At 36.6% G+C, this 144,179-nt stretch overlaps 5 protein-coding genes, 1 long non-coding RNA gene and 2 other non-coding genes across 10 annotated transcripts; 4 read left to right on the top strand and 4 right to left on the bottom strand.

Annotated features, from left to right (window-relative positions):
• Window positions 1-26,050: 26,050 nt before the first annotated feature.
• Window positions 26,051-27,026, top strand: LOC114358653 (uncharacterized). The gene is made up of 2 exons (XM_028312670.1): window positions 26,051-26,230; window positions 26,501-27,026. The coding sequence occupies exon 2, from the start codon at window positions 26,507-26,509 to the stop codon at window positions 26,918-26,920; it is 414 nt and encodes a 137-aa protein (XP_028168471.1). The 5' UTR covers window positions 26,051-26,230; window positions 26,501-26,506; the 3' UTR covers window positions 26,921-27,026.
• A 63,906-nt stretch (window positions 27,027-90,932) lies between these two features.
• LOC114358638 (ester hydrolase C11orf54 homolog) lies at window positions 90,933-104,375 on the top strand. 3 transcript variants are annotated; one of them, XM_028312655.1, is made up of 9 exons: window positions 90,933-91,013; window positions 91,362-91,564; window positions 92,067-92,146; window positions 92,579-92,677; window positions 94,767-94,942; window positions 98,879-99,058; window positions 99,587-99,683; window positions 100,094-100,260; window positions 101,881-104,375. In XM_028312655.1, the coding sequence occupies exons 3-9, from the start codon at window positions 92,068-92,070 to the stop codon at window positions 102,052-102,054; spliced, it is 972 nt and encodes a 323-aa protein (XP_028168456.1). In that variant the 5' UTR covers window positions 90,933-91,013; window positions 91,362-91,564; window position 92,067; the 3' UTR covers window positions 102,055-104,375. The 3 variants fall into 3 exon arrangements, with proteins under 3 accessions (XP_028168456.1, XP_028168457.1, XP_028168455.1); XM_028312656.1 differs by lacking the exon at window positions 91,362-91,564 and having other exon boundaries at window positions 90,934-91,013; XM_028312654.1 differs by lacking the exon at window positions 90,933-91,013 and having other exon boundaries at window positions 91,559-91,737.
• On the bottom strand, window positions 103,262-114,948 carry LOC114358637 (E3 ubiquitin-protein ligase RNF34). Its single transcript, XM_028312653.1, has 8 exons — window positions 114,446-114,948; window positions 111,480-111,650; window positions 110,792-110,872; window positions 110,215-110,376; window positions 109,414-109,707; window positions 108,271-108,459; window positions 107,074-107,258; window positions 103,262-105,521 (listed from the first exon to the last, which is right to left on the bottom strand). The coding sequence occupies exons 1-7, from the start codon at window positions 114,711-114,713 to the stop codon at window positions 107,083-107,085; spliced, it is 1,341 nt and encodes a 446-aa protein (XP_028168454.1). The 5' UTR covers window positions 114,714-114,948; the 3' UTR covers window positions 103,262-105,521; window positions 107,074-107,082.
• A 4,836-nt stretch (window positions 114,949-119,784) lies between these two features.
• Window positions 119,785-119,866, top strand: TRNAS-UGA (transfer RNA serine (anticodon UGA)). Its single transcript has one exon. It is a non-coding gene; the product is annotated as a tRNA-Ser (tRNA).
• Window positions 119,867-134,408: 14,542 nt separating this feature from the next.
• Window positions 134,409-135,627, bottom strand: LOC114358652 (uncharacterized). The gene is made up of 5 exons (XR_003656386.1): window positions 135,501-135,627; window positions 135,280-135,434; window positions 134,956-135,191; window positions 134,735-134,889; window positions 134,409-134,646 (listed from the first exon to the last, which is right to left on the bottom strand). It is a non-coding gene; the product is annotated as an uncharacterized LOC114358652 (long non-coding RNA).
• TRNAL-CAG (transfer RNA leucine (anticodon CAG)) lies at window positions 135,584-135,655 on the top strand. The gene has a single exon. It is a non-coding gene; the product is annotated as a tRNA-Leu (tRNA).
• A 182-nt stretch (window positions 135,656-135,837) lies between these two features.
• On the bottom strand, window positions 135,838-140,372 carry LOC114358650 (uncharacterized). The gene is made up of 4 exons (XM_028312667.1): window positions 139,976-140,372; window positions 139,415-139,483; window positions 138,676-138,838; window positions 135,838-138,485 (listed from the first exon to the last, which is right to left on the bottom strand). Exons 1-4 carry the CDS (start codon window positions 140,038-140,040, stop codon window positions 135,975-135,977), a joined length of 2,808 nt encoding a protein of 935 aa, XP_028168468.1. The 5' UTR covers window positions 140,041-140,372; the 3' UTR covers window positions 135,838-135,974.
• A 251-nt stretch (window positions 140,373-140,623) lies between these two features.
• On the bottom strand, window positions 140,624-143,131 carry LOC114358651 (uncharacterized). The gene is made up of 4 exons (XM_028312668.1): window positions 143,017-143,131; window positions 142,663-142,929; window positions 142,042-142,200; window positions 140,624-141,415 (listed from the first exon to the last, which is right to left on the bottom strand). The coding sequence occupies exons 1-4, from the start codon at window positions 143,033-143,035 to the stop codon at window positions 141,399-141,401; spliced, it is 462 nt and encodes a 153-aa protein (XP_028168469.1). The 5' UTR covers window positions 143,036-143,131; the 3' UTR covers window positions 140,624-141,398.
• Window positions 143,132-144,179: the final 1,048 nt, after the last annotated feature.

Below are 144,179 nucleotides of genomic sequence, written 5' to 3'. Positions count from 1 at the left end.
ATTGCAACCATGCGAAGCCGGGGTGGGCCGCTAGTAAAATAGTAACCAAACGCGTCGTCTCTTTGAATAGCTAAATGAATTTGCTGTCCAAAGTTTTGAACCTTATTGTACTACTGATTAAGCAAACGTGTACACAGCAGAAAATATTGCATTTCTAATTATAATAAAGCTACAGTTTCCAATTTGGTATTTATTTCTACATATTTACAAAATCTTGGTGTGAAGCCTACAACCAAAACTTTTCAGCTAACCTAACAAATTTAAAAGATATGGACCTTCAAAGTTTAAAATTTGGTCAAAGTAACCCCAGTTTACGGTACCTTTCGCGTATTGGGCTGCAACGACAAGACGCAACATTGAATTTGAGAAAAAATTGCAAAAATCTATAAGTACTTTTATAGACTTTTATTCCAATTGCGATATTTTAAAGTTAGGGTTGCCAGTCACTGAAGTTACCTGTACTGTGGTCTGGACGAGACCGATGAATTCGTTACGAATATTTGAATTGGCAATGATCTAGAATTTAAGTCATCACTCTTGAAATTTAAATTGATTATTTTTCGTTTTAGAACTTAAAATAAATAAAACATGACTTTTTATTTTAGGCAATATTTGCATACAATGCTTTGGAAAAACAAATATTACCTGATACAAAGTGAATTGAAACTTCACATAGACGAGAAGTTATCATTGATCTCAAAATACTCGTATTTACCAATCTTAACTAACTCTATAGAAAACTCATAAAAACTCACAAAACTCATTTATTTCTGCAAATAGGCTTTAAAAAAGGACTTTTACACGTCCCAGTGGTAGGGCACTGAAGCAGTCTTCAGGACAATAAATGGGCCAGTGCTGAGAAGAAGCAGCGCAAGACACTCAGTCACTATTTCATTCAGAGCCTTTCGGAACACAATTCAGTTAAACCTTTCAATTGTTTTAACCAAGCCTTCGAGTTCCACACAAATCTGCTTTAAAACCCATGAAATAATCACTACCTGCAGCTGTAAAACCGATTTTGTCTGAAATAGATCCTGTAATTTGAAATTAACAATTCTGCTTGGAGAGATCGAATAAAAATGCTAATAGACCGCAACGACCGCTCAGCTCGGCAAACGAGTAAATAATAGAAGCAGCTCTTGATACATAACTTAAGATTTATCTTCGTGTTCTACTTACGAGCAAAGTTTAGGGCAGTTAGTACTTTGAGTTGAGTGGAAGAGATAGAGCCCATTTTGTCTTGAGCTTTGGATTGTTAGGTTTTTCTTTCGTTAGTAAAAGGGAGATGACTGTTGAAAATACATCACGTCATTGTAAACTGATGTTATATTATATGAAGTAGTACCTAGTGATTTGAAATGAAAAAAATAAATAAAATGTTTTAGAAGTAGGTACATAGTAAAAAAATAAAAATATTAGGCATCACTACATAAGTGACTCTACAATAGATACATAATCTATCAAAAATATTATGAATACCTCATATTATCACCACAGGTATTGAATTCTGCATACAAAGTTCATTTAATAATATTATTATGCAGTTTAGGTTGGTGTCCGTGACTTCCACTTGGCATGGGGCACACTGAAAACCAGCGTCGTGGCCTACCCATTGTGTGTGGAGTGGAGTCCCATTGCGATGGGCATCGCTGTTGTAACAGGGTGGCACTGCTCAGTTCACTTTTTATTTCCTTGTAATATTTATGTGCTATTTCTGTCTTTTTTCCGTATAACTACTTTCTTTGTTCTCTAAGTGATGTTCATCGTAATAAATCTTTCTTTCTTTCTTTAATCAACATCGAAGAACGGTGCTTCGATTTACATTTTCACATTTACCATACCGTAATGTCAATTTATTTGGTAGTTTATTATGGCCACAAACATCTCATACTATTTTTGGTTGCATATGAATCCTTAACCAGACTGGTATCCACAGAGCCTAATTTCAACTTTACGCTGTGAAGATACGGTTGAAAAACAAGGACTTTTTTTAGCCCGGTGGGTTATTAAGGAAAAATTAACTTCTACGCTTTGTTCGTCACTACTTATCTCCATTCCTTAGTAGTGGAAACAAAGCTATCTTGGCATAGTATGTGTTAATAAAGGTCCTGGTTTTGCGTAATGTACTCGGTGAGGGTTTTATTGGCTCACTAGGATTCTCCCGCGGTTTTGCCCTCGTTTGTTGGGGAATTAAGAGTGTGTGTTATGTTATACCTTTTGTTTTCCTGGTATATTTTGGTAATTATGTGGTTTAGGATTCCAGGTGAAACGCTTCCACCTGAGGCCTGATCGTCACTTGTCATCAGATGTGTAGGCCAGGTTCAACGTTGTGTAAAAAATATGTTACCGCCCGCGGCTTCGTACGCGTGGATCCCGTTTTACCCCCTAGAGGTAGAATTTTCCAAAATCCCGTCTTAGTGAGCACCTACGTTCTAAAAGGAAACCCCCATGCAAAATTTGAGACTCCTAGCACTTGTAGTTTCTGAGATTTCGTGATGAGTGAGTGAAACAGTGACCTTTCGCTTTTATAGATATAGATGTGTGATTGTTGCCACTTGGTCCCTTACCAACAGTTTTTGTATTTATGCACCAGAATCACCCTATTTTCGTCCGGTTTTTTACATAAAAAAATATTCCTTATTATTTTTCATAATATGCTCATTGCTCGTATTAATGGAAATTTTATTCGCGAATAATATAAAAACAGGTCCAAATACAGAATTACGTGAGATGATTAAAGGATAACACAATACAATACAATACCTACATAGCTGGTACATTTTTCCTCTCTTCCGGTTTCCCTGCCCTAAAGCAGTTTTACCCACAGAATGACCCAATCTTCGCGGGTTAAGTTTTATTGGCAGTCCCTCTGTAGAACTTGGCAACACTGGAATTACCCTGATAGACCAATGGGAAGGTCTGATATATTATATTGTTATAACATTGAGTTTTGAGGTCAAGTCTGTGCTGTATTTGTTTAGTTACGCTACCTGTACACTGAATGTGGATTGAGGTAGCGGAGCGGATTGAGGGAGATATACGTAGCGGAGTGTGGACTGTGTCACAAGACTCACAAGTGATAAAATATAGAGGCCCGTATTCACAAATTATGCTTGCTTAAGTGACGCAGCAAAACGAACGCACAGCGTTAAATAGAGCTCTCTGATTGGTTCGTATTACACCCTGTGCGTCCAGTCCTGTGAGAGACCTCATAGTAATGTTTGTGAATACGGGCGAGAGTCTGTCAAGAAGACAGCATGGCGGAGAAGGAAAGTACTGAGGAGTAAAGTCGAGGAACTGTGTTTGTCAATAATTAACGTATTCGTAAAGAAGACACATCGCAGTCCTTCCATAATCGATTTCGCCAATTTGCTTTAACGTTTGACATTTAACCCATTAACGCCCGCCGTACAATAAATAGTACACAACTTTAAGTTACGATAAATCTGGTTTAGTGGGTATTTTTACTCTGGAAATAATTACAATCGGTAAACAAAGGTCTATGCATTATATCCTGAGATGAAACAANCACACAAATTTGCTTTACCATCAAATAATCACTACCTGCAGCTGTAAAACCGATTTTCTCTGAAATAGATCCTGTAATTTGAAATTAACAATTCTGCTTGGAGAGATCGAATGAAAATGCTAATAGACCGCAACGACCGCTCAGCTCGGCAAACGAGTAAATAATAGAAGCAGATCTTGATACATAACGCAAGATTTATCTTCATGTTTTACTTACGAGCAAAGATTTAGCGCAGTTAGTACTTTGGGTGGAAGAGATAGAGCCCGTTTTGGCTTGAGCATTGAATTGTTAGGATTTTCTTTCGTTAGTAAAAGAGAGATGACTGTTGAAACATACAACATGTCATTGTAAACTGATGTTGTTATGTGAAGTATCTAGTGATGTTGAAAGTACCGTGTAAAAATAAAAATATTAGGCATCACTACGTAAGTGACTCTACTACAATAGATAGATACATAATAATATAATCTATCAAAAATATGACTACTTTATATCACCACAGGTATTGAATTCTACAAAGTTCATATAATCAACATTGACAAACGGTGCTTTGTTTTACATTTTCACATACCGTAATAGTCCAATCAACGAGGCGTTNTGCGGCTCGTTCCTGAGTTTGACGGGAACTCTAATGTCCTTACTCGATTTATTCATTTATGTGACCAATTAGTAGCACAATTTATGAGAGGAGGTGACGAGTATCGATTGAGTAATTTGTCCCTAATTAATGGAATCTTAAACAAGATCACAGGGGCCGCCTCTACTACAATAAATTCGAATGGTATCCCGGAGAACTGGAATGACATTCGTAAAATTCTAATAAATACATTTGCCGATCACCGCGATGAGACCTCGCTCTATAATGATTTGTCACTACTTACCCAGGGTTCAGGAACCCCGCAGGAATTTTATGAAAAGTGTCAAAATCTGTTTAGTATTGTTATGACTTATATCAGTTTGCATGAAACGATACCGAGCACTATTGAGGCCAAACGTACATTATATAAGAAGTTAACACTACAATCATACCTACGTGGTCTCCGCGACCCATTAGGGTCACGTATTCGATGCATGCGACCTGATACAATCGAACAGGCATTAGAATTTGTGCACGAAGAGATGAATACCCTGTATTTACAGCATCGTAATGAATACATTCCCGGCAGAAGGTTGCAGTCTATGCCCTCATTTAACCAACCTAAAATCTCTTATGGCGCTCAAACACCCGTTGCGTTACAACCTAAGCCCTATAACTTCCCGCCATTGAAGCCATTTAATATGCCTGGCCCTTCACGCCCTTTCAATACTCCTGGTCCCTCAAGACAATTCCACGCACAACCACCTAAAGCAATGCCAATTTGGAAATCTCAGCAGCCTACTGGCCCCAATCGTACTCAGCAAATGTTCGCGGCACCACCGCCTAATTATAGACCCCAAAGCAACGTATTTAGATTGCCACAAAGGAACTCCGAGTTTCAATCACATGGTAACACGAATAACGCACCCGCGCCTATGAGCGGCGTTAGTCACTATGTAGCTAGACCCACAACCATGGGCACTCCCCACGATTGGTCCCGTTTCGGAAATCCACCACCCTCTAATTATTTCAAGACTAGAGAGGCAAATTTCCATGAGTATAGCGATCACTATCCGAACGAAGTTTATAACGACTATTACGATACCTACTCGTACCAACAAGACTTCTATGACTACCCTGACTTTGCTTGTGCTACATATGAACAACAATCCTGTTATCCAGAGTACGTTCCCGTGTCTGTAGAGGAAACCCACGACGAGGTCTCTGTTACTAACGATAAGGATTTTCAGATAACTTCGAAATCCGAAAAACTAAAATAGAAATTAACTTACAAACACAACGTCAATTACCGTACATACAGATAGTAAATCCACCTCTTAAATTACTCATCGACACCGGCGCAAATCAATCATTTATTAGCCCCGAAGCCGTCGAAAGATTTTACTCAAATATTCCATGTAACTATGACCCCTTTGAGGTAACTAATATTCATGCCACTTCAAGGAATGATTATTCAATAACAATACCTTGCTTTCGGGAGTTTAATGAACAGGAAGACATTACTCTGTTCATATATAAATTTCATAATTATTTTGACGGGTTGATTGGTTATGATTTATTAGAAAAACTAGAGTCTAGTATCGATTTAAAGAACAAGGTCTTGGTTACACGGCAATCTCATACGCCTTTATTAATATATGACTCTCGTAACTGCAATCTTTACGAAAATATTATCCCAGCGAAGTCATCTAAATTACTACGCATACCGGTTAACTTTTATTTATTTATTTATTTATTTAAACTTTTATGCCAAAATAAATTTGTACATAAGGCGAACTTAAAATATTGACCAAACTTCCTTTTAGGTAAAAATATACCTGTGCCAGGAAGTGAGGCTCTTCTATATCTAGGTATTGTTACTTATATCTAAACACTTGTTTTGGAATAAAATAAAAACTAAGTTACATTACATATTCTAGTTCGGGGGTAGAACCAAAAATAGTTGGTAACCGTTCTGTTCTGTGGTATGGTACAAGTGAACTGCGCACAGTGATTCGAGTAGAACAAGCTAGCTGGACAATATAATTTTTTTACTTTGATGTGTTTAATACACGCATTACTTACTTTTTTGTGCAATTTAAGATTAATTAGGCTTGTTATTATAATTATTACAGGTAGGTTTGAAAAAAAAAATTTTTTTTGGTAATAAAATATATTTTTCCTAAAATCAAGAGAAACAGACTAAAAAGGAAAGAAGAAACTAACTTTACAGTATAATAATTATAATTGGTCTTATGATGTATTAGGTGTTAAAGTATGAAATTCCCGTTTTTTATGGAGAATTTAATGAAAATTAATTTTAGGATATAAACATTTTTGCAATTTATATGGAACAAAGAAAATCAGTTTTTTTTAATTTAGTGGGTAAACTGGGACAACATTAATGACTTGCCAAGTTGCTGTGGCCAGCAGACATTTGCGCTGCAGCTTCAGCAGCCAATATCAGTTCTCAAGTACTTCTTGAGGAAATGAGGTCTAAAAGTCTTCTTCTTTTCGTCTTTTTGCTGGATTCGTCGAACTCCTTGAGTGGTCGTCCAGGTGTAGAATCTTTCGACGTGGAAGACTGAACTTTATGAACAGAAACATGTAACACTATGGCTCCGGGAATCCACTCAGTTTTGTTTTTCATGAAGCGTTCCCTGTTTTGCCGTATTTCGTCCATTGAAATGAAATTGAAATGCGACTGATGCTATTCTTAAACTCTCTCAGCGAATTTTCGTGATCCCAATACATCACATTTTGAGAATATAAATTAAAAATCATGCTATTCTGGTAACTTTTTCAATATTTTAATCATTAATCCAAAAACTTGATTTTTTATTAATCTGAAAAAATAAAATTGTTGTGCAAAAGTGTGCAAACTGAAACTGGTATATTTAAATACTAGAGGGTTACAGCTACAATATGTATAAATTCCAGACTGGGGTCAAGTGGGGGCATACAACTTCTAGTCACAGACAGACAGACAGACAGACAGACAGAGTTACTTTCGCATTTATAATATTAGTTGGGATGGGATGGGATTTTATGGATGAAAATACTTGAAATTTGGGTCTTGACCCATTTCTCCCAAAATTACAAGGATTTAAATTTTTAATTTTTAGTTTTCACCTATTCCTTTAAAAACAAGTGAAAGCGTGGGTAACTTAACACTAATAAGCAAATGTTTTAAATCATGCGATAGCCAATAAAATTATGTACTAGTAGAAGTAGAAAACAGAAACAAGTTTCATACATTTTATGGAAGTAAGAATGGATTTAATTAGAAAAAGACATGATTTTTTTCACTTCTTTTTCAGTTTTTTTCCAACACAAGAAAAATCAGGTCGTTAAAGTATGTTTTATTTACATTGTATTATTTGAGCTATTCTACAAAACGAATGTAAATTTATTAGACTACGTCTATTAGTTTCGACGTAATTGTTGAACAAAGATACCCCTTCCCAGCCGGTTCCGTAGCGCGTCGGAACAGGTTGTGTGATTCTTTCAGGCAGTGCATTTTCGCATGTTAGCAGCGCTATGCACGCACCCACGCATTCACTTGTTTTTGAAGGAAGAGGTGAAAACTAAAAATTAAAAACTTAAATCCTTGTAATTTTGCGATAAACGGGTCAAGCCCCAAATTTGAAGTATTTTCATCGATAAAATTGTCCCTAGATTTCGCCCTTAAAGTTTGATCACTACATGCCCGGACACACTGTATATACCATTTTAATCAGAATTTTTTTCTCTATCGAGCTGTATATTCGATATATTGAAATTCGCTAAAAAAATGTTCATACGCCCCAAAAAACTATAGCCTAAAAGATAAATAAATACCTTATATACGATGTAAAAACCGAACGCTTGTTTTTGGTATTTTTGCTAAGATGTATCAACCATACATTTTTTTTAAGCCAGGATGTAAAACTCTCTCGTAATTGAAAATGGTTTTTACGCCCAAAGACATATGGCCAGATATTTGGATCCAACGTCGTAAGTCCACGTATTCAATATGATAATTATCTGTTTAATATTCATATTCATTTATTTATTGCATCACATATGTATGTATGGACAGTAAGTAAGTTTTTCTTAATTATAAATAATAAATAAATAATAATAATAATAATAAATAATAATAATAATAATAATAATAATAANGGATCCACTTATAATTGTGCAATATAATACCACAAATATACCACCGCAGAACGTTATTCGATTCTTTCTTTTTATAAATACCGAATGCTGGGACGCCGTCGACATTAACAGCGTTTAACTTCATGTGAGTAGGTATGTCTATTCTCATACATAAAGTACTAAGTTATACCACAGTTATACGTTAAAAATCTAGACAAACTGAGTGGATGGAAGTAGTTTATGTTATAAACAACATTAAAATTCGTAGATACGCTTTACCATAGGTCTGATTACTTCTCTTTTTAATTATTTTTATTTTATTTTGTTTTAGCCGATTTCTGCTGAATACTTATTTATTTCTAATATCACTACTTATTATCACCAATCACTTTATTGCTATTTTCAAGCTGATAATAAGTATTTCTAATAAAATCTGATTTTATAATGATAAAAACCAAAACAGATACTCGATAAAATCAGACACTCATTACTGAACTTTAATTATTATGGCAGGTTTGTTACAAATTAATTATTATTTCAAAAATATGTATTTTACTGACCTTTTATTTTCCTTATTTTTCAAAAAATGTGTATTTATCCTCGTCGCCACTTGTAGTGTACCTAAATGTGCACACTGGCTCACCGTCACACCAAGCGTCTCACTGCGGCACGTCCGTACTCGCCGGCGTCTGCCGTACGACTGACTCGTCCCACCAGTGTTGCAAAAGTCAAAAGATAAAATTCGGTAAATTTTCTAGCCAAAAATCGGGAGAAATCGGGAGATTTAAAAAAAAATCTATACCTTTACTTTACATACTGTAAACTTTATTAAAAATAAAGAAAGGTACATTTTTAGGTTTATTGATGCTCATACCATTTCTTGGCAGCAATTTTTTCAAACATTTTATGTTATAACTTAAAATTATTACGTTTCGGCAATCACTAAAATTCGCTAAAATGACACTAATGCCGTTTAAAAAGTGGCACGCTCGTCTTTATACAATTTTTTTCACATGCTGCATCTATCCTTATCTGTGGTTTAAAACATCTCCACACATTCAACTCGACATGAACATGTTATTTTAAGGGAATTTCCTCTAAACAATATTGAACCTTATTTTGAATGCGTTTCGATGCAATATCTTTTGTGTATACTGCGGTAGTGAAAGGCCGTGCGAGAAGTATTGGGGTATTCCCCTGCATAGTTTGAGTGTTACCAGGTTAGTTTTAGTGTTGTCGGCCTTAGAATTGTTCTGCACCTTAGTAGTAAAATAAACGAAATGGAAATTCGGGAGATTAGGTTGTTAAATCGGGATATCGGGAGGGAAGAGCCGAAATCGGGAGATCTCCCGATAAATCGGGAACTTTTGCAACACTGCGTCCCACTCGTAACGACGTCACGTGACTGCCTATCACTTGTGTACGTGAGACAGCGTATTGTTTCTATCTAGTACGTAGATACAAACACTACACCATCTCAAGTGGCATTTTCGATACATTCGAAATATCATGTATAGCACAATAAGCGCCACACAAAGCACCATGAAGATCATCAAAATGTTGGTAGTGGTAAGATGACTGTGCAGTAGTTTAAGATTGGCGTCATTAGAACCGCCTGCCGCATTTTGGGCGATTATGACCTCTTCCTTAGATTGTGATTTTCCCATTGTTTGCTTTTACAAGGTACACACCCGTTGTCACAAAAATTTAGAATGTATTTGAACATGATGAAATATTTTAATTAGTACTGCAATAATGATGATTACGCCAATGAGTCCATATTCGGCACGGTGCTAGTGTTAGTTTCACTCACGTAAGACGATACCCATAGGCAGGGTCGCCATGTAGGGACGGGCGCGAAGGTGAGAAATGATACAACCGAATGCTGGATAAAGACTGAATATATTGTCCAATAACATACAAATATATAGGTGATTTAAGTACTACATCTCAACTATCTCTTACTTATACAGTAAACAAAATAGCATTATATAGTTTTACATCCAAATTCATTAAAATACTGTTTTATAGTGTCCCCATGGTAACGTATTGCAGCCATCTTCCATAATTTGTCTTTTGTCATCATCTCTATTAAGCACAAGTTTTTCAACTTTTTGAGTAAATATTTGATGATTCTTTGATCTAATTATACACATACTCTTTCTAAAGTTTTCATTATACCATAACGCTCGTTTATATTTTTCAATATTAAGGTTTTTAGTAACAGTTTTTTTAACACCCTTAGCTTTTCTTATTGAGGTTGTTTTGGAATCAATACAATATAATTTTGCTCTTAATCCAACAAATTCAGTTATTATGTCACCACCCATTTCATCTTTGAAAAACCCCGGAATTTTACAATTTACTTTAGGCATATCAAACAGATCGTTGTTGAAATTACTTGTATCAAAATATTTTATATTTCTTTTCATATCTTCATAAAAATCATCTGTATTTATTAAATACAACAGACTATCAGTATCAGTATAACAAAGTTGCAATGAATTTTTATATATGCGTTTCATTATAGAGTAATGAAAATGGTATAAATGACTCTTAGCTAAATCCAAAATTGAAAACCCAATGTAAATTGGTTGATCGAGGGTAACTTTTGCTAGTTCTAACTGGATTGCTACTAACGAATCTGAAATTATCGACAGATTTTTAAAATTAGGAGCGCTGATATATTTTTCAGCTCCACATAGTTTATTAGTCTTATTGGATGTATCTTTCCATACGCTAACCAATTTTACATCGACTTGTTTTCGTTTATTCTCTATTGTCTTTCCAAAAATAGAATTGTTTTGTTTCTTAAAAAAATCTCTTTCAAAGTCTGAAGTCGCATTTTGTCTAAGTGTTGTATTTAATAAAATATATGGTGCCAAAAATGCATTTTGACTAAATGACAATATCCTATAAACTTTGAGCAAATTGAGTCCATGACTTAAACATTCTTTTAAATGCCGATAATGAATGACATATTTACATTTATCATACAGATTAGCTATTAATTTTTCATGTTTGCTTCCTGGTGGAGCAAACTTTTCTGCTGCAAATGGCAGATCTGAATGATCATCATGTATTTCAATAGGATAGTGCAAGTCTACTTCAAGAATATATCCAATATCACTTTCATCAGGAACACTCATTAGATCAAATTGATTTATTTCTTTGTCACTTAGAAATTTAAAGTTACCTGTTTGTAACATTTGCATCATAGCAAAACCGTATAAATTTACACAATCAAGATAAACTAAAAAATTGTCTTCATCCTTGCTGTCATAAAAGGAGATGTATTTATTGTTCGCTTTGGCATATCTGAGAGAACATTGAGCAAGACCACCGCGAATTCCTTTTTCTAAAAATTGGTACATTTCAAGATCTGAAAGTAAATCTAATTGTATGTTCGTGTAACAGCATAGCATCCCAACTTAATGAAGGAGATGATACATAATAACAGGGGTCAAGACTATAATGTTTTAAACTCATGGCTCGGAATTTTTCAAAAACATCACACAGCAGTAATACATCACATTTTAAATATAAATCTGTGTATTCACCTAAGTTACTGATTTTAAAATCATTCCATACCTTCAATGCATGGCTGTAATCTTCATCTGAAACAGATTGGGATGTAAGGTGATTGAAAAATTTTGATTGCTCTGGTAATTGATTTTCTTCATACCGATCCCATGAATCTATACAGTGTGTCCGGGCATGTAGTGATCAAACTTTGAGGGCGTAATCTATGGACAATTTTATCGATGAAAATACTTCAAATTTGGGGTCTGACCCATTTCTCGAAAAATTACATCGATTTAAGTTTTTAATTTTTAGTTTACACCTCTTCTTTAAAAAACAAGTGAAAGCGTGGGTAGCTTAACATTAATAGGCAAATATTTTATATCATACGATAGCCAATAAAATTATCTATTAGTAGAAGAAGAAAGCAGACACAAGTTTCATACATTTTATGGGAGTAAGAATGAATTTAATTAGAAAAATACATTACTTTTTTCACTTCTTTTTCAGTTAAGTTCCAACACGAGAAAAACCAGGTCGTTAAGGTATGTTTTATTTGCATTGTATTATTAGTATTTGAGCTATTCTACAAAACGAATGTAAATTTATTAGTCTACGTCTATTAGTTTCGACGTAATTGTTGAACAAAGATACCCCTTTCCAGCGGTTTCCATAGCGCACGCGACATGCGAAAATGCACTGCCTGAAAGAATCACACAACCTATTCCGATTACTATGGAAACCGCTGGGAAGGGGTATCTTTGTTCAACAATTACGTCGAAACTAATAGACGTAGGCTAATAAATTTACATTCGTTTTGTAGAATAGCTCAAATACTGATAATACAATGCAAATAAAACATACCTTAACGACCTGGTTTTTCTTGTGTTGGAAAATAACTGAAAAAGAAGTGAAAAAAGTAATGTATTTTTCTAATTAAATCCATTCTTACTCCTATAAAATGTACGAAACTTGTGTCTGCTTTCTTCTTCTACTAATAGATAATTTTATTGGCTATCGCATGATATAAAATATTTGCCTATTAATGTTAAGCTACCCACGCTTTCACTTGTTTTTTAAAGAAGAGGTGTAAACTAAAAATTAAAAACTTAAATCGCTGTAATTTTTCGAGAAATGGGTCAAGCCCCAAATTTCAAGTATTTTCATCGATAAACTTGTCCATAGATTACGCCCTTAAAGTTTGATCACTACATGCCCGGACACACTGTATAATCATAACAGTAGATACCTTTCTTTCGAACTAAATTAAATAAATGTTTGTCTTCAAAAAACTTGTGTAAATTTCTAAAATCTTTCGCTTCCATGGTTTTCACTAAATTATCTAAACTCGAACTCAAAAAATTAAAAGAGTCAATAAATTTCATCTGAGCTGAGTTCATATTATTTTTATTTTCTAATGGAACAAACTTAGTAAATGAAATAAATTTTTCTTTATTTCGGGGTATTAGATTTATACGACCGCAAGTGGCTGAAAGTTCCTTTATAAATAAATGACAATCATAACCAGAAAGATTGTGAAATATTATAGGTATAAACGAGCATGTTTTGGCTTTTAAATTACATTCGCTATGAGCAGGTCCTCTATATTTTCCAGTAAAGTGATCATGATCTGCAACTATGATATCTATATCGCTAATTTTTTTTTACACAAATGACATTCCTTTGCATTATTCAAACATTCTCGCTCCGTTTCACTGATTACCATAGGTGCATTATTTGTAAGTAATTTATGCAACCTTTTAACATCTTTACTAATTGATTTAATAAATTTTTTTGCACACTCTGGCCCTCTATAAGAAACTAATTTATTAATCTCCGGTCTAGAATCACAAAATATGTAATATGCAAAACAGCTTGCCTCATGGATTTGAATATTTTCCACATATGCAGTTTTATTTTTATCCGAATACTCATGTAATAAACTCTCAAAGTCACCGTAAATTACAATAGGAATTCTTCGAGTTTTTTCATAGTTCGAAAAATAAAGTTTAGTGTTTTCTTCTGGTAAAATGGTTTGGATTCTTGCACAATCATGATTGAAAAGTTTTTCTGCGGTGTTAAAATATATAAAACATTCTTCACATAAATGTATTTTAGATTTATGCTTAGTTAATTGCTTGTGTACAAGTTTATCAAACCTTTTTATCAAACAAAAATGGTGTTTATTGTTTTCGTTTATGTAAAGTAAGTTAACATGCATTATTTTTCTTTTTATAGTTTTATACAGTGGTCCAGTCACATTATTTTTTTTATCCAAACCATAAATATTAACGCTCATATTAGGATTCAATTCCTCGAATAATTTAATATCATTAAAATTTGGAGGAAATGTCATATTATCTGTTATTAAAACTTCTGAGTAATGAGGGTATGAATTCACTCTGTTAGGATTACTTGTAGTTGGATACAAATGAGCTACAATACTCCATAGAAAGCAGTGCTTATCATTGTTTTTTAAATTTAAGCATGATTTTGTTTTGCGTATTTTTTCTGGTAATGGTATATAAGAACCAAATCTTAACGGATTATATTTTGCAATATTTAATTCTAAGTGACTTATGGACTCAATAGCCCAGCCTGATTCACAAAGTTCGAATTCCGAACACTTGTTAGTCATTTTTTCTGAAAAACTATTGTAAACAGACAATAGATCTGTGTTTTGGTATATAACTTCATATTTAGTATAAAAAGATTTAATAGATGATTCATTGTTCTTTGGTAAAGTATATGTAACATACAGTTCAAAATTAATTTTCAATGCTGTATGTTTCTTTAACATTTGTTTAATTAATTGGATAGATGTGTGCGAAATGTCAGATAAGAAAATTTCAGGTGAGATTGTTAATTTTTCAGGACTAATTTTGTAAGCGACAATTCTGTTCTTGAAAGCACTTGCTATTATATTTACATTGTCAAACTCGGTTTGTAGTAAGCAGTTAGACTTGTGAATATGAGACTTTTGGTGAGAGGAATAATGTTTCACTATTACACCACAGGGCTTGCAGAAAAACATTTTTTTATTGTGAATACAGAGTACTTTATTATACTAAAATATAATATTAAGTTTTTAGATATAGATTTTGAATTTTAGTTTTAGTTTTTATTTTGATCTTTGATTTGATCTGAAAACAACTACACGTTATTAAAAATATTAAGGCAGACACTAAATATTGTTAAAAATAAATGATTAAATACTCAGTATATTAGGCTATGTACCTACATTATAATATATGATAATGATACACTCAAAACTCAAATATTTTTATAGTTATACTTNATATACAGTGTGTCCGGGCATGTAGTGATCAAACTTTAAGGGTGAAATCTAGGGACAATTTTATCGATAAAAATACTTCAAATTTGGGGCTTTACCCATTTATCGCAAAATTACAAGGATTTAAGTTTTTAATTTTTAGTTTTCACCTCTTCCTTCAAAAACAAGTGAAAGCGTGGGTAGCTTAACATTAATAAGCAAATATTTTATATCATGCGATAGCCAATAAAATTGTCTTTTAGTCGAAGTAAAAAACAGACACAAGTTTCATACATTTTATGGGAGTAAGAATGGATTCAATTAGAAAAATACATAATTTTTTTCACTTCTTTTTCAGTTATTTTCCAACACAAGAAAAACCAGGTCGTTAAAGTATGTTTTTTTTGCATTGTATTATTAGTATTTGAGCTATTCTACAAAACGAATGTAAATTTATTAGTCTACGTCTATTAGTTTCGACGTAATTGTTGAACAAAGATACCCCTTCTCAGCCGCTTCCATAGCGCGTCGGAATAGGTTGTGTGATTCTTTCAGGCAGTGCATTTTCGCATGTTAGCAGCGCTATGGAACCGGCTGGGAAGGGGTATCTTTGTTCATCAATTGCGTCGAAACTAATAGACGTAGACTAATAAATTTACAATCGTTTTGTAGAATAGCTCAAATACTAAAAATACAATGCAAATAAAACATACCTTAACGACCTGGTTTTTCTTGTGTTGGAAAATAACTGAAAAATAAGTGAAAAAAGTCATGTTTTTTTCTAATTAAATCCATTCTTACTCCTTTAAAATGTATAAAACTTGTGTTTGTTTTTTACTTCTACTAATAGATAATTTTATTGGCTATCGCATGATATAAAATTTTTGCTTATCAGTGTTAAGTTACCCACGCTTTCACTTGTTTTTAAAGGAAGAGGTGAAAACTAAAAATTAAAAATTTAAATCCTTGTAATTTTGCGAGAAATGGGTCAAGCCCCAAATTTGAAGTATTTTCATCGATAAAATTGCCCATAGATTACGCCCTTAAAGTTTGATCACTACATGCCCGGACACACTGTATATTATGTATTTCCTTGAGTAGTAATGCGATTACTACCGAAATACCATAATCGTTATGAAGAACCTCGATGCGATTGAGGTCATATAACTATTACCTAGAGTAGTGATTCGAAATATCAAAAGAATCGGATGATTCAACACAGGAGGAAATATCAGTCTGTTAAACCAGCAAAACCGGATATAGAGGTACATAGGTAAATANGAAAACTTAGATTGTGACCATAACGACTATCCTTTCTGTGCCGAAAAGTTTGTACCGCCAGGTGGACATACATCAAAATTAATACCTAATCTTTATCCGAAAGAAGAACGGTCATCTGTGACCCAGGCCCGACAGAAACGAGACATACCTCAGATTTTTTGTCATGTCTTAATTAGTTAAATTATATATTTTTTATATTCGAAATCTATGTATAACACCAAAATAATTACCCTTTGTTTTTTGTTCAGGCGTCATACAAAAACTAATACAAAATGCCTATTTATCACCAAAATTGGTAAATGTATGTACCTAAATGTTTAGTACAGCTGCTATGGAATATATCTAGGTGACCTGGAGATACAGCCGGATTATACAGGGTGGAAACGATAAGTGATCTCATTCGATTATTTCTAAACTATACAAGATATCGAAAAACTAGTTACTGATTCTGAAAGTGCTTTACGAGCTCTTTCATATGGTACCAAATAATATGTTACAGATTACTGAAGCTGGTAACATTGAATTTTTGGATTTTGTAACTTCTCGTTTAATCCGGCTGTATCTCCAGGTCACCTAGATACATTCCATAGCAGCTGCAATAGACATATAGGTACATACATTTACCAATTTTGGTGATAAATAGGCATTTTGTATTAGTTTTTGTATGACGCCTGAACAAAAACAAAGGGTAATATTTTGGTGTTATACATAGATTTCGAATATAAAAAATATATAATTTAACTAATTAAGACATAACAAAAAAATTGAGGTATGTCTCGTTTCTGTCGGGTCTGGGTTTTTTTTGTATGGGGTGTGACCGTTCTTCTTTGAATACGTAATTCATTACGTTCATTTAAAAACATGTATCAGTCATGGGCTTATCTTAACCCTTAAATGGTTTCTGTCCGTTATAAAGGACATGTCAAACAATTGCCTACAGAATCTAAATTAAAGCAATTTATCGACTTTCAAGGGATATTTTTTTAAAAGCATGATATTTTATGTGAGACACGGGGCAGTAGTTCCATAAAAAACCGCGAATTTTAAAAATTAAGACAGTTGAATAACTGCAACAGCAAGGTCAAGTTTTCGCTGTTGATAAATATGGCAACACTGTGGGTATTACACTTGTTCTTGTGCTTTATTGACTGATTTTAGAATATTAACGAATAAAACTGACGATTATTGCCAAAACTGTAAAAAAATATCGATTTTTTTTCATTCATTTCAAGGTTACAAATGTTATGTCACTTAAAACGGACAACGCCATGTATCAGTAATAAATACTCATGTTGATTTTTAGACATTTTTACCCCATTTCCCCCTTTTAGGGGTTGAATTTTGAAATAACCTGAAACACGAGTTTATTAATTTATCCATAGGAGTACTCCTGTGAAGTTTCGAATTAAATAGTGCAACTAATTTTGTTTCGCCCTACAAACTTTGGACCCCCATTTCACCCCCTTAAGGGGTAATTTTGGAAAAATCCTTTCTGATAACACCCTTAGACCCTAATAAGGAACCTACATGCCAAAATTTGTATCTTTATACCCACCGGTTTGGGATTTATGTTGATATATCAGGCAGTCAGTTTCTCTTTTTATATGTCTGGGTATTTTTTGATAAATTTATGTAAAATCAACAGTAAATAGTCCGGATGGATTGCAAAAGGCGCTGGATTAGCCAGAGGCTGATTATCAGGGATTCCTGTATGGTTATTAATAAAAGTTGTTTTACGTTTGTTTTCCTAAACTGGCAATGTCCGCCCTAAGTGACATGGATGTAATGCTAAATAATTGGCAATGTCCGTTTTGAGTGACATGTCATAACTTCTATACTAATTGAATTTTTTTCAAAAAGAAAATTTTTTTTTCTTAATCTATCAAAACAATACCTAAATCCCAAATTTGACCATTTTTGAAGCAAGGGTTCAATGAGTGCCAATTTAAGGGTTAAATAAAATTCATCGCGTTTTATCATTCAAACAAAATGCTACAACTCCTTTTCAACAAGATCTTTTCAAACTGTTAAATAACTCTGTTTTTGGAAAAACGTTAGAGGATAATGAACGTCGTGTTGATGTTAAATTAGTTAATCAATGGCGTAATGACTCAAATAAAACTAAAAAGCATCTAAGCGCTGATAAGTTAATCGCACGACCAAACTTTCACAGTGCTACAGTATTTTCTAAAAATTTAGTTGCCGTTCAGATGAAACCTGAAAGAATAATTTTGGATAAACCTATGTACATAGGATTTTCAGTATTAGAACTGTCCAAAAGTCACATGTACAATTTCCATTATTCAGTCATAAAACCACACTATCAAGACAGGGTACAGTTATGCTATACCGATACCGACAGTTTCATTTATAAAATTGAAACTAAGGACTTTTATCTAGATCTAAATACCCACTTTCTCAGTTACTTTGATACAAGTAATTATGATTCAAAATCTTTTTAATTTGCCAGTAGTGAACAAAAAAATTCCGGGATTGTTTAAAGATGAAATGGGCGGTGAAATCATAACAGAATTTGTAGGTCTTAGGTCAAAGTTATACTGTGTTAAAACGGAATCAAAACTTATTAAAAAAGCTAAGGGTGTTAAAAAAAGTGTAATTAAAGACTTGACTTCAACTGACTATAAAAAGGTTCTGCTTCATGACCAAATAATACGTAAAAAGAACATATTGTTCAGGTGCATCAAACATGAAATTTTCACTCAAGCAGTGAACAAAATTGCTCTATCAAATGAGGACGATAAACGATTTGTACTTCCTGACAAAATCTCCACTAAAGCATGGGGGCATCAAGATTTAATGTTTTAAGTTTAATGTGTTAAGTAAATTAAGTTTTATAATATAAGTATGCAATAGGTGTATAGATAAATAAATATGATTTTAATTGTAAAATTACTAACACCATTAGTTTTTAATTTACTAACACAAGATTTATTCATAACTGTACATAATAATTGCTAAATAAAGTCATAAGTAAAGAGATTAATTTGTTTTATTTACTAAATCTATATTAATAAAATATTTAAGTGTTGCCTTAACCATATTNAAAATTTTCGACTTGTCTGTAAGCTTAACTATCAGTTAGATCCTGCTTTCTATTTAACAGCTCCAAGTTTGTCTTTTGATGCGATGTTAATGAAGACTAGTATACAGTTAGAATTGTTACATGATTTCAATATAAAATGTTACAGTGTATTACATCAATAAAATATTCTATTCTATTCTATTCTATTCTATTCTATTTAGAAATAATCCGTCTTTTACAAAAAGGTATACGAGGAGGTATCTGCATGTGTTCTACCAGACATAGCGAAGCAAACAATAAGTAAGTACATGTCGAATTATGACGAGTACAAGCCTGACTCTTATTTAGTGTACATTGACTGTAATAACCTCTATGGCTATAGTATGTGTCAGCCTCTGCCTTTATTGGATTTCAGATTTTTGAATAAAAATGAAATAGACCAGTTCAATATTTTAACGGTACCTGACGATGCGGACACCGGTTACATTCTTGAAGTAGATTTGTTGTACCCAAAAAACTTACATTGTGACCATAACGATTATCCTTTCTGTGCCGAAAAGTTTGTACCGCCAGGTGGACATACATCAAAATTAATACCTAATCTTTATCCGAAATTTGAATACGTAATTCATTACGTTCATTTAAAAACATGTATCAGTCATGGGCTTATCTAACTTANAATCTTTTTAATTTGCCAGTAGTGAACAAAAAAATTCCGGGATTGTTTAAAGATGAAATGGGCGGTGAAATCATAACAGAATTTGTAGGTCTTAGGTCAGAGTTATACTGTGTTAAAACGGAATCAAAACTTATTAAAAAAGCTAAGGGTGTTAAAAAAAGTGTAATTAAAGACTTGACTTCAACTGACTATAAAAAGGTTCTGCTTCATGACCAAATAATACGTAAAAAGAACATATTGTTCAGGTGCATCAAACATGAAATTTTCACTCAAGCAGTGAACAAAATTGCTCTATCAAATGAGGACGATAAACGATTTGTACTTCCTGACAAAATCTCCACTAAAGCATGAGGGNACGAGGCTAATTAAAGATGTTACTCGTATTGAATATGATTTATTACTGATCTCTCAAATATTAGATACATTGCTTTATATATTGTCTTACTACTACGTCACACTGAAATGAATGACGACTCGACGGTTGGAGGGGTGTGACGTTAGCGTGCCCCACTACCGCCGGATATCGAGTCATAACAAGTACTTTTTTGTATTGTATGCTCTAAAATGTTCGATGCCTAGTACAATGAGAAGTGGACTACCTGGTAAATATGAAAATCTCTTCGGATGCAGCGACTCGTATAATTACGGTCAAACTTCACTTAAGGTAAGTTTGTTTAACCATAAATTATAATTTTTTTGTTTTTTTTTTATTTAATTAAGGCTTAGACTTTATAGACTTTGTATTTGAGTTTTGATTTACAGATTTCTGAAAGAAACCAGCGTATTAAATCTGGTGCATAATATGTAACACTAAATAAAATTAACGCTTAGTTGGATACAAAATTGGGCGAACGTTGCGATAGTCTTCTTTTATGCATGATACCACGGTCTTCCACGTTGGGGTCTTCTCGTCGACAGCTGATTTAAAGTTGATCAGAGAATGCTGCCAGCGGTCGGCTGATGGAATAGCCTCCAGCTCTCGGAAGTTAGAGATGCGGAACTCAATGTAATATTCTCCTCGCTTCGTAGGCTCGCTCTGATGCGTATATCCCGAACCAGTTCGCCGTGATAAGTAGCTTTTTAAAATCCCCGCTCGGATAGGTTCAGACTCCTCATCCTGGAAACAATAAAATACTATCTTAACAAAGCATACAGAAGCAATAAACGATAGTTATGTTCCCTCCTCTCCACATAATATTACCTATACTCGTACAATGCTCATGACTGGACTTAGTAGTCTAGTTCACTAACTATCGTATCAATCACATAAATCATCTAAGAATATAATTAAATGCGTTTTTATCAAAACCTATGACCGATAATATACCTAATCTAATTTATTTTGTAAGTAAACATTGTGTAATAATGATAAACATTATAAATCTTTGTACTCATAATAAGGTGAGCATAGACTAGAGCATTTTTCTTGAGAATTTCTATGCCTAATGTAACGTTCTTAAGAATGGTGCAATACAGGTAAAATGAATGAGGTTTGGTTCGTGAAAAGATGAACATTATAACATTTTATAGACCGGATCGTTGTTCTGTTACAAGTAAATGCTCTAGTTTATACTCACCTTTAGAAACAATAAATTGACTCTGACGGCTTTCAAGACAATGAGAGTAATAATGTGCAAAGTAGACATGCGATCAAATAGAACCTAACATTTCATCACGTGAATGGTAATTTAAAATATTAAAATTAATTATGATTTGCTCACCTCAGAATCTGGAAAGACATTTAATTTTCGTTTCTTGCTGGTTGAAGCTGTGCTGACTGGCGGGAATGTATCAGCCTCAGATTCCGACTCGCTTCCGAATAGTTCAACAATTCGTTTCCTGGACTTAGGAGCTGTTGTTTTTGTCTTCGGTTTCTTAATAGCTGTTTTTTTCTTTTGCGAAGTCGGCTGTACTTCAGCGTCAGACTCAAAGGGATAGGAATACCTAAAATGTTACACAAAGTTATTAGAAGAAAAATAATCAATCTATAGAAACACTCATATGTAAACTTCTAAAGCGACAAATAACTTTACTGCTAGCTATGAAGGTTCAGCCAAACCAACATGTGCAGCTGGCGTGCACGATGGCGATGGCGATCAGACATGAAGGCAATGATCGCCATCGCAATCGCGCCCGCAGGCTGATCGCGTTGGTTTGCCCGAACCTTAACACATTAATTATTATTCTATTGTATTTAATGAGTGAGGAGCCTAAATGTTACGTACATACTTGCCGCCTTGATGATGATGAGCAGTTCCAAGTCTGTGGGATGTCACTAGGGTACACACTGTAACTAATGGTGCAACACCTCTCGACGTCCTATTTTATACCCCTAAATTATAAGACTATGCCCACCTACAAGTATTTTAATTTGTCATATTTTTAAGATAAATTAATATTTCATTTGATACTTTCAACATTGATTTGTATTTATATAACTCATAAGGAATATTATTGCTTGAAATATTAAAATTTTAGTTGCTTATTTATGAACACCGCTTTACTTAATTTTTTGGAGGCGACACTACACCGGCGCCTCACAGTCGCTGCAACTGGAGACGAAATTTTGTGAACGTCAGAATGGCGGGTGTATGGTCACAGAAATGATTAATATAAATATGATTTTTTAATACCTGAGGTGTACCTATATGTACCTTTAGTTATTAATTTTGTACTTCCCTAAAACGGGAACAATTTAAATTACAAAATGAGCCGCCAACCTGATATCAGGTTGGCGGGTGTATGCTGAAATTGGACGAAACAGGTAAGTTATGGTTTTCTTATATTTACCATTATTTAGTACCTCAAATGTACCTCACAAATATATTATTATAAACCAAATGCGACGAATAATTAACGAGAAAATCGATACAAAAAATTTGATGTCCACTATTTTTTTGATGACCACCATTTCTTTTAACAAGTTAAAAAGTTGATACTGACTCAGATAATACATACCGTAGTATTTTTGAGTGTGTTTTTATGGCACGCACAATAATTGCGCATTTTCTAATGCCATTAATTTGCTAAAATCGAAAAGTATTGATTGATAGTAGTGCCAAGTGCTCTGCTGTACCTATAGGTCTACCAGAATCTCATGGCAAACAAAAATATTGGAAAAGTGTGGCTTTCATAAGGAAATTTTCCAGGGCTTTATTGTCACCTGTCAAAACAAATTATAGATGACCCAAGTTGAACTGTCCCACCAAACTCAATGACAGGGGGGCGCTAAAATCGATCAATTAAATGGTTTCCAACATGGAAAAAATCGGAACCAGCGATCCAGTATTGACGGTGGCGCCTCATTGTCAATGTCATGGATAGGACAGTTCAGAATTTTGGAACTGTACGAGATTTGTCAACCACTGCAAAAGTTTTGTGAATCTTCATGATTATTTGTTATTTTTGTGGAAATATCGAAAAAAAAACTCAAGCGAGTTATTAATAATAATAATAAATCGTTGGACAATTTCACACAGCGCCAGCTAGCCCTAAAGTAAGCAACTTAATGCTTGTGTTATGGGTGCTAGCTTAACGGATATACAACTTTATATACTTTTTTAAGATACATACATATTATACATAGTAACACCCTGACCCGTCACAGAAATTAAAATTCATCGTTTAAATTTCTGCCCGGCCGGGAATAGAACCCGGGACCTCTCGGCATAGTAGTCCGTTCTGAACCACTACACCAAACAGCCGACTAAAATGCAAGTGGAGTTCTTAGAATCGTTTTCTAGTTTTTTTTATCCAGAACGAGGAAGCTCTGAATGAAGTGATAAGTTATAAGTATGATACATAATAAAATTAGATTTTCTGTTTTTTTTTTTTCGTCTTGTGTCTTTTTGTTATTTTTTTTTTCTTTCATCTTCTCATGTTTTATTTCTTTTTATTCTTCTTATCTTTCTTCTTATCATAAAGATATATATCAAGAAGAAGAAACAAGAAATAAATAAAAAACGAAGAAAAAAGAAATAATAATATACAGAAGATAACAAAAAGAAATAAGACAAAAAAAAACAAGAAGTGAAGACAGAAGAAGATAATAATAATAATGAGAAGAACCATGGGAAAAATAATAAGAATAGAAGACGAGGGAGAAGAGACAATAAAATTAGAAGAAGAAGACGAAGACGTCACGAATAATAGTTCCAATAGGCTAAATGACAAAATTTCAATTATTTGTCCGTCAGACAGATATTAGAATATTAGACTCATATTTTTTTATTAATGATATTTATTAATGGCATTGGAAAATGCACAATCTTTGTGCGTGCCATAAAAACACACTTAAAAATACTACGGTATGTATTATATTATCTGTCAGTATCAACTTTTTAACTTGTTAAAAGAAATGGTGGTCATCAAATAAATAGTGGACATCAAATTTTTCGTATTGATTTTCTCGTTAATTTATTCGTCGCATTTGGTTTATAATAAATATTTGTGAGGTACATTTGAGGTACTAAATAATGGTAAATATAAGAAAACCATAACTTACCCGTTTCGTCCAATTTCAGCATACACCCGCCAACCTGATATCAGGTTGGCGGCTCATTTTGTAATTTAAATTGTTCCCGTTTTAGGGAAGTACAAAATTAATAACTAAAGGTACATAAAGGTACACCTCAGGTATTAAAAAATCATATTTATATTAATCATTTCTGTGACCATACACCCGCCATTCTGACGTTCACGAAATTTTTATATGGTAAACGTATGTACTCATACTAATACTTAATGGGTCAACTTAAAGTGGTTGCTGTACTAATTTAATAGAGATCCATTATAAATGTATCTTTCTTCATAATTAATGGATTTTGTACAAAAAAATTTTTTTTTAATAGCTACTTTCAATCTTAAGCTGTTTTTATACTATTTGTAAATACTCACATAATTATCTAATTACTCATTTTCATAATCGTAAAAGTTTGAATGTTAAGATGTATTCGGATGTTTTTTACTCAATCATGCTAGAATGGCTGAACCGATATGAATGAAATTTCGTATAAAGATAGAATATAGTCTGAATAAAAAATACACACAAGCTACTTTTTACTGGAATTAATTATGAATGTGACAGTACTGAATTTTTAGGTGTTTGTTTCTCAATTGTGTTAGAACGGCTGAACAGATATAGGTGAAACTAAGGCATAGGGATAAAATATAGTTTAGAATGAAAATGGGAAAGTTTAAACCACCTGCGCTAGACCATGCGATGAACTTACGAACATGTAGGCATTCATATGGTTAGACAAAAAATCTGGACCTCTACTGGAGAGAATTTGAGCAAGTGACGCAGAAGCCCCAATTCTCTCCTACTGCTATGGCAGGTTATAGAGAAGACCGAAGAGTCTAACTTGCCTATATGCTTGACGTTTTTAGACATGAGAAGGTCTTTGAGCCTGGCTGAGCACGAGGGCGATTCCTCTGCAGCGAGCTGTGAGGCAGGGAGATGTAATAATACGTCGAATTCAACTCGGCTGGGCAGCGTTCGGGAAACTACATAACATCTTTTCGACTAAAACACCTCAGTGCCTAAAGACGTAAGTCTACAATCAGTGTGTGTTACCTGTAGTGATGACATACGGTTCGGAAACGTGGCCTCTTACTATAGGCCTTATAATAAGCTCAAAGTANATAATAATTGCTAAATAAAGTCATAAGTAAAGAGATTAATTTGTTTTATTTACTAAATCTATATTAATAAAATATTTAAGTGTTGCCTTAACCATATTACCATCGTTGATAAAGTGCAAACTGTTAGTTTCGTAATGTAGGATACAAATTTCCTTAGTAAGTAAATTTCGCAATAGGGTAGAAGTAATGGTTTCGGTCATCTTGGTACCGTTTTTGTCCATTATTATTTGATAATTTATCTTGAAATACCAATTTAGTCTTAACTATTAATAAATATTGTTTTANTACTTTCGCATTTATAATATTAGTTATTATTATTAAACTTACTTCAATTTTATGTTGCCAAAATAGTACAGTGACCACAAACGGTGCTTTTACCCTAATTACTTAGTCATCAAATTTTAGTTCACGTTGTATTTCCACGTGTCACGTAGGTCACTGACGTCAAAGTGCAAACTTGAAATTAATATAAATACAATAACTAAAATTTAATTTCTAACATTCACGTTGCATCGATCACTATTTGTGGCTACTTGTTGGTAAGTTAATTAATTATTATTTTTTCTATTTAAATCTGTTGTTATTTTTGTATGTCTTGTTATTTTTAAGACTCATGTCTATACAAAGCTGATTTCTTTTTTTACTTCTATAAATACAGTCCACATCAAGTCCCTGATAATCGATTTGTTATCAGGGACTTGATGTGGACTTGTGGTGGTGGATTGATTGGGGTGTNTCCACATCAAGTCCCTGATAACAATTTAATGCAGTTATAAAAATTTACTAATAAGTGTTTATTTTGTTTACAGATCAATATGTCTGACTCTTCGGAAATAATCTTCTCGCAATATGCACAAGACCCTCTGGAGAACTTTACGCAGCACTGCGAAGAACTGTTCGGTGTGCAGCCTGTTGAACCGAAGACAGAAAGAAAAGGGAGGTCTAAGAGAGATGCGAACAGTAAGAAGAAGGCGAACATCTCATCTAGATCATTTGTCATACGCAAAGATCGGAAGGGTTCAAAGCTGATCCAAATAAAGATTATAGACCTAACCAGAGACGCTGTATCGTTATCACAGACGCAACAGACTGATGTGGAAAGTGCGGACAATAACGTGGTACTCAGTGCTCAGTATGTGGTGCAAGAACCAAACACGGATGAAGTGTTAGATCTTACAGAAACGTTAGTTAGGAAAATATCTAAAGAACTCTGTGGTGATAGTTACTAGTGTAATAGATTGTAAGTTATTAGTTGTAAGTACTTGTATGTAGAATGTAAGTAATAATAAATAGACTAAGTTAATTGAAAATAATAATTAAATGGTAAAATAAATTTGTGTATATTAAATCTACTTGTTTCATTATGACTTTGTTTATTCCTCATACAACTTGCTTTGATACTGAAATAAAAGACAGTCAGTTTAAAATATCANGGGCACAGCTAGTCTTAAATAAAATTCATCGCGTTTTATCGTTCAAACAAAATGCCTTTTTAGCTAAATACATTAATCTTAATACAGAATTGAGAAAAAAAGCTACAACTCCTTTTCAACAAGATCTTTTCAAACTGTTAAATAACTCTGTTTTTGGAAAAACGTTAGAGGATAATGAACGTCGTGTTGATGTTAAATTAGTTAATCAATGGCGTGATGACTCAAATAAAACTAAAAAGCAACTAAGCGCTGATCGTGCGCAACTAAGCGCTGAAAGTGTGATCTAAACTTTTTTTTTGCTTTGATACTGAAATAAAAGACAGTCAGTTTAAAATATCAGTATTTATTTTAATAAAAACATTTAATATCGTTTTCTAAACACCATTTTTTTATACACAAAACATTTTTCAATGCACAATATTTCTTATGATTATAACAATTGAATAAATTGTCTTTACAATAAAGGTCATAAAGTGAGTTAAAATTAGGAATCTGTTGGCAAGTAATGTCTACAATATTATCATGATCACATAACTCTTTCACCCATTTAACTTTTTCTTCGCCCTTCACAATAATATTTCTGTCCTTAAAATAGGGTTTAATAATTCTTCTAAATTCTCTGTAGTCGACATAGCCTTCACTCCATCGATACCCTCTATTCTTTTCTAGCCAACGCACATTCTTTTTTTCTTCATCGGTTAAAGATGAGAATGGGTACGGTGGCTTAATTAAAAAGAGATAAGTAGACTCTTGATTCGCTATACATAACTCTTTTACTAAAAAGTCATTTTTATGATCTTTGAACCCTTGTAAATCAACTATAATTGTGTTACAATTCATGATATTTTTTTCACAATATTACTCAAAGGCTTGTATTCAAATATACAGTCGTTTAAAATTAAACAATATGCAGCTGTCTGATCCGGTATTTCTTGATCTGTTTCGATTTCAACTCTTACGTCAATCGATCCCTTCAAAGTTTCATGCTGCCGCGAACAGTCAATAATAAATAAAGGGGCTACGTCTTTAAATTCCTTTAAACTCATCAACGGCTCTGGTCGACGTCCGTAATAAGACTGTTGAAATCTTACGTATTGTTCGTATAATAAAGTAAATCTATCTTCTGAAAAACTTACATTCAAGCCTTCGTAAGGGTAATATGATGAATTTAAAAATACTCTTACATCTCGTACATGACAATGATCGAACTCTGCCATTGAAGATTCAGCCTTGTGTTTGCGATTGGTTTGCAAGGCAATTATAACATATCGGGGTTTCTCTATTTGTGACGATGTTTTAATGGACCAAGTATGTTTACGGGTTTTTGGTAACAAGGGATATTCATATAAGTCCCAATTCCGAAACGCAAGTGTTATAGCTCGATCTTTGTCTAAATGTTTTAATAAGTTAATTCTTTCCCGATCTGATACCTTAACGTGTGGAACGCGCCAAACAATTTTACTTATTATAATATCATCCACAACTTCACCTGAATTTAATTTTAAAGCATTGAGGTTTGTATTGCATCTCAACAAAACTAACTCATGTTTACAGTTAATTATAATTTTTTCATAGTCTTCTGCAAATCCCAATATTTTATTCAATGGTATAGAGACAGAGAATGCGCCATCGCCGACTTTGTTCGAACCTGTAGTCGACCAGCCCCAAGCTCTGGCGCTTTTGGATTCGTTTTCATTTAAAGAAAGATAGGACTTTATAGTTGTAGTAATACCTGCATTTTTAATTTTATCTATTTCCACTCCGTTAAGTTCGTATCGGATGTCTTGAAATAGAAATAATACTGGGTTATTAATGAAATGCACATTTGATACTTTTTCTTTTTTGTTATTCAAAACATTCACTTTACCCTCAATGTATAAAGTGCTGAGTGAAGGCAGCACGTATAAATCTTGTTGATTTATAGGTATACGTATTTCATCATTCTTGTTAAAACTTGTCACATATGGTTTGTATGAGTGATATTCAAAACTTTCAATACTATTGTTGAACGAGGCCTGTTGAGCTATATTTAAAATATTCATTTTAGTAAGCCCACTAATCGAAGAAATTCTTTATTATTTTTTGTTAACTTCTTTTTAAGCTGGAGCGGTGCGCCTTTCTGTAAAGCTCTTTTTGAAGTGACTTGAATACATGGTGCAGAAGGGTTTTTATTGAAATCAATCATTTTTTCCTGAAATGAAGGTACAGTTGAACTTCTTCACCGCGTAAATTTATCTGTTTATTTTCAGCGTCCAACAATCTTATATTGATAGCACTAATTGAACTTTGATTAACTGGGAAATATATTAAGTTCTATCAGAACTTGTGTTTCTTTAATGAAAAGACCGATAGTTAGCGAGATAAGCATTTATTATTCGGGTTCTTACACAGACACATCTTGATCGTACATAGCCGGAAGAGGGAAGAGCGTTCTACCGGAAACAGTTAATTTTTTAATATTTTATACACTTCCAAAGATAATATAATCCTAACACTCCCTCTCAATTACAAGTTAGGCTTTAACTTTTAATTGCAAAACAAAATAATTTTTAACTACTACTAAAAACTTCTAATTANGCGGTGCGCCTTTCTGTAGAGCTCTTTTTGAAGTGACTTGAATACATGGTGCAGAAGGGTTTTTATTGAAATCAATCATTTTTTCCTGAAATGAAGGTACAGTTGAACTTCTTCACCGCGTAAATTTATCTGTTTATTTTCAGCGTCCAACAATCTTATATTGATAGCACTAATTGAACTTTGATTAACTGGGAAATATATTAGGTTCTTGGGTATTTCTATAATTCTGTATCCAGGTGGTACATTTGGTACAAATTCGTAGATAATATGACTTGCTTTTCCGTTGACAAATGAACCACTAACTACATCACATTCGATTCGCACGATGGTTGTTGATAAAATGCTGACCGGATACTGAGATTCAGTACTTATATTTGCAAAGATAGTTTCCGAACCAAAGCCCAAAATTTTACCAAGTGATTCACTTTTGTTGAAGTGAACATCTTTAGAACATAAAATATTTGTCTTCAATGTATTGTTATTACAAGTCAATCTTAGTACAGTGTTTTTAATATTACTTTTCAAATAATCACAAATATCCTGGAGTTCATAAGACCCTTCAGGAATTTCAATGACTTCATTTTCGCCATAGTAGAATTTATTGTTTCTTTCATCAATATTAGGAATAGAGTTAAATGTTGAAAAATATAAAAGACCACATTCATAGTCTCCACGTAATTCCAATGTTGGTGAATAGTTAGTAGTTAAAGAGGCTCCGCTACCAGTTATAGACACAGTGAAAGACATTGTTATACTGACAATTTTATTTATTTCTTACATCATATAAATGCTTTTTCCAATACCCTCTTAAAAATTTTAAACAAAGATGGCCACAGTTTGTAGTACCAAATGTTTGATAAGGAACATAGTTATAGTTTATACTAAAGTTGTGTAAATATTGAATCAATTCTAATGGAGGCTTCAAATTTCCAAAACTGTCAAAATATTCAGCATAATTGTTTTGCTTTACATATGCTACCCAGTGAGTTCCAGGATTTCTGGAGCTATCCAAATTTAATATCCCGCATTCAATTTTTTGGGGTTTTGAAGGTAATTTATCCCTCATGAAAACTCCTCGGAAATATGGAATGTCAATAGCGTGTTCTATTATATCCAGATTAGTGAGAGCACGCCTGGGTAGCCGCTTTATTAGTTTTTTGAGGTGTTCAAATACAAGCCTGCTCCGTTTTTAAGAGGTTTAAGGTACAATCCTTTTCCAAGGGCTACGGCCTCCATCATTCTGTTATGTCGTTCAGATTCCTGAAGACTTTTCTGTGCAGCCTTAGAATCATTAACAGCCTTTGCAATTCCTGCCGCTCCGCCAGCCAGTGAACGCAAAGCTGACAATCCCGCAAAAATGGGTATTAGCGGTAATAGTCCTCCAGTCTTTGGGATAGGAATACAGCGTGGTAAACGTATTCCTCTTTTATTCGTAAATAGTTTTTTGCAGCAGCATAGGCATGTTTTATAATGGAGTGTTTATTTTTAGATTTTATTTATTTATTTATTTTATTTTTATTTTTCTTTATTCAGAAAACCACAGCTCTAACTTTTTCAAATGAGAGTGTATTTTCTTCACACCTGACATAAATAATTTTACACTACCACCAGCTCTAAGTTTAGCTTTCATTGCATTTTTTACTATCCATGAAGCAATTTTTTCTCCTTTTCCTGAATCTTTTGATTTTAATCTCTTCTTGGCCATTTTTAGAAGTTCTAAGTCAGCTTGATGTCTTATATTTGAATCACTATTATTATAAGCGATATCGTGATACAAACATGCAAAATTCAAAATTCAAAATACGTTTATTGTGAACCACAGGTACATAGGTTGTCAAATTATAAATGGATATAGATCGGCTGCGTTCCGCCTTGAAGGCATACAATAGTTAGTGCTTAATTCTAGGGTTCAAGTTTATGCTGAAGGTTAGGTGCAAACATAATAAATAAAATAAAAAGCTTTTATTTCCACAAGTTTACAATTTTATAAATTAAGTTAGAAGCATTTGTCTTCACTCTTGTGGCACCCCTGTATGGGCAAAAGCCTCCTCTNGTATAATTCTATTACTTAAGCACTGAGGCAACCTGAAAATAGTTACTGTATGTAGATAATAATTTAAGTTACATAGTGATATTGCGTTGTTAAAGTCTTTATTTTTAAAAGTTATTATAGTAATACTTCTTATTATTGAAAATAATCTAGAAACTCAAATAAACAAACCTACTTCTGCAATTGAACAGTAATCTTTATTTTTTCATTAATCGATCATTTAACCAGAAATAAGTTATAATCATTCAATAATGGTATCTCGGCCGTCTTGGATGGTCAATCTTCTGAAACATTTCTTTAATTTGATATTTATAAACAAAAGAAATGACTTTAATTGGATGGAATTATAGTAATATCTATAGAAATGATTTTGAACAAATTCTCAAGTAGAACGATTAAGTTACTGCTAGGAAATATGATTTTTTATTGTTTTAATTTTACCGTTACAATATTTTCTTAAGCATCTCAAGCAAATAAAATATTCTAGGTTGTATATTAATTATTGTTTTACAACAGATAATTTAACACAACTAAGCAAGATACCATGAAATGCTGTCATTTATATACTAAATATTATTATATATGCTATAGTTTTCTTTTGTCGATAAAAATCAACTCGAACCAACCCGCGGGCAAATCGGTAATCCTCAGTGAAATTTTAATAAGAACCTGTCTACGAGGTTAAGGTTGCCTCCGATACGTTATCGCCGTTCTATTGTTTTGTGACCGTACGATTGACAGATTGTTTTCCATTGGAACGGTCCATCAATGTAGTCCAGTGGTTCCCAACATTTCCTGGATCAGTTGTTTTCAAGGACCATGACGTACAAGAAAAATAAGCAAAATTAATCTGATATGCATCTTCGTACAAGTTAGGCAATGCTAGGACTCAGAGACTCACGACTTGAATGCTCTGCCTCTGTGGTATAATAGGTAAGACCACCTACTTCAGATTCAGAGTTCCGGGGCTGGATTCCCAGTGTAGCAAAATTTTCTACTCGTTTGTGGTAAGACTACATCTAACTCCGTCTGGCTACCTAACACCATCTAACCAAGTCTACCACCATTGTGTTCCAGTAGTTTGAGATAGGATAGCCGCATGCTAAGTGAAGCTCGCTTCCACCTTCGACTGATCAGCCATCAACTTTCCATCAGGTGAGATACAGGCCAAGAGCTTCCTCGTTGTAGATAAAAAAAATCTTTTGCGGACCATACTTTGACCACTGGTTGGGAACCACTGATGTACCTACGATATCGAACGCTCATAAATAAAAAAAGAGACCTTGAGGTGCTGAATGTTCAATCATGCTGTGTACGAGTATATTATGTATTTAGTATTGCACTCTGGTAAGGTGAAGTCGCTAACTCCCATTGGTCCGTTGTTAATGCAGCTATGGACACTGACAGTTATCGAACTATGAAAACCGTGGAATCGCTATCAAAGTACATTTTATCGACAGTCGAAACGACAGATTTCAGTTTTTTCTAAACAAAGTTTTTGAGTTAGACAGTTCATAAATTTTTTAGAAGGTGATATTTTTATTACAAAACAATTATAATTCAATTAAGTATTCAATGAAAGCTTTGAATAAATTAATACATAAAATATGTACATCTAAATAAATAAGTAATAATTTTTTTAATTATGCTTATTAATTGTACATTTTTTTAAAGATTATCAGCAGTTTGTATTGCACAAATTACTAATAGTTATATAATAGTTAGCTATTTGCTAGTTTAACACAATAAAAATGTCTCTAGAAAGGTCAGGTTAGTTCGCTCCACATCTTTTCGCTAGTCTATGAAGTATGAAGGCATGCAAGGACGGGCCAGCTTCAAATATTCATAGTGAGATCGATATGAGTAGCTACAACTCTATGCGCTTGCTTGGGCCCGAGGTCGGGGCGTAGCTGTGAGGAAACAGCCAGACCATTACTGGTACATCTTTAGATTGATGTCTTTGCAATTTTTGTATAATATTTTAAGGTTCACTGACCAGCTTAAGATCTTTGTAATTTTGTAGTAGTGTAGATATTTAAGTTTTACACACCTGAAGTTCTTATTTTGCTGAAATTAAAAGGCTGAATATCTAATAAGCCTGTGTTACTTTACTTTCATGCCTTATTCTTGCGACGATGATAATTTTTGATGTCTTTAACTACTCCCTCGAACTTTTCTTTTAACTGTTTAAGTAGTTAGATCAGGCTGAATGAAATCTAGGGAAGGAGAAAAACCCCAGACTGAATAAAAAATACCTACGTAACTGAATAATGGGGTGCCCGATCTAGTTTACGCTAAACGATATGGCTGTTTTACTTTACCTACATCGGGTAACACTAATCAAAACGTAATTCCGAGCTAATATTGTATTCGGCCCGCCCATTAGGTACATACAGCTAAAGGTTACTAATGAATTGACTTTGTTCTGAATAACTTTTGCTTTGTGAAGGCTTATTCTTTTGTCTGGGTGTTGATGATACGAGGGATCGTTCGTAGCCTCAGGCAAAGTGTTTGCAATGCTTACAGTGATCCAAATGTCAAATAATTTATTATCAACCGTTTGATTGAAGGCAAAGTATTTTAAATATCAGAATGGTATTCGATATTCGCCTTTGAGAAGAACAAGCCTATTACAAAGAGTTGAGTATTGAGGTGTAACTCACCAACTTTTAGTTGAATGTTTTGTTTTATTAATGGACGATAACATAAATTATATACCTATATATTTTTCTATTTATAACTTACTTGTCTCTTCTTTTTCGTGCCGAACTGACAAATTATTTTGTACTTTAGTTACTTAGAACAGCTTCTTTCTATTCCATTATTTTTAATCATAAACTATGAAATTGGTAGTGAGTAGAGCTTTAAAAGCTCATTCTAAAGGATGATTAAATATGAATCTACACTACTTAAGAATACATCCGATTGATTCCGAGTGGACTTTCAATAAAGTGTTCCAAACTTTTCGAAGGGACGTTTTTCAGTCAAAATTTTTCTTTACTTTGTTCCAAAAATAAGTGTCTGCACATCACTATGTTGCAGTCAGACCGTAGGCTGGGCCTCTCGCCTCCAGAATTAATAACTTTCTCACCCCCCACCCTCAGAGTTGGGCCCTCTCCCCCTCCGTACTGCTAGAATAACCGTCGATAAAAGTATCAGTATTAAGCGATGATATCAACCTTACTGATTTATTGAGAATTTGAATGAATAATTTTTATTTTAATAGAGTTTGAGATTTGAGCGATAATTTTAGCTTATATTCTTTAGAACGGAAAAAAGGATCTTCAAAAATATTTTTAGAAATAAATATTATTTGATAAATAAAAAAATCCTTGCCCATTACATTCATCTTTAAACAACATGGTCAAATGGAAGAGCAGTCGCCCGGCAAGCGAAAGGTTGCTTATTTATAACAGGGTCAAAGTTCTGTTTGTAAATATGATAATTACTATGATAATACGATAAAATAAAGTTTAGTTAGAAAATGTCTCTTTGCGCAAATTAAAATAAAATAACTTGCATCATAGCCTCATTGAAAATAAATAAAATTTATAAGGCAGGAAGTTACGTTTATTCGTTAGATAAAAATTAAAATCTCCATCAGTCGAGTTTCACGAGTACGGGGTGGCGTCCTCCATCCCTCTCTGGCGGGCGGAAAGCCTTCGGAAGTTTCAGGAGTGTTTCGGTTTGCCTCTTTGACTCTGTTTGGGTGTGTAATCATTTGGTTCGCGTGTAATTTGCTGAAAAAATGTCGCCACCGTCTCGCCGTTGCGTCGCGTGCGATGTTTCAGCTTTTGTTTTACTTGCAAACTTATTTTTTTCATCTTTTGTTAGTCAATGTAAGGGCAAGCCTTTGTGGTACAATGAAGTTGTTTGAATGAAACACTGAATTAAAGGCTTCAGAACTTTATTTCTCAAGAGCATGTTGTTTAGAATTACGTGAAGTAATAAGTCAATTGAAAAGGGATCAAAAGGACACGTGACTTGAAGTGTTAGAGCCATTTTGTAATAAAAAAATTCCAGGGAAAATTAAATCGTATTAAATGTAATTTATACTTTCCCAAAAAGTTCATTCATGAAGTTTAAGTTAATTTTAAAGCTAAAAAAGTAGCGTACCATGGTAACAAAGTAGCGTACTTATTCTGTGGTAGCGTTTTCAAATGTGCAAACCAAAATCACTTCAGATACAGTTTCAAGAAGGCTTTACTTTAAAGCTCGTGCAAGTTTAAGATTGGCTATTTTTGGCTAGATATCAAATACATAGGAAATCGTCTTAAACAATGTAAAAAATGGGATATTATGCTGGACTCCTTATCCTGACGTATCTGGAAAATAAAAACTGATGAAAGAAAAACACAAACTACAAACTCACGTAGAATTTTTATGAAGGAGAGTTTAGTTTTAATTTTGTGAAATATACACAACCCTCCATGTGTTTTTTAATTTAGTCTTATTTTTAATTGAAATAAAATCAATGAGGGCTCGTGTGGAGCCAAAATAAACAAGAGGTGATCAACATTTTGACCCAATTTCAAAAAGTAACTCCTATCGGATCCAGTAAAAAGTAGCGCGTTATGTCCCAAAGCGGCAGACTGGGAGCACAGCCCTCCGCACCCCAATAAATCTGGGGAAGGTTGCCCACTCCGTCGCCCATGTTTGGGGCCGATCAATGCGGTGTTATAGCACGTGTATTAAAGATAGACTTAGCTTCGAGTACTCGGTGGAATGGCTTCTAATACAGTTGTTTACTCACGGAAATAGTATTAAATAAAATGTAAGAAAAAGCCTTAATTTCAGCTAACGCCTTAAGTCAGTCATATTGCGCCACTTTAGTGGCTAAGAAGGTCTGTAATAACATCTGACATAAACCTGACATGAGTTTTGTAACTTGTAAGAAAAGTAAAAAAAAAACATTAAGTTCGCGTAGCTTTTAACTTCCCCTACTATTTGGTTTGCGAGCGTAAACTTGGTATGATAAAATTTTTAAGCAGCTTTACAGTAACTTCTAAACAAAACTTTCTTCGCGTTGATAATTATAAAATGTACAGTCGACAGCACATCAAGCCTCATCACATCGTTGCAAAGCCGCCCCTATCGCAACTACATAATTAAGATACCACAGTGTTTACATTGACGTGCTGTCGACTGTACGTAAGTATATCAAGATTTGTATGAATTTTTACTTATTCAAAGTAAGTGCTATATGATAAAAATACTCTACATTTATGATATTAAAAAACTTAATTCCCTTTTCGTTTATAAGATACCACATCCTTAATAACAGAGAAAAAGCAATCAGAGCTGTTCCTATGAACTATTACATTATCTTAGTAACCAAGAGAAAACTCTACAAATTGTTATACAGTGTGAGTCTTGATAAAGTGCACATATGAAAATGGGTGACCCATTTTTATTGAAGAAAAAATCATTTCCCATTTTATCGTTGGGTATTTTATTAGTATCGCCTGTTATTTACCATTATTACTGTTTTTATTTCATCAGGATATACCTCTTATTTCAAAAGTTGACACGTTTTCTTTACATTAAGTTCGTTCGTTCGTTCGTTTCAGCCAAATGACGTCCACTGCTGGACAAAGGCCTCCCCCAAGGTTTTCCACAATGAACGGTCCTGCGCTGCCCGCATCCAGGCTCTTCCCGCGACCTTTACCAGATCGTCGGTCCACCTAGTAGGAGGCCTGCCCACGCTACGTTTTCCAGCCCGTGGTCGCCACTCGAGAACTTTCCTGCCCCAACGGCCATCGTCTCTACGAGCTATGTGCCCCGCCCACTGCCACTTGATTTTAGCAATTCTGCGAGCTATGTCGGTTACTTTGGTTCTCCTACGGATCTCCTCATTTCTGATTCGATCACGCAGGGAAACTCCGAGCATAGCCCGCTCCATCGCCCTTTGGGTGACCTTGAGCCTTCTTATGAGGCCCATAGTAAGCGACCACGTTTCGGATCCATATGTCAACACTGGCAACACACACTGCTCGAAGACTTTCGTCTTGAGACACTGCGGTATTTCGGACATGAGTATATGGCGAAGCTTCCCGAACGCTGCCCATCCGAGTTGGATTCGACGATTGACCTCTTTCTCGAAGTTGGACCTACCTAACTGGACTGTTTGTCCCAGGTATACATAATTGTCGACAACTTCGAGTGTAGAGTCTCCAACCTTCAGAGGTAAGTATCAATGAATTCAGTTAGTCGTAAACGCTTGTGTATATGATGTCCAAATTTATCAATATTCATTACTGGCTTGCTGTCTTCTGTAGTGTTGCATAGATACTGCCTAGTTTTCCGTATGCATTCTTTTTATATTCTATGTCTACAATACCAGCTTCATAGAGTTCCTTTATTATTGCATAGATTTCATTTTCCAACCCATTGTTACCAGCTTCTGCTGATGCAAATAGTAATTTTAAGCGTTCTACTAGCTCATTGGGGTCATCCCAATAAATAACATCAGTATCAGTCTTAACTTCCTTCAAAAGTTCCATGCCTTCTCCTCGGGGAATACTTTCTATGCTGGATGATGTTTTCCTCGAGAATTTGAATAATGGTTTGATTATATTCATGTACTTAAATCCTTTGTTACTATTTATAGGTTTTGATGGATCCCAATTACGTCTGTGTGCATTAGTGTCGTTGAGTATTAATTTATAGTAATGTAAATCGTCTTCTGTAATTAGATGTAAATCGGGTACTTTTTTCGTCAATAATTCTCTCAAACCACGTGTTTTTTCGTAGATCCTATTTCCAATTTTCCACCCGAGAGTGCGATCATCATCGAAGACGCGGGTTTTTCCAAGCATAAGTTTTCCACGTTCATTTCTGAATCCATAAGGTACGTCATTCATAGCTTCTGATGACGTGGACCAAGATATAGATTGATTACCAATACTTGGTGATGATTGTAGAGATTTAAACGAATTTTCACTGACATTATGATCTTCTGAGAGTAAAAAAAAAAAAAATAGCACAAACGACTTGAATAATATGTGATCAATCTAACACTTACCAACATTATTCTCGTAAGTCGAGTATTTTATCAAACGAAGTGTGATCTGATACGCTTCTTCTCAACACTTGGCAAATTTTTGTCTCGAAACGCTGCGCTGGTAGGGCAAAAGTAGGTATAGGCTCCTTAAGCGCAATTAAAGATTTGTAAGTAATAATTAACCGCTTGAGTCCCAGACGGCATTAATGTATGTCATAACAATTGATTATCTACCGTGTCTAGATTCACGGGCCTTGAAGGATTAAATTAATTAGTCTAAACGAATAAAGATAATTTTATGATCCGACGTTTCCCTGAGCTAGTAATAAATAAGGTTCAGCTCATAATTATTGTAGTCATATGCAGGCAACAGATTTATGTAGTTGTAATAGACGCTATTTTTGCAACAAGTACTCGAGGTTTGGTGAAAAGACACTTTTTATTTATTCAATACGTAAATGCTATGTAGGATTTAGTGGAGCTATGTATGTTCCACCACTAGTGTAGCGGCCATGTGTGCTGTTATAGAGCTATGTATGTTTCACAACTATTTTGGGCTAAGTGTGTCCTTGATTTTAATTAGGTATGATGCATTAGCAGCCAAGTGTGCCAATGGGCCAAGTGTGTCCCTGATTTTAATTATGAAGTATTAGCGGCCAAGTGTGCCAATGGGCAAAGTTGATGTGCCGTTCCCGAGAACGCTCTCCTCACTGAGAATATTCTCGAGAGCGCTCCCGGGAGCGTTCTCCTAAGTGAGAAAGGTTGAGAATCATGTTTATCAAATGGAAATAAACAAACTTTCTTAAGTAAAATAGTATTAAATTAAATCGACAGATAAGTGTATATTAAACAATTCACTCTATTTGCAGAGAAAGGCTATATTCTCAGTGTTCCCGAGAATATTCTCGGGAACTTTCTCGGCAATATTCTCGGCAACTGTTCCTTTATTATATTTTATTTTTTTCGTCGTGAAATGTTGTTTTAATGATATGTAAGATGACAGAAATTTCTTTTTACATGCAATTAAATAATATAACTGTCCATTTTTTCGTTTTTAACACGCTTTTATTAGGTACGCCCGGTCGTTGTGTATGTAACTAACTATGTAATGGGATCTTAGAATCTGAATTACATGCACTTCTAAGTCTTGTATCATCATGAAACTTGATGACAATATAATATTGTGGTACCAGCTGGTCTGATGATGGGACTGGAAGGTGGCCAAAGGAACTCCTAAACGAAACGGTGGAATCACATCGAGTTTGGGTTCATTGGATTTGTCTTTTCGAGATCTTTAAGTGCTAGATAATGTCCAGGGTCCTAATGATGGAGTCAGGAGGTGGCCATAGGAACTCCTAAACGAAACGGCGGAAACTCATCGAGTTTGGGTTCGTTGGATTTGTCTTTTCGGGCACTTTAATGCTAGATGATGTCCAGGGTCCTGATCATTCCTGTTAGTAATTAAAAGCGTGTTTTTAGTTTTTAAACATATTATATGGGCATATTTCACAATCGCTTATTAAGGGCCTGTTTCGCCACTTCTTCTACTTCTAAGTTGTGGATAGCCTGTCTGCGGATCATTTGACACATTTTTATATAAATTACGTGCTAGCTAGATTGATCTTCTGTACGAGATTAGAATGGTTCTCAAACAGCTGAAAAACAACAAGGCACCGTAATCACGGCTGAGCTTCTGAAAGCAGGTGGAACGCCGGTACTAAAGGCTTTTCAGAAGCTGTTCGATTCCGTCATCCTCAAGGGAATTAGACAGACGGACAGACGGACAGACGGACAGACGGACAGACGGACATGACGAAACTATAAGGGTTCCGTTTTTGCCATTTTGGCTACGGAACCCTAAAAATAATCTGGATCAGAGGTGGAATTGTGTAAAGCAATCGTAATCATTTGACTGTTCATAACGTACGATAAAATCATGATAACGATTGCTTTAAACAATTCCACCTCAGTTTAAAAAAAAACTTATGGGCTGATATCTCAATCGTCGTAGAACTTTGAAGAATAGTATGAGATATGTCAAAATGTTTATTCTTCAGCAGATATTCAACGATTAAAAAATCAGTCTTAAGTCACCTAAATATCAGAGTAGCTGGCATTTTATGTTACCTAAATTAATATTAGAAAATGAAAAATAAAGAAAAAAAAACAAAAGAGCCATGATGAGGTTCAGCATAAGCTGCTACAAGTCTTGGGTTATGGTATTATTACTAATCAGTAAACAATATTAATTTGAATAAAAGTGCATAACTACTATGTTTTAATCTGTAAATATCTCTAATTGTTATTTTCTTGCTTCCTCTGTAGAACGTCAAGCATCTTCAAATCAGTGTTCATCGATAGTTGACTGCTGTCGTCAATCCAATACCGGAACTTCAACTGAGATTTCAAGTCCAATGTCGATAATTCCATGATACTGATGAACCTGGAAATAAAAAGACAGTTGTAATTATTTCGTTTTAATGATTTCATTCTCATATTTTCAATAATACCCATTTGCAATAATATACAATAGGGATGATGACTGGGTAATGAAATCAAAATTATATTTAGTCCGTCAGACAGATAATTAGAAAATATTAGACTCATATTTTTTTTCTATAATCGAATAATTACAGTATTAAATTGAGTTGAAATGTCGCGTGTCATCATTTTTGAGTAAAAGTTCTACTCAAGCGTGACGTATTGCGCCATTTCAACTCGATGTAGCACTGTTATTATTTAATTATAAAAGAACATAAAAATTATGAGTCTAATATTATCTAATTATCTGGTCTGACGGACAAATAATTGAAATTTTGTCATCTAGCCTATTACTAATCTCANCAGAATACAGCCACAATATTCTAGTACAGTCTCTCTTCTTAAGACCTTACTACTCAGCAAGATCCGACTAAACCACACAGGAGTACCGTAGGTACTATTGCACCACACTATCCCCAGATACCACAGGCAAACACTTATTTCCACCGAGCTACGCTACGGCATCCTGGTACAGTCTCCAACCCAACGAATTGAGAATTTGAGAACANACGCTGCTGCCCGTCCGGTGCTACAGGAGTTTGTCGCCTCTTACGACACGCCTCCTGTTGGCGGTGGGGAAAAGTATTCTTTTACGGCCGTCCCCACACAGCACATTAAGTAATTAAAAAAAAAAAAACTCGGATATTTTTTGTCTATTTTTCCTTTGATAAAAATAGGTCTAGTTTCACCTATTTTCATATGTGCACTTTATCAAGACTCACACTGTATTTTATATAGAGTATGAAATGCTACGAGAGAATAGTCTGCTACGGCGTAGCTGCTACGAGCACAGTTAAATCAAAATAAAATATTTAGTTCAACGGAAATAATATGCTCTAGCATTTTCTGTGTAAGTGAACGGATAAGCTTAAGTTACAGAAAGTTTACTTTAAATAATTATGAAGGGGTTGTTTAAGGCTGGATTCCACCATCTTACTTTAACTTTGACAAACGTTAAAAATCTGTCAAACTCCATACAAAAAGCACCGGTTATCGTCATAGATACCGTTAAAGTCAGGTGGTGCAAATCAGCCTAAGTGTTGTGTGCAAAAATACATACAAAACACTTCATTTTTGTCCTGAAAAGCCTATCCCATCAAAATAATACTTGTCAAAAAAACCAAGTCTCGCAACTCAGTAAGTTGTTCTACGGTAAAAACTTGTGAGATCCATGTAATACCAAGTCCAGGCCAGGAAATCTTTAACGTTTTACATTCGCATGAAAACACGTGTAAATTAAATTATTTAGTGCGATGGCCAAGTCAATAATTTATGTAAAACGTTAAAGATTTCCTGGCCTGGACTTGGTATTACATGGATCTCACAACTTTTTACCGTAGAACAACTTACTGAGTTGCGAGACTTGGTTTTTTTGACAAGTATTATTTTGATGGGATAGGCTTTTCAGGACAAAAATGAAGTGTTTTGTATGTATTTTTGCACACAACACTTAGGCTGATTTGCACCACCTGACTTTAACGGTATCTATGACGATAACCGGTGCTTTTTGTATGGAGTTTGACAGATTTTTAACGTTTGTCAAAGTTAAAGTAAGATGGTGGAATCCAGCCTTAAACAACCCCTTCATAATTATTTAAAGTAAACTTTCTGTAACTTAAGCTTATCCGTTCACTTACACAGAAAATGCTAGAGCATATTATTTCCGTTGAACTAAATATTTTATTTTGATTTAACTGTGCTCGTAGCAGCTACGCCGTAGCAGACTATTCTCTCGTAGCATTTCATACTCTATATAAAATACAGTGTGAGTCTTGATAAAGTGCACATATGAAAATAGGTGAAACTAGACCTATTTTTATCAAAGGAAAAATAGACAAAAAATATCCGAGTTTTTTTTTTTTTAATTACTTAATGTGCTGTGTGGGGACGGCCGTAAAAGAATACTTTTCCCCACCGCCAACAGGAGGCGTGTCGTAAGAGGCGACAAACTCCTGTAGCACCGGACGGGCAGCAGCGTCTGCGTGTGAAACCAAGCAAAAAAACTGCGATCGCCAACCCGCCTGCCAAGCGTGGCGATTAGGGCAAAACCCTCCAAATGGTGGCAAAAACAAAAAAACGGCCCCTAGTCCCCGGCGGCCCCACTATCCCGGACCACGGTAGCGGTCACGGTAACGGTGGGGCAAGGGGTGCGAAGAATCCCCGGGGGATGCCAGGCTACCAACACCGACGACCTCTGGCCCTGGCAACCTATAACGCTCGCACACTGCGTACAGACGTGAAGCTAATGGTACTCGAGGAAGAGTTGAGCAGGTTACGGTGGGATTCCCGAAATCCCCGCTTCGGCTCCCCTACTAACCATTCTAACCATTGTACACAGATAATATCTTACATGCAGCTTTTCATGTTACTACGTCACATTTTCAAAATCCGCGCGGAAAATCGCTCCTAGCGGAAGAGCGCACTTTGAGCTTGAATATTTCAGTAATTTTTAAAGATATCAAAAAAGTAAAAATACAGTATTCATTCTAATTTTTTGTAGTTTTTTTTGGCATCTTCAACAAAAATTGTGCGCCATGTCCATTATTTTACTTGGTTGCGTGAGTGACGTTTGTTTTGGTGGGGGGCGCAGTCACGTCATCTATGGATTAAAAAATAAGTAACATTAATAAATTTAATATTTTCCAACAAGGTTTGTCATAAAAATAATCACGACTTCCATGTCCATGTTATGTAACAGGAAAATATAAAATGAAATGGCACCTGTACCTCTAGTAGGAAAAACTTTCGAGTTCGTTTCGTTGCGTATTCAAAGTGTCATCGAAAAATTTTGTATGAAAAATTAAACAGCGCCCCCTAGGGCGGCTATAATATAGGGGGCGCTGTTTAATTTTTCATACAAAATTTTTCGATGACACTTTGAATACGCAACGAAACGAACTCGAAAGTTTTTCCTACTAGAGGTACTGGTTTCATACTTGACGCGTTGAAGTCTTTCTCACTGGACACTATTTATAAATTAAAATATTTATTTTAAATTACTTATTTACGTATAGTCTAATTAGCTTAAATTGCATATTGTTATATTTATTTAGTGAATGTGTTTTTATTGAATAATATATTCAACTGAAAAGACAGTAGATACCTACTTCAATTATCAAAGCTTCTTTAAGCCTACCTCACACAAGGATATTTATTGATATTTCTGTTTCTGAAGTGAGTTCTTATAATTTAGTAATTATGTATTTTGATATTGATTTGTCAATTGCAATTTACTTCCTGGTAAAAACTACTATGTAGGTACTCGTAGTACGAGCTACGACTGCTTTGTCTAAAATTGTAAAATAAAAATAAAGACATACCTACCCACGAAACTCAATACATTTGCACCAAAAGATGCACCTAAACCATTGAAATTCAAGATTCTTTTCCGAGCTGGCTTTAAACCTCGTATTCTAAAACGGCTGAAACTCCAATTGTGACTCAAAAATAGGATCAAGTCCTATTGATTTAGTTTCATCACATAGATCAATGATACAGTAAGAAACAATATTACACAACTACCTACTAACATTAATGCTGGTAAAAATGCCACTGGGTCTTTATTATTAGAAATTTAATAAATTAATTACCAATAATACCAATCAAATAAATACACACTTATGAATCTACACTACAACAAGTCATAAGATAGTTTTGAAAATACTTGAGCCCGGTTATAGTTTGGAACCACGTTTTATGAGTTTTTAGTTTTTAGCGGCTACTTTGAAGAACTAAAATATTCATAGATATTTTTAACGCACTCTCTTGCGATCACACCAAAACTCGTAGTAAGCACACTGTTTTAACATTATGGTGCGAATGAAACATGTCCAAAGAAAGTTGAATGTTAAATCTATACTTGAATCCGATTAGTGTTGCGCCACACGTTTTAAAAAATGCATCTGGTAAAAACGAGATATTGTACTCAATACACTTTGCACCAAAAGATGCGGCCAAATCATTAAACTCGGCCTGCATAAGTATAATAAGAAGACAAGTTTAATAAATTAATTACCAGTAAATGCCAATAAATGAAAAAAATGAAAGACAAGAATCTACAAGCCTGAAGGTAGTCTTGAATCCATACTTGAGTCCGATTAGTTTTGAGCCACACGTTGCAAAAAAACGTATCTGGTAAAAAAGAGATATTCTAAAAAAGATTAAACATTAAAAGATCATATTCACCGAGACAAGATAATACAACAAGGTAGATGTTAAAATAGTACTTGCGGCTCAGCTTATCTCACCAGCAAAGCTAGTGTGTGATTATTACATTTTTTTATTGACCCATGCATAGTTAAAAAAATTCAGTACTTTCCAACTACAAACAAAGAACAGATAAATTTGAATTACAATATGTCAATAAGGACAATGTCAGCAGATAAAGTCAGTGGTTCGAATACAGTCAAGATTGATACTCTACTCAATACACTTTGCACCAAAAGATGCGGCCAAATCATTAAACCCGGCCCGCATAAGTATAATGAGAAGACAAAGACGGTGGCAGCGGGCGGGAGGGGGGCGTGTGCAGCATGCACCATACGTACAACGATATGCATCACCGCGGCCGTCGGGCGGCATTCCTGCTGCCGGCAAACAGCGGCGGATTGTGGATAATCCCGAATAAACCAGGCTTTAACATTATGATCTTAAAGCTATTTGATAAGTGATAAAACTTAGGTTGGGAGATTGCGTCAGAATATGGATGATACGTCATTTTTACGAGATACGTCATTTTTAAAAACTATACATCTACCTCTGTTATCTGTCTACTGTGCAGCATGCACCATACGTACGTACAACGATATGCATCACCGCGGCCGTCGGGCGGCATTCCTGCTGCCGGCAAACAGCGGCGGATTGTGGATAATCCCGAATAAACCAGGCTTTAAAATTATGATCTTAAGCTTAGCTATTTGACAAGTGATAATACTTAGGTTGGGAGATTGCGTCAAAGAGTATGGATGATACGTCATTTTTACGAGATACGACATTTTTAAAAACTATACATCTACCTCGTTTATCTGTCTACTGTGCAGCATGCACCATACGTACAACGATATGCATCACCGCGGCCGTCGGGCGGCATTCCTGCTGCCGGCAAACAGCGGCGGATTGTGGATAATCCCGAATAAACCAGGCTTTAAAATTATGATCTTAAGCTTAGCTATTTGACAAGTGATAAAACTTAGGTTGGGAGATTGCGTCAGAATATGGATGATACGTCATTTTTACGAGATACGACATTTTTAAAAACTATACATCTACCTCGTTTATCTGTCTACTGTGCAGCATGCACCATACGTACAACGATAAGCATCACCGCGGCCGTCGGGCGGCATTCCTGCTGCCGGCAAACAGCGGCGGATTGTGGATAATCCCGAATAAACCTGGCTTTAACATTATGATCTTAAGGTTAGCTATTTGACAAGTGATAACACTTAGGTTGGGAGATTGCGTCAGAGTATGGATGATACGTCATTTTTACGAGATACGTCATTTTTAAAACTATACGTCTATTTCTGTTATCTGTCTACTGTGCAGCATGCACCATACGTACAACGATATGCATCACCGCGGCCGTCGGGCGGCATTCCTGCTGCCGGCAAACAGCGGCGGATTGTGGATAATCCTGAATAAACCAGGACTTAACATAATGATCTTATTAAAGCTATTTGATAAGTGATAACACTTAGGTTGGGAGATTGCGTCAGAATATGGATAATACATAATTTTTACGAGATACGTCATTTTTAAAAACTATACATACATTTACCTCTGTTATCTGTCTACTGTGCAGCATGCACCATACGTACAACGATATTATGCATCACCGCGGCCGTCGGGCGGCATTCCTGCTGCCGGCAAACAGCGGCGGATTGAGGATAATCCCGAATAAACCTGGCTTCAACATTATAATCTTAAAGCTATTTGATAAGGTTGGGAGATTGCGTCAAAGAGTATGGATCAGACGTCATTTTACAAGATACGTCATTTTGAAAAACTATACATCTACCTCTGTTATCTATCCATGGTCGTTAAAGCTTAGCTTATTTGAGGAGTGAAAACACTTAGGCTGGGTTGCACCATCTTACGTTAACTTTGACAAACGTCAAAAATCTGTCAAATTCTATACAAAAAGCACCGGTTATCGTCATAGTTACCGTTAAAGATAGGTGGTGCAACCCACCCTTAACTTCGGAGATTGCGTCAATGAGTATAGATGATAGGTACGTAATTTTTACTAGGTATGTCATTTTTCATAAACATTGTTACCTTTATCTCAGTTATCTGTCCATCTCTACGACTGATTTAAACTATAACTGTAATATTGCCATTTCTTGTGGAAAATTTTAAGATTTAGAGAACTACGAGTAATTACCAGTACAATCAATTATGGGTCATTTTAAAAACGATCGAAATTTGTTTGTGTGTAGGACAAGAATAAAGTATAGGATAAACCTTTTCAAAAATAAACATCTGTGAAAATATATTCACAAATATTCAAACAAAAATCGTTTATTTAAGAATTAATGGGTAGGTAAGCCCTGTATTTGTAATAGGAACTTTTGTGTCGTCAAACTTTATTACTGTTGCCAATTTTCAAACTTGAAATCCTCTATACCTGTTTTAAAAATAACTTTTTAAATAAGTACAATGTGCATTGTATTAAATTGTTTTCGTTTTTTAAGCAAAATTAAAACAAACGTAACGATGCGGAACTAAGTATCATGATAATTGTGCATTGCTGCAGTTCAATGTACGGGCAGGCTGGAAATGTTATAATAATTTGTAAGTAGATTGTTATTTAGTGTTAAACAATATATTTATGTAACGTAACTAGTAACTGCCCGGTACTTTGCTCGCGTGGACACAGAAAGTTCACATGATCAAAAATGGGGTCGTAAAATCTGAACGATTTTGAAACACTTAATTATTACTTAAATCATAACTATGAAATACCATATAACATTATGAGAGTATGTCATGCACATTTAAAGCCTTTTTACCACCTCCCTCAGAGATATTATTTTCCTACTATTTATATTAGGTAAATTAATTTAGGTAAAAAGGTAGCAACAGACAGAGTTGACTCTAGTTATATCAATTTCATTTATAAGTTATTAAGGAAATATTTATACGCGGTAGCTATATTAAAACAATATATTTAATACATTAACCAAGTGTGAGTTATACCCGTGCTGAAGTTCATCGCATCCATACGCATCACATTACATGCTCATAATGTTTCTTCATTAGCTAGTTTACTTGGCTTTTTTAGATGGGGGAGATTATTTTTCGATGGTTAGATGATTTTTTAAATATGGAATTTTAATTAAAAAGAATGTGTTTTCGTGATCACGACCGATGACGCGTCACATGACTTATTCAAAATTTATTTATTTTAATTTTTCACAGAACTGCAAATTCATCTTATTTTCAAATTCAAATTCAAATTTAAAATATTTATTCATAGCAAAATACATATTGCGTTGAACAAGTTACAAAAATACATTACATTATATTTCAATTAACTAACATGTCATTTTAAATAATCATAATAAAAATAAAAAACAAATAAAAATCATTCAATTAATATACGATAAAAATGTCATAATTTTTTAAATTGCATTGAGTCAAAATTTTATCGTATGAGTCACAAAATCCCTAAAATGTCTTCCCCTACGTGCCCAAATAACTGCACGCAGGAAGATTTAATAATGCAACGCCACTCTTAAAGCAGAGTTGTGGGCTGACATTGTTCAGGTTTGTTGTCGACACGACAAGAAGAAGAAGAGAACAAATTGAATCAGACTGACTTAATGCAGAAGTAAAAAGTGCGTTAAAAATGTCGCAAAATGCACGTGCGTATCCACGCTATTCTTTCGCCAGAGCGCCAGTTCAACTCCTCTTAGTTTAGTTATAGTCCGGTCGCTCTCTAATTTACTTGGCCGCCGCCTGGACCAGCACAATAACGTAGCTATTCACCTTTAGCGATTATAACACTTTTTGCAATTTAAAACGCTTACAGCAGGTATATAAGAGGACGTTCCGATGACCTCTGTACGGCTTTGTCTCTATATTTCAATCACTTTTGCGAATAAAATTAGTTTTTATGCTAAATTAATGTGAATAATGATTTTGTTTGCAGAGACAGTTCTTTTTGAGTTTGTTGACAACTTTAGTAATTGTAAATTAATTTAGTACTAATTAGTGCATTTGACATACCTCTACATAATATTTATACTACATATAAGTATTTACAAAGAGAATACTGACCATACAAATACATAATTTGCGGGGATTGTACCTGCGACCTCTGACGTAGAGCAGTCGAGCTCTTGACCACTGCATCAAATCGGTCCTCATTAAATGTAAGTAACATATAAAATGATTCTAGCATGATTATGGTAATTTAAATTTTACAATAGTTTCAGCATTATCATAATTTAATTACTAGGCATTAAAAGATTCTTTCGTTTACACCAACTCTACATTATTGGTTAACATTCAACGTTAACTGTAAAACATTGCGGCTCGCGCCATCCTAACGAATCGAATCCCGCGGCTTAATTAAATAATGCCCATTAAACATAAAAAATCAATTTAGCGGTGTTGCTAGGTCGTCAGTTCGAAAGTCATATCGCGGCCCACTCGAAATTGTGATTAAAGCAACCTAATACACACAATAACAGGTCACGCGTTTACCGACACCCGTGCTTTGTTTGATACAAAAAGATTATAAGCCAAACACAATCACAAAAATCTATTGTCCACTCTGTTTTTATAACTTTACGGTTGACATTAGAGTGGTAGAACGTTGACGAAACATCGCGTTACGCTTGTGTGCCCTCGTGAAAGCTACACATTTCATTTATAATAGTAGGTACAATACGAGAACGTCATATTGTACACAACACGTCGACTACTGTACTCATAAATGGTCCATGTGTGCGCTGGTGCGCTCCAGTGAAAAATGCCGTAAGTGGGGTTGGGAGTATTTTGTGCTTTATGTGGATGGAGATAAGGTGTGTATTGTGGTTGATTATAAAAGATGTATTAAGGCAATGAGAATGTTTTGCAACTGTGTGTGAGCCGCAACAGCTCGGGCGAAGTATCGAAGAATGCGGCGCGTGAATTACCATGTTTAGGGAGTTGTCAGCTTGACAATTTGCTCTTATTTGGTTTCGCCCGCTCAAATTAATGAGATGGATGATTAGTGATTATTAATAGGCAATTAATTAATAATTATAGTTTGTGATTTAATCCGAAAATCATTTTTTGCTTTTAAATATATTGAAGCGCTCTACATAAATTGTTAAATGTCATTATTATTTATTAGTGTCACTTATTAATTAAATTAATACATTTATTTACCAATTTTGTTAATTTAATTCCAAATTTCTCCAGCATTTTATTATTTTTTTAATTAAATTACATAATTAATTGACATTGTAATTTTTGTTATCCAAAAAGGACTTCAAATTAATCATTATTGCCTAATTTGCCTATGTAAAGCTATAGAAATGAAATAAATGGTTAACTTATTATTTTTTTAATTGATAATTTATGCATAAATTGTTTATTTTTATTTATTAAAAAAATATATTATAAATACAAAAAAAAACTAATCCCTAATCATGCCATTTTATCATCTTTTAAAAGATGTAGACCATTAAAATGATAAAGTCAACCGACAAACGTATCAATTACTAAATTGAATTAAACGCTATAAACCGCGCGGGCGCTCTACCACAATAAGCGATCACTGTGACTCGCATTAGCTACCTACCTACTGACAGCCGCGTACGTGTGTGTACCACGCTCGTTACGTTTACGTGACGAGCACACCAAAGCACAAGCCTAAAACCAACACCAAACCAAACTAAACTAACCTTTATGAACCACCACTTACGACTCTACCAAATCGCAAAAATAACCCTGCCGCTTCATAAACTCGCGCCCGGCACGGCGCGGGTGGCGAAGACCGGCAACGTCGCGCCCAAATTATTGTGACATTTACTTCATTAGCCGCCACAAAACGGGACTGCTAGCGACATCTATCGGCGCCTCAAGCACCTACCGCTCGGGCTATAGAGCGAGATAGACGCACTTGACAATATCACTTTCACGGTCTCGTACTTAAAGCTAAGCGGTTTGCTGTACTGTTTGTTTGTGTCTGTAAACAGTGCGCCACCGCCGAGGTGTACCGCGCATGAATGAAACGGATGACCGTACGAGAGGGACGGCGCGCTACGGATGGCGTGCGATGGAAAAGGAAGGCGGTGGAGCGCGAAGCGTGCAGAGTACATCGTTTATCAGATTACATGCGAAGTATCGCGAGCGTGGCGATGTTTTGACACGCGATAATCATGAGATAATGCGGGCGATCTCAGCGACGTTTAGGTTTATATTGGCTTTTTATAGCGGCGAGTCGAGTGTGTCGGCGAATAGATTATAACTTGCTATGATGACTGAGTTTGAAAGATGATTCGCGCTACCGCCAGGTGTCACTGCACATGGGGATTAAGAGTTGACTCCTTCATTTGTCCTGCGTAGAGCAGCTGATCGCTGAAGTTTAATAAATATTATTGCCTTTTTTCTTATGTCTCATATTTCTAATTGCCAAGAATGCTTGCACCGGCCGTCATTATACTGATAATCGTTATTTTCACTTTTTGAATGGATAGTTTCAGTAGAAGGTGAACGTTACGTAGTTTTATTAAGTTCACGGATGCGTGTTTTTACTAATCTACACGATACTTAAATCAGAACTGTTGTTCTTTCTAAGAGATTAATTTAAAATGTAAGTAGGTACCTACTACACTTGAAAGAAAACTTTTTATTAATTATTTATAACAATTTCGAAATGAGTACGCTATCCATACGACCATAACCACTACCACTAGCGAAATCGGTATAAAGTTATATTATTATCTACTCAGCAATTAGCCAGCCAAAACCGCTCCACTCTCGGGGAAAATCTAAGCTTTCCAAACTCGTTTGCGGCAGCATGCCAACGGGCGTGTTCGTGTTATCTGGCTTGCGAAACAAATCTCTCGGCGAAGACTACTAACGCCATCTAGCGGTGAGTAGCGGGTGCGGTGAAAGCATGACGTAGTTGTGCTAGCTTGACATTTTCCGAGAGCGCTGTTTTGGCGCGGTGAAAAGAAAATTCGTTGAATGAAAAATGGACGCAATAAGTGTGAGGTATGGATTTTGTTTATTCCCTTTTCAAGACTTAAATCATCCGTATTTAAATGAATTTATTTAGCGATTTAAAGAAAACTTAATATTTAATATCTCATTCATGTACTCAATTCAAGCGAATGAAACAGTATATTTTCGTCTTTGCAACATTAAGGTTTATCATCGTTATTCAAAGAAGCATTTGAAATAGGTGTTTTACATCACGCATTCCTTGGTCAATCGTTATTCTTGGAAAAAACGATGTTTATCTTATGGCCGAAACGGCGCAATCGCCGTGTCGAGTGCGATTTGGTTTTATTTTCGTAATTTTATATGTCAGCACCGTTTCTAATTGATTTTTAATTGAGTTTTGTTTTTTCGGTTACTTTAGCAGCTATTTATTGAGCAAATAAACAACTCATCGAAGACTCGAAGCACTGATTTAGACTTGAAAAAATATTCGAGTATTAGAGATTCCATAAATATAAACAATTTAGAAGTTAATTACTCGTATACAAATTATATCATTTACTTACTCTGTCAGTTACAGATCTTTAGCAATACTTAAAAAAACTAAACAACTTCTGGACAGATTAATCGATTTCCACGCAGCTCATTTTTGTTATTATAACCTAAAATGATAAGTCACGGTAACACGTACTGTTTACCCGCAGTTTAATAAAAGCTATGTATATTCATTATCTATGTTAGATAGCACCGTATCTATCTATTGTTTTATCTATACGATTAGATCATCACGTTTAGGGGCCTCATTTACATGCATGTATTTTGTAATTATTACTATGATGATAAGAAAAATTAGAAACTTGATGATTCTAAAAATCAATATGTTACGGAACTTGGAAAAAAAATATTCTTTCATATTAGGTTTCTGTAAGTTGGGTTTTGAAGAGCACTTTTAAAAGTTTTGTATACAAATCCTAGTTGAGCCAAATAGTGTGTACCTACTTAATTGTATATGATTTGTAAAAAGAAGTCAAGAAGATGCCAAGCCCTGTTAGACTATAGAGACTCTTTAACACAGATTTTTACATACAAATTCATACGTCATAATTTTTTTATAGTCGTTAAGTTAACTTCAAAATTGTTCAAGGTAACAGTATTAAACAGATTTAAAAGAAACGCCTAGTGCAATGTTTAGAGGTGCACGGTGACCTATATAGACAGACCGTTAGTGTTTTCGATATTCTCTCGTGATTTATCGAAGACATAAAATAGACCAGATGGTGGGCCAGTGCGAGGCCAGATTGTGAATAATTGTACTTGGGTGGTCCGACATGGCATTGTTTATAAAATTGGGTAAGAAACGAGGTCCCATGAAGATTTTAGTAAAGAAGCTGGGGTAAACAGGGTCGTTGCTAGAGATAATATCCAAATCCAATTTATTAAAGTACAAAAATACAATATTATATCTGTATTATGTTACAGTCAAAGTGATAAATGTGAAAATTATGAATAATCGCAGGTTATTATTAATAATTACCGCATGATTTGGTAAATGTGATTAATATGAGATCACTTATGTGTCCATAAAACTAAATAGGCGGCTTAGGGGTGGCCCAAGGGCGTTACGGTTAATGTGATAAATTGAAAATTATGAATAATTACCGACAGTCGCGGTAAAAGTGATAAAATAATAACATTTAACAGTGATTATTTAATCATTCAACCTTAGTACTAACAAATATCATAAAAGAGAACAACATCTTGTGTACGTGCTCTTGTACAGCCAAAATTTTTGAACGTTTTGATATCATATTAATATAATTTGTCATAATGAGTTTGGAATATTTTTTGCATAATATTACTTTTCCATGATGCCCATAACATAATGTTTTGATTTAAAATGAAAAATAGGTTAAGGTGCGGCGGGGGTGGCCTTTTTAAAAGGAGCCATTTTTTCAGCTACTCATGATTATTTCATTCATTTTGATTGAAACATGAGTATTATTAACCATGAGTAGAATCCGCCCTGAAAAAATTTAATTCTACTTACCCTGTAAACACAAACCAATTCAAGTAAGTATTTTCATTTAAATTACCGTTCACTTTGTAGAATTTTTAATGTGCTGATGTTGACTGTTGGTCAACCATGTGTCCACTTTTCCGACATGACCTCGAATTAATATTTTCCGTTTGCATACCCTACACGGCAAACTGACAACCAGGGTTGACATTTAGGGGGGGAATTGAAAAATTAAAAACCTACCTCAGGCAATGTTATGGTAATAAATTATAATACGCTCGCAACTTCTCGTCCAGTATTTGTGGATACCAGGCTCATCTCTCGACGTTGGAATATACCCTGTTTCATTAGGGATTGTGGATTAACGCCAGACTCATTTAGAGTGGCCACTAAGTGACCTACTTACGCCTATATTCGCGATATTGTTGTACCAGATCTCTAATAGGTTAGTGGAACCTTCATTCTGGGATTATTAACTTGCCTTAATGGAGCTTACCCGGAATACGTACATTGCATTTCCATATTGTACAGCTTACTAAAAGGTTGACGTAATTAATTTAATGCATACCTATGTATGTCTTGATTTTGCCAATCAGCAAATACGAGTAGGTAACAATATCGAATACCAAATATGGCGAGTTGATTAAAACCACAACATTAATTAAAAAGCTTTTCTAGGTACAAAGTATAGATTATCCCAATTTCATTGTATTTTCAGCCACTATTAAATTTTCCCACATTAAACCTCTCGATAACACTACTATGGCATTACTCAATAAGTTTATTGCTTCCATAATGTAGAACCGTGCATTGTGGAAAACCTTGGAGGAGGCCTTTGTCCAGCAGTGGTCGTCATTTGGCTGAAACGAACGAATGTAGAACAGTAGGAATAGATCATCCGAAATCCGAATATAATAATATGCAAGATTTCATTTCTCTTAAACTTCCGAAAGTGGGTCAAATTGAACTCGTAAAATATGCACCCAAGACACCGAGACTGGTGAAAGCGAATCAAAAATTTGTTGAAACCCATCCTATGCCATTTTTTCCTAAGCATTAACTAGCAACGTATCCAAATATCGATACTTAAACATCGAGACTAAATCTTGAACGTTATCGACCTAGCAATTCGTAAAAAAAGGTACCTCCAGCGTCTAATCTTAAGGAATTATTGGCGTGATAAACCAGGACACGGATATCGATGGGTATAAGTGTCGATAAAGACCCACGACCTGAAAAATTGGAGGTCACCGGCTTGTATGTCGGCCTAATATAGCGGTGGGTATTATAACCTTAGGTTATCGATTCAGGATAGTCTTTTTTGGAATGGCTTGATACCCAAGTGCCTACGTAAGTGTCTTGGTCGTTTCTTTTTTATACCTTAAAAGTATTGGGCTAAGCTAAGATTATTATACTAGCTGAATATTTTGAAAATGCAAGAAATAACGAGTCCGAGGAAATCCGTAAACGAACTAAAGTCACTGACATAGCCCGACGGATTAGCAAGCTGAAGTGGCAATGGGCAGGGCACATAGTACGCAGAACTGACGGCCGTTGGGGCATCATGGTTCTGGAATGGAGGCCGCGTACCGGAAAACGCAGCGTGAGACGTCTACCTACAAGGTGGACAGGCAGGGAAGCGCTGAACGCAGGCTGCTACCAATCGATCAACGTGGAAAGCATTGGGGGAGGCTTATGTTCAGCAGTGGACGACCTATGGCTGAAATGATGATGATGATGATGCGAGTCCGAAAAGCTTTCAACTACTATTCTAAGTTGCGCACGGGCAACCCCCTTTGCATTTGGCAGCACTCTTAGGCCAAGAGGTTTTCTGACCACTAGACTAGGCGGCCCCGGCGGGCATTTGAATAATGCGTACAAATACCTCCAAAATTCATAATTAACAATGATTTATTTACATAAGACCTATAACTTGTCGGAAACTAGTTTAGTGACCCGTCCCGTCTACGGCACGCGCTCAAACATTCAGACACCGCCTTGTATTCATAGTTCCTTGCAAGTTTAATGGCTGGATTAAGTCTCAATCTAGGCTATGAGTTAATTGGACACCTAGAAGCTATAGTGGCTCGACTAATCAAGCAAATTACTACTGATTATTATATGGACTATATTCCTGTATTTAATCAATGTAAGAAACTTGCTCCTGCCTGCGGCTTTGTCCACGAGGATTTCAGCCTATAATAGTATTTATCGTGTATCTTTTCAACAAAAACATTAATTGAAAACACACTTTACTTTTTCCAAAATACCATCAATTTAAATTCCAAAACCCATCCAAATAGGATTTTCTTCATTTTCTGATTGCCAAGACCAAGACTATAGAAGATAAAAAAAAGATTTAGTTAGTGTTCTTCTATAAAAGTTTCTTAGATAAACAAATCTCGCTGTCTCATTAAGCAAGTGGTCGATATTGATATAATAATCATAAATTAATAGTCATCTAGTAAATAATCCATAGTGCTAATGCGGCTATGAAGTGTTATAATAACTTGCTTACCTATTGTACGCGAGCCCAGCCCATTACATTAAAATTTCACGGAGTTCACCTACATTAGCGTGTTGTGACAGAAATTGGGTCCACCAAAATTACTCGGCACAGAAATAATGGAGTTTGAAGCTTATGTATGGATATCCGGAAGTGACCTGGCCGATAAGTACTAAATTGGTTGAAGAATACTTCAAGTGTCGCCGCGCGTCAACAGATGGCGTTGTCCATGCGTTTAAGAATCATATTGCCTATTTTCTGTTGCTCAAAATATTGTTCTCAATGTAAAAGTTAACATTGTTCTGACAAATGCGTCGCTATTTAATAAATTTTACTTCAAATGCACTTACTATTTTATTTTTTACAAGAAAAAAATCCGTTCAAAGTGCATCGTTGAAAGTTGTACAAATAAAAAAACATAACGAAAGGTCGACAATAGCGCCACCGTGCGGGCAGTAGCAGAAGCCTCAACGAGGTTTGACGTCACGGGGGATAGAGTAGGCGGACTGATTGCATTTTATCGGTTATTACTTTCATTACGTGATGAAAATAATAGAAGTACGATGTTTATTACGAACGATGATGTATGTGTGCGTATTCGTAAATAAAATCTCTTGGATTGTGTACTGTGCGTGTATTTTACTGGTAGAGCGGTATTTTTACAGTTCCTTTGTTAGATTTTGTAGCGATACTCGTATGCCTCGCATCGAGATAAAAGTAGGTAGGTAGGTATTTTTTCTCTTTACACGTGTTAGAAAATTCTGCTTAAAAGCTTTGGAAGTAACGAGTAATTTCATTGAACTGTCCGCAATATGATTACGTGCCGGGAAAATAATGTATTGAAATTATTAATTAATTTCAATAGGTTTTAAAAACATTTTAGTGGATTGCGCCATTGTTTTTTTCCGACGATATCCGACAGTTGAATTTCCGCAAGGAAACGCTTTCGTTTCGACACCAAGTTGAGGCTCTAGTGGGTCTACTCCGAAAATCGATTTCGACTATCAACTCTTGTCATCGCTCTTTTTCTTCCAAGCGTTTCACACTATGTGAAAGAGATGTACAATACTGAATATTGAATCGTATTTTAGAATAGAACCTTACGCTGGAAGGTCGTAACTGCTATCTACCAGTCAGTTGACGAACTGCTGTCTGTCGAACGAACGGAAAGTCCTCATATCGGCGAGGAAATATTGTTTTTAAATAATTGGTTCAGTAGTTTCGGAGCCTATTCAATACAAACAAACAATCAAATCTTTCCTCTTAATAATATTAGTGGAGATGAAGCTGACTGTACAATGTAAAGACTAAAGAAGGGAAGCTAAAGCTAGTTATTTGTGTACCACTTAAACTCTTTGTTTATGACAATGGTGGGCTAATTCCGTATTGAGACACTCATAGGGATTTGGTTGGCAATAAATAAATTTAAACTCTTGCGCAGTGACTGTTACGCCCGTACAAACGATGCTTGCTAAAGTGAAGCAGCCAATCGAACGCACAGAGTTGAATAGAGCTCTGTGATTGGTTCACGAGAACTGTGAGACCTCATAGTAATGTTTGTGAATACGGGCGTTAAACTCTTGCGCAGTGACTGTTACTGTCAGAAGAATACTTTATAAAAATAAGATGTAAATATGTTCAGCAATTTGTAAACATGTTTGTGTGTTTACGTTTGGAATATTTGATCCGGTTCTGGAAATTCTGTAGCCATATTGTACAGTCTTGTGATTCCCGAGAACTTATGTACGGAACCTTTTACACATTTCTTCTAATTATTACCCCAGCCTCTACCATAAGCATTGTTAAGCACATAGTGCGTCTTCGGGCGCTATACATTCTTGGAACTCGATAATTTCTAATCCCACTCGCTATTACGAGTAACCTGTTTTAAGACAAATAAATACTTTCTATTCTATCCTGAGAACGGTCTATTAATGAAAGTGAAAATATTCACCTTCTTGAAGCTTCCTGGTAGTTCCTGGTCCAGAGTTCTGATTCTTATTGCTGCTTCATAGATTACGTCTCTATTTTTTCTTATTGCTGCTTCTTCCGTAGCATCATCCCACCTTGACTTTTCATTACCACTAAACTACTCTTGACTGAAATCTTCTATGTTCTTTTATCTTCTCCCTTTCCACTGCTCTCACTCTTGTCTTCTTCATTCCATTAGCCTATCTATAGAATTATCATCTTTAGAATAAAATGCCGAGCAGGCCTCTCTGTCTTCTGTTACAAGACAAATTAGGTGCTACATGTTACATGCACAGGTTCATCATCATCATTTTTCAGCCATAGGACGTCCACTTCTGAACATAAGCTTCCTCCAATGATTTCTACAATGGGCGGTTGGTGGCGGTCTGCATCCAGCGTCTTCCCGTTACCTTTATGAGGTCGTCGATCCACCTTGTATTACACGCACATGATATACATGCACCGGTTGATCAATAAAAATTATGAAATTTTATTTTTCACAAAATAATTAGTGTACGTGAAAAATAGAAACATTAACAATGAAAATAAAACCGACTCCAAAAAACCTACACTAAAAAAAGTAGAAAAATAATTACTAATTACCTACTTATTTATTAGGACGAATTATTAATATTTATGTAGGTATACCATGATTGATACTTTTGGAGTCGGTGCAGGCAAACTTTACATGTTTCATAATCTTGGCACCGACTCCAGAAGTATCAATCATGGTATACCTACATAAATATTAATAATTCGTCCTAATAAATAAGTAGGTAATTAGTAATTATTTTTCTATGAAACCACCCTTTTGATAATACCTATTCAACAAAAAAATAATCGTTCAAATTGATTTATAATCGGCGGAGATATTGCGTATAAAAAAGTTCATCCCCAATTTTCCACCCTTGGGGGTTGTTTTTTTTATTATTAAATTTAAATGGGACCACCCTTGAGGTATTACCTATACGCCGAAAAAAGATTTGTTCAAATCGGTTCATAATTGGCGGAGTTATCGCGTAACAAACATAGAAAAAAAAAAAAAACATACGGGTTGAATTGAGAACCTCCTCCTTTTTTTGAAGTCGGTTGAAAATATAAATAGGTTTAGGAATAAAACGCTTTTTCAGACTAAAAACGTATACGGAAAGAAGTTAAAACCGCACCGTTAATACAAAATTTATAAATTAATCCATATTATAATTATCATAAAACGTCTTACGCTAACCGTGGAATTACACGTTTGTATAGTTGATGCATTTACCAGTTAAAATTACTACTTACAGCTTATTTTCAGGCAAGTTCCAACTGTAAAATTGAAATTCAAAATGGACTATTAGTAACTGTGAATGCAGGGTTGCCACGCTGAAACACACAGTGTAGTATGTAATATTCCCAACATCCAACTACTAATTATGGATATGTAGATAAACCAATAATGCAAAAAAAACGAATATAAATAAATTGCCACCGAAATGAGGAGTTTAATCTTGCATAATCCAATGGTTTACCACTTAATACTAATTAAATATTAATGAAATTGAATTAATTTTATTTACGTTCCTATAACTTTTTAGATGGTTTTTATTACTGATGGCTAATATTTTTCAGCCTAAATAACCTTGTTTTGCTGAAACAGTAGCTTTCGAGCGAAAGACTAACAAACATAACTACATCCTTACAAACTTTCGCGTTTAAATTAGTAGGATGGTGTCTACTGTCTACTACCCAATCATAACTTGCACGCCGTGTTCAACCCTGCGCCAGCTCAAGAAATAGCCGTGACGTCACCGTACCACCGCGCGCGCGGCGCCGCCTCTCACACCCTCGCGTCATCTCTCCTGTAATCGAAAATATCGTTGTTACTTCGATTCTTTATTTATATCCGACTCAGTGTCTGGAAGCGTTTAGAACGAACGTTAACGCTCTTTTATTACCGCACGCTAGCGATCAACGCGGTTTCCACAATATGCTTTAGTAGCAAGAAAAACAAAATACAGGGATTTTTGGTTATAAAGAATTTATGCAAAATATTTTTTTTTTGCTAGTGGGGCTAAACTTATTGACCTTAGTTAAACAATTGAAAACAGTCTTAGAAGAACAGATATCCCATGAGATGGAAGGTTCATAGTTAAAAATAGAGACCATAAGCTGAAATGCTGAGGGCTTTCAATCTGATCAATTTGGAAATCTTAGGGGGGAATTTTCAGCAGCAAATGTCCTCATGGACTCTAATGATACATGTACCATAGGGAAAAAAATGCCATGTTGATACAGAATACAATAAATATTACCTGTACTTATCATAACACTACCATATGCTATATGCTATATCTGCCGACAAACTGTGTCACAGTTTGGCAGAAAATATTAATGTTTACTGTGTGTATTTATATGGAAAATAAATAAATAAAATAGGTACTACTAATGCTGCAAAATATGCTTTTCTTAGCTCTGTTGCTCAAACTTTAAATCTCTACAATGTGACCCAAACGATCATATTTGTTTTAGGGCAGTTTTCGTCACATTACCCGCCGTAATAACTTCGCAAGCACTTTATATTTCAATTACTTGACTTTATTTACCCATAGTAATTTGTAGACGCGACTATGTATGCAAATCGCTTGCTTATGCCACATTCGCGCAGCGGGGGACGCCCTCGTATCACAATTAAAATATGCAAATGGAAGATATTACCCACTACTTTTCATTCCGGCTCGATGGAGTACGAATCAATGGGGGACTTAGCATCAGGCCCTATAGCTACTGTACGTAGGTCTCAGAATTTGCATTTCATCAGAATGGCTGTTAACCCCCTCCTAACTCGCCTATACAACAAAATATTTTCAATAACTCTAAAAGCTGGTTTTTGACAACTTAAGAACTTTTCCTACAAATAGTTAAGTCGTAAATTAGTTATTTTGTTGTCAACAGTCGTTGCCGAAATACTGCGTGAGCGTCGAGCAGTGAAAAAAGTTAAAACATTTGAACATTTTTCAAAAAGAGTTGTCATCATCTGTCACCATTAAACTTGACTGTTTTGTCTTTTGCTGGACTCGCCTTAATTAAGATTAGGAACTGGAATTGTGTAACAATTCTAATATTTCAATGATTGGATACACCCCTCGACAGTAGTGTCAAACATGTCCTCTGCCTGCGTGAATTGCTTGTTTTTGTAATCACTCACTGCACCTCACAGTTTTCACTCCCATTTAGTATTCTGATTTTTGAGCTGTTTTTGACACTAATAGTAGGTACCTACACCTACGAATGTTAGTGCTTTGATTAGCTACCAAATTGCTGAAATTTTTCACAACTCGATTCCTGTAATTACTCGTAGGTATTTTAATTTTGATTAAAAGTTAATTGTAAAGTTATCGTATTATTTAAATGTAAGCTAACCTAATAAAGTTAATTTTATTGCTACAACTTTCGCAATCGCAAATTCATATCCAAATCACTACGTAAGTAGTCCAAACATTTAAATATTCATCTCAACTAATTAATTCGTTCAAAGCGTTTGTTTACCAACAGATCGACAAAGTTCTCGCCGATTAGTTCTCTCGGATCACACCCCCCGAATCAGTCGAAAATGATCAAATATACGTAGTTCAGAATTGGTATTACTATTTAGTTGAATGGATGGGGATTTAGCAGGTATTCGGTTATTTTTGGATAATGTCGATGTCCTTAATGATACCTTTCTGCTATATTAAATTCTAGTATTATAGAGATACACTTGAATCTATCACTACCTAAATAATTATAGTAAAGTATGTATTGCAAGAGAAAGTATTATTAAAAAAATGGTTCGCCTGAAATGTTTATATTTTATTTGTTCATACATTAGCTCAATTCTTAAACCTATCAGGTTTGTATACATTTACTTCCATTTTTAAATCAAAACACATCTAAAAGGTAGCCCATTTCAATCTCAACCCAGATCAACATCATAATAGCAACACTAATCCTATCAACACATCCAGTGTTGCCAGTCAAACTGTAGTAATTACAGCTTTGTATACAAAACGTGCGACACTACGGGAGCAGCACTAAACACCCAAATTACACAGATTGGAGCCGAGTCTGAGTTGCCTTGTAAATTAATAATATGTAAATTTCAACGCGCCGAGCTGCCACGAATAGTGATGCGACGAGCCTACTCATTGTATCCGATTATACGGTTATGAGTACTGTTCCAATTCCAAACTGTAATAATGATTTTTCAACTTCAACGTCATAGCGTCAAGGTTCATTAACTAACAAATAATGCATTCTTTGCTTCTACAGTTGCTGATATCCTGTATTATGCATTTCAGACGCCAATTTCATACCACACCATGAAAATATTTTATTAGATAATTTCATAACATCAAATATTTTTTCAGTTTGTTAAGAAAATCATCTGAACGAAATCAAAAATCTTACATAATCACTTACAAACCTATTAAAGTGAATCTTAACTAATTTGAAGTATTTTATACTCAATTTATTATTGTAGGCTAGCTCCCATAACACAAGCATATTTATTGATTACTTTGGGGCTTATAGGCCTCCAGATCGGATCTTTTTTTAAACTTATGCAAAACGTTTCAGCGCACATCACTAGTGCGAAACTAAGCTGAAGTTACGGCGCTCCTATACGCCAGAATATAGATTAGCGGTGAGCGCCCTTTTTAATTGAGCCCTCAAACAAATAAGGCTTGAGAAAATTCAATTTTCCAAGTATCAGAGGAATCGCACGAAGGATGGAAGATTACGAAATCCAGGAATTGAAATCAATTTTCTTCATTTAATGTTTGGTATACACAGATAAAACCCCACTTTCTTTTTTTAATTTGCTTCTTTTGTACGAGTAAGTACGAGTATTATAATATTTTTCCCATTTTCCTATTTCTATTGTTTAAATGTCTTAATGTTAATTGAAAGCCTTTTTTAATATTTTTTTGATTATCTGAATCTTTAACATTGACAACGTTTATAAATTAATGCAAAAACGTACGAGATAACTGAGCGTTAGTCCAATAAAAACAAAAGAATGACGCAAAATGAAGCAAAACGTACTTCACGTGTTCCAAAATCAAAGCTATTGTTATTGGATTTTAAAAACCAGCAGTCAAAAGTTAAAATAACAAAGTGCCAGCGTTTTGAATGGTAGTTAAACCGTTAAGTGCAGTTCGCGAGGTGGCCCCTGTCACAGCGCCCGAGGCGATCAATTACTGCAAATCAACGGTGAATCAATGTGCATCGACAACCCTCCGCACCACTGTCAATATTGTGCGACACAGCGCGACAGAGCCGCAGTAAGTTGCAGTTGTTGTACACAATGCAGCAAAGTTGCAGTATACCTTGATTTTTTAGAATCCAGCAGAGATGTAAACAAACACTTTCATACACAATTACACCATAATCACTTACGTGTTCATAACATCATACACATTATTTAACAAGCCCATGAAACCAACTTTATTTTCACGTTTATACAAGTTTGAAATCAATCTTTGAAACAAATTATTTTAGCAAAATACGTGGACGATGAAAATTTGTGAGACTTGTCAAATTGACTTGACGTTTAAAATCATGTGTTATCTCCATATTGTCTATGACTTGTCTCTGACACATCAGTGCTGTAACCCGTGAGTCATAGACAATAATCTGTAAATTTAATCGATATTATTTGAAGTATTCACTTATTCCGATTACTGATTAATTTTAAATAAAAAATATACGATACTTTGTTTAGTTTTCCAGCGATAACTTCGACAATATTGGAGATAACGTAAAATTATTTTTCTACTTTTAGTGTAAACTTTTTCGGAGTCAGTTTAATTTTTAGTCGGTTTTATTTAAACGAAATTATTTTACTTTTTTATGCAATTATGCTTACGTATTGTTCCATTGCTTATTTTCCTATACATATAAGTAAATAAAATAAAAGAAAATAAAAATCTTCTTTCAATGAGGGCTATCGTTTTTATACTTAACAGTTGGCATCCCTGGCGATTGACAGGACCTTACTCTACAGTGGCGCCATCTTGATGAGTGCAAATGCGATAGTCCTCATACTACTTTAGCGCTCACAAGTTAGCGCCACTGTCTTCGCTACTAGCAAGTGACAGGACCTTACTCTACAGTGGCGCTAACTGGTGAGCGCTAAAACGATAGCCCTCATTGATAGCATCTTAAATTACCTCCCTAGCGGAATAGAGCAACAAAGAACTGAGCGAGCGAGATGTCACTAGTAGCAACACTGTCAAACAGAACTTTTTGCAACTATTTGAAGTTTAATAACTTTACGGATATCATTGATTGTTTTACTGTCCAGTGTGTTTTTTGATTACATCTGTGCATACAGTTTGTTTCCTGTTCTCGAAAATTTCATAATCAGTTCACATTAAATGTTGCGACTTTGTTGCATATTTTTAGTATTTTGACGATCACCCGGCGATGATACGCAAGTACTACAATAATTTCACTTCGCGATTAACGAGAGGTTTTGTCGCATCACTAGTTCACAGACTAAAAATATTTTTATGTCAGTTGGCCACTTTTGATGACATTTCTGCTGATTTCTAAAAAATTAGACTGTAAGTTAGTTTTGGACGACACAGTGCTACAGAGTAGTGGTAAGTTATGTCTGTTAAGACGTTTAACGCCTACGCATTTGCCTATGATCCACATTTGTGTTATTTGCTTCAAACACCGAGTCTGGTAGTACGCTAAGGGGTATAAAGCATCATGGGCATTATGGGTTAAAATCCATGTTCTCATTAAGAAAATAATATTTGATTTTGACTTGTAAATGATTGCTTTACTTGTACTTGTGAGTTGTGGAAGTCAATAATAAAAATAGATTTCAACATTGAAATCAATTTATTCTTTCAGTATACTTAGTTATGTAAATGTGAGGGCTTGATGTCAACTATTTTATAATACATATCACCATTTTTCAAACGCTCTACATTCGGAAAAATCTAGAATTATGATATGAAAAATCCGTTTACTGAATGAAATCTAATCCATTTTCTGCAATGTAATTGTGCATCGCCGAATATGTCAGCACACGTGGATCGTTGCAAGCTCTATTTAAACTAGAGTTGAAACGGATATCCGGCAACTATCCGGTAGGCCGGATATCCGGCCTCAATTTACTATCCGGCCGGATACCGGATAGTAGCTCACTATCCGGCCGGATACCGGATATTAAAAAAACCACGAAAATTTCCTATAATAAAATGAAACACATTAATCTTTGAGTCAAATATCAATAAAATGGCTTATTATAATGACGGTTTTTATCTAACGTCCAAAAAGTTACAAAAAAGCCATATTTTCTGGGCTATTCACTCTAATGACGAATGCATAAATAGTAAATACAGGGTGACTGGAACTGAACCCGCCATAGCTAATACGCGTATAGAGGAGGTCATTTGTAAATTATTAAACCTTACTTTCTACAACAAGGATAATTTTTGTATTATTACTCCATTTTCTTCCCTAAACTTTGAATTTTTGACAAATTTCAAAATCTAATTACAACGTGTGATATATCATTGGAAAGAAGAGAAGCTAGAGATATTTTTAAGATCATTGGAAATCCATTATCACCATTAATTTTTGTTTCAATCGAATTCGAAGTATAATTTTTTATCGTGGTTTGTACTTTTGTTAGACTTTGGCGGCTCGTAACTAGCTATCCAATCATTGTCTGGATCAGAAATTTATTTTATTTTAATAAAGACATATTCGATATTAATATCAAATAAAAAACCTGTTAAAATCACGCGAGAAAAAAAATTGAAGCAGTTTTTAGGTCAAATTTCGGAAAAATCTGAAAAAAGTATAAAAATTGACATATCTCCTAAACTATAAAACTTTAGTCATAGAAAGTTAGGTTCAATAATTAGCAAATGACCTCCTCTATACGCGTATTAGCTATGGCGGGTTCAGTTCCAGTCACCCTGTATATATTATAATGTCGAAATATTATTGCCAAATAAAATAGGCGATCTTTTTTTTCACTGATGGTCTGATGACATACAGGGTGACTTTGAAATCGTTGGCATCCTTTTAATATAGACTACTCATGATACATGGTGCATTCCCCAAATATGAGACAACTCCAATGAGATTTTTTGTCATTATTTTAACTATGTTTTTGTATAAGTGTGGTCTTAAAAAGAGTTTAAAACTATTGTACAGTCAACGGCACATCATCCTATACATTTTGTTGCAAAATAACACTTAATTGATTGAAATAAGATGCCACAATAAATATGAAGATTGATGTGCTGTCGTCTGTACAAGATTTCAAATATTGAAATTTTAATTCATTTGATTTGACTCATATTTGGGGAATCATGAGTAGTCTTATTTTAAAAAGAATGTCAACGATTTCAAAGTCGCCCTGTATAATGCAGTTCATTCAGATTACGCAGCAAGTAAACTAATTGAATTTTCGCTATTCAATCACACACTCACGATGGCAACCGAAATCGCCCGAATTGATCTGCCCCTTAGACGAGTGGCAAAATCTGACATTCTATTCGAACGAATTCGATTTTCGAAAAGTGTGACTTTTTGTCTAGTCTACTAGACCTACTGATCGCGTTCGAAGCACCTGTGCAGCGCTAAACTCGTTACGACATGCAACATGACAATGGGACAACTATCCGGCCGCCGGATATCCGGCTATCCGGCCTAGCAGCTCGCCGGATATCCGGTATCCGGTATCCGGCCAAACAACTATCCGTTTCATCTCTAATTTAAACTGGTTTTATTGTCATTTGTTGGGGCACCAATCTTACCGTGATCTCATTTGAGTATGTATTCCATTACTACGAAAAGATTTTTCCATAAATACTCGCATTCATGAAAATTGTAAATATTGTAATTTGTTTATTCACAATTTTCAATTGAGCCAACTGAGAACAGTTTCCAGCTGTTTTCATTCAGTCACTACCTTGAAATTCTTTAAGAAGATATTAAAGTCATCAGTCCATCGAGCTCAGATCGTCCTACTCGATGTTTGCATTATCGTGCTCTCCTATTAAAACCTAACTCTACCTTCAGGTTCTGTGACAGATATTTTATGTCTGACTCTCAAACCAAGTCATTTAAGATTCTGTCATGTCAACAAGAAATAAATGTAAATTAACATTTACACCAGAGCTAAATAAGTGTAGGCTTAAGCGACACTGAGTGTACCCAAGTGAACTAAGTAGAAGTGGAAGTTATTTGAAACAATACATACTAAACGCCCACTATCTACGATAAAGATTAATTATATTCAAGGGTATGACGTCAGATGCTAGCCTGGACTTCTAATTCAATTAACTCTGCTATCTGTGGTGGGCAAACGATGCAGCTGATTGTTTTTATGATACTTTCTTTGTTCAGGACATTGACAATCCTAAAAGCTGCCGGTTCAGATATTGATTCAACAATATTAATCAATCATGTTTCAATAGGCAATAAAATAGTAAAATGTAAAGGTTTAAAACACTTAGGCTGAGTTGCACCATCTTACTTTGACTTATACAAACGTCAAAAATCTGTCAAATTCCATACAAAAAGCACCGGTTATTGTGATTGTTACGGTTAAAATAAGGTAGTGCAACTCAGCCTTAGTTGACATCCCATGAACCTGTAAACGCAACGTTGCCAAAAACTGGCCTGGAACTACCCATAACAATAATCCTAAAATCTGTCTTAAAGTTCAATGAATGCAGCATAAAATCCTCTAACGCATCGCGAGTCATAAATAATATCAGTCTGCGAAATACTTCACAGAATCCAGACGGTATACCATAACGCAAGCTCAACCCTACGAAATTGAGTTCTTAAAATAGTGTAGCCAGTGGGATGATTCATAAATTGATCCACAATTGCATCGGGAGGTCACTCCACCGGAGGGTAGGGGCAATATGTCTACGAGGGTGCAACCACGTGTCGAAGGGTCATAATCCCCAGGAAAATATACTCGGCCATGTGTCCGGCTTAATTGAAAAAAGTAACTTGAAATGACTACAGTTTATCGTAAATGAAGTTAACCCCCTTAAAGGAGCTACCGATGTGTAGGCAACATCCAATCAAGGATGCCCATGATCTGATTTTCCCTAAGAAAATAATATTTTGTACCGCCTATGTTCATCAAAAATAACGTAGGATTCTAATTAAAAACTCATTAAAAAAACTCATTAAGACTCATTTAATTCTGTATAGGCTTAAAAAAAGCACTTTTACACGTCCCAGTATTAACCCTACCACTACTTCAGGACAATAATGGTAAAAGATTTTTCAAATAGGTCCAGTAATTTTAGAGCCTAAACAATGAAATCTTTCCTCTTTATAATTTTAGTGTAGATGATAGATACACTTATTATAGCTGTTCCAAGTCCATTCCATCTCTGTAAAATCAAGAAGTAGCTCAGCAGTTTAGGCGTGAAAACACGAACAAAGAAACTGAATTACCATCATATTTACAATAAATATTAAGTAGGTTAAGTAATCCTTGAACATCTAAGCCGCCGAACGACCACTGACGTATAAAACAGCTTCATACCGTCAGTATAAGCTAACCACTCCATTAGCATTATGACGTTCGATTTGCAAGCATTAATTACGTATATTACTCTGTGTGATTCACGTTGAATGGCTGCGTTTAATTAGGTACTTGATAGGTATGCGGAGAGCATTATCCGCAAACAATATTAAGGGAATCCATAATGGCACTAGCCGTGTCTGGATGCGTATCGATTGCATACCAATGAACCGCTTTGTAACGCAGGGTAAATAGGTTACGAATTATGATACAGGTGAGCATAATTGAAGATGTACACAGTTTACCAAAAATTTCATGAAAATCAGCCCATCTTAAGTCCGACGTGAGCTAAGTTGAGCTACTGAAAAGTTTCATCACAATCGGTTCTGTAGTTTTCGCGTGAAAGAGCAACAAACATCCGTCTATTCTCACAAAATAAATGTGCGCTGAATATTGACATTAATTTAATAGACTATAAATAAAATAATTCATTATTAGACGGAAGAAATACCTAATTAGCACAATGCCGTTAAAATTAAAGACATTGTCTTCATAATAGTATTTTTACTAAAAATATAACTGCGAAACATTTTCCGAAATCTTGAAGGTCTGTAATCAAAATTAATTTCCTCGTACAAACAAAGAAATCTTTACAGCTAATGTAAAGGAAAATAACAAAAGAAAATGTACCTACACGTGCGAAATAAAAGGAGGAAAGATATATCGTGTCATTAATTTGTGCCGTAACCGAGATGGTCTCTGTGCGACATGACATGGAAAAAACCGGCCAAGTTCGAATAATAACTACTTCTGTACATTTTCACGAAGTCCTTGATCATTATTTCCATGGTAATTCGCCTAATGCTGATCATTTTGAACTAACAAATCGCTTCTAGATTTTTTATATTAGAAAAGTACTTGATTGACGCATGCTGGTCACTCTACTAAAACGCTTATAAAGACATTATCAAAACTGCAGCTATTCAGCTAAAACCATAGATAGCGTGCCAAATACAAGCATGACCATTTCACGTCACGCCTGTCTGACGCCAATTGTGACCTTGTGCAAACTCTATCTCGATTTCATCTGTGGAATCAAAGACAATAACAATAATTTCATATCGTCACACGGAATAAGGTTAAGTTCTTAACACTGGCAACGCTAACGTAAGCCATTAAGTTAAAAAAAGAAAACAATGTTTTTTTTTATTTCAAAACTGAAATATCATCTTACCAAAGAGGTTATCTAGTAAAAAAAGAAAACGTTCTTTTTTGAAAATTTGAAAACAGAACTATTCTTAATTCACAAAGAGGTTACAAGTAACTAAACGTTCATAAACCATGCATTTCCAGTCAGTTCTAGCTCGTCTTTTCATCGAATCGTCGACAGACGGGGGCCAATCGAGTTACGGCCCCCATTATCATTTGGGGACGCTTTGCATCGCCACCCACGAGGGTGACATGTGTAGTCAAACCTAGCAGTTTGCGAATTAATTAGAAAATCAATCACACGTCCGTGTTTGATACTAACTGACCTTTTTGGTGGGGTAACCCTTTCTGAATATTTGTATAACGAACACAGTTACACGTGTACTAATAATAAACTTCTATTGAGCAATCTTTATAAGGCAATATGTGTCTGAAAGCTGGATTTATAGGCTAAAGCATTCGAAGAAGAATAGAGAGATATACTTATGGGTGAAAATATAAATTACAAGTAACCCACAGTCATTACAATTAAATTATTTATTTTAGTGTTTACGATTATGAACCTAACATTATAACAATCCATAATAAATCCTTCTGTACAGTAACTATCCTTGCGTGAAATGCACTAAAGCACAGATTGCGCGGGCGGCGCTGTGAACTTGACTCCGAACCCGTGGGAGTCAGTGGTCCCGCGTCTGTGCAGGCTCACGTCTCTGCGGAAGGGTTAAAGGAGACACCGCTGTAGGTGAGTTTTTTTTTTTAATTATGTTTCTAAAGATTATCGTCAAAATAAGAAAGGTCGCATTAAAAAAAGTTTGTGTTGATATAATATTTAGATCAATATTTAGTTGTTTACTTACTTTCACAACTTTAATAGAGTCCTATTTATTAACCCTATTGAAGCGAATTGATATTAGTAACCGCCATTAGATTAGTCAATTAGGTAGCGCTGGACGAGTCACTTCGGTCAAGTACACCCTGAGTAATGAAGAAGCCCGCATCGCGTGCCCGAGCAGCGTAGATACCGTCAATAAAAACAAATATATCGCTAACAACCCGCCACCCCCACCCCTCCCACACATATCACCACTATACCATAAATAGGTTATATAATTACATATCACGCTTCATTGTCGTGATAAATACTTTCTCACAGTTATCATTTACCAAATCTACGCCACTGTCCATTTTAGATAATGGTGCGAGAGGGACGCAGCGTACGGCGGGACCGCTCGCGAGAGCGAAACGGATATAAAATAACATATATTATTATAGTGTCCACAAGCCAAGCGGATATTGATTATCTGCCACAGTTGAGAGCCACCGAGTCCCCCGCCGCCCCGCGCCGCCTGCACCCAGTACAACTTATGTTGCCACCTCTCCGAACAAATTTTCCACCCTAGGCCCGCGCCCAACGGTGCAATTTTCCATTTTCACGGGCAAAAACTTTGTGCTTTTTCGCCACGGCCACGATATTCAATATTTGATCTCTGTCTAACCGACTGAGCGGCGTGTGACTGCAATCTGCCGTCTCGTTCGGACACATTCCATAATCATTTTCGATGCATTCCCTTGCCATGATTTTCCCGCGGCACTTGGGTATTCTAGCATTTTATGTTTTATGCCGTTCCATACAAAAGGCGCTACATTTCATCGAATATCGACGATATGGCTTAAGATATTATTTGACTGGTATAACACAATATAACTTACTGAGATTCTTTTAAAAAGTATACTTTGCTACGTGCGAATTTTACTTGTAAGTATATAGATTTAATGTTACCTTATTGTTGATACCTTTTCAACTGCCTATTTACGTAAACAAAGCATTTTTAAACTAACCTAATTTAGGCATTTTCCGTTACTAAGCTAAACCATTTTTATGGAAAAGCGATATCTATTAATTTATGTATTTACTTTTACACTTTATAAATTTTGAAAGGTCCAATTAAAAAAACTTTAAAACTGACTATCCGGTGCATTGTTTTGCAATAATCCGAACATCGCTCAAACCACTCCGTTTACAATGAAAAATTCAATATTTATTCATAGCAAGTTCATGAAACAAGTCTCCAAGGATTCACCTCAACTTAAGGCGATTAGTGTCCTCAATCCGCGTGAAATGGTCATTTTGTAAAGCCTACTCCTCTTTTACTGCTGGACAGAAATAGTTGAAAAAAATATATGTTATACAACAGTTCAAGGACTACATTTGACACGTTTGAATTTTTCCTACGTCTCTTTGTTGTGGATTAAAAAAATAAATACGGGACATCGATTTTTTACTTCAATTCCCTACTCCTCACAAACGGCTATGTTAATTTTAAAGATTTTTGCACGAATAGATTAAGAATTCTTTAATCTTTAAATGACACGTTGCGTTTTTCAATCGAACATTACTTTCATTCATAAATTTTACTTTTGATAAATTCCGAACGTTTTGCTGTTGAGGGGGCCTTCGCGGGGTGCGGGCGGCAGTCGGCCGCTGGCCTTCAGACGGGGAGGTTGTGTTACTCGCTGCAAACTGACGTTAGCGATCAAAATGAATTTTTTCTTTGGCTGAGTTGCACCACCTGACGTGACCTAACTTTGACCGTAGCTTTGGCGATAACCGGTGTTTTTTTGTATGGAGTTTGACAGATATTTGACTTTTGTCAAATTTAAAATAAGATGGTGCAACCCAGCCTTTGTTTGACAATATATTTTATGTCAGAGTTGTTCATAGAGTACGTTCAGTCAGACGATACGATTGAATTAAGGCATGCTTGGACGCTATTATCTACCTAAATAGAATCTATTAGTGTAAAAAAATCGACTCCAAAACAAACTGCACTAGATAAGTAAAAGTAGAAAATATATTCCGTTATTTATTTACTAGGTCAAATTTATACCATGATTGATATTTTCGGAGTCGGTGGTAGCACTGGCAGCCTACGGTTTGGTAATTTGTTTTGGAGTTGGTTTTAATTTTTAGTGAAAATTAATTTATTTCATGCTTTTGTTGTTGTTGACCCTGTTGTTGCTACTGAAAGTCGACATTGAGACCATATTTTTTATGTTAAGTGCTGTTATCTATACATATGAAAAAAAGGGTCTTGACAGACAGACGGACGAATAACAGAGTAATCCTATAAGGGTTAAATAATTAGTTGTTTCCTTTTGAGGTTCGGAACCCAAAAAATATATGCGCGTTGACTTAGGAACCTGATCTGTTTTTTCGTTGGTTACTATGAACCTTATTTTTATAGTTATTTTATGATTTTTGAATGCATCGAAACTTTTAAATGGAGAATAAAATTGGCCTATTGAAAGTCTCCGTATGGGAAATATTTTGTCAAAATGACAATTTTATTCTTGAGATAAAAGCTCAGATAAAAGATGATAAGTATGCAATAATACGTAATTCAAAGTCTTTATTTCACGCATATACCGACATAAATAACGACATCTGATTGAGTTTATGAAAATGCCTCGAAAAAATGGTTCGATGAAATATGCGGCCATGAGAGCTTTGAAAATGAATGCAGTGATGTAAGTATCTATCTAACATTCCTTCACTAATTTGGAACGTGTCTTTTTCTATTATATACCTAGATTCTGTCCTTACGCAATTTATCTGACTAAAAGCTTGTTACGAGATTTAGGTAAGTTCTTGTAGATGTACCTATTATTTACCTATCCGTGTTTTTTTTAGATTTACTTTAAAATTAAGTTACGTTATGAATGTATTTTTGTTTACACAAGTAAATCTCGCGACGAGCTTTTAGTCATATAAATTGAGTAATGATAGAATCTTTATTTTTTATTCTATTCTTTTTAGAGCATACAAAACCTTGTTTTTTAAAGAATGTTTTTCTTTTAATTTTAATTTAAGCATTTTAGTATTTATGATGCGGAATTTACTACGGCGTAGTAGCATCGTTTTTCTCTAATGTAGCTCGTAATAATTCGAAGAATTCTTATGGCCACATTCCAGCTCCATCATCAGACCCTGTTTACATATAGAATTGAAGTAGGTACTCGTGATTTGTAAAGTAGTTTACCGTAACTTTACATAGTTAGTACCCTAATGTAAATAAATAAATACAAATCAAACGAGTCTCAACTCGATGGAGTCGTTTTATTCCGGAGTTCCTATGGGGTCACTGACTTTCCAGCTCTATCATCAGATCAGCTCCATGTCATCATAATATTGCATTGTCATCCGAATTGCATGTGTATCCGAAATTTTAACTCAATCGGTTGTCGTCAGGAAATGAGTCTAACTAATTCATAGTTTACACACAACATACATTGTAAGCTAAATAAAATAAAATAAAAAATATTATCCCATGCAAAATGTTCATGGATTTGTAATTTTTGATAAATATAAATACCTTACTATACGGTGCGCTAGTTTAGAACATTTCGGGCCATCACTTGCGCCTGTGTTGAATGACATCGACATCAAGGTTCATCAATTCAAGTTTAAAATAATAGGCAGTAATGTATGAAGAAAGAGCTTCTTTTCTGTACCTACCTATGCCCGTGTAATTTTGATCGGTGTCAAATCGGAGTTTTCGTGCGGGGTGCGCGGGTGTTGTGCGAAGCGTGAAGGTCAAACGCTCAAGGTCATTGAGGACTCTAATCGCCTTAAAAGCATGGCATGTCTAGACACAACTAGTGAACAAATTCTGTACTACAAAACTTTTCGTGGGGCAAGGGACTCACTACATTCGTCTTGGCGTCTCTGTGTGCGTACGATAACCTGTGAAAAATTGCTTTTGGCTGCGTGTGGGTGTCGCACACAGATTCAAAGTGGGGTGAATGGGGTGAATCGCGCCTGTGTGAGTGAGGGAGACGGGGCGGAAAGGGGTCCGAGTCGTGAACTAAATAGCTTAGTGTTAACACATATTGACATCAAATTCACCGCGATGTTATAATTTATTCAGGTTGCAATAAATTCATTGCGCTTTTGTTGCGTTGAAACAATTTCGCGCGCGAAAATTAACTAATGCTGTCTGCGACATTCACCCGTGTCAGCGATTAATTATTTTTCGCGCTTTGTTTAACTTACGTTGACTTTGCTTTCGAGTTATTACGAATTTTAATTGCCCTCTGGAGGCTCCGCCATTTTCTGCTTTAAGCTTAAATGTATAGGCGTATCGTTAGATTGTAGCATTAATTATTTTCGTACCTTAATGTTATTGCTCATTAAAGTCAACCACTTCCGTCGTTATTATAATTAGTTACATAAGTATTTAAATAAAATTAGGGATAATTTTCCCAGATATATCGGATTACTAACAGTATTGCAATATTAAACAGAAATGAGCAGTGTGATGTTTGGTTACCCTCCCGACCCAAACTTGCATTACTCAGGCATCGAGATCATGTCTCCCCTTAAACATTACTAAGACCCGTATTCATATACCACTCGCTGATTTGACGTGACAGTGATATTCGATAGCGATAACGATATAGAATTTGTCACCATTGCGTCTTTGTCTACAAACAGGTTTAAATAGGTCACTCTACAAATCTGGTCAAGAATAATTTAGAATGTGGAAAAATATTTTTGACCCGCAGGTATTACTTTTGTAAGACAATATTGAAACAATTTAGTTTTGGGAATCATTATAGCCTCCCATCTCATCTCAGTTCTCTCTAAAAATCCTGAAAGAGTCAATAAATCGTCATTGCTTTTTAGTTCTATCATCTCATTCCTGTCATCTTATGAAACGACTCCATTGCAGTCTTTAGATAACAAATACCTAAGAACAAGATCGGATTATTAATACGAGCTTAAGATCCGCGCCAACCCTGTTTCTATTCATAACAACAAGTGAAATAGAGCCTTATATCGTATCAATAGAGCTTTTAATAACTTCCCAATAAAACTGTTTGTCATCACACACGTTTGATAGCGGAATGCAATTAATGTTTAACTAATATAAGTGATTAAATGAATAAGTATTAAGTACTTATGAATAAGGGTTAAAATATTTGCCAATTTTTGGCAAGTTAGGTTTTTTTTTTATTTGCGTCAGCAATATTGTTATGATATTACTTAAAAAGCTATAAAATTTAAAACATTTTTTTTTAATTTTCGTTTACTGCTTAAGCGCTCCTTGCCAGGTGAAATTGAACTCAATCGCAAACTCAGTTTAAAGTTAAAAAAAAAGTTAGATCTCAGCCCCGCTCGCTATCAACTGATTTCCTTCATTTCCAGCCCAGTTACAGGCGCCTTTAGCTGTTTACAAAACTCTTCTTTTAAACCAAATATTTTTAAGTATAATTTAACTTTATTTGGACAGTCACAATTGAGCGTCATATCACAGTCGGCTTAGTTTGAGGGCTTTAATCCACTACGCCTACGTGACGAAACGGGCATTACGCTGTAACTTTTCAGAAAAACCTACGCAATGGAAAAATAGATGAAAATGTGTTTGTTATGTTTAATGTCAACGACAAAATTTGAACTCCGTCAGTTTATAATATTAACGCGTGAGATTGCAAACTAACAATGGGTTAGCTTAGATTGTAATCTAACTACGTCAGATTATAATCTGAAGGATTTCACAATTTTGCTATGACATAATACAAATAATTGGAAATTAATTACATAAATATAAAAATAAAGTCACCATTTGTAAAACAACTTACTGGTCAAAGGTACACTGTTGCGTTACAATTTTGTTTCCAGTATCTGTTGATGTCTAGCTATTTGTAAAATCACGCTTTAACTACATACTTGACTAATTATGATATTTTTTTTTTGTATGTTACAGTTATTACATTGCATATCTGTCGGCCGTTTGGTGTAGTGGTTCAGAACGGACTACTATGCCGAGAGGTCCCGGGTTCGATTCCCGGCCGGGCAGAAATTGAAATGATGAATTTTAATTTCTGTGACGGGTCTGGGTGTGACTATGTATCATATGTATGTATTTAAAAAAAAAAAGTATATAAGTAGTATATCCGTTAAGCTAGCACCCATAACACAAGCATTAAGTTGCTTACTTTGGGGCTAGCTGGCGCTGTGTGAAATTGTCCAAAGATTTAAAGATTTGTCCAAAGATTTATATCTAACTTGACTACAGTTAATTGATTGAGTTTTACAAAGTTTTGCAACGTTGAACTCTTTTCTAGATGCACTTCACACGCGTCGCCTTAAAATGAAAGGCCTCTAATAGAATAACTTAATAAGTTATTACTTTATTATTTGACCCTGTCCAAAAGGCCTGACAGATGTTATTAACTTCTGCTAATCACCTGCAAATTGTCCTTTAATATAATTACTAGAAACCTGAGTAATATTAACTACGGATAATTCGATAACTGACTGCGTAAGTGGCAGATGTTTGAAATGCTGTATGTTACTGCAAAAATCAGTCATAAGTGGTTTTGACTAATACCCTTGGTCAATATTAGGTACTTTTAACTAATTGATAAAATCAATTATTTATAATGATAAATAAATATATTTATTTAAAATTTTATTGCACACAAAAATTGAAATACAAAAGGTGAACTTAACGCTGTGTGGCATTCTCTACCAGTTAACCTTTTCAATTATTTTCAGTTATTTTTTTATTTACATGATTACTTACTGTAGGCACTAAATCATGTTTTATAGTAAAATCCGTTTCACGTCTATCGCACATAGGTACAGTCACGCACGAATAAACTACTTCTACTAGCACTACTACGTAAATTATTCCGATGTAATAAAGTTTAAAATGTAATGAAAATGTGTATTAACACGTGACTGTGTGGTGCACTTGCATTAGAATAGGCTCAGAAGTAGGGATGCGCATACGCTTTGAATTCGAACGTTTAAATAATACGTTACGATTTTTTGTGCTTCTCGTATTATGAACTTAGTACCATTTTGCTTCATTGGTATTTGTTCATGTGACTAGGTTATCTATTCTGATGAATTGGTCTTGGGTGGTTCTATTCCTAGGTGGGGACAAAACTTTGTGTTATTGAAATCTCTTCATTGAGACATAACAGACGCTAGTGGGGGTTCGTAAAATCTAACACCACAGTTGTATTGTGACCTCATTTGTTTAAACCCATACAATTGAAGAAAGATGATAAATCTGCATTTCCATTTATTATTTTCGTTCAGTGCAACAATGTAGGCAAGAATTGTCTCATGAAAAAGTGAGTACACGTGGGTGTTTGCAGTAACTGACTCTCAAATAAGTCACAGCTGACTGTGAGGTATCTAGGGCGCCTATAACATGTCATGTAGCACTTTTAAATTGGGTCCGACGGGACATAAAGCAAACAAGAAATGAAGAGTCGACTGCCGCAACGGGCGTCTTAATGAACTTGTAATAAAATTATTGGCCACACACAGCGCAGGCAACGCCCCAGCGACGACGAGTTAACCTAGCCAAGGATGGGGAGAGTATCGATATCAATTGACGATTACATTGTTTTTTTATTTGAGAAAACTGCTGTAGAGTAAAATGATTCTTTTGATTTGTGAGAATATGAGCAGTGCGATATTTTTTATTGAGTTTTGCACTTATTGAACTTCTGTCACGCACTAAGCAATATTTTTTGTATTTTTTCCGTCTAATTACGAAACGTACCTACTTGGAGTTAAACAAGTTAGCTTTTTTTATAATATGCAAAATCTACAATAATGTTTTGATAGCCCGCACTGATTAATGAAACTGCACTAATTTTTGTAATACTTACTTATGATGCATTTAATTTTATATACCTATAAAGGTTTACATTTTTTTCTAACCAGTACAATAAGTATGCTTATTTATTCAAATTATGCGAATCCATGAACGCTTCCTTGAAACGGAAACATAACTTGGCGCGTAAACATAAAACATTAAGCTCCGTTATCCAATCCTGTGTTACGTACGGTGAGAAAAATAACAGCGCGCTATTACCCGTTTTATCGACATCGGTAAACCGGGAGCGGCACTCATCGCAGAAGTATCTAGAGAAGCGAGCTACAATAAAATGTACCGAGCTAGCTACAAGCCTGAGCAGTTACTCGCACCCCCGACTCACCCCCCACCCGCCATATGCGCAGTTTGGTATCACACATGCTCACGTACTCGTATAAACGGCACCTGCAAATCCGTGGGCACACATTCAAATATCAGTAGTGACATGCCTCCAATATATCGATGGATTGCTAATAGTATCCACCCTCCAGATTTGATTACTAATTGAACTGTGTTAAGCCGTCCGTTAGGTACAATACATACGCATGAGGTTAATGTGTGATTATTGTACATTTTTATCTTTGTCAAAATGTATTTGAATACACACATCGAGTGAATTAGTTTCACTGCAGAAGTAGCTTTTATTTCGTGGGAATACGAGGGGTTTTTAGGTCAACTGAAAACGAAATATTTATCGACTTTACTGTAATCGATATCGATTTATTTATTAATCGTGACCACATGAAACAGTAAATCGTATTCTGATTTTTAAAACTAGTACATAATGTATAAACAAGCACTTATGTACCCGAATTTGGTTTCTTAGTGAATTTTGTTTTCAACAAAAGCCTACAAAATTCAGATGTATTTATAATTCAGGACTCTGAAGTTATCTTTTTCCATCCGTTCGTAGGAAGCGTATGAAAGGTCGTACCTATCCAGGGGTCCTCAATTGGGTTGACCTTTTATTGTGATGTACTTACAGCCTCTGTCGACAAACAAAAGAAATTCTGCGTTCGTGGGTGGATGACGTCCTACGTTGTGACGTCACGCAATCACAGCGACGTTATTTTGAGCCCACAGCCTACACACCTCCCATTCTAACCTCAAAGTCGTATTGTGCAACGTAATTGAGTACCTACCTACTTTGAAAATTATTTGTTATCATTTACAGTACACAATTAACAAAAAGTTTCACCTATTTAGGCTGATTTGCACCATCATATTTTAACGTTAAGAAACGTCAAAAATTTGTCAAATTCCATACAAAACGCACCGGTTATCGTTATAGTTACCGTTAAAGTTAGGTGGTGCCTTAGAGATTTCTCAAAAAATACTATTACAATTTTGGCAATGCTTACGTAATTCTTTAACTACACAATTACTTTTATAAATTGGTCACAAATGTACTCGTATTAACATATTGAAAATTATCAATATAAATAAATAAAACTTCGATTAATTAATACCTAAGGTAAAGAAGATTAAACTGAACATTAATTGCAAAGTAAATTTACATAGATATTTGTTACAGGTTGAGTTCTTTCAAGCCAGCATCGGGCGGGCGGGCCGCCCACGAGACTGCGCCGGGCGCCCTACGCCCTAGAGCTACGAAACTGAACTGAATGCGCAAATTCTTATTAAAAACCACACCGATGCACTGTGATTCGTGTAGAACAAGCTAGCTGGACAAAAGTCATTGTTGAATTTCTGATTATCGTTTATAAAAAACGATAAACAACATCCCAGACATTAAGGATTCCACAATTTTTTACTTTGTTAATTACCTAGTCGTGAGTAATTAACATGGTAAGTGAGGATATGAGGATAGTGTAATTTTTAATTCCTAATTTTGCTCGACTTTCGACAACACCTGACATTATTTTTTACTATGGTGACCAAATATTTGTGTGATGGATTTTGAAGATAAGGGTAAGTACTTTTTATTTTCTGTACAATAAGGTGCATAATAATGCACATAGTTTTAAAAAGTATGGCGAAATGTTGACCTTTATATTTTTCTCAAAATTTTATGTTTGGAAGACTAGAAGTTGTATGCCCCCACTTGACCCCAGTCTGGAATTTATATATATTGTAGCTGTAACCCTCTAGTATTCAAATATACCAGTTTCAGTTTGCACACTTTTGCACAACAATTTTATTTTTTCAGATTAATAAAAAATCAAGTTTTTTGATTAATGATTAAAACATTGAAAAAGTGACCAGAATAGCATGATTTTTAATTTATATTCTCAAAATGTGATGTATTGGGATCACGAAAATTTGCTGAGAGAGTTGAAGAATAGCATCAGTCGCATTTCAATTTCATTTCAATGGACGAAATACGGCAAAACAGGGAACGCTTCATGAAAAACAAAACTCAGTGGATTCCCGGAGCCATAGTGTTACATGTTTCTGTTCATAAAGTTCAGTCTTCCACGTCGAAAGATTCTACACCTGGACGACCACTCAAGGAGTTCGACGAGTCCAGCAAAAAGACGAAAAGAAGTAGACTTTTAGACCTCATTTCCTCAAGAAGTACTTGAGAACTGATATTGGCTGCTGAAGGTGCAGCGCAAATGTCTGCTGGCCACAGCAACTTGGCAAGTCATTAATGTTGTCCCAGTCTACCCACTAAATTAAAAAAAACTGAGATTCTTTGTTCCATATAAATCGCAAAAATGTTTATATCGAAAAATTGATTTTCATTAAATTCTCCATAAAAAACGGGAATTTCATACTTTAACACCTAATACATCATAAGACCAATTATTATTATACTGTAAAGTTAGTTTCTTCTTTCCTTTTTAGTCTGTTTCTCTTGATTTTAGGAAATAAATATTTTATTACAAAAAAAAATTTTTTTTTCAAACCTACCTATAATAATTATAATAACAAGCCTAATTAATCTTAAATTGCACAAAAAAGTAAGTAATGCGTGTATGAAACCCATTAAAGTAAAAAAATAATATTGTCCAGCTAGCTTGTTCTACTCGAATCACTGTGCGATGCTTACAATGCGGGGTATTTTAGAATGGGAATATGGATCCCTCTATTTTATTTGGTACAAAACAGCTACAACAATTTGGAGATGACAAGACATTGAAGGTAAGTAAATATTACTTATCCTCTTTTTTCATACTACGAACTACTACGGGGATCAAACTACTGATCCTGAAGTCCGACCTTGACTTATCGACCGTCGATCAGCCCTATTTTCAACCGAATTTAAAAAAGGAGACGGTTCTGTGTTAATTTCCCGTTAAACACTCATGGTACGAGTAAGCTAAATATGCTTGTGAGCCCACCACAATAAAGGCATAATTAAATACGAGGGGCTAACGGGACTAGTAGTAATTTGTACAATACAAATTAAGTACTGTTCTTATAAAAAAAAAGTGCAGCAGCAGTAAGGTTCGCACCCGCCTTCCTCCGATAACGACACCATTTTTTAGCGATTTAGCTATTGTCGCTTGATTTGCGAGACTGCTTGATTACTATATTAATTGCTGAAATTATACCAAGTTTGTCTTCTTGTCGTGTCGACAACAAACCTATACATTGTCAGTCCAAAACTCCGCTACAAGAGTGGCAAAATGGAAGTTTGTAATTTGACTCGTAATAATATTATTATGTGTTGTCTGTTAAAAACTGCCACTGTAAAATATATACGTGTCTTTATTTGTTTAACAATAATCAAAATGATTTGTTTATTCAAAGAAAATGCCACATCCATTATAAACACCGTCTGTATTAGAAGCTCCAGTCACTCGTAAGTCTGCAAGTGGTCATTCCAAGGTGACATTACAATGACTGAGATGTGAACACCCTAGGGTTGCCAACCGTACTATAATATATAGTATTGTACTATATTTCGGGTCTGCGTACTATATACTGTTGAAAAAATATATAGTACGCAAAAATACTATATTTTCAACACCGACAAATCTAACAAACAAATCCTTCATATAAAAAAAATAAGAACGCGCCTTTAAAGTAACTTTTAACTGTTAAGATGGCTAAGTCATATAACCTTTTGCGCACGTACCATTTCCTTTGATGAGGTCCGTGAACATACCCGATAGGCGATAGCGTGTATCCGAACGCTTGCGTAACGAACTTCATCATTTCAGCCATAGGACGTCCACTGCTGAACATTGGCCTCCCCCAATGTTTTCCATGTTGATCGATTGGTAGCGGCCTGCGTCCAGCGCTTCCCTGCTACCTTTACGATGTCGTCGGTCCACCTTGTAGGTGGACGTCCCACGCTGCGTTTTCCGGTACGCGGCCTCCATTCCAGAACCTTTCCGCCCCATCGCACGTAACGAACTGGTCAATGTCAAATTGACAACGTAAATTTTATCGTCGTCAAACGATATTTTGGTCTGCTTTATTATTGGCAGAATCGTTTTCAACTAGATGTTGTTATTTCTTTTGAACAGTTGAAATCTTATATAAATTAGGTATGGAAAGTGGTAGTGATAACGAAAGTGCGTCAAATTCTATTGCGCCGCTAACGCCGACTAAAAAACGAAAAATACCAAAAAGACTCCAAATAAAATAAACCAGAGTGGGAAAGAGAATGACTGGATTACTGAAGATCCCCAAAATATACAGTGTGAGTCACGATAAAGTGCACATATGAAAATATGTGAAACTAGACCTATTTTTTTCGAGAAAAAAGAGGTTAAAAAATTGTTGAGATTTTAAAAAAAAAATTATAAAAAAAATTTTCTTCCAATTACTTCTCGTAAAGAAAACGTAATAACTTTTAAACTAAGATGTATATCCTGATAAAATGAAAACAATAATAATGCCAAATAACAGGCGATACTAATAAAATACATAAAATACCCAGAAAATGCCAACAAATAATAAAAAAATATACATTTTGAAAAAAAATCTGCTTTTAAATTCGTGTTCTTTTGGTTATTTGATCAATTTCTCCAAAAAAGCCCCTATAACAGGTGGTTTTTATTGCTTTGTATTATTCTCTATCGTATTACTTTTGTAAAACTAAAAATTGCATGTCTCTATCCTTATCACAACATATTATGTCAATTTTAAAATCGGCGCTAGAACAACGTAAAAAAGATATTTTTTTTGGTTACAAAACAAAAAAATGTTGCAATCATTAGAAGCAAAATCCCCCCCACAGAAAGTTATGGAATTCAAAAGATTTTTTTGCTATTTCTTGATAAATGTTTAGACTATCTTAATAATAGATTAATCTTAATAAATTAAATTTAAAAAAGTATTTTCATGATAATGAATGTATACTACAGATCATCAGGCAAAATCTAGTCTACTTTCAATAATCTATTTATTAATTTGTAACATAAATTACTGCACCGGTTCAAAGAAATTAGATAGAGAAACCGAGTGCGATAAATCAGTATCAGATGCTTGATTAATTATTTCTTTTTGGTAATAGGTCCTAAATGTATGCTCTTGCCTCCAGTTACCGGTTGCAAGAATTTGGTCTACTGGAAAATGTTCTATCCAATTTAGAGACGCTACGGCGGACCGCACAGAGCCCGGCGGGGCCTCCACGCCTGCATCCCGCAGCACGGACTTGATCCAGCCGCCGAGAACCGTTCTGGATGCCGGTTTTGGGTCTCCCCTCGCAGTAATAAAAAGCTCTTTGATATTACCTTGTCTCCGACGATCTTGTGATATTGCAATCAACTGTCGAATCCAATACACGCAATCGAGGTTTTGGTTTGGGTGCTTCTTAAGTTTCCAACCCGATTGCCTGTAACTACAGCTGTCAGTTTTAGATCCAAATTTAGGCCACAGAAGTATTGAATCGCCCTCGTCCACGCACGACTCTGGGTCGATTATCAGTAGGGTAAGGTCGTGTACTCTGCGTCCCGATGCTAACAGCAATAAAATCGCAGCACGACGGGATACCTGATATAGATTGCTAGAATCAGGTGCACTATTTTCCAAACATTTTAATAGCTCCTTTACATTCCAGATAGGTGGTTTGGTTTTCTTCTCTTTTGCTACTGAAACAGCCTTAAGAATATGCTTGACAAAAAAGTTAGATGACAAATTAGTATTTGTGAAAGTCGCTATGACAGATTTGTGGACCAAAATTGTACGATAAGCCAAACCCTCGTCGTTATGCAAGTGTGCCAGATAACGAGCGACTTGCTCCGGGCTCGGGCTGGTGTAGGAGATGGAGTTAGCGCCGCACCAGGTTTTCCATTTGTTCCACGCCGGTCTATAGGTATTTAAAGTCGATTTCCGCCAGCTAGACATTAACAGAGACGTTTCTTCTTGCGACCAACCTTTTATCTCATCAAACCACCCGATACCAGCCATGCCTCCAAACATATTTCGTGGATCTGGGGCGGATGCATCTCGGTTCTCGTGTCGATGAGTACTTGTTCCAGGTTCGGTATGCGGTATGGTCCCCGAATGGCGCGGGCTTGAAGGTCCGCTCTCCAAAAGACCTTGTTCCACTTCGGGGTGATCAAAACATACCGACCTTTCGCCGTGTTGAGATACGACAGTACTTGGGGAATCAAATTCGGCGGAGGGAACAGCCACGCCAGGTCGTAATCCCACTGCTGCAGGAAGGCGTTGTGGAAAATTGCTTCGTCGTCCTGCGTGTCTATTGTTACGTACCTCCGAACCACGTGAGCCGTCTTCGATGCGAACAAGTCCACTTCCGGCGTTCCCCACATCTGGAATATTACATTCGTGGCTTCCTCGGTCAAATTCCACTCCGGGCAGGCCTGGCCCCGGGATAATGCGTCCACTTCGCAGTTGAATCTGCCCGGGAAGTACTGTGCCGTCAGATGAATATTGAGCTGGTCCATTACTGTCAACAGTCGCCGAGTGAGGTCTAACAGTTTCTTCGATCTGGTTCCGCCTTCCTTGTTGACGTACGCCACTACCGTACGGTTGTCCGTTTGTAACAATATGTGAGCATTCTGTAGCGACTCGCTCTGTTGTATCGCCGCGAAAACCGCATAGAGCTCTTTGAGGTTGGCATGCCATGTGAGTTGTCGTTTTGTCCACTGACCTGACATGTTCACATCTCCCAGTTGAGCTGCCCAGCCGTAGTCGGACGCGTCCGTGGTCAGCAGGTGTGATATCGGGGCTGTATGTATCGCTGACGAGTCCCGTACGGCTTCCATCCACCAACTCATCTCGGTAAGAACAGGTTCTGGTATACTTACTCGCTTGTAGGGGTGCGCTTTGGGAAGCTGTCGGCTGTAGTACTGCATAGTCCGACAGTGTAGTCGCCCTCTGCGTACGACGAATGAGGCAAAGTTGAGTCTCCCCAGAAGTGACTGGGCTTGTCGGAGAGACCAGCTGCCCCTGGACATCTGACTTTGAAGGGCCATGCGTAGCGTTAGGCGCTTCGGTTCCGACAGGGACTTCGTGTTGAGTTTGGTGTCCCATGTAACTCCCAGAAACTCCAGGCGTTGAGTCGGAACCAGTACAGATTTGTCCACGTTGATCGTCCATCCGAGTCGTCGCATCAGGCTCACCATAAAAACGACGTGGTCGTGTAAAATATGGCGAGACTGATTGACCAGCAAGAAATCGTCCAAATAAACCACACACCTGATATTGTGACTCCTCAGGTATTCTGCGATCCAGTTCGTCAGGGAAGTGAACGTTCTCGGTGCCGATGACAGGCCAAACGGAAGGCAGGTCATCTGGAGCAGCTCGCCGTTGTAGATCAGTCTCAGGAACCTTCGATGCTGCTCGGCTATAGGTAGATGAAAGTACGCTTGGCTGAGATCTACCTTCACCATCCAGTCTTCGCTCTGTAAGAAACTTGGCACGCGAAAATGACTGAACAGATGAAACTTTTTCAATTTGACAAATTTGTTTAACTGTTTCAAATTGAAAATGGGACGGAATGAACCGTCGGCTTTTGGCACTAGAAAAAACTTCGATAGGTAACTGGGATTTATCTGTGCCCTCTCTAGTACATGTGTGTCTAACATTTGCTTTATTTGTTGAGACATGTGACGACTTCTTTTTGTTTCGAAATTTTTGATAATCGATTGATTGGGTGATATTAGGGGTGGCTTCATTATAAACGGGATACGTACTCCTTTCAGCAGTTTGCATATGTGATCGGGAGCTCCCAGGTTTTCCCAAACATGCAAATATTGCCGCAGACAACCACCCCGAAAGCTTTTGTAGTCATGCACGATTATTTTTGGCAGGGGAGTGTGACCTTGGTTTCTTACCCTTATAGACTCGCTTGTTCTTGTTGGTAGATGTCCTGTTGTCAAAAGACTTGCCATGACCTTTATTTTTGTCCTTCGAGCCTGAAGAGTTACCTCGAAAATTGTTGCCGCCAGATTGTTTGCTCGTCGACGGCTTCGGCGTATTATCGCTGGAACGATTTCGATTCGGTCCCACATGGTGCGTAGTCTGTAATGAAGGTGTTAGTTTTTCGGCCCCCCCAATTTTTTGAAGGTATGTTGCCAATAAGTCGCCATCAAACAAATTCTCTGCACTTGGAGGAATTTTTTGCAAGGCTCCGCAATGATATTCCTCTGAAATTTGCTTTAAAATACACTCCCTGCGCATGTGAATACAGTCAGCCCTCCTGCCGCAACATATTTGTAAAATGTCATCAGTTACTTTTGTATAATTACTCTCTTTACCAAATGATTGCTCAATTTTATCAAATAAAGATTTGGGCGTGAGCGTTGTATTTTTATCATTCGACCAATCTACTAAGTTTTGTAAAGTCATAAGCAATTCGTCTTTCTGAGTCAGAATAGCGCTCGATAATGCAGCGTAGGTCCTCTCTAAAAGATACAAACGATCTTCATTGGCACTAGACTCTTTGAAACGTCTCAATTCATCGTTGATATTGAGTTCTATAAAACCCGGGGTAGCTAGGTATTTTTTCTGTGTTTCAGAAAAACGAATTGCATACCAATCGTTGCATTTAAATCTTTGTAACTGAGATAATTTAGCTAAATGAGTCTCGTTAGCTTTAGGAAATGGCGGATCCTTCAGTGAAGTCGACAAATCCGATAATTTTAATTGCTGACTATCGGTTGCAACCGTGTCAGGCGGTGGGCGGAGGCCCAGCTCGCCAACCGGACAACGGACGGGTTCACTGACCTCTTGGATCGCCGGCGCCACGCATGCTTGTGGCTCTAATTGCTTTTGAGTAATTAAATTAGTCAAAAAAGCTACCTGTTGCGACAGAAATTCAAATCTCATGTCACTCACGCTTTCCTTTCTCGATCGTTTCGGTCTCCTTTCCGGACTCGAATCCTCCGACGACGACGCACTGCTCGTACTTGGAGAACGACTTCTTCTTCGCGATGAACTTTCACCAAAATTATCACTTCGTTGCACATTTTCACTATTTTCGTTCTCCATAATGAAGGGAGGATTCACTTTTATTATTAAAATATACTTGGGTAGATTTTTATAAGAAAAAACAATAATTATTGCTAAGACGTGTTACCACTACGAAAGACGACGCTATAATGATCAAAAAGCCACGCCACATTCCGGTCGCCGCCATTACCCCCACCAAAACGAGCGATGGTGGCGCCGGAAGTCGAAGGGAGGAAGTTGCTAAGACGAAAAAACCATGAAAAAGACAGGGGCTTTACTCAACAAGATGGATTCCGGATATTGGCACGGAACAAATAATATTGTAATTGTATCTATGAATGAGCCATATAATCAAGTAATGATTTACTACTAATAATACCAATCGTTATAATATGTACCTGTTTGTAGGGAGTGATGTGTTGACTTAAATGAAATTATCAACCTTTTGCAACGTACATTTTTTTTTTCACGTAAATGTTGTATGTATAAAGCATGTGTATATTTATGTACAATACTTTTGTTCGTTATAAATTTCAATGCAAAGCCGTAAGTCGTGTATGCGCATAGAGCTATGTTATGTGCGTTTGCGTAGCTAGAGTGTCAAAGTGAAGACGTCATAGACGTGTAAAGGTATATTCACATTACTACGGGCCAGCGCGGGCGCTGGGGTTGAGAACTTATGAGGGACAAAATGCAACACATCTATGGGGCGTACCGCCCACGTCCATAATGTGAATATACCTTAGTTGTTAAATTGTGTCTGAAATATTATATTTTGTGTATGAACGATATGTTATGATGATATATCCTCAAGAAGAGTATTTGCGAATGATGTTGAGGGTTCACCTTAATGCTAAGTGTGTTCTGGGAACAAAGTAGATATGACCCTATGATATAGTTCTATTGACAGCGTGTACGCGGGTGTAAGCTGGCTGTGGCATCTTGTACACTGCGATGATAAAGGCTGTTACGTTTCTTTATTATGTGCTGTTAATCATTTCTGTTAGAGCGATCCTCTCGTAGTCATCGAATTTCTAAGTAATCTTAGAACAAAGGTCATCATCACACGTAAACTGATCGCTACCAACTTTTCCTATCTCTCGTTAAGTGTGACAATCTTTGATAACGATTTGCGGCAGCTGGTTACATAGGCCTTACGTAATATGAAAGCCAAATAAAGTATCAACTGTTAATTGTGCTGTGCATTACTTCTAATTATGTCGTTAAGTTCAACTTCAGAGCTCAGCTGATGTGATTCTGTTCCAAGTTTACGCAAGTGTTGAGTTTTAAAATGAGAACAAATGAAGCAGTTCTATCATTAAAATGTAACTATACTGTTGTTGCATGTGGTGCTCTAGCTAGATGGTTTTGACTGGTGTGGTAAGGTGGTGGACGTGTGTACAATAGATTTTTTATTTACACTTAACACAATAGGTTAATTTTGTTTTCTTCTTAGTCAACTCCAAAGTCTGTTTAGAGCTAAGCTGAAGTTGTTGTTTTTCATTTTCTTTAGTAAATATTTATTTATTTATGCTAGCTAATTTCGTTGCTAATGTTAAATGCTGTAATGAACAGATTCGAACGAATAGCAATAAACGTGTACCTTCGAGGTTGTTTATTTTATTTCCATTATTAAATGAGTCGTGCAGTAGGCACGGATAAGAAAAGTATCTTGATGTGACGGAAATTTTTATACGTAATTTATCAGAACAAAGTTCTCAATAGTGCCGAGTATAAATCTGTAATGTGTCTAACCGGTCAATTACATAAAGTAGCTTATAAAAAAGAAGAATACCAAACATATTTATTTTTACTCTTCAATTTGGTAAAAAAAATTTACAGTGTGGAATACACAAGCAATACGCGTTCGGATACAAACATTGTTGCGCATGTCTACACTAATATTATAAAGAGGAAAGCTTTGTTTGTTTGGTTGTAATGAATAGGCTCAAAAACTACTGGACCGTTTTTAAAAATTCTTTCAACATTCGAAAGCTACAATATCCAGGAGTAACATAGGCTAAATTTTATTTTTGGAAAAAATAGGGTCCAGGGGTCCCCGCGCGCAATGCCGCGGGCGGAAAGCTAGTCAATAATAAAAGCGAGTTAATAATGAGTTTGTGCACTGTGGTACCGCCGAGACGTAGACCGTAAAAATATTCGGAAAGAGGGTAGATCGAAATACCTGCCAATAAACACCCACCCGCATTAAATTTACTTCAGTTCATTTCATCATTCGTGATTGTGCGTGCAGCGGAGCTGATTTATCGGAATCCCCTCTGCAAAGAGGTAATCTTCATAATAATATTGTTATTAACATTTACCTACTTATATTCGTACCTATTTTGTGATCATGATACTCGTAGCTTAACAGTTTCAAGAAAATGGTGGTCACACTTGAGTAGTGTTTGTCGTATTTATACCTATTCGTAGCTCTAAGAAGGCACCGGCCTATTTATCACCAGAACTCAATGAGGTCAGTAATATCCTAGTAGGTAACTGAGTTTGTAAAGGATTAAATGCGGAACAATGTAGATACTTTATGAAAATTAGTTTGAATAAACTATTTTTTTACACTAACTTGGCCTACCGGATATATTTCTATTATACATTTTATAGCGGTAACCTTGCTCCTAGTGTAATTAAGTGGCTTCGAATCGAGTGATAGAACACTTGAAGATAACCGCGCAACCACTGCGCGCGATAACCGCCGAGAGTGCTGCGATCACAACAGCGCGCGCGCAGGTCACAGTCGTGACCGCGGACAAGGCCCGGACAACTCGTTTGCCGAACCCGTCAGCTGATTTCGGCCATTCGCATCGCATATCACACAACATAACGTACGTATCACCAATTAGGGCTTGTTAACCGTTACAGGTTATGTCTTATTGTTGACTAGCTCAAAGTCATTAGAGTAGAAAATGCGTCACCGTCCCATATTGTCATTGAGCGCCATCGCGAGCTACATTGTAGTGGCCGTGAATGCGGCGGCCTTGCCGGCCGACACCACGAGGTGAGTGAAAGTGCGACCGCCTGGGGTGTTATTTTTAAAGCAGTTTATTCGCATGCTAAAAATGTTTGTAGATTTAAAGTACCTTCAGTTATAATATTATTTAATGAACATTATTTTTATGGGCATGACAATTTAATCAATGTAAATATTTAACTGCAGAAAAGGTAACTATAAACCAAATACTGAAACTGACATAAATCCTACGTAAATTTTGCATTGAAAAGTTGTTAAAAGTGCAGAATTCTCACCTACCTTCATTAACTTGTAATATTGTTTGTACGTTGTTGGACTACCTTCTTATGTTTGTAATATTGCATCTTGTGTTTTAGTATGGCGTCGCTGGACTACTCGCAGCTTCCGATCACGGAAAAGCCTCTCTTCACTCCGCCTGTTGAGGAAGTCGTAGATGGTGAGTTACAATAACAAAACAAAACACGATTAATCAATTTGATTGACAATAAGTCTTTAAATAAAATAATTAGTGGACACTTATCACCAAAATATTGTTTCACTGTATTGCACTAGCATACAAGAAGTGGAAAACTCGAGTCAACCAAATTACTATTATAGATGGACTTTTTTTAAATCAAATCACACTTTGTTAATATTTTATTGCGGAGTTAAAATAAGTGAGACAGTAGGTATTTTACCGTAACATTAATAAATTACATGATTTACCTTGTTCGGATGCAATGGTAAGCTACCTGCAGTAGATAGTAAAACTTGTATTACCTGTTAATCTATTGCTATTTTTATTCCTATTTTATGGAGGTAACTGTATTTTTGAATGGCATAGTTTATTTCGTTAAAGCCGAAAACTGAGAAAGCTGAATGTTTGCAGTCCTCTCCCGCGGGCTGAAATCCAATTTCGCGACGGTGGAGGTGTCGGCGGCGCCGTGCCCCGACCTCACGCAGCCGCCTTTCTTCCTCACCTCGCCTGGTAAGTTGCATGCACGTCACAAGCAAGACACATTACATTTTTATAATCGTGCATTTTGCATAACAATTTAAAGTTAATCTATACCACGTCTATACTTACTTAAAAAAGTTTTTTGTTGTTTCACACTAAACAAAAATTCAAAACATGACGTTTCACATTCCCGCCAAGAAGTTTTGTTTATTTTTTTCTTCCAATCATGGATGGCTTTGTGCGGTTATCACATAGAGCCAGTGTCAAGCAAATAATGATAAAGTAACATAAATAAGGTACAAATAATGATAATATGAATGATAGATGACATCCCAGCTTTTCCCTAGAATTCAGTAGAGAAAGATTTTACTGAGAACTCGAGAGTTGGAAGTATTTTTTATTAAAAATTACGCTTAATTTTCCCGTCAAGAAGTCGGATTATTCGAACTCAATAACAATATTTAACTAGGTAGTCATATGATATAATACTAAGTATAAATAAATATAAATACTTTTACCCTTTTTAAAAATAAATACAAAAACTTGATATTGGCAAATGCGCAAGCCGCGTGAGCAAAAAAAAAAGTGCAAACCGCACGCACGAAGCCTTAAACAAAAAAAAAAACATTATTTTGCCGCCATTGCAGGTTGCAGGTAGATTTATTTATTTTTACGTACATTTTTGTGTCTTTCATTATTAAACCTTTGGGGCGTTGCATGAGTGTAGTATAAAGTGGTGTATAAAATTGCTTATTGCACTTAACTTAGATATTATTGCACTCTTGTGTTAGTTCAAGTGAAGACAGTGAAGTTTAAGTGGTCTTGATAGAGTGAATCAGGGAGTTCCATAATGGCCGCCCAGGTATTGTTATCATTTTATTTAATTTACATTAATATTGAGTAGCTCTGCCCGCGACTTCGTACGTGTGAAAATAGGTAGTTTGAATAATATTTCCCGTTTTTGCAACATTTTTCTTTACTGCTTAAATAATTTTAACTTCTCACTAACGTTTCTATTGGAGCGCGTTTATATGTGTTTGCAGAATACTTTGCTGTGATTAGATAATGGAATATGGAGTTATATAAATGTAAACAAAGAAAGCAATGTATACCTACTTAAACTTTGTAGAATGTCAAGAATATTTTAATAATAATAATTTTATTTATTCAGATTACTAGATTCATTTTAGAATATTTCTTTTTCTCATTAAAACCATACATACAGTCACTTGCATTGTCAAAGCAACTGTCCAGTCCAGTGACTTGATGTTATTGTTTTTGCATTGAGAGTTAAAGCAGGCCTGGCTCACTCCGCGTGGTACATCCGATAATTACCTACAGCGAAGCGCCCCGCCGGCGGGTATTATATCAGTCGAGTGTCACGCGCTCGCCCGACAGGACGCTGGCTTGCGTTTTAGTATGATTATAATTCTATGATCGAAGTATTATTTAAAAATGGACATAAAGAGAAAGAAATATTGTGCGGCGTTCGGGTGTTTAAATTCGAAAAGAAATTACCGGATTTATCTTTTTTTTTTCGCTTCCCAAAGATGCTGAAAGGTATGTTGGCCATGTAGGTAATCAATAATAAAATTCTTAGGATAGTATAGGATTCTTTTTTTTCTGTAATAGTATGTTTAATTTATCTGTCTTATGTTAAAATAGGTAGGTATGAATGAAGACATTGTAATAGAACAAGTTTTTTTAATCCTAATTAGGTATATTTGAAATGTTATTTTTACGTACCTACATACGTACCTCATTACAAATAAGTAGATTAATTATTTTTTCACTAGACAGCAACCCTAACAGCGTAAGAAGAGTTCAGAGGCACGCGATAGAAAGAGATAAAACTTGTAGGTGAATAAAATTGTAGGTACGTAGTGCTGTGCGAGCTGAATTCCACTGTATCGCGTCGCAGCAAGACTCGCATTTATTTAAATCGTCGTGCGGAGTAATCCTTCTGTACCTGTACTATTACTTATTCTGTGGTTAAAGCCACGTAGGCATTAACGATTTTTATTGTTTTTTTTAACTATTTAGCGGTTTATCGATGCGGTGGGGCTGTTTACATTTATAAAATTCCTTGAAAGTATTTGCATTAAATTACTGTGAAAAGGTTTGACTGGCAACGAGAAGCTGGTGGAGATCGGCGGACCGCCGTACCTGGTGCCGCGCGTGCAGCGCGACAAGCTGTACGACCTGGCGGCGCTGCTGCGGCACCTGCGGCGGGACCCCGCGCTGCTGGCCGGCGCCGGCGCCGGGCCCTGGCCGCACATCGACGTCAACTGCGAGGTAAGCACCTACAAGATGGCTCCGCCTGTTTTCATTGCTCATCTAAATCTATCTATCTATATGTTACAGGAAATGTATGAATTCTAGGAATTGTATACTATTCCTAGGAAATGTATACAATTCCGAAGCTATTTAGGAAATGTATAAAATATTGCTTCAGAGATTTTTTAATACGCACATATCCTAGGACATGTATACTTTTCCTAGGAATTTTATAGAATTCCAATATTGTATTAGGAAATGTATAAAACTAAGCGGCACAAGCGCGGTCGTGTGATCGGGTGCCCCTCAGTACGCCTAAAATTTCATTTAGCCAAACCACATTGGCCGATAGGTACTTTTAACTCACAACTATTATTTTTTAGCCTGACAGTTGTTTTCGCACTATTATACTTTGGCCGAAAAAAATACTTGCCTATTGGCATACCTTTATTTCGGCATCACGCATATTACGCTGAAGTATTGGAAAACCCTAATTTTAACATCTCTTTTATTAAACTATTATTGGCATGAAGGTTTTAGTACTCCTGGAAGGTGGATAACTAAGTCTCAGTTAGGTTAGGTTAGACTTGCGACCTTACACATACACAGCTGCCGCGGCGTGGTAGCGCCATTTATGTTTCGGAGAAAAAAAAGAAATCTTAATTACCTACATTTCCGATTGCTGTTTAGGAAATGTGTAAATTTCCTAGGAAATGTGTCTAATATAATTTACATCACACATTTCCGGGTGATTTTAGGACTTGTACACAATTCCTAGGAATTGTATACAATGACGGATTTCATACATTTCCTGTAACATACAGGGTGTCCCAAAAACAATGGATAACCCTGTAACCATCGATAGGCCTCGCCATGGTCTCCCTAACGTCCAATTTTGACCCCAGTAAAAATATCACCGTTTTCAAGATTTTTAAGTTTTTGTGCATTTTTAGAAAATTGCCACCTGCGATTACTTTTTCTCATGCCATTTCTACAAATGAGGATACTTTTCAATCTAGTTTTTTTCCTTATCACAAGGGATAGTTGGGCTATCAAAAGAAAAGATTAAAGTTCAACAAACTAGTTTAAAAGTATGAAAATTTTAAGAAATTGCAGAGAAGAAGGAAAAATTAATTCATTGTCTTGCACTTTTGATCAGCCATCGTGTAAAAAAAATGTAGGAAGACCATCGTGCCCATTACCTTAAAAACTTCCTTGGTTAATTGAGATTCTAAAAAGGTATCACAAGCCTATGTATTCTGTATTATTTTTATCTTATGGCTACTTGAATAGCAACTAGTATGAAAACTGCAAAAATGAGTTTTTCTCGTAATAGTTAAACTAGGACTGCATAGTGGCATTAAATACAAATGGATAATTTTTAGCGTAGGAATTTTAATAAAGCAACATTTTATCATCATCATCATCATCATTTCAGCCATAGGACGTCCACTGCTGAACATAGGCCTGTACCCCAATGATTTTCATAATGACCGCTTGGTAGCGGCCTGCATCCAGCACCTTCCTGCTTACCTTTATGAGGCCGTCGGTCCACTTTGTAGGTGAACGTCCTACGATGCGCTTTCCGGTAAGTAGCCTCCACTTTAACCCTGCTGCCTCAGTTCTGCAAACTACTGTGTCCTGCCCATTGCCACTTCAGCTTGCTGATCCGTCGAGCTATGTCAGCGACTTTAGTTCGTTTACGGATATCCTAATTTCTGATACGATTTCGTAAAGAAACCCGAGCATAGCCCCTTCCATAGCACGCTGGCCCAAAAATCCACGTTTCCGAGCCGTGTATTATCACGGGTATCTGTCTATAGGCACATTTATAAGGTTTAAAACAAAAATTAAGTAATCACAAAAACGCAGAACGGACGGCCAATGGGGCAACAGGGTTAAAGTGGAGGCTACGTACCGGAAAGCGCATCGTAGGACGTCCACCTACAAAGTGGACCGACGACCTCATAAAGGTAAGCAGGAAGGTGCTGGATGCAGGCCGCTACCAAGCGGTCATTATGAAAATCATTGGGGTACAGGCCTATGTTCAGCAGTGGACGTCCTATGGCTGAAATGATGATGATGATGATGATGATAAAACGTTGCTTTATTAAAATTCCTACGCTAAAAATTATCCATTTGTATTTAATGCCACTATGCAGTCCTAGTTTAACTATTACGAGAAAAACTCATTTTTGCAGTTTTCATACTAGTTGCTATTCATGTAGCCATAAGATAAAAATAATACAGAATACATAGGCTTGTGATACCTTTTTAAAATCTCAATTAACCAAGGAAGTTTTTAAGGTAATGGGCACGATGGTCTTCATACATTTTTTTTACACGATGGCTGATCAAAAGTTCAAGACAATGAATTAATTTTTCCTTCTTCTCTGCAATTTCTTAAAATTTTCATACTTTTAAACTAGTTTGTTTAACTTTAATATTTTCTTTTGATAGCCCAACTATCCCTTGTGATAAGGAAAAAAACTAGATTGAAAAGTATCCTCATTTGTAGAAATGGCATGAGAAAAAGTAATCGCAGGTGGCAATTTTCTAAAAATGCACAAAAACTTAAAAATCTTGAAAACGGTGATATTTTTACGGGGGTCAAAATTGGACGTTAGGGAGACCATGGCGAGGCCTATCGATGGTTACAGGGTTATCCATTGTTTTTGGGACACCCTGTATATAAATAAAAATGAATTGATGTTCGTTAGTAGGTACTCGAGAACGGCTGGGCCGATTGAGCTGATTTTGGTTTTTAAATGTTTGTCGTAGTCCAGGGTAGGTCTAAACGGTGAGCAAATACGCGCGCGATATTGTTTTTCTGTGACAGACAAAATTCCACGCGGGCGAAGCCGCGGGCGGAAAGCTAGTATAATATAAAATGAGAAACTGACTGACTGACATATCAACGCACAGCCTAAACGGCTAAACTTAGACACTTGAAATTTGGAAGGGACGTAGCTTGGGTACCGTAGAAGTGCACTAAGAAAGGAATTCCCGAAATTCCCTCGGGAACGGGAATTAGCGGGAAAATCCTTTTGTATAAAAAATCTAAACCGCTTAAGTTAGACGCTTGAAATTTGGCATGCAGGTACCTTAGTAAACTTGAAAGCTTAGTTACAACAGGATATTGCAAAATTCCCATGGGAACGGGAGTTAGCGGGAAAAAACATTTGTATGAAAAAATTTAAACTGCGTAAGATAGATGAAGGGGGTAAAACGGGATCCACGCGTACGAAATTGCGGGCGGCCGCTAGTTTATTATCACCGAGAATTTCAGTCGACAGCCATCTATCTACTCTGTAGCATGTAGCATGTTGCCAGCAGGCTCAGCAGCATTTGAGTGTCGTGGATGTAGATTGAAAGTGGCATATCTAACCGGGCCAGTTCAGACTTTTTATTCACATTGCTTAATTAATATTTCCATCTTGCTTTACACGATGTTATGTCATTGTATAGTGTTTATTATGCTTAAATGTTTGTTAACTAAACAAAAGAGGTTATCGCTTTATCAGTGACACAAATTACATAAAGATGTTCCCATTAAAATTGTATTTATGTGATCATGTTTGCGTCGCTATACCTACTTTATTTTCTAACAAAAGAATATTGAAAGTAACATTGTTTGTGTTAGATAAAGTATGCATTTACCTGTTCCATTTTAAATTAATTCCCGCCCCTGCGCTGCTTCGCATAGGTATGGTTTTTAACCTTCCTCTTGAATCACTCTTTAGTAGTTTTAAAGATCTAAGCATACATAGGGACAGACAGACAGGAAAGCGACTTTGTTTATAATATGTACTTAGTGACTGGGTATATTTTAATTTACATTAATCTTGTAAGGTATGTAACTTGTATTGATTAAAATTATCCAAACATTATTTCGCAAGCTTAACCAAAAATAACTACCACCTCTTGCATTTACGTATGATTTGATGGTTCCAGGGCATAATAAACCTGAGCGTGCGCAACGGTACTGTAGAACAGGGCACGCGAATCGTGTCGGTGGAGCCGGTGGGCGCGCCCAAGGGCCAGAGCGGCTACCTGCAGCGCCGGCTGCCGGCCAGTGAGACCAGGACTGCGTTGCTCGGCAACTACCTTCTTAGCGACGGTCTCCCCGGACAGGTTAGATCAGAGGTTCCCAAACTTATTTAGTCTACTGCCCACTTTGAGAATAAATTATTTTTTAGCGCCCCCCATTTTTGTAGTCAAGAGTCGAGCTCAGTCGATGTCTAAGAGTCCTCCTAGTAGATGACGCCTCCCAAGCCTCTACACAACGTCCCGATTTTTTTTTCTGGTTCTCTTACCGCCCCCTTTTAAGCCTGCAGCGCCCACAAGGCGTTATCGCCCACTTTGGGAAAGACTGGGTTAGATCTAGGGGTTTTTTTATAACAAATAGTCCAGTCAATGAATGCTTTAATCACGGTGTAGAGGGAAATGCTTGGAACAAACTTTTTGGCTTAGTACCTTTGTTTGAACTAGTTAGGAGGTGAACATATCAAAAGTCCCCGCTCTTAAGCCGGCGGGGAGAGGGGGGTTTGAAGGTCCCATTTTTAGGTTAAGATATCGAATATCGAGATTTTGTCTCAGGTACAGTCAAACTCTAATCCTAAGTCTGAAAATAAAATACATAACAATGTCTTCATTATACAGGTGATCAAGGTTGTCGCCAAAAAGCGAATTGGAGAAGCCAATTTCATCACGTCGATAAGAGAAACTTTGAAGAAGCACTATGGTGATAAAGTCGTGGGTAAGTTTTTTCATATTTGTTTCTTTTTTTAGGCTTTTCACAACAATTATTTATGAAACTAAAAGGCTAGCATGTATGTAAGTAGTTTGTTAGGCTCTTGAGTAGCAAATGTAATCTACTATGCTATCTGGATTGTAATATACTAGTTTCTGTTTACTTTTTGTAGCAATTAGGTAATCTGGTATGCTTAATCTGAAAGTGTATCTGCGATTTCTTCTATCGGTAAACAAGGTGGACCGACGACCTTATAAAGGTAGCAGGAAGGCGCTGGATTAAGACCGCTACCAACCGGGCGATGTGTAAGTCATTGAGGGGAGGCCTATGTTCAGGAGTGGACGTCCTATGGCTGAGATGATGACAAAGTGTATCTGTGATTCCTTTATTTCAACCGAGCCTTATCCTCGTTGCAGGGCTGGGAGGTACGTTCGTGCTGCGCGCGGGCAAGGTGAAGCACCACGTGATGCCGGACTTCTCGCGCGCGGCGCTGTGCTCCGACGCCGACGTGGACGCCTGGCTGCACTACTTCGACATGCGCGCGCCGATTGTACATGTCGGCACGCTCGTCACCGGCGACCTGGTGCGTATGCGCAAGCTTCTTTTGGATGCTGAGAAGGGCTTAAGCTTTCGATTGCTGTAGTTAGGAATGTTAAGATAGCACTAAGGCCCAGAACACACGGTGATACGCAACTGCAACTTCTAGTTACTTTTGAGTTGCATCTAAGTTTCTGCCATAGATTCCGTTGAGACCACACATGACGCAATCAGTGTGACCAGTTTAAACCGGTTTGAAACTGGTCGCGTCATGTGTGGTCTCTCAACGGACGTTATGACAGAAACTTAGATGCAACTCAAAAGTAACTAGAAGTTGCAGTTTTGTTGCAATTGCGTTTCACCGTGTATTATGGGCCTAAGGCTAAGCGCGCATAGATGACTTTTATCACCGTGACAGTATATTTTTCCATAGATAAGACAGTACTAGTACGCTCTCTTTTTCTTTTTATAAGAGTGTAAAAGAGAAATATACAGGGTGTTTCTTGTAAGGTGTCAAGCCGAAGGCAGGTGATAGGTGAGGACTAGACCTATCGATTTCACCCCCATGTATGTTCTACGATTTTTCATAGTTTAGAAGTTATCGTTAATTTTGTGATTTTTTCAAATTGTATGACCCAGTAGGCTTTAAATTTTTTTATCTTTTTTTTGGGTCGCCTTTTCTCAGATTTCTTTTTTTTTACAGATTCCCTATTAATTGCAGATTTTTGAAAAAAATAATCAACTTCCTATCTTTGATGCAAGATACAAAATTTTTCCTAGAAACATAAAAAATATGCTTTTAGCGGAACATTCTAAAATTTTCAACTTAAAGGTTTGAAAAAAAAAAGAACTTCCATAGGTCCAAAATAATTTTAAAAACTGCGCAGTTTTCTGAACTTTCATAATAACACAAAAAAACATGTACTTAATAGGCCATTATTTTCTGTAATCGCTCCACTCAAGTGGTTAGTCCTAAGAAAGTCAAAAACATGTAACGGAATCTCCGACTTACCACTTTAGTGGAGCGATTACAGAAAATAATGGCCTATTAAGTACATGTTTTTTTGTGTTATTATGAAAGTTTAGAAAACTGCGCAGTTTTTAAATTTATTTTGGACCTATGGAAATTCTTTTTTTTTCTCATACATTTCAGTTGAAAATTTTAGAATGTTCTGCTAAAAGCATATTTTTTATGTTTCTAGCAAAAATTTTGTATCTTGCACCAAAGATAGGAAGGTGATTATTTCTTTCAAATATCTGCAACTAATAGGGAATCTGTCAAAAAAAAAGAAATCTGAGAAAAGTCAACCCAAAAAAAAGATAAAAAAAAACTAAGCCACTAGGTCATAAAATTTGAAAAAAATCACAAAATTAACGATAACTTCTAAACTACGAAAAATCGTAGAACATACATGGGGGTGAAATCGATAGATCTAGTCCTCACCTATCACCTGCCTTAGGCTTGACACCTTACAAGAAACACCCTGTATAATGTCACGGTGATAAGTCACCCGTGCGCGCATAGCCTTGACTTGCGTTAGCCTTTAGATCATAGTTAGGCTGGTTATATAGGAGTCACGCTTACGCCCACGCGGTTGGCCAGCGTCGCGGGCCACACTTAGTAGTTATCTGCCTGGAGCTATTTACACCACGCTCGAACCCCTAGGGCCTGGACCTGCGCGTGCAGCACTTCCACGGGTTCAGCGAGCACGGCGACGGCGGCCACTACCACTACGACGTGACGCCCGACGCCGCGCACTACGAGGCCTACTTCGTGCTGGCGCGCGCCGTCGTGCGCGTGGACCCGCCCGCCGACACGCACTCCATGGGCCGCGACTGACGCCTGACTGAACTGGCCACCTCCGCTCGTCGACTGCTCCTCCATCAATCAATTTATGACCGAAGCGTGCCGGCCTTTTGAATTAAACTGATATTTTTTTCTCAGACTGCTCCAAAGGTACGTAAGCGATCCACGAGTTCCTGATCAAAATACGAGCCATAAGGCTGGTTTTAGTGTCACGCGGACCGTCCGGTGCGGACCCGGTGCTAGGGACCGGTTCCTCCGGACTGCATTACTTTAAAACGCTCCCTAGAAGTTCATACAGAATGGCCGTGCGGAGCGATCCGTACTGACAGTCCGCGTGACACTAAAACCAGCCTAAGAAATGAAACGCACATTACAGTGTAACGATTTTATTTATTTTGTTCATTCGTACGATAATGGAATAAAATAATTTTAATTACAAAAAATATGGCTTCTATTTACAATATCCGATGGGGGAATTGTTGCGGACTTTTTTTCGGAGCATTGCGGCTACCTCTTTGCCATTTATTTACTGTCGCACACGCCAGCGCAGCGTTCACATCTCGCTGCGAGAAGATTCGACCGAACCAGTGTGTAGCCAGCGAGCGCGATGGCGATCAGATGTCGTGTATGAATTTGTAGCGATGAGTTCACATCTATGCCCGCGCAGTGATCGCCATCACATACATATGGTTTGGCCGAAGCTTTAGAAGGATGGATAGACGCGAAAACGGCCCAAAGTTAGCTTCGCTGGTACGGATGCGATACGGTTTGAAATAAATTTTATGGAGATATAAATACTGTGATATTATAATCACGTGAAATACATAGTCTGTACGCGCAAGAGTATCTCTTCGAAGGGAGAGGTGCGTATTTAAATAGCATAATTTTATTTGAGCTCTTAGCGTGAAATTCCTGCGGGTACAGAAGGTACTACATACATTAATTTAAACATGCACCTTTTATATTATTACATAGGGGGGGAGAAAGTGAACCTATGTAATTCCTTAATAATTTTATAAAACAGCTCATTTTCTGTGTAAAGTAAGGAACTACATAGCTTCATATTCAATTTGTCTTCGCATAAATTAATTTCTTGCACCATAAAATACTAATAATAGAAAAGACATTACAACTTTAAAATCACAAAAAGGAGTAAAATATGTATTTTATCGAAAATCATCATAAAATATGTATCAATAGAGGATTTTCAAACGCAAATAATCAGTAATCAATATACATAATAAATCTTAAATTACATGAGACACCTAAGTGATACAAAAATAAAGTATTACACAGCCCGTGTTGTTGCTAGCAATCTACGAGTAAGGTTTGAGACTAACCGAGACGTCGGTGGCCGGCAGATTACTGGCGCTTTAGTGAAAGATTCAAAGCTTTGCTAGTCGCCTCCCTCACTGAAGTGCCAATAAAAAGTTGGACACAAGTCTTCATAATTCTATCACTTACTTTTTTTTTTTGCTTTATCTTAAGCTTTTAATTCTTTCACAGTCGTAAACATACAATGATAAACAATTTTGAATTAATAAAAAGAGAATTCCAAAATATGCATTACTAATGATAAAATATGATATGTAAAAATAATTATGTAGAGATTTTGCGACTTATAAATTAATATAATAAAGCGTTTTGAGTGCAATAATACATAGACGTTAAGGAAAATAATTTTAAGCTCAAGGTTTTTTTACATCACTAATAATAATTATGGTTACGCATTTTTTGTATTTGTCGCTAAATGACCTTTACGCGAATAAGGATACGCGCGTCCCCTTTCGAACACGCAGGAACGATTCCGATTGTGTTATGTACTATTACAGTTCAGACCTAATATGAGTAACATGCATATTTCGGGAATATTGCGAAAATTCCCGAATAATGGGATTTTTATTGTAACATGTTGCACATGTCCAAAACTAGAAAGCCTACTATGAAGGAACTGCGCGTTGTAAGTATTGAATCGGAGAAGAGCAACACCCCGATCGACAATTTTTTGATGTTTGTTTACTCTCACTCGCACTTGTATACGAAAGTGAAGGAGAGCAAATTTTTTTACACTTCAGAAGCAAAAATTTAGTGCGTTGTAGTCGGCAAGACGCATTTGTGTAGCTTTAACGCCTCGTATGCCTGCTGAGCATTGATCGACAAGACACAATGGCATTCGCATTGTTGTCCGGAATCTCAGCATACTAAGTATAAATTACGAGTCGCTTAATAGTTAAGTAATTAAGCACTTTTTAATATTCAGAATTTTAGACGATAAATCAGTTAATAAATAGAAAACATTATTGTAGCGACTCGGGGGAATTTTTGCGTACATGGTGTGTTTCACCGCAACGTTTTTCAATAAATAACATCGGGAATTATAAAAATTTAAAAATATGATATTTACAAACTCAGTTCTGTACTTTTGGCATAGAATCTATCTAAATTGGGTCGACCTATACAGTATTGTCCGAGGGTAAGCGTTATAAGTCTTAAGTAAGGAGAACAGGCCGCCACACGAGTCGCAGGGGACTGCCGATGTGTTGGCTGGAAGTAACGATACAACGCTCGCGCTCAACTAAAGCGGTGGACGGCTGATACATGTATACTAGCTAACATGTAGGTGGTTCTGCTAAAACTATTTGGGAAACTGATTTACTACTTAAAAACATTCAATACTAAGAGGTATTTGTGGCAGTTCGGCACAAACTCCAATAAACTACGGACAAGCTATTGTAGGAACCGAAGACAAAGAACTCATTTTCAATGAGGACTACCGTGTTTGAGTTTACTGGTTGGCGCCACTGGTGAGTGACAGGATTATAGTCGCTGGTGGCCAACCGGTGAACGCAAATACGGTAGCCCTCATCATATTCATAGCCAGTGTTACGTGAATCTTTGATTAACGATAAACAATACAAATTAATATTTCCGTCATGTTTTTCTTATTTGCACAGATGCGTTACGGACAATAAATTAAGTGGGAACTCCAATAAGATTAAATTATTTTAGGTCACATGAGATTTCATCTCAATCTGAGTGGAATCAGAGTTCAAAGTATATTAAATAAATAAATGAATTCTATAGAATTCTCTATGTGTATGTCGAAAAAGGTCGACCGTGGAACTGGCCTGCAACTGTGCAAATACACGTAAAAATCATGAAGGGATGGGTTATTACACATTTTTCTTTAGTTTACTAAGCTCCATAAATTGTTGTAGTGAATTCGTCCAGCTCTCAAGACCTCAAGAGTATCAGTGGCAGTTGAGGCAACCGGCTTGCTGTTATATTTCAGCGGTAAACTCGAGAACTGTCGACGAAAACTACCATCCCTGACCGCGTCCTTTCGTGACCTTTCCCTTTATCCCATACATTTTTTTAGGATTCGAAGAACCTGGCAAATCACCGTCCTGATGGATGATGTATGGTGCCAGGCGGGCAGGCAGTCGGCTGCTCGGCGCAGGCTCATTACGACGTGCAGCGGGAATCTTGAGAGCTGGCGACTGAAAGAAGAAACACGATCATCATTCATTTGTCAGTCGAGCACTCAGAAGATAACTAACCGTGGGTGCGTGCGCTTTATTCCATATACAGGCGTTCTTTCTATGAAAAGTATAATGAACAGTGAGGTCTTGTTTGGAAGTAAAAATCGGAGCTAAATTTCGAAATTTGTTTTTAACTAAATTCTTACTAAAGACATTATGGTATTATATCTTACGGTAGACACCGTATAACTGAGTCAGCGCCTGAGGTACGGGAGCGACTCGGGACATATAAGAACAACGACAATACAAGTCTGAAGCATATCTGAAGTCTCGCTGACGTTTGAAATCACAAAAACTCTTCCGTGCCGTTCCCATACTCAGGCCTCCCTACTGGGTATTTTAGATACTTGCCAGGACCTCGCGATCGAGGGGGCTCCCGTATGCTCGACCCTTAAGTACTCAGGGCCCCCCTAGCGGATTAAAGCCGGCCCTGCCCATACCTCGGGCCCCAACTAGTGATGTACAAGGCTCGAGGCTTCCGAGTCCTTTTGCCGAGAGCTCAGAGTCGTTTACAGGGCTCGCCTCGTTTGTATGAAGCTCGACGACTCAGAAGTCTTTTTTAGAGTTCGAGCCTTTTTCGGGGCTCGCCTCGTTTGGATGAGCTTGGAGTCTTTCGCAGAGCTCGAGCCTTTTTGAAAGCCCAGTTAACTTTTGTGTTAAGATCGTTCTAAACTGCAGAAATTCTGATACCTACAATAAAATACATATTTGAAAAACGTTTTTCACAAAAGGACACAAATCAAATAATGACTAGGTACAGTCTCGGAATGAAAAGGTTCGTCACCTTAGTGTCGGTTTTCGCTTGCACTAGGTACTGTGAGAGTCAAACCTGCCAACATAACAGCAAGAAACAGTGCTGCTAACATTTAAATAAATAATATGACGTTTGCTAACAAATAAGGTTTTGCTTGTTTATTTTTCTATCCCATCAGTGCAATGTTACAAACTGTAGTTTTTTTTATTTAATAGATATGGCAGGTTGAACCAACAAGAAGGTTTTAGTTTATCAATCATTTATTCAATAATAATCTTCTTGACAAGTTAAATCGTCAAACAACTTTGATCTAAATAATTTTGAACTTTACTGACGAACAGTTAAAGATTATTTTCTCTAACTCGAGATTATTCTTTAACATAGTTTCAAAAGGTATTATGTGCTCGCGATTCGTTGAAGGAATCAATTTGAAAACTGACGAACCTTTTCATTCCGTGACTGTACATACGATTAGAATTATAACTTCGTAACAAAATAAAAGTAAATTTTAAGAATCTTGTAATAAAAATCAATGTAGGTGATGTTTTTCTATTTTTTTCGAAGGTTTGAGCTCTTTTGAAGGTTCGAGCTCTTTAGAAGGCTCGAGCTCTTTTAAAGCCTCGAGGCACGACTCAGAGAGCTCGCACCGAGTCTTGCCATTCCGCCTCGAGGCTTCAAAAATAGGACTCGACGCCTCGAGTCTTGTACATCACTAGCCCCAACTCGGTCGTAACAGGGAGGTTCGTGCTGACCCACCTGTGCGGCTCAGGAGCGGAAGAAGCGCACGGCGCGCACGACGTACTGGCGGCAGATGGGGCACTCGGCCAGGCGCGCGGCGCACGGCGTGCAGGCCGCGATGTGCCCGCACTCCAGCAGCACGCACTCCAGCGGCGCCGACATGCAGATCTTGCAGCACTCCTCCAGCGGCAGGTTGTCGATCTCTGCAACACGCCAAGCAGCACGTTGGATACTTCTATTTTGAGGGTTCAACATCGGCGTATCCAGGTTTCTTTTTCAGGAGGGCGTAACATGCCATTAGTACTATCAACTAAAGTCCGGTCGCCGAGCACGTAGAATTTCGTCCATTGACCCCAAGCTATCCATCCTTATCGCTCGCACGTAATTATATTATTATAGTCTGGTCTCTGAGCACGTAGAAATTTGTCCAATGACCCCAAGCTACCCATCCTTATCGCTCGCGTGTAATTATATTGCTGTCGCAACTGTGCAACGGGCGCCCGCAGTGAGTGTGCGAGCGCGACAGCAACATAATTACGCGCGGGCGACCAGGATGGGTAGCTAGGGGTCATTGGACAAAATTCTACGTGCTCACGGACCAGACTATAGCAAATCGGGTTTTTCATAATTTTGATACGGAGGTAAACGTTCAGATAGGCGTTGGGACAGAAAGTTATCGAGTGGCGACCGCGAGCCGGAAGACGTAGTGTGGGCAGGCCTCCCTCTAGGTGGACCGACGATCTGGCGAGGGTCGCGGGAGGAGCCTGGATGCGGGCAGCGCAGGACCGGTCGTTATGGAAATCTTCGGGGGAGGCCTTCGTCCAGCTGTGGACGTCATTTGGCTGAATCGAAAGGTTCAGAGACCTGGAGTTATATAAATGAGTAAAATCTATGAGTCGCCGATCAGTGGCGGCGTAGCATGACTTGGTACCCGGGGCGATCACTTTTGCGATTGCTCGGGGCTATGGCACCCCAGAATGGTCAGATCTGGTGGTCCCAGGGTTTTTGGGTTACCGATTCGAAGATGAAAGATGTACGAATCAGCTGTAATGATACCGATCGCTTTGTCATGTAGATGCGCCAGTGATTACTAATCGGCGCGACTTTTGTCAGCCCCTGATGCTTGGCACCCGGGGCGGACCGCCCCCACCGCTCCCCCCTTACGCCGCTACTGTCGCCGATCCATATCCGGCTCGAAGGATCACTACCACGCACCGTCCTTGTAGGCGGCGTGGTCGCGCCACAGCAGCTGCGCGCGCTGCAGTAGGTCGGCGCGCTCGAGGCAGCCGGTGTAGGCCACGCGGTTGCGCGCCAGCAGCTCCTTCAGCTGGCGCACGCTCAGCGCCTCCAGCTCCGCCGCCGACCGCAGCGCGCCCAGCGACACGCGCCGCGGCGTCGCCGGCTCTGCAACCACGGGCACGTCACGACCGGGCCGGGCCATGGCTCGTTGGACCATTGTGACTAGGCATGGGTCGTACTTGCTAAATCGAGGACCAAGGCGCCCTTGTACCCTAAAGTATAAAAACCAGAGCCAAATACCAGGTATTTACATACTTTCAAGTATTTTTTGAATCGTTTGAAAATGGACGCTATATGCTATAAAATAAGGAACACAATCGCAAGTAAACAACCAAATACCTTAAAAACGTTATGTTTTGTGGATTATTCGTTTCGTTTACAAAAACGCGCAACAATAAACTCTACTTGTCAAGAAATAAGCGCGTGAAGAAAGCAAATGCAACTTGTAAGCAATTCATTTTGCGCGGGTCATTAGTTCATAGTCATAATAATGCACTAATGCCCACAGTTTAAGGACTAAATTCGGCTAGCGAACCTAGTGGCGCGGGGTGACGGGGGCTCTCCTGAGACATTTTGACGCCGTCCCCGAGCACTCCCGAGTAAGCCCGAGTCAAGCCGACCTAGCTAGTCCCGGTCGGTCGGTAGAGTCGCGGGGATAAAGTAAAATACTTTGAAAGTATTTTGTTTAATATTGATCTCTAAAACTACTAGGCTAGGGTTTAAATTTAAAAAAAAATACTTTGAAGGTTTCCAAGCGATTGTATTCCTTATTGTAAAGAAATAAGTTTAGTATTGGGACGTATTTATCTTCGTACGGGGCCGAGACGAACTGAGTGCGTCCTGGCGTCGTAAGTAAAAACCCTTGAATATTTGGGGCTGGAACCTGGTTTACGCACTTGAAAGCTGGTTTTAAAACCTGGTCGCGTAAATACGCACCACCTCTAATAGTGACGGTATCGCAAAGCACGCCCGTTTTAATATCTACAATTATGCGGGTAGATGAGCGAATCTGACAACGCTGACTGAGCGTCAGGCTTTTGTAAGGCGAGTGACGCTCACCCGGTGGGCGGTCCATCATGGGCTCGTCCTGCAGGCTGGTGGTGTCGGAGTCGGGCGGCGGGTCGCGGCGCAGCTCCAGCTCGGACGCGGCGCGCTGCGGCGTGGCGCCCGCGCGCTCCGGCTGCAGCCGCCCCGCCCCCGCGCCAGGCCCCGCCCCCGCGCCAAGCCCCGCCCCCTCGCGCGGTCTCTGCGCCGAGGCGCCGGGGGCGTGGACCTCGACGCGCTCAGTCGTCGTCCGGTCCGGCTCGTGCGCAGGCGTGTGCATTTCGTTCTCTGTGATTAGCACCTCTGAATCTGAAATGAGTAAAATAATTAAATTATATTTTCGAAAACAGTTTAATAATAATCAACGTTTGTACTACATATATTGCATAAAAATAAAGATATTTCATCAAATTTTTAAGCTTTTTTAACGAATATAATACCACTAACGTCCACTTAGCGGCAACAGATAATAATAGCCATCATAGTTCATCGGGACTCCGAGAGGCGGCGCTGTCGATTACCTTTAAAACCTATACTAAATCTACCCTAACCTACTAAAGCCTGGTCCGTGAGCACGTAGAATCCCGTCCAATGACCCCAAGCTGCCCATCCTTGTCGCTCGCACACTCACTGCGGGCGCGCGTCGCACAGTCGCGACAGCAATATAATTACGCGCGAGCGATAAGGGTGGGTAGCTTGGGGTCATTGGACGGGATTCTACATGCTCACGGACCAGGCTTTATCTAATCACAATTTTAGCAACCGGTTGCTAAGATTCATAATACGCATGCGGATGTACGATTAAATTGTAGTCACCGTTGGGCAGCGGGTCCGCGGGGCGCGTGACGAACTCCCAGCCGGCGTCGTCCAGGTCCTCGATCTCGAAGCAGTCGGCCGTGTCGCGGCGCGCGCCCGACGAGCCCGACGTGCTGCGCGACACGCCCGGCGGCACCGGCACCTCGATGTCGCGCTCGCCGCCTGGAAATTGAAAACAAAAAGAGATTAATAAAAACCGTTTTTAAACAAATAACGTGTCTTTTATTTACTGGTTATTTTATACATAATCTATCAGGTCATTTAGTCTTCACTGCAGGAGCACGACCCTCTCTAAGTTACCAGAGGCAAATGGAGAATTTGGCCTACACTTTCCACACGATTATTTTATGATTAAAATAGAAAATGCTTTACATATATCACAGTATGAATATCACTGTGTAGTGGCTAAGTTGATATTTATTACTCTAATGCCCGTTTTCACCATCAATCCCTAATTTTTAAGTGAACCCTATGGTAACAATTAACAGGAATTTTGTGGTCACTTAAAAATTAGGGATTGATGGTGAAGACTGGCATTAATGTACTGGCTAGACCTATGGTTTGAATATGAGACTACCTGGAGTAGTAGTGAATCTCTCCCTCGCAGGAGAGGGCGCGGGCGCCGGCTCGTGCGTGTGCGCAGCATTGTAACAATTGCCTGTAAACAAACAGAATAACACTGATACAAGAAAGCTACTTTTTAGCGTGCCATGGAGAGCAGTGCCTGAAGGCACACAGGAATTATAGGTCTATTACAAAAAATCTGTGTGTAGGTAGGACCACAGAATAATAATAAGTACTTCGTACAGAAGATTTTCTTCGCGAAGGTATTTAAAAAAATGTATGCTCAATGTCGTTAACAATATGATGTAATTTAGCTTGTCTCAAGAGTCGAGCACCATTTTGTTGACAAACGTCAGTGATCAGTACTGCGCCGAAGACATAGGGCTGACTTCGGTAAAATGATGTGTGACGTGAGGTGCCAAACTGCGGAAAATGGCGGAGGAAATACATGAATAAGCATGAATTATATTTTGTTTCTAATATTATTCAGGCAGTTAAAAAATATACTGCACAGTATTAATTACACCACCGTTTTTACATATAGTTTATTGTCTTTACAATGAAAATGGGTGAAGAATACGTGCGTGCGTCAATACTCGCTCGTGATTGTCCTGTCGATTAGGTATCTCAGGAGGGGTAGTCGCGCGTGTTTTGTTTTCGATGCAAACTCGCGGAGTTGAACAGGCCTGGTAGGGACTCACTATTAGGTGGCGGTGGCGCGGGCTGCGCGGGCGCGCGCAAGTCGAAGGCGTTGTTGATGAGCTTGGTGAAGTCCTTGAGCGTGCTGAAGGGCCCGGGCGCGCGCGCGCCGCGCCGCCGGTACGCCGCGCTGTTCACGTGGCCCACGCAGAGGCTCACCAGCTCCTCTTTCTCTGGAATATGCAAATATTCATGTCAAAGGTTGCCTTCATTTTTACTTGCAACAACAATGGTTAATGTCACCTTTGCCCAATTAAGTTTTCTCAGATTAGTCTGTAGCAGATCTCAGTCACTACTGGACAGTGTTAATTGGTAACCACACAAAATCTTTTATTTGACAAAGCAGAAAAAGGCCTGTTATCCGCAAAAGGTTTGAGGAGTAAGGCTAGACCATCGACGCAGACCATAGATTTTTAGTTGCCTGATAGTTGTGCCCGATTTTAAATTGTATGAAGAACCGGCCAAATCAAATCGGTGTAATGTGCGCACTTCCATACATGCCCATACTCTTCAACTGCCCAACGAAACTATCGGCCGACGAAAATCGATGGTCTGCGCTTAGGCTTAGGTTTTGGATAGTTAGGTTTAGGAGAGGTGAGTTATGTTTTGGAAAGTTAGGTTTTAATTTTCTGAAAATAGTGTCTCTTTGGGCTTGTCGTATTTAGCTTAATAGACAAGATGATACCTACAATTTTATTCCAAGGAAACTTTTTACACACAAAAGAATTGTGATTCATAAAATCAAACAGGCTAAAACTGCTAGAAATCATGTTTCTTGCCTTAATTTTATAGTAATTATCTTCCTAATGATATTTGTTAGATACACTTTACTCAACAGATAATACTAGGTCATCTTTTTTAGTAACAACAAAACTCCTCCAATATGGCTTGATGATACTACTAATATTAGAAAATGTTGTGAAGTAAAAAAGTGATCTAGTCATACGAGGGCTGCACTAAAAGTATCGGGAATGGAATATTTCCACTGTTCCAGTCATATTAAAATCTATTTAATTGCAAAGTCCAGGGTTTTAAAAATCGTATACCATTTATTTATTTAAAAAAAGATTCTCGGTCGTATCACAAGGTCTTGTCAAACTTGTTTAGTCGTTGAGAAAATGGAATTGACTCGAGAAAATTCAAGAGCGATGATTTATTATGACTTTTGAAGTGGTTTAACACAAAAACAGTGTGTTGACCGGATGATTTCTGCATTTGGTAATGAAGCCCCATCCAAAACCACAATTTATCGCTGGTTTCCTGAATTTCAACGTGGACGTGTCAAGCTCAGTGATGATCCCCGTCAAGGTCGTCCAAAAACTGCAGTCACCTAAGAAAACGTTGATGCTGTGCGTAAGCTGATTGAAGAAGATCGACATGTGATATACCGCGAAATTCAGGCAACTTTAGACATTGGCATGAGTCAAATACAAATAATCTTGCATGAACAATTAGGTGTAAAAAAGTTGTTTTCCCGATGGATACCGCATTCGCTCTGTGAAGAGCAAAAAGCGGCTCGCGTTACTTGGTGCGTCAGAACTCTCGGGAGATTACATGCAGGATCCTCAAATGCTGTATACAACATCGTATCAGGTGACGAATCATGGATATACGCGTACGAACCCGAAACAAAAAACCAGTCACGAGTTTGGGTGTTCGAAAATGAATTAAAGCCAACAAAAATTGTTCGTTCACGGAGTGTTGCAAAAAAAATGGTGGCCACGTTTGTCTCCAAAACCGGCCATGTTGCGACTATTCCTCTTGGGGGACAAAGAACGGTTAATGCAGATTAGTATGCTAGCATTTGTTTGCCACAGGTCGTTTCTGAACTCCGTAAAGAGAACTGCAACCGCCGCATCATCCTCCATCACGACAATGCGAGTTCTCACACCGCGCACTGAACAAAGGAGTTTTTAGAGCAAGAAAACATAGAATTATTAGTCCATCCGCCGTACAGCCTCGACCTAAGCCCTAATGATTTCTATACTTTCCCTTAAATAAAGAATAAATTGCGTGGTCAGAGATTTTCATCACCTGAAGAAGCTGTGGAAGCCTACAAAACGGCCATTTTGGAGACCCAAACTTCCGAATGCAATGGTTGCTTCAATGATTGGTTTCGTGTATGGAAAAATGTGTCAAATTTCGCGGAGAATACTTTAAAAAGCAATAAATACATTTTTAAATAGTAATGTTGTTTCACTTCCTTGATTCCCGAAATTTTCAGTGCCGCCCTCGTATATTGTAGGTATTGACAAATGGTGCAATATTACAAATGCCAATGCAGCTGTAATATGAAATTAGATTGCCGTTATGATATTGCACAATGGATGACACCTGATTGAATTCTGATAATACCTAATTAATGACATCATCAACATCTACTTTACTAGTGAAGTAGGGATATTCCCTTTTATTAATGATTGATTAGATAAAAAATATCTAAATCATATTATTTACAATAAATTATTGTTGTTTGATGTTCTACTTTTCTTGATTTTGGTTTTACAGATTAGTTCGTTTTTAATAAAGCTGTGCATATTAGTTTCTCAAAAGTATTGATAACCTCTTTATTAAAACAAATTTAATTAAACAAATTTATTTTTATGTTGTACAATATTAATACAATAATGTATTTGTGGGTTTCGTTGCTAATATACAGATCTTTAGTTGGCGTCAAACTATTATTAATAGTCTATGGTAGGTAGTCCTAAAATAGGAGGAAGCTAATGAATTTCCTTCTATTTTTATGACATCATAGTTGTTAAATGATAAACATGTTAATGTTTGTCGTCACAAAGACGGTAAAGTTAAAGGGATTATTGGAAAATCAAACTTTTACCAAATTCTTAGCAAAATCTTATCACTGCACTATCAGCACAGTACCAATATTAATCAGATAATCTTCAGACTATTAAAAACTGTTCTAGAAGGTGGTAGATTGTTATAGAGAGTGGAGCACGTGACTCACCAACGCATCCCCTGGTGGAGACGTTCTGCCGCTGCAGGAAGCACTGCAGGTCGCGGACCTTGAGGTGCGCGATGGCCTGGCGCGACAGCGGCCGCGTGGACAGCAGCCTGCAGGCCGCGCACATCACGCCGCCGCCGCGCCGCAGGCAGCCGCTGCAGAAGTACCGTTCACATTCACAACACGCCCGTTTCCGCCTGAATACACTAAATTGTACAGCACAACTCTCGCAAGGCATATTAGTATTGCATCTGTTCTCTCGGGCTTTCATGTAGCATAACAATGCCTACGCCATGCACTTCCCTATCACAAAACCATTTTTCTGAAACACGAAAACTATTGTTTAGTTCACTACTGTTCGAAGCGAGAAGGTCATTTGATGTTTTTTTTGATAAATTATTTACGTAAAAAAATCAAAACAATTATTTGACGTTTGTAGCTGCCATCATGGAAGGAATGTACGTTCCGTTTCAAGCAAATTAAATATTGTACCCACATATTAAAAAATAAATTAAAATTAAAATAACTTAACTATTAAAACTAATTAAAATTGATGGTATTATTGTAATAATGCATCAATTTATGAAGAATTTTATAATAAATAATAGGTTGGGTAATGGAACGTTGACTTCATCTTCTCTTCTTTTTTGATGATGTTGGCAATACACGTCGAGGTCGACTTGATTTGTGCCATTTTCAAGTCTAAAAGTGATACGATTTACAAAGATCAAGTAATGATATAATGAAGGATGATAGATGATACCCCTTCCCACCCTTTGAGTCTCAGTAAAGTGGTGGTGCTTTACTGAGACCTCCTGTGGACAACTTGAGAGAACCAGAAGAATCACGATGCACTGTTTTGCTTCACTTGCCCACACTCATGCACGTTCACGAACACTCAATGGTTAATAATCCACCATTATTACACATTAATAGTCGCCCAAACACGAATTTGAGGATATAAAACAACACCGCTAACATGACGCTTCAGATTCCCGCCAAGAAGTCCACGTTGACTTCTTCTTCTTCAAATCTCTTCAGGCGCTTTTACACTGCGCGGAAATTAGCCAGGTGCAGTGTAAATTCACCATTCAATTTGTAATGACAGCCGTTAAGCCGGGGCCAGACGGGTGTAACGAGTAATGGAATGTCGTGTAATGTAATGGAAATAGATGGGCAGCACTTTACATTAGTAATGCTCGTTTATATGAACTACACTGAGTTGTCCCACCACCAAACAAAGGGTGTGGAAACTTCCATACAACGGTCATCGAAGTGACACTTGCTTCCAAACAGCGACATCGGTGAATAAATTCAAATACTTTTTAACTACCCTAAAACGCTCTAGATGTCGCTGCTCCTGTTTCCTTCATATTTTCATTTTTTTCTTAATTAAAATATATTTGAGAATATTGTTAATTACAATGTGAAAACTTTTTTTAAATGAAATTAATTTGTTTTAATTTAATACTGAACATTGACATTTTTGTTATAATTTACATAATAGAGTAGTAGAAATTACTATTTAACATATGGCAACTTTGTTTTTCCTCCAAAATGGCCGGTGTTGTTTTTGTTATGTTAAATGCATTCTTGTTTTCTTAGCCATCATTTAAGTTTTCTGTGGCCCTATTAAAGTATTGAAGAGTCGTCGAGTCAAATTCAAGTTCATTCCTTCGTACCTGCTGCTGTTCTGGTTCATCGGAGTTTTGTTCGTTCCTTCGTGAATCGCGAAGAAACTTTCTGTTATGTTCACAAGTGATCTGAGTTTTCTCAATGTGCAAATGCTTTTTTAGTGTTGTTGAAAACTTTGCGAAAAGACGCTTTTGGTGTATAATATTATGTGTGTTCATAAATAAAGTAAAATTATTAAATTCAAAAGTTTTTGTTTACTTATTTGCATTTCCATGTGCAATGTAGAATTTTTCCAAATCCATTGTTTTGAAAATAATACAATACGTACACCATAAAGATAAATATTTTCAAAATAATGGATTTGAAAAAATTCTACATTGTACATCATAAAAACAATAATTCTTTGAAGGTTATGAGGGCCTATGTGTGCGTGAACTGTGTGTATGTGTGTGTGGACTTTATGTATGTATGTGTGCGTGTACTATGTATGTATGTGAGCGTTACGTACGTAGGTTAAGTACAGGGAATTTAACACCAGGCTGTCAATTAGTAGGTTCAAAAATTTGACAGAGAGGGTTCTCTATTTCCTATGTATTACTTTTCTCTATATTACTTTTCTCTATGACCAAACACATTGACAGAGGAGCGTCACCATCGTTCAATTTAAAAAAAAATCGGAACCAGCTATCCGTCCGGTATTGATTTGACGGTGGCGCCCCCCTGCCAATGTCACGGGTTCAGTGTAGTTCATCTATAGTGCTGTCCACACGTAGAATTCGTGTTACATTACACGTAATCTTACATTACTCATTACACCCGTCTGGACCCGGCTTTAAATGTCCCGATGTGATGTGGTATAGTAAGCTACTCGTATATTCGGGACCAACTTACTACTAAAGAATTTGAATTTAACAATAGGTACATACACAATAAGATCCTGGTAAAGCAAGTTATTCTGTACAAGCAGTTGGATACCTATTTTTTTCTAGCTTTAAGGAATGAATGGACATGTTGCAATTTTATTGTTTTTTGTTACATGTAGATATCTTAATTTACTTTTTTGCACACACAAAAGTAACGACTTCTATGTAAGTCCCATCGGGTTTTAGGCTGTGGCACATAATAATAAGTAATGCTGTGGTAAGAGTTCATTTATTTTGAAAAGGTCGTTTGTGACTGGATACTCTTAGTGCCGAGAGAGTGCGATATCAAAAGGATGCGCAGTTGACTGCACATTGAGAGAGCGCCTTCGTCACTTCCGGCAAGAAAGCTTCAGGGGCTGTACTGAAAATGAATAACGCATATTCGCTGGGTGCGAAGTACTAGGTGGGGGTAACATAATCTATCGCAGCGCTCATGGTGGTCAAAAGTAGAAATAATGTAAGCTCTGTCATCAGATGTATCTGTCAATGGCAAAGCGATTCTACATAATACATTTTAATATCATTCAATAATCGCATGAAAAGGGTCCTACTGGGAACTTAAATAAAAGAGTGGACTGTATTTCGATAGGGCTGGTTTAATAGCCGTTTACAATTTGGAAATAACTAGACTATACAACGTGGTAGTACAAAAATGAGTCACAGTAGTTGTTGTGCACATATGTTTGCCTTATGATGAGAGCGTGAATTATTGAACTCTGCCCTTGTTTTGTTCTTAATTCTTCTACATCTCGGACTTGTCCAGCCAATACCAACAACTTTCCTTAAAATACGGTTTGTGGTTGGAATTTGATATTGTAAAACTCACAAACCCGGTCTTCAAAACAATACTCATTTCGATCTGAAAACGATATTTAATTTATTACTAGCGATACAGGAACATTTAAATATATTTACTTTTATATAATGAAACCGTTAAAGTAGCTTTTTCTTTTTGTTTTACTGTAAAACTACAATTATAAATGAAGTAAACAAACCCTGACACAATCAAAATTAAACACACTTTTTGGACTTACCTCATTTGATTTGAATGACCAAAATGATTTCAAAACCTTTTTTCCATCCAAATCGTGGTATCACAACAATTTATTAATTGAAAATATTTGTTATTTTTTCATTTCGATATTTTTTCACAAATATACGACCTAAATGTCAATGTGACAGAGCCCACAAAGTTGTGGACGCTAGCTGGCGCTGTAATCGTGCACAGAGCCAATAGTGATAATTTTGATTCTGCAGGTGCAGAGATATAAACCTACAGTTTTGAACTTCACAGGGTTGTATGTTATTTTCGCCATTGTAACTTTAACAGTAACTTTATTCAAAATATTTACTAAGTTATTAATTTAAAATTTGTTGCATAGTTAGTTATGAGTAGGTTTTTAAAAATGCTTTAAAAGTTCATGTATAATTTTAACCATACCATTGCTTCGTCAGAATGAAATAAAACAAAAGTGCCAACCCTGGCCGCTTCAGATAAGAACGGCAGCTCGTGTGTCCAAGCTCTATAATTACAGATTCCTTTGTCGCTTCATCTTAAGTAATTACGGGCAGCTCGAATGTACCAACTCGCCGGAAATTCGAGACTAATGAAGTACTTAGCTGCTGTATAGCGGTCAACACCGATATTTAATGATATTGTAAATCTATGTTTTAAACAAATAAATAAATATGTTATCTCGTTTTAGAAAGACTGTTTTTATTGTCACACGTCATACATGTACAGTAAAAGGTGTTTTCTTTTATAAATGACGCCTACAATTAAATTGCGGCAAATAATCTTTCTTATGTGATATTGCTATAAAATTATTTTTGGTTTTAAGAGTAAGAATGCGTATTCTAGAAGAATTTCAGTGTCGCATTTTAATTCATATCCAAATGTATATTATGTACTTTATCTCTCTCAAAATAGCCGGAGATAGCTACTCTGAGATAGACGTAATTGAAACAAAGAAGTTAACTAGAAATAATGACCCACACTTGTAACGGTTCCTATTTATAAAATCTGCAAACTACTGACTCTCTGTAAATATTATTATGTTTGCTTAAGCAGTCTGGTCGATTGTAACACGTAGTGTTACTTAACGAATCTTCCATTATTTAAGTTGTGTGTTTAGTGACGTCACAATAGTATAGAGTACTTACAAAATTTGTTCAGGTGCGGTCTGGAAATGGCTCCTGCGCAGCTGTCAGCGAATCAATTTTTACTTTGTAAATTTAATTTCCTTGAATGATTTTCAATAGTATACTATGGCAATTTTAGATTATCCCTGGAATAAAAAAGCAACTTAGTACATTTTATTCTTAGTTACAGTAAGCACGAAAGACCTTTTAGGCACTAACTACATACTTAGATTGTGGCTAACTAAACAACTAAACGTGTTTTTAGTAAAATTTAAAGGTTGCACCACAGCACTTGCTTTCTACTTACAATGCAGCAATGGACCCAACCCACACTCTAACTTGTGCCCTAACTCTATGGCCTAAAGGGAGGGTCATGAATTTTAATCTAAATTTGACGTTATCGTTACGTATGCGTTTGTTTGTAGATAACTTTTTTGCCTTATGATGTTTTAGTAATCCATCCATATTTTTAATACATTCATTTGCGTATGATGCGCAGACGCATGTCCCTTATTTTTATGAAAATATAGCAAATGATTCTTTTTTCTATGACAATACCATTTGCCATACAAACATACATTCATGACGTTATAGCGAAACCGTCCATAAAACGGCAAGTGTAATTTCGCGCGCTCGGATACAGCTGAGGTGTCCGAGTGGTTAAGGAGTTGGACTTGAAATCCAATGGGTTCTACCCGCGCAGGTTCGAATCCTGTCCTCAGCGGAAAGTTTTCTTTTTACCGTTCAGTTTTTATTTTTTAATACTAAATAAATAAAGTTTTATTTGTTATTAACAATGAACGTATTTTTAAAATATTTATAAATAATGTTATATTTTATTATGTTATAAATAAAAAATACTCAATAGTTGTGGTTTTTAGCTTGAACCTGCTTATAACAAAAGTAAAAGTGCAAGAAACCCGGGATTTAAGCCTTGCCGTTGCTTATTACAGGAAATCTAATTTAACAAGATACATAGTATGCAATCAGAACTGCGGACTTGGTAAGTTAAGTTCAAGTTATGTGTCATTTAAATACTCATCTACTTATTACGACATTATTTTCTACATAAGGATTTTTCCTTAATCATTTCAACTTAACAAAATTTAAGCGAGGACATTACACATAATAAAGTGAAATGATAGGCATCGCGTCTTTTAGAAACCGAATGAGGCTTATAAGCAAAAATAATAATGTTTGTCGTTTAATGACGTGACGATCATGATCAGCAGAAAAAGTTTTTTCAGGTAAAGATTAAGTCAAATAATTTCCAGGTGCCATTTGTACCTATAATATTGTCCCTTTATTATGTTAAACGCGATAGAAAATTATTCTTTTTGTTTATCGTTGTAGTTGTAACATAACAATGTTGTACTTATAGTAAAAACAAAAAAAAAACACTAAAAGGTACTACTATACCCAAAACGCACGAAATCATTTTCATAAAATATGTATGATATTATTACATTTAGGTACATTATGAAAATTGCAAAAACAGATGCGACTTTTGTTGCTGACTGTACGTACAATTCACATCCTATTGTAAGCTTCCATTAGTTTTTACCGCGTCATAACCGCGTGTTACCCCGAAACACCGTTACGAAGAGAATGTGACACAATTACCGAGTTTCTGTTCTGCCAGTCTTTGTTGCACTTGCCGAACACTTCTCTTTGTGCTGCTTCAACCTAACATAGTGTCATATCCTGAAATTGATTAGATTTTAATAGTTAATTTATAAAAATCGATTGCTTGTTCACAAAGCTGAAAAGCATGTGTACCAAACTTATGGCTACGATGACATGAAAATAAGTCTAGTTAATGAAACTTACTAAAATAGGAATGTCTATTGATTTAGTGATTATTTATTTGGAAAAATTTGTAAAGATGGCAATGGGATACAACCTCACGTGCCTTTGAATTGATTTACTTTTCTCTACTTCAATTGTAAATCGCATGTTTTCGGAACAAACAGCTTTACGCTAAATACCTACTAGGGATTGTTTTCAGTTATTGTGAGCTCATGAAAACTGGGTTAAGTATAAGTTAGTCTCAGTTCACTCGGAGTTCCTAAGCTCTCTGTTCCAGGACAAGTGAGCTCGGCTTCGCGCAGAAATTGACGTTGTGCCCTACTTCCGAACAAGCTTCCAACTGCAACCTGTATTCATTAGGGATTACTTACAGAAACAACTGAAAAGTTGGTATTGTGGAAGTGTGAACTTTGTGAGCGTTTAATTCACGACCTACAAAACAGGTTTGTCTTTAATTCATACTGTGAAGCTGAAGCCACTATTTTACTTTTATTCTGCGGTGATAATACGTTGGATTTAAATTAATCTTTGAAAGATAAACGAATCAAACAAAATAATCTGATTGTGACTAAAACTAATTACGCACTGATTCTAAAACTGAAAAAAGTTAAATTGGAAGGGCATTGGAAGCTAATTTCAGTCTTCACGCTTTTAATAATTTGGGGCTCTGTAAATTGTGTGATACCTACTAAGCTGAAAAAAGGGTTTGATGCTGTCGCAATAGAATACCATTGCATTTCACCAGCTAGGCAGTGTCTGTGCTGTATGTGCATTTGTGGGGGAATTACCGGCTTAGTGTTAATTAGTAATTAGGCTAATACATAGTAGGCACATGTGCACAATGTGCTAAGAGAGCATTTTTATTGAGACTGCAATCGGGCATGACAAATCAGCGTAAGAACGAAAGGTATTTAGGGATATTGAAGTTCTTTGTTTGGTCCTATAATACCACTCAATCAAAATCTTGCAAATAATCTATACCTACTTCAAATAAGCATTTTTAGAATTAATAAATATTTACAACTTAACAAAAGAAAGTAACTAGTGCTAAAATTATCATATCCAAATCAAAAACACTACCGTATTAATTTAAAAATTGCAATTTAAACTTTATCAAGTGGTCATGATCTAACTAAGAAGTAACGACTTATCTTATTCTTAGCTATTTAATATTATTTAAAGAATGATTTGAGTAAGAAACCATGTAAGTAGCAGTGATATTTTTCATGTAAAATGAAATCAGAAGTCTATGAAAGTAACTTGTAGTCTCTAATCACACTAATTAAGTGAGATTTCAGCTGAACATCATAATGCCAAGTAATGGGCACCCGGTCGAAAGGTCGTATCATCGGTAAACACTTCGGAGATCAGCGCGATCGATAGAGGGCGCCTCCCCGCCCGCCCACCAGTCCGCCCTGGGGGCAAGGGCTTCCATGCAATTAGATAGTTTGAGACCAGCATCCTTATAATTTGATTTTGTACTGTTAAGAATGTGACTGTCTTTTCAAATGGCTAAAATCTACATTTAATTGCTGTGACTGACTTGTTCGATCAATGTCTCTAATTCATTTGACTACAATCCTTAAACTCTGTCAGTTTGCGTCATTTATACAGTTTGAAAATGCAACTACAAAACACGAGTATTTTCAGTGGTTGAGAACGCGGTGGTTTATTCTGCAGCAAATAATGTATTATTGTCTCGAGTTTTCCCGACGCCTGGTGACCCTGGCGAGTAGTTGATCTGAATATTCAATTCGAGCGCTGCGAATGCTCTCGAAGCTCGCATCATTGGGCCGCTCGGTTAATTTTGTATCTGTTATTACACATTTCGTGCATAAAAGGAATCAATTACGTTGATACTGTGTATTTTGGAACTTGCCGTGTTTACTTTGGTATATGAGTATTGACAAACGTGTTTAATCAACTTGTAATAATGAGTTGCATCTGCGTAGGTGTAGGTTAAATATCAGTATTGGTATTAGTAGACAATGTCCCATAGAATGATTTTGTAAAAGAAAATACTCATAGTGTAAGGTTACCTACATTAATTGGTACAAATGTGTATTTTTGTTGTTTTGCTTGTTCCAACATTGTTCTAGTCTATTTTGAGTATCTTATAAATTAAATAAATACGTGTTTGTTATGGACTTGATAATTAGTGAAAGTGCTTTGGTTTTTTCAATGTTTTTCACATGTTATAAACTTCAGGCTGTGCTTCAGGTCACGCCACCTTGTGATCATCTCATATTTGGAAGACGACGTAGATCTTTAAAATATTAGATGATCACCTTGATTAACGAGAAAAAGGTATCATGTTACATGACACGGCCCAATTCCGTCAATACGTTCCAGTGAACTAATCGTTGACAAATGGTAGAGGCACGTCGATAACAAATGACTGCCGCAGCTGAGCTCCTCGCACGACTGATGGAAACCATTATCCTCGAGACGCGAACACTTCCACTCGAACAAATGGCAGCTGGGAGCTCCAGACTTCTGCGGGTGCCATAAAGCTGAACAAACTGAACACGTCTGTATGCGTAACGATACATTACACGTGAGTTACGGTGAGCTTTTATAATGGAAAAGGATTGGTGGGTAGCAGATAAAGAGACTTGTACTTACTTGCATACATTGCAAGCGTGAGCTTTATGTAGCTTTTTATTTTATTTTAAAAGATTTTCAATATCGGGCCAGAAGCTTCAGAGATTACTATTTTAAATGTTAACTGTTACTAGGTATTAACAATTAAATAACAAATTGTTGGCTTTTTGATCAAAACAAGTGGTTAGAGTTTATAAGATACTAGCTGACCCGGCGAACTTTGTTCCGCCTTAATGGCAATAAATAAGCAGACTTTTTTTTTAATTCGAACGGGATAAAAAGTATCCTATGTCCTTCTCCTGGCTCTAAACTACCTCCCTGACAATTTTTAGCTAAATCGGTTCAGCCGTTCTTGAGTTATAAGTGGAGTAACTAACACGACTTTCTTTTATATATATAGACTAGCTTTCCGCCCGCGGCTTCGCCCGCGTGGAATTTTGTCTGTCACAGAAAAACTTTATCGCGCGCGTCCCTGTTTCAAAAACCGGGATAAAAACTATCCTATGTTCTTTCCCGGGACTCAAACTATCTTTATGCCAAATTTCATCAAAATCGGTTGCGAGGTTTAAGCGGGAAAGCGTAACAGACAGACAGAGTTACTTTCGCATTTATAATATTAGTTGGGATTATTTTTGTTTTTGGAAATATATTTAACATATTAGTAAAAGTATCTTGTTTTGCGGATTCTTTTGTTTAGTCTACATGTAGACTAAACAAAAGAATCCGCAAAAAGTAACAAAAGAGTAAGGAGCAGGATTTATGAGAAGGCGTTTAGAATACGTCTTACGTAAAAGCTTTTAAATGTAGGTACATTTTAAGTTGTACATTGACTTTGGGATGAAAAATTATTTATATCTTATTTCAGATTACAGAACTTTCTGTGATTGATCAAGGGTTCTTATAGGAATAACGAGACAGACTGAGTTGCACCACCTTACATTAACTTTAACAAACGTCAAAAATCTGTCAAATTCCATACTAAAACACCGGTTTTTGTTAAAGTTATGGTTAAAGTAAGTTGGAGCAACTCGGCCTAAGTTAACTGTTTTTGACAGGCGTACCTAGGTAAAAAATATTTTTTTATGTACTTAATCCAGTGTTGACGTTAAATAATACATCTTATTTGTGTGAGTTTGTTCCGGCGTTTCGTCTCAGCACTTGCCATTATGTTTGTCTCGAAGCGCTGGTAGGGCCCAAAAGATCAGGAGACATGTAAAGTGCCCCATAAGGGATACCTATTCTTTTTTTATTATTTACATTTTGACGTTCATAAGTGCCACTTGTGGTCTAAACTGAATAAATATTTTTGATTTTGATCGATTGATAGCCCTTAGTAGGTAAAGTCTTATAAGTTACGAACCGTTTTGTGAATAAATCGTTTCGTAAGCTGTTTGGGGCGCTGTGATTTGATTAGGCTGTTTATGATTGGAGTTCGCGGAATAGTATTACAACTCGAGCGATTTTCTCAGAAGCCAGATAACTCAGATAAGTAAACAGCGGTGGGCTGAAAATTATACGGCCGCCGAGCCTTCTAGGCGTAACAGGTAGGTTAAACAGATCTCAATGGAAGTTTAGGCTTTAAACTATAAATTATATTTATCATTAGTTTAACGTTTTGTATTATGTTTTAAATGTTCCTGTAGTGAGCTTGTGCTAAATTAGGCATAGAAATTATACTGATTCGCTAGAGCGAAGAAAACTCAAGAATGGAACGAAGAATAAGTCAAATTAGAATTTGACAATTATTTCTAGTCAGGGCATTAGCATTAGACCTATCTAATGCTCTGACTAGACATAATTAGATTGTAAAACAAAATGTTCAAAGTAGAAATGTGAAAATAAATAAATTGGTCGAAACTAGAGACTGCTACCAGCAAACTAGTGGCAACTTAGGCATCTTGTTTAGCATGGCTGAAACTGAAATACGCGCAGCAGCGAGCAAAGTTACAGCCGCTCACTTATTCAGTGAACATAGTGCCGGGCAGATCCCTAAAGTACGTAGTAGTAAGTTCGTGAAGTAATTGGTACAACGCAAGTACACACAGCGGGCTTAATCCTTAGGGAGATAAGAAATGGTCAACATAACTAACTGTACGCAATAGTCAACAGTATTTTCACGATCTGCAATGTCTTTGCTGCCAAAAATCTGAAGATGCCACAGTATTTGACAAAGATAAGCAACTCTACTGAGTACCAGTACCCAATAAGCAGGGTCGTTCCGCGCGCCATAACGTGCGTTATCGCGCGGGCACATTCTGGCCCAGTGACCGCTCGCTGGCTTACCGGGGAGATTCAGTTATCTCGCTAACTAAGTGTGTATGGGGTGATGCACTAATACCCCAGATAACGTAACTAACATAGTTTGGCAGACATGAAATGATCACAGAATCTGGGCATTAAAATTAGAGGTTGTAATGTAAGATAAGCAAAAAAAAAATGGATTTCCCACTGGAAAGAGTGACAAAAGCAGATATTGAAGTGGTACTGGCTCCTTTACTTATCAACTCAGAGAGTAGCAGATACTCCTCGTGAATCTCTATTGCGGTCGATCTAGCTAATAATTAATTTTATAATTTTAATGTTTAATTAATTTAATTTTAGTTTGACAAATAATTATCTATTTTAATGTTATTTTTAAGTTTTTGCAACGCCTTCACTGGGCGTCACATGTACAATATTATGTTCTTGTCAACCCTTACCCATGTGACATGCAATAAATAATTTGAATTTGAATTAGCTCGAGCATCACTACACTCCTAAGAATCGCTCCACCTACCTAGCAGGATATTGAATTTTAAATTAAAATCTGAACGAAATTCGGACTATTATTCATTTACAAGGACTCTACATTTTTGGAAAAATTAATTTAATAAAATAATGACCGTGAATAAACGGGAATAACATAGAATTTAAGGCACAGAGATAATAATATCATTTCTATTTCGATACAGCCCGAGCCTGTATACGCTTGGGTTACCTACAGGCCCTGTCCAGTGTGCCCGTGTCCGGCTCGACAACCGGCTTGGAAACTGAATTGTATCAGCGTTGTCTATCCGATTACTCATCACAGTGAACCGAGGGTGCATTCTAAATTGCGAGTAGAGCTGCCAACTACATTGAAAACATAGGAAATTATACTAATTACATTATCTTGTTGATGCAGCAATGAAAGTAGAATAATATCCTTGTCAGATTAATAAGCTTCCATTAATCTAAGCTTAAATAACTATTATTCAAAGTATACTCTTTTCACTTGTTACTCGTAGCTGTTCAGTCATAATTTGCCAATGCAGGCCTACATACATTACGTAATTACGTAATGTACGAGAGTAGCTCATATTACATTTTTTCAATATTTAAAAATAACTAATTACCTACCTAGATTCGCTGACAAGGTTGAGATTAGGTTAGCGTACAATTTCGTTCAAGTAAGTAATGTGAAATACTGTTGATATAAAATCTTTCTCAGTATCCTGATTCTGTTGAGCAACATGGAGTCCCCTGCAATAGCTGCGCGCGCCGCCGGAGCAGGCATCCTTCTATTGTCTCGCGCCACTCACCGGGCAAGTATGCGCCTGCGCACGTACTCCTACCGATCGGTGGTCCTAATTGAATAATGGCTTTGAGGGAAATAATATGAGTCTACCATTTGGGACAGTCTCGCAGAAATAGATAATTTTTACTCCTGGAAAATGGGGGACGAATATGAGTAAGAAGGACACAGCTAACAGCAGGTGAAGAATTTCCGCGGATTAGTGGCGTGGCTGGCTCCCATACATATACGGTTTTTCGGGATTTACCCTTTTTAATTTAGATTTTAAGATCATCCCGAGCGAGGGCCTTATTCAGGCCTGGAACGAATCTAAACAAATAGGTATATGAACTAAAACCTTGGGTTACTTTTAGGAGTAGTCCAAACTAACAGATGTACCTTGCGGTCACATATTTAAAGTAACACTTAATATTAATAGTTGGTAACACATTGAACTTGATCTGCAAGTCAGCACGGCGTCCGCGTGGACTGCGCGGGCGCACCTGACGCTGACGCCGCGCGGCCGCCAACGACCTATAATTTGCACGTGCAGCGCTTGAACTCGGGTCGGAGGTGGAACTAGGACATTGATAACCTTTGTGGTTACGCTTTATTGTCTATAGGTAGCTATTGTTTCTGAGTTGTGTTATAGGTCACAGATGCGGACCTATCACAGCCTAGACTCATATTCCGTTTCATAATGTGCGTAGTCGAGCGCAGGATTTCGCTGATTGAGTGGTTCAACCGAAATAGACCGGGTCACGATTCTCGAATTTAATGGACCGACCAAGGAAGATGCATACAGTTTTCCTTGAAGGATTACTCATAGTTTGAGAAAATCCATATGTATTTTTAATCATTACCTACATACAATATGTGCAATACTGAATGAATAGTATTATGAGAAAGGAGGCTATTCATTGAAAAATACCTAGAAGATAAGGTCACGCGTGCGGCAGGCGATGCGTGCGAAACGCTCATGTAAGAAAAACATGTTTACATTTGCGTACCTACTCAATAAACGTACATTGATATTTATTATAAAAATTGCTAAATGCATAGACGGTGAAATAATGATAATGATGATCATGGTTCATTTTCTAGAACAAACGTATCCCAATGTCTTCTCTGTTTTACACAATACCAAGATAACAAACAGCTTAAAAGTTTCCTCACGTACTTTTCCATTGGCCGATACAGTTTCCTTCATTAGCAATGAAGCTTGAAATGTGAAGATAATTGCTACGATAAATCTGAAATAACGTTGAGTGGTTTTAATTTGGATTTAAATCAGAATTAAGTAGGTAATTAGTTTATTATGGAATACAGTGACTAAGTACAGAATAACTACGAGTGATTGTGCTTTTCGCTTTTAATTTAAAACGCAATTGACCATGAAAACCATCCCCTTAATGAGATGTTTTTAAAAAATAAACAATCAGTTTTGGATGTACGGTTCTGCGTTAAAAACTACAATACCTACACCTTTCATTCGGCAATCGGCATAATCGTGCTAACGTCGTCAGCTCTTTCACAAGTTTACTGGTCACCAGTAACTGGTTCATGCAGGCAGCCATTTGACTACCAAATACCTATTGCAATCGACAATAGGACTGCTCTAACCATTGTATACTAGAACGCAGCTGCTAATTTTATATGCGATGCTACTTTTTGGCCACCTTTGATAGTGGACCGTGAAGCCAGCTGGCCCGCGTGATGCGGCGCAAAATAACATGAAAGGGCTGGTAGAGCATGGGACCTTCGCGCTCCATTTTGCCGAAAAACACTCCCCTATGTGAGCACGTTGCGTGATTTCGTTCACCTTTTAATAGATAAAAAACAAAATTTTATTTGGAAAAATGTATATCCGCGTTAAGTTTTTCTTTAATTTTAATTTTCCTGTTTCAGGTTTGAAAATGTAAGTAACAGAAACTAACAGACAATAACTGAACTTAATACAAATTCAAATTTTTTATTATTACACTATTGAAATGAAATTAATGTTTCGTATTAACTGTCGCATATAATTTGTCAGTTATCAATGATAAGAAGAGAAAGAATGTTGAGCTCGTGGGACGGCTGCTAGGTATTTCATCAGCCGCTTCTTATGATTCATCAAATCCTGGTGACATTCGAATGACTCGGAGAGAAAGTATTTTAGAGGCTAATTAGAGTCGAAAAGTAATCATACTACTTATGACTGGAAAATTATAAGACGACAGTTACAATGCATGACTAATGAGCTTATTTGTTTTGAATTGTAATTTACTCTTGCAATTCAATTCTTCTCATTAGTAACAGATACCATCAACGTTGATGACATTATAGCAAAAACATCGTTTAAGTTATTTTAATTGCAGTCTCTACAAAAAGTTGAAACCTTGTGGGCATGGAAGTAGCCTCTCAAGTTAAATGGCAGTGGACAAATCAAATAGATAGGTATTATTTTCCGGTCTCCCGCATCAGGGTAGGTAAGTAGTTGTTGACGGTTGATTTAGCCTTGATCATTAGATAACAGAAGCGTCATTTTACAGACACACGCTTCCACCGTCGGTCTGATCATCACTTACCATCAGGTGAGATACAGGCCAAGAGCATCCTCGTTGTAGATTAAAAAACAACTTTTACTGGTTGTAAGGGTTTTGACATCCTGGCTGCCAGGTTGTTTCGAATTCACTATCTTTAGGCAAAAGCCTACTGAAAAAAAGCCCGGGCCATGAGCGTCCATTCTGCTTTCTTCGGCCTCTGGCCGAAGAAACTATGACACGCAGCGTGCGCAAAATAGGCATGGCATGGCAAGAATCAAGTTTAAGTTCATATCATTTAGTATATTACTCTTTGGTGACAAATAAAAAGACAACGCATCGTATGCCGGCGCGTCAGACTAACTGGCTGCAGCTCATCAGCTGATGGCGCTGACATTGAATCGAAACAAAGGTCCGCAGCGTGAAAGCGCCGCCAAGGATGCGCGCGCGTCACGCCCCGCTACGGGCCGGTGAATGGGCGGCGCATTCACTCACTAATGTTGGATTTTGGCAATCCGTTAGGTTACCTGCTTACACTTATTGTAGAGTTAACTAACTATTGTCTAATGCAAAAAACGGTCGATCATAGAATAGTGCTCGAAGAAAAGGACACAAAGATTGATTCTCTCAGAATCAGAAGTCATATTGTCAGAGATAGTGGATTATACCCCAAATGGTAAATATGGAGTAATTACTTAGATAGGAATTTTCGAATCAAAACTTGAACATTTTATTGTGAACAATAGACAATTAGACACATTCAGCAAAATAAAGAGAACCTGAACTTTTAATTACCTGGTCAAAACTGATCAGTGAGTAAGTCATTTCAACAAACCAACAGTCTCCCAATATTTAATGATATAATTGCGCGAAAGTGATCCTAGTTTCTTAGTTAAAGCCATGGATAATAATAATGTGTACTATAACGTGTTACTTTGTAATTATCACGTTGTCACGGCGCGAACAGACTCATTCCAAGGCGCTTCATTAGAGGCCTTATTGATCAATCATCATCGAGCCCTGGACCCGCTCCGATTGTGAGCAGCAATCATGGAAATGAGCTGCCTAATAAGGATGTCATTACAATCGGTGTTTAGCTCAGTAATTGCCCATTTACGGCCACGTCTTCCAACACGTGAGTGGAGAGGTAATCTCATCAAAACTTGCCACTTGCCTTAGGCCCACTTGTTTTAAATGGCATGTATTTAAATGATCTTTTTAAATTAGCAAAAATGGCAAATAAAAAAATCTAAATGGTCATCTATTTTAATGATTGATCCTCTTTCTTTGAGACATAAAATAAATGAAATCGATCGATATTTTAACCTCTTTTGAACTACGCAAAAAAAATTTGAGATGTAAAAATTATATCTGATCGTTACTTGTTGGTCCTCAAAAATATAGGAAATGAGCACCAAATATTCAATATTGTGATACTTTTTTAAATAATTCGATTTGTATAAATTATTTTTTATCTTTATCAAATAATCTTCAAAATAATTATGTTATGGTACTTATTTTTATTAAGTTGTAGTCAAAGGATGGAAACTATTTAAAGGCACTTGATGTTTAAAGATTTTTTTTTATTAAAAAAGCATACTTAACACGTTCACACTGCGTTATCGGGTCGAATTGACCTTAGGTGCTGGATGCGTTGGTGCGGGATGGTATATTCGGTCTTTTCAGTAGTACGAAATATAAATATTGTTTTGCAATTGTTTCGTCAAACACAGTAAATATTTGGAAAAAAAAACTTATCAGGTCCTTACGACCCGATGTCGCACTAAAAGTAAACAAATATCGTTTAGTGCTTTTATCGTGTCTAATCGACCCGTTGACAGATGACTTTATGGTCACTGATCACGGTCGAGATCGGTATACTAAGAGAAAATCAACCTTGCGATTTGAAAAAAATAAAGAGGTAAAAATTATGATGTCGGGTTCAGGGATGTCAGAAGTAAGAAATTATTTTACATAGCGCCTCTAGTCCCAAACTAAGCAAAGCTTGTAATTTAAACAAACATGGCAATGTACCATTCTGCTTGCTTATTGGCCGCTAAGCCCTTGGCCAACTCAGTAACCAATGACGGACGATTGTCACTCAACCACAAAGTACCGCGTAAATTAAAAGATATTTTTTAATTAAAAATATTAACCAATAATATTTTTTGTTAGATCAAATATATTTTAAAGTTAAGTTATACATAGATCGAAATGTATTTATTAGGTGATCAATATTAAAAGGCAAACTTGATATAAAAATCATCAAATTAACAAAATTAAAGATCAATAACTAAAAAAGAGGATCAAATATTATTTTTGTTTACCAAATATTAAAAGAGTATATTAAACATGAATATTATGTTACCTTTAATGAAGATCATTCATAATTTATCCGTAGATCAACTAATATAGACCCAATAATTAATATAAAGATAAAATATAATAAAAAACATCATTTATTTTTAAAAGTGCACATACAAAAAAGATCAATTAGTTTTTAGAGGATCAAATAATATTGTCCCGTTTTAAATTTTGCGTAGAGTCAAGCATAGCGTTATTTGTTTATTGCAAAATATTACGTTTTTCAATGTATTATTCATCTTAGAACACCTTGTGACATAACTCTTACATAATCGATATAATAGCATCCTTCATAATGTAATTTTTCCTCTTAAACAGATTATGGTATTTTATTCTACAATTAGTAGGCGAATAATAATTATGAAACGTTAAAGTAAACGTCTTGAATTCTAAACTACTACCACCTACCACAATGATTGCCCATGTAGACACAGGAAAAACACTTATTCAATTTTGATATTATATTGCTATACACACTCTAATGTGGAAAACCTTAACGCACAAATAGACACAATGGCTGCTACGAATTCGGTTTATAATACATTTGGACTCCATTTTCATTTCAGACAGATAATTTCTCGATAACGATTTCAAAAAATTGTACTGTGTGAAATAATGAGTAATAATATTAATTATTAGGTGTTAACATAAATTAATAATTAATAGCCAGAATTTCAGCAAGCAACCGAATAGCTTGTGGGAGTCGCATCGTGTCGCAGAAATATGAGAAGTACTACAAAGTCCAATTACCGCTCCGGACCACAGTCGTATCTCTGGACAGACTCAAACCGGCCTACATCATGCAAGATCAAGATCATACAGAAGTCACAGAACCCGCATCGCCCACCACCACCCTCACAGCGGCATCAGATCATCATACTACGNATGGCTATAACTAAGTAAAGTTAAAAATAAAACTACAATTTCAGTCATCCTTTTAATTAATTGAACATCATTATACTTTAAAAAACTAAGATAAAAGCCTTTCTCTGTTATTGATTTTTGGTAACATCAAGGCATCGCACAGCCACATTCCGAGGCTCGTTTAGATTTGCAGCGTCTCGATGTTGAAACGACCTGCCCCCGCGCCGTTGCGTGCCTGAAAGTAAAACACACTTTCAAAATACAACGGTTCCTTCCACCAGGACAGCAGGATAGTGGAAAAAAGATACCAAGGTACTGGCTGTTGGACTTTAATAAGTGATTATCCTGAACAAATCCATAACAGAAAACCTTACAGAAAAAGTTTTTGTAGGTTTTTTCTTTATTTGATGAAAAGCATATTTTTTATAGGGTAAGAGTCCCTATCTATCTAAGTAAAAATATTTTGAATGCATAAAATTAGTATTTTCATGTCGGTTTTCTCAGAGAAATAGCTAATAGTCTTTATTTTAATCTAATTCGACATATCTAATAATTTTCTAGTATTCAGCACCCTACTCTTATACTGAATTGGCTATAAACTACTATACCGCACAATAACTGTCCCCAATGTTATTGGGCGTAAATCAATATAAAAATCGAATAATACACTTATTTTTAAATATTAGAGAGCAATATTAGGGAATATGCCATATAAAACAATTCAGCCTAAGGATTAGATGGGCACAAGTACAAGTAATACCCAAAATCACAACAACAGAAATAGTAAAATAAAGGCCTAACTTTGAAATAATTTTTTAAACAATTTTTTTAAATACTCATAATCAATATTTTCAAAAATGTCTTATGTCAAATTATATAACAGATACCAGTGATGAAGTATGCTTAATTTGAAAGTTGTAGCTGATAAAATAAAGATTTTAGAGCCAATTATGTAAAAAACCGCGATCCGCCGATTGGTTTTTTGGCTTTTCCCAAAAAACTGAATTTTGGAGTTGTGCCCATTCATTATTAAGGCGATTACATGGCCGAACGACCTTGAGCATTAGAGCGAGACAACGCGCCTTCCCCCGCGCGCCCGCGCTTCTGCCCGATACCAAAGAGCGTTCAGAATCAGATGCGACGCGCTGCGAATTCTAACATAAATGCCTACAGGAATATTGACTCGATCTGAATTTACGCAGATCGAAAAAAATTGCGATGCTTATTAATTGATGTACTTTAAAAAAAAACAAATAAATAATTTGTGAGTTTCAAAACCGAATTAAAAAAGAAACGTAATATTATTATTCTTATACAGAATAATAGTCGTGTGTCTAAGTGGACTTCTAAACAGTTTTTAAGTGTGAGTAAGAGTACCTAAATATAAATGTCTGTCGGTTCGCAAGTGCCAAAATATTGGTCAAAATTGAAAAAATATTTTTGAATTGATTTGGTTGAAATTGAAAGTTTCTAAATAGAAACTTGAAGTCGAATTGTAAGGTGTTTAATTAAATGAAATAGAAAATTAATTATTCATAACTTAAGTTTATTTTTAAATCATTAATATTCTTGTTCCATGTTCATTTATCCAAATGGCTATAACTAAGTAAAGTTAAAAATAAAACTACAATTTCAGTCATCCTTTTAATTAATTGAACATCATTATACTTTAAAAAACTAAGATAAAAGCCTTTCTCTGTTATTGATTTTTGGTAACATCAAGGCATCGCACAGCCACATTCCGAGGCTCGTTTAGATTTGCAGCGTCTCGATGTTGAAACGACCTGCCCCCGCGCCGTTGCGTGCCTGAAAGTAAAACACACTTTCAAAATACATGTAAAGAAGCATTTACTGATTAGTGATTATGCAAAATGAAATTTATTGATAGGCATACCATCAGAGTATGCACGTCGTGCGTGCGGGTATTGGCGGGCCGTTCCGGCATTGAGAACGCTGCTCGTAGTTCCCATTTTGCTCTCGGGATGCTTGGATGCTTTCGGTGTTACGATGGAACTGCAATAACTATGACTTTTTTTTCTTGATGAATCCCTGCAAATAAGTAAAACGTTAACAAAATGGGAATGATAACTCTGACATCCAACAAAAGCCACTTACCATCAGTATCCCTGCTTACAAGGCACCTACTGAAAATCAGTGTCTTGGCAGCTATCCTGTCAAGATGATACTGAGTTTTAACCGCCTCTGTGTTCTAGTGCTAAATTTGATCCTTGAAGACTTTCTCTGTTATTGATTTTTGGTAACATCAAGGCATCGCACAGCAACATTCCAAGGCTCGTTTAGATTTGCAGCGTCTCGATGTTGAAACGACCTGCCCCCGCGCCGTTGCGTGCCTGAAAGTAAAACACACTTTTAAAATACGTGTAAAGAAGCATTTACTGATTAGTGATTATGCAAAATGAAATTTATTGATAGGCATACCATCAGAGTATGCACGTCGTGCGTGCGGGTATTGGCGGGCCGTTCCGGCATTGAGAACGCTGCTCGTAGTTCCCATTTTGCTCTCGGGATGCTTGGATGCTTTCGGTGTTACGATGGAACTGCAATAACTATGACTTTTTTCTCTTGATGAATCACTGTAAATAAGTAAAACGTTAACAAAATGGGAATGATAACTCTGACATCCAACAAAAGCCACTTACCATCAGTATCCCTGCTTACAAGGCACCTACTGAAAATCAATGTCTTGGCAGCTATCCTGTCAAGATGATACTGAGATTTAACCGCCTCTATGGTCTAGTGGTAAGACCACCTGCTTCAGACGCAGAGGTCCCGGGTTCGATTCCCAGTGGGGGCAGATTTTTCTGTTCGGTTTGGTTGGTGGTAGGGCTTGTTCTAAGTCCGCCTGGCTAGCTACCACCACCTAAGTCTGTCGCCGTAACAACAACGTGAACAGCATTATTGTGTTCCAGCAGTTAGAGGTAAAATATAGCCAGTTCCTCCGTGGAGGATTCCGGGTGAAGCTCGTTTCCATCTTCGGCCTGATCGTCACTTACCATCAGGTGAGATACAGGCCAAAAGCTTCCTCGTTGTGGATAAAAAAAAAGAGTGGCCTTTTTGACTACATATTTTCTCTCTTCTCAAACTGTTTCATTTTAATCAAGCTTTTTTGATGTTTAAAACTCGTTAAATTGCAAATCCCTAACAAATATAGATGGTAATTCAATAGTTTCATCTATTACGCTTTCCTTAGAATATGAATTAACTTCAATATTTTCTTTATCTTCGGTTTTCTGTTTCTTTTGTGTCTTGCTTGATTTTTCTTGTTCTACATTTTTCCGCTTTCTCTTATTCTGATTTTCATCAATCGCATCTTGAATAAATTGAGCGTCCCTTATTTTCAAATTTCGAGGGATCCTGGGATCGACCAGTTCAGGAAGCAGACATTCTGTGTAAAATGTACACAATTTTTGCTTCATTTCCTTTTCCCAAAAACTATCGTTTTTAAAAATTACTTCTGTCTGTAGAGGTCGATCCTCTCCCGTCCAAATAGCAAACAGGCATCTAGATTTTTTGGTTATGTGTAGTTGTCCCTGTATTTGATAATACCAGGCATGCGTTTGGTTTATCACCATTTCTCCTCGTTTATTAATTTTGTAAAATGAAACTTTTTTATTTTCAACTGCTTCTCTGACGCTTTTATTAAATGCTGTTATGGGGCATTTAATTTCCACAATAGTGTCGTCTCCAATCAAACCATCAGGTGAGGCTCCAAGATACTGGATGTCTTCGTCTATGAAAAGTCCACACGGTGTAATCTGGACATTTTCTTGCAATGCTAGCTGTTTCAGAGCCTTTTTTTCATTTTCTTTGCCATGTTTTATTGAATTGACGTGAGATAGAGATTCCTTATATAGTATATCCTTTACAAGATTTGAACAGCTAGCCTTTCGTCTTTTGACTACTCTCCCAAAATTTGAAGCAGTTAAAAGGCTTCGCCTAAGCTCTAACCACTCACTGCAAGAACTTTGTAAAACGGTATCTCGCTCAACTTTTTGCCTTTCTTCTTTGTTCTTTTTCAAATTATGTAAGAAAGTTTCTTTTTCTTTTTCAAAGATATCAGCAGGCATATCAGGCCTATCACAATTTTCACCATAATTTTTGTCCTCTGCTTTGGAAAATAACATTCTGTTCTTTTTCCTCTCAAAACGTCTTATTGCTGTCATATGCTTTATTCGACTGTCTTCTAACTTTCTTACACTGCCACGAGGACTGCGCCCTGCGATAGATTTGTACACAGTTGTCAGCACTTTATGTGTATTAAAAGAGACTACAGCAGCATGGCACCTGGCTTGATACGAGCCACTCTTACTGAAGTTTACTCTTTTACCACCGACGAGCTTTGCCACGATGCTATTATAGCGTTCAACACTATTGCTGTCAACGTCGTGTATCAAACTTGGGGCATGGGCTGCCACATTTGACATTAACAAACAAATTTTTGACCACAATGTACTGGTACCAAAGTCTTTATAAGTATCTGAAGGCTGTGTATTTCCGACAGAACTACAAAAAAATGGTTTACATTTTGTGTGGTCATCGAACGCATGAGTATGAGCCAACATTAGATCGTTATATAATGGTTCTATGTTACACCGTCTTTCTGATTCTGTTTTTCCTTTGTGTGCTCGTATAATTATTCGGATAGTCTTTCTTAAAATCATTATTCGTTTTGTGGTGACAATTTTTCTGAGCCTACATAGGTATTTAGTATCCGTTTGAAGAGCCGTCAGTTTATTGCACAGATTTCTAAGAATGTGATTACGGCATTCAAGTTTTTCTATGGTAACATGAGGATACGGTCGACTTTTTAGTAACTTGGCATAGGTACTGGAATCTCCATCTGAAACCATCCTAGCGTATATCAGATTATGCATATCAATTGAACATTTAAAACCTTCGACGAGAATTTCAGACTCCATTGCCGTGGATGGACCACTATAGTTTTTGTAGCATTTGTGAGTTTTCGGTAGAAGTTTTTTATTTTCTGCTTGAGCACAAATTGAACAGTATTTATTTTTCACACCTAAAAAAAGTACTTCTCCTGTTTTTCTCCCAATAATGGCAGCAGCACCAGATAAGGCTGAATAATTTTTTTTGTAAGTCCGCTTACACCAACATCCGTCGACTATAACGTCTATGATTGGTACGCCGTTTTTATCGACTCGATTTTCAGCTAAAGCTAGTTCTCTTTCTTTTGCTGCTGCTTGATTCATACTCTCAACTGAAACTTTTTCCCAATGCGTTTGAAGCTTACAGTGACAGGCTTTGTATATCTCTGGAGTCATAATTGGTAAATTAAGTGCTGCAGAAAACTCTTGGAGTTGAGAGTGTCCATTTCCAGTTGCGATTGCGCCAGCAACCGCACAGTGATTAATAGTCAGTTGGTTGCCAGGAGCGTCACTTTCTACGTAAAATTTTTCATTACACATCTTGCATCTTAAGATGAACATTGAATGCAATCCCGTTCTTTTTTCGCCCACAATTTTAACGCAACCCAAGCCACACTCCAAATTCCCATGGCCCGCTATCTCTTGCAGTTTTGCATAGAAATGATGCACTTCAAGTATTCGTCGACCTTCAATTGCAAATTCTGAGTGAACCTCTGAAGCAGGTGTTGTCTCTATCTAAAACATAAAGTGTTCAATGTTTCAGGTACCTACATTACACACACAATTATGTCATTGTATTGTCTCGATGTTATTTGTGGTGATTGATGTATGCTTTAAGAGTTAATTGTAATCTATTTATTATTTGGTATCAACAGATATGTAATAGGATCTTTCAATAAAAAAAAACAAGTAGGTAAGTTTTTACCTGGATTTCATCACTGATTGCGTTTTCATCCAATGTCGAGGTTCCAGCAAGCGTCAACGTGCTATTATTAACATTATTATCAGCTGATGGTCTAGGTAATCCATCCAAGCAATTTTTGAGATTTTGAAGACTTTTGTCTAGATCCTCAAGTGTCACATTGTCTCTATAAAAAAATAACAAAAGGTGATCCAACAGGCTATATAACTTTATCTACTACTTAGGTGACTTGTTATTTAACAATTGGCAAGTGAATATGCACTAAAATACCCAGCCGACATAGACGAAAATTTCATGTTTAGCTATCCTGATATTATTATGTATTAAGATGAAAAGATTTTAAACTTTCGCGTTCAAATTCAACTAAAATAGAGATCTCAACGAGACATTTTTATATGAGTTACATATCAAGTACGAATCAGTATTCGTACTTGTTGTGTGTCATGGTAATAGATAGATAGATAGATAGATATTTCATTACAGTGTAACAAATGATTGTCATTTGAAAATTTGAATGAATGAGGGTAGTTGAAAATATTTACGCTCGCCCAAACGGACGACGCCGCGAGCCGCCAGTCTGTTTGTGGCCACCGCTCCAGCATAGGCAGCGGAAACATCAAGTCGCGAGTACCTACATAATTATGTAACTCATTAAAAATGTTGCGTCATTATGACACGTGTTTCTCTATCTTTCTGAAACTCACTAATTTGCCGTAGGTCATAAAAGGAAAACACGTCTTACCCGATTTCGTCCGCTTTATTTTCCTCAACTTCCTCCACCGCATGGTCTGGGGGTATTTTCTTCAATCTCCTGAAAACAAAATACTAATAAATATATTTTAAAATATTATTACCAGGGAAATTATGTGGTATCAATTACCTAAACTTCGCGACGAGACAAATGAGCTGGATGAACCATCCTTGGAAATAAATTCAATTTTTGTGGGGACCAATGAGATAAAAACTCATGCCAACTAAACCTGTAGATGAACAATTCGAAACGCAAAATGCACAAAAGTGATGTGATTGTTTCCAAGAAATTAATAAAATTAACACTTCTGCTAATTATAGAATTTAAATAATCCTTTGCAGGTAGGTAGTCATGGAAGACAGCCACCGTCGAAGTATACTGTCTCTATTGTTGTAACAGGTAACAAAATAAAAAGTACTTTAAAGGCATTTTTGTTGTCTTGTAATTTCTTATACCTTTACGTAAGCGAAAAATATAATTATCTCGTCTCGAAATTTAATAGCATAAATTCAGAAAAACTAGATAATCAGATTAATTTTTATAGGTACTCACCGTAATTGGTTCATATGCGAAGCTTTATTCAAGTAATTCCCAGCTTTTTTTTTCTGGCGTGGCATCTCGTGTACGTGATATTTAAATTATCTCAAAATTTTTATAATGCTTAATACTTATTTAAAATTACGCACTCGGATCACTAATCATCATCTACTAACTCATAGTAGCTCGGCGGCTGAATTAGTGTCGTGCCAAACGTACCTTCTGCGCTATAAATTCTATAAAGAAAAACAATGGCAAAAAATAGGAGCGGAGCGGGCCGAAATGCGACACAGCCTCCCCGTGCGAACGCTAGGGACAGACTGAGTGGCCGCATTCGCCCGGCCCGCGTGTGTAAATTACGGGGTATTTTGATTGTATGACACGTAATACATTATTTTTGAAAAAAAAATGAACAACAATTTTTTAGATAAATAAATTTTCTATCATTTGGTGAAAGAATCATTAAAATCGCTTTAGCCGTTTAGGAGTAGTAGGAAATTTCTTTCGTGAAATTAGAAGAAAGTTAAGATTTTTTTCTGTCAAAACTAATAGTTGTAACAAAAAAAACGAACAACAATTTTTTAGTTAAAGATATTATAAATCTCACACATATTTTTTTTCCTTGTTTGGATCATCCATTTAGGAGGAGTAGGGATTCAAAGAGAGGTCTATTTTGCAGTTTTGCCTCACCTATCGCCTTAAGGGTGCGATATGTTTTATATCAGTAACAAATACAAATTCCTCAAAACGAAACAGCATTAAAATATCAAACAGTTCACTCTGTACCACATCACCATTTAAAAGTATGTCATTAAGTGAAACTTTTCTACTTGTTTTCATTGACCCATCAAAAACAGTTCTACATTTGGTAGTCTTTTTATCCATTCGGACCACGGGATGATGTGGCAAGAAGTAAACTGGGTCAGTATTGAGATCATACTGGTTAATATCAATTTTAGTAGCATGATCTAATTCAATGTATTCTTGTATGAAGTTTTTGTAAAGATCAAACAATATAGGGTCTTTATGTAGTCTAGCTTCCAAATTGTAAAATCTTTTTAAGGCTAGATGTAAAGAATCACCAAGTGTTTCGTTAACAGAGGTAAGAGGGAGCTTGAGAGGCAAGGCAACTTCAAATTTATTATCTTTAAGCTGTACATGTTCTTTGAATATTTCCTCACAAGTGTTGTGTTCTGAAGAGCACTCTTTAAAAACCTCAGGTACTGACTCAGCCTGCCAAAAGCGAGTTAATGTATCATCAAGATCTGAGTCACATTGTGTGCAAAACAAAGATACCACCTGATTAGGAGTAGGGCCGGCAACATTACCAGCTATTACATGGCCGAACTGTGTGTTGAGAAGCGTTGGGTAATGGACATCTTTAGTGGCGTCGCTGGCTGTGGACTGCTTTGTAGGCGGCTGGGAAGCTCGCGCAGGCTCACTCGACAACAACACCTGGAAAAATATGTCAGCTCCAATTAGAATATGTATATCGCTTGGCTCATGAAAATCTTTGTCTGCGAGAGTGACATCTGATGGCAAAATTAGCTTTGTGAGATCTATTTTTCTTTGTGGTAACTTGCATGTAATTTTATCTATCACAAAACATGACATTTGTATCTGAAAATTGTTTACCTAAGAATGAATTTGAAGTTGTACAAAATTGTTCAATTTGTTCATCGAGTTGCCAATACCTATGACTCCTGACTCAACTGTTTTAGGCTGCAGTTGCAATAATTTAACAAGTTGTGTAGTAACCAATGAAATTTGTGCTCCGCTGTCCAACAAGGCCTTGACGTGTATCTCTGTCCCATCTCCTGCAACAAGCTTTACCTTGGCGGTTGGGAGGAGCACCTGTGTGCTTGTAGAATTGGACAGCAAAGTCACTGGAGAAGTACTCACATGTAATAATGAATTGTGATTTTGCTTGCAGGTATTACATTTGAAATGATACCTACATGGCTTTGAATGAAAGTTTAGACACACTTTGCATAGCTTGTTATTGTTAACAAATGCTACACGATCTTCACTCGACATTAATTTGAATTTAGGGCAAGAAAATAATTTATGGGGGTACTTACACAGCATACATGATGGCGCAGTTGCAGACTTGTTGGCAACTAACGCTGCCGGCGGCTCCTCCTTGTAGGCTGCTCCACAAATCTTTGTAGGACCCTTATGCAGGTCAGAATTTGGGGCTGCTGGACGCTCTGAATTCTCGAGTGCAAGTGCACGCTTTTCTAAAAATTCAATTAAAAATTTAACAGAGGGTTCCTCGTCTCGTGCAAATTGGAACTCTCGGTTGCATAGGAAATCTAATTTTCGCACTAACACACACAATATAATGGCATCCCACTGCTCTATGTTACATTTTAAGTTTTTGAGGGCAGCGAGCTGCTGTTTTACAATTGATATAAAATTTCGAATGTTAGATGCAGTTGATTTTACAATTGGTGGAATATCTAGTAACATATAGATGTGTTCACTTTTGATTTTGTACATATTATTGTATCTGTCATTTAATATTTTGAGGCTATCAGTGTAGCTTTCGGCCAACATGGGTAAATTTTTGACAAGGTCGAAAGGTTCACCCTTTAAAAATCCTCTTAAATAGTAAAACTTTTGTATTTGGTCGAGGTTACAATTTCTGTCAATCAAGGATTCAAAAAGTTCAATAAAAGTTTTATACTCAGAATACTTGCCTGTAAATGGAGGTATTTTGATATCGGGGAGCTTAATAGGAACCACGTTTGGACCTTGCCTTGATGAGGCTGAGTTTTTTAGGCTCATGATGGTCTCTAACACCATAAAACATTTGGTCTCGACGACGTCGACGTCCTCATCGTCGTCGTCGTCGCGATCAAGTGCTGTGATAATTTTCAAGTTGTATTCCTCGTATTTTGCAAAGAGTGATTTTATTAGCTCCTCTTTGACGTGAAGAGCTTCTTTGGTCATCGCGGTAGTCGACTCTGTGAACGATTTGTGTAATTTAGTAATTGAAGCCTTGATTGACCCTCTTTGCTTCCTAAGGACAGCTAGATTTACATCATCGTTACCTTGCTTTGGGTTTTCCATTTTTATTACTCTAAACACCTTAAAATCCTTAAACACTGGGATTATAATTTGATTTACAACGCAAAAACACTGCACGTGCACGAAAAAACACTTGGATCACTTGGATGGTAACAAAATGGCGGATTGTAGAGATGAGACGTATTTACTAGAACAGATCCACACACTAGGTATTTTACAGTACTAAGTGGCACCTATTCCAATTTTTAAAATACTTGATCCACCTAGTATTTTTTAAATTACACGATTTCCGACCCTACCATCAAAGTAATAGAGGTTATTATTGCATAATCCGTAGTCGTGTATTACGCGCACCGCGTATTTCTCGCTAAGCTTATGTGCGAACGTAGAGATTCACTCCGTCTCTGTCTGACAAACAAATTTGAGCGCAGGCAGGTGTGAGATAGGAATAGCCTGTTGAAGTATGAAGGGAGGATATCAATAAATCAACAGCCAGCAAAAACATTATTATTCAATTTCAAATTGCATTATTAATACTACGGTTGTATCTTTTCAAAGAAAATTGTATTTTAAAGTCATAATACGTGGATTAGTCCGCACTAGTCGCGTCAAGTATGGTANGTATAATTGGTACACTATTTAACTTGTTAAACACTACACACACAAAACATTGCACAGCCGCCATATTAACTGACAGATTGAAATTCAGATTTATATAATTCGTAAATTAGAATTTATTGTAAGGTTTTTGGTTTCTTAATAATTCAGAATTTAATTAAGATCTCCGATTCTAAATATGTATGATAATATTACCCTATTTTTAATATATTGTAAAATGAGAAACTCCAACTTCCGCTTCCGAATAAAAATAGTTTTAAGATCCTGTGCCGTGATTGGTCGACTGTTCTGATTGGTCGTTTTAAGCCGACCAATCGGAGTTGAGTAAAAAGAGGGAGAATTTGTGTATAAATGGATGGAATTTCTCATGGAGAAGTAGTCTCGACGGATCTTTGAGGTGATGCTGACCAAAGTTAAGTATACATTGTTTATTGGTACTATTATTATGCTTGTTGTGTAATTGTATTGTATTATTGTGATATTGTATTAACACCTGGATATGTGGCTGCGCCAGGCCTATTATATTGACACCTGGCCAATTGATGGTGACATTTCACGGGGTCGGGTC

Source organism: Ostrinia furnacalis, unplaced genomic scaffold (assembly GCF_004193835.3).
Source record: "Ostrinia furnacalis isolate ACB-3 unplaced genomic scaffold, ASM419383v2 OfSCF4062, whole genome shotgun sequence".
Lineage (NCBI taxonomy): Eukaryota > Metazoa > Arthropoda > Insecta > Lepidoptera > Crambidae > Ostrinia > Ostrinia furnacalis.
Note: the sequence above shows the minus strand (reverse complement) of the source record. Positions and strands in the feature narration are given on the sequence as shown.

Coding starts and splice junctions, on each gene's coding strand:
- LOC114358653 (XM_028312670.1), top strand. CDS start 26,507: ATGTCTGACTCTTCGGAAATAATCTTCTCGCAATATGCACAAGACCCT.
- LOC114358651 (XM_028312668.1), bottom strand. Junction 142,201..142,662: donor CAAAATACCTCCATTTACAG/GCAAGTATTCTG, acceptor TTGAATTTTTAG/AAAAGCGTGCACTTGCACTC.
- LOC114358637 (XM_028312653.1), bottom strand. CDS start 114,713: ATGAAAGCCCGAGAGAACAGATGCAATACTAATATGCCTTGCGAGAGT. Junction 110,873..111,479: donor CGCGCCACCGCCACCTAATA/GTGAGTCCCTAC, acceptor GTTTGTTTACAG/GCAATTGTTACAATGCTGCG. Junction 110,377..110,791: donor GAGATTCACTACTACTCCAG/GTAGTCTCATAT, acceptor TTCAATTTCCAG/GCGGCGAGCGCGACATCGAG.
- LOC114358638 (XM_028312654.1), top strand. CDS start 91,646: ATGCGTCACCGTCCCATATTGTCATTGAGCGCCATCGCGAGCTACATT. Junction 92,147..92,578: donor TGTTGAGGAAGTCGTAGATG/GTGAGTTACAAT, acceptor GAATGTTTGCAG/TCCTCTCCCGCGGGCTGAAA. Junction 99,059..99,586: donor GCGACGGTCTCCCCGGACAG/GTTAGATCAGAG, acceptor TTCATTATACAG/GTGATCAAGGTTGTCGCCAA.
- LOC114358650 (XM_028312667.1), bottom strand. CDS start 140,040: ATGCCACGCCAGAAAAAAAAAGCTGGGAATTACTTGAATAAAGCTTCG. Junction 138,839..139,414: donor AATAAAGCGGACGAAATCGG/GTAAGACGTGTT, acceptor ATTTTTTTATAG/AGACAATGTGACACTTGAGG. Junction 138,486..138,675: donor CAATCAGTGATGAAATCCAG/GTAAAAACTTAC, acceptor TTTATGTTTTAG/ATAGAGACAACACCTGCTTC.